At 45.6% G+C, this 124,677-nt stretch overlaps 4 protein-coding genes across 4 annotated transcripts; 2 read left to right on the top strand and 2 right to left on the bottom strand.

Annotated features, from left to right (window-relative positions):
- Positions 1 to 7,060: 7,060 nt before the first annotated feature.
- Positions 7,061 to 13,441, bottom strand: RNF228 (ring finger protein 228). The gene has a single exon (XM_067002374.1). It carries the CDS (start codon positions 12,973 to 12,975, stop codon positions 12,118 to 12,120), a length of 858 nt encoding a protein of 285 aa, XP_066858475.1. The 5' UTR covers positions 12,976 to 13,441; the 3' UTR covers positions 7,061 to 12,117.
- A 13,676-nt stretch (positions 13,442 to 27,117) lies between these two features.
- On the top strand, positions 27,118 to 57,397 carry SGPP2 (sphingosine-1-phosphate phosphatase 2). The gene is made up of 5 exons (XM_048062951.2): positions 27,118 to 27,390; positions 39,413 to 39,571; positions 47,245 to 47,424; positions 49,525 to 49,614; positions 56,364 to 57,397. The coding sequence occupies exons 1-5, from the start codon at positions 27,151 to 27,153 to the stop codon at positions 56,901 to 56,903; spliced, it is 1,209 nt and encodes a 402-aa protein (XP_047918908.2). The 5' UTR covers positions 27,118 to 27,150; the 3' UTR covers positions 56,904 to 57,397.
- A 4,224-nt stretch (positions 57,398 to 61,621) lies between these two features.
- Positions 61,622 to 99,940, bottom strand: FARSB (phenylalanyl-tRNA synthetase subunit beta). The gene is made up of 17 exons (XM_048062948.2): positions 99,800 to 99,940; positions 99,010 to 99,065; positions 97,691 to 97,845; positions 97,035 to 97,107; positions 96,439 to 96,554; positions 95,836 to 95,986; positions 94,530 to 94,638; positions 92,051 to 92,121; positions 90,674 to 90,735; positions 90,536 to 90,587; positions 88,966 to 89,027; positions 88,351 to 88,558; positions 87,845 to 87,925; positions 85,525 to 85,617; positions 83,748 to 83,865; positions 76,840 to 76,992; positions 61,622 to 61,900 (listed from the first exon to the last, which is right to left on the bottom strand). The coding sequence occupies exons 1-17, from the start codon at positions 99,855 to 99,857 to the stop codon at positions 61,749 to 61,751; spliced, it is 1,770 nt and encodes a 589-aa protein (XP_047918905.2). The 5' UTR covers positions 99,858 to 99,940; the 3' UTR covers positions 61,622 to 61,748.
- Positions 99,941 to 100,054: 114 nt separating this feature from the next.
- On the top strand, positions 100,055 to 123,710 carry MOGAT1 (monoacylglycerol O-acyltransferase 1). The gene is made up of 6 exons (XM_013181573.3): positions 100,055 to 100,437; positions 110,406 to 110,584; positions 111,021 to 111,222; positions 113,992 to 114,166; positions 117,713 to 117,912; positions 120,155 to 123,710. Exons 1-6 carry the CDS (start codon positions 100,344 to 100,346, stop codon positions 120,307 to 120,309), a joined length of 1,005 nt encoding a protein of 334 aa, XP_013037027.3. The 5' UTR covers positions 100,055 to 100,343; the 3' UTR covers positions 120,310 to 123,710.
- Positions 123,711 to 124,677: the final 967 nt, after the last annotated feature.

Genomic DNA, 124,677 nt, shown 5'->3' with positions numbered 1-124,677 from the left:
CAGCAACTGTCACTCCCGAGCTTCGAGTTATTCAGGACCTTAATCAATCAAAAGGATGAGAATCGCTCAGGTTCCCCCTTTGAAACGGAGCGAACAATGTCGGCCGGGCCGCGGCTCCGCTTCCCCTCCGCCGGGCGCGGGGCGCGGGTCGGGGCCGGGGGCGGGCGCCAGCGACCCCCCCCCGGAGGGAAGGGCGGCGGGGCGGGGGGAAGCGGGGAGCTGCCGGCCGGCCCCGCACCGTCCCGCACCGCCCCGCACCGCCCCGCATCGCCCCGCAGCCCCCCGGCTTTTCCAAGCGCTTCGGGATGCAGAGGCGCAGCCCCTCCGCAGCGCGCAGCCCGGCGGAGCCCGCAGGGGACGGGGCTCGGGGGCAGGTTGGTGCGGGGAGCTGCGGGGAGAGGGAAGCTCGTGTGGGATCGGCACCGCGTCGCCGGCGCCGAAACTTGGCCAAGGGGCGGCTGCGAGGCCCCAGCCCCGGCCCCGGCCCCGGCCCCGGCCCGCAGCCGCCGCGCGGGTTTCCAGGGGCGATCCGCTCCGCCGCCCTCTGCCCTGCGCGTTCTCGGCGGAGGAGTATGGAAGAAGGATCTTTAAAAAAATAAAAAATAAAAAGTGAAGAAAAGAGAGAGAGAGAGAGAGAGAGAGAGAGAGAGAGAGAGAGAGAGAGAAAGAAAGAAAGAAAGAAAGAAAGAAAGAAAGAAAGAAAGAAAGAAAGAAAGAAAGAAAGAAAGAAAGAAAGAAAGAAAGAAAGAAAGAAAGAAAGAAAGAAAAAAAACTAAAGAGGAAGAAAGAAAACTAAAGAGGAAGAGAGAAGGAAAGAGATAGGAGGAAGAGAAAAAAGAGAATGAAGGAGAGAGAATAAAAGAATGAGAGAAAGAAGGAAAGAAAGAGAGAGAAAGAGGAAAGAAGAAAAGAAAAGAGAATGGAAGAAATGGAAGAAAATAATGGAAGAAAAGAAAAGAAAAGAAAAGAAAAGAAAAGAAAAGAAAAGAAAAGAAAAGAAAAGAAAAGAAAAGAAAAGAAAAGAAAAGAAAAGAAAAGAAAAGAAAAGAAAAGAAAAGAAAAGAAAAGAAAAGAAAAGAAAAGAAAAAAGAAAGAAAAAAAAAGAAAAAAAAAGAAAAAAGAAAAAAAAAGAAAGAAAAAAGAAAGAAAAAAGAAAGAAAAAAGAAAAACTCTTTAAGACCCTTGGTGCTTGAGAGGCGCAGGCAGAGGCGGGGAGCGCAGGGGCCCAGCAGCGTGCCGCCGCCCGCAGCCCGGCGGGGAGCACAGCCCGTGGCGATGCCCACCCGCGGGGAGCGGCCGCGAGTGGGGGCGGCTCGGAGCCCTCGCAGGACGAGGCGGAGGAGCGGGGTCCCTCAGCCCCGGGGCTGCGAAGTCGCCGTGAGTCGCCTTTCGCTGTCATTCGGGCGCGAGTGGGGTGTGAGCGGGGTGTGTGTACGGAGCGTGTGCGTGGGGTGGGGGTGTGTGCATGGGGTGTGCGTGGGGTGTGCGTGGGGTGTGCGTGGGGGTCCCGGGCCGAGCCCTGCGCTGCCCCCCGAGGGCTGCGGCTCCCCGGGGCCGCCAGAGCCACGCCGGGGCCGCCGCGGTACCGGGCGGAGCGGCCCCGTGCTCCCGCAGCGCCCCGGTGGCGGTGCCCCGGGAGGGGACCGGCCCGGCCCGGCCGCCTGGCCCCGCTCCTCCGCCCCTCCTCGCCCCCACCCCGCATTGCCGCCCGTTAGGCCAGCAGAGATGATTTCACGGTTTGCCAGTGGAAATAGCTAAAAACGCTCCTGCTAATTACAGAGCCCTTCCAGGCCAGGTGCACTTTTAATTGGATTAGTGAGTGCTCTCTATGAAACCTGCAGCACATCAAATGGACAGTGAAAATTAGAGCTATTAGGAACAGAGGCGATCATTTCGGAACGATAACGTTGCTGTTTTCTCCTCTATTAGAAATAAATCAATTACACTGTTTCCGGGTTTGCGCGCATACATTAATTTCTCCTAAGGACTCCGGAGGGGATCTTCGCATAACTGGGTGGTGGGGGGGCCGGGGGACAGGGCGTCGGGCTTCGGGGCTGGAAACGCTGGGGGGGGGGAATGGAAAGAAAAAAGGAGGAGGGGGGGAGAAGAGAGGAGAAGAGAAGAGAGGAGAAGAGAAGAGAAGAGAAGAGAAGAGAGGAGAAGAGAAGAGAAGAGAAGAGAAGAGAAGAGAAGAGAAGAGAAGAGAAGAGAAGAGAAGAGAAGAGAAGAGAAGAGAAGAGAAGAGAAGAGAAGAGAGGAGAGAAGAGAAGAGAAGAGAAGAGAAGAGAAGAGAAGAGAAGAGAAGAGAAGAGAAGAGAAGAGAAGAGAAGAGAAGAGAAGAGAAGAGAAGAGAAGAGAAGAGAAGAGAAGAGAAGAGAAGAGAAGAGAAGAGAGAAAAAAGAGAAAAATTAGAGAAAAATTAGAGAAAAATTAGAGAAAAATTAGAGAAAAATTAGAGAAAAATTAGAGAAAAATTAGAGAAAAATTAGAGAAAAATTAGAGAAAAATTAGAGAAAAATTAGAGAAAAATTAGAGAAGTTAAAGGAATTAAAGAAAGAGAGAGAAAAAAACAGTTATTTTATTTTCAGGCTATTTTCGAGCGCACCGAGCGTGTAGGACCGCCTGTTACTTCTGGTTCGTGTTCCCCGCTGCCCTCACAACAACCACCCCGCACCACAGCCGGCCGGGGGGCTGCGGACCCCCCCCGCTGTCCCGGGGCCATGCCCCCCCCCCCCCCCCGGCCGGTGTCCCCCCCTCTCTCCCAGCACGGCCGCCCCTTCCCTCCTGCCCAGCGAGGTGCTGCGGGGCTCCGCGGGGTGCTGCGGGGCGGGGGTGCTGAAATTCAGCTCGGCTCGACCTCCTCGGCAGAGGGACCTCCGTACGACAGCGCGTTGGGAAACGCCACCAAAAAAGGCACAAACCAAACCAACAGCGACAAAACCCAGGAACGTGGCCGGGGAGCGGCCAGCAGCAGCACCGTCCCCATTAATTGTTTTTTTTTACCCTTTTTTTTTTTTTTTGGTGGCAGAAACATAATACTATTTGGCGAAAAAAAAAAAAAAATTACCAGCAAAGGGCCGGGGAGATTAACGTTTGGAAACTTATGAAATGTAATCTGCATATCCAATTGATTCCCAGCATATCAGTTGAAAGGATAAAGATGCATATCTCCATGATGGATATTGCATTAATAGGCACATAAATAAAGGTTGAAAAGTCATCTCCGAAAGCTTTGAACCTTTTTCCTCCACTTTTACGTCCCGTGCGCACGCCCCAGCACCGTCTGAGGTTTTTTTCCCCCTTTCGAGTTCCGTTTTCATCAATTCACGGCCCCAGCGCCTGGCAGCCCGAGGGGGGCTCGGCCCCGGAGGATGCTCCGTGCAAGGACGGGGACGGGGCACAGGACCCCCCCGAACATCCCGAGCAGCCCCGGGGACCACTGCGGAGCCCCAGGACAGGGCAGAGCGCCCTTCTCCACCTCCTCGCCCCCCTGGTCCCACCGGAGCCGCCGGGACGCGAAGCTGCGGGGGTGAGGACAGGGACAAGCCCACGGCTCGGGGCGAGAAGCGGCCCGGCAGGGCTCGGCCGTGCAGGGGGGCACAAGGGACACGGCCCCCCCCAGAGCCCCGAGGGGCTCCCCTGCCGCCGGAAGGGGCGGAGGGCAGGGGCTGGTGGCCTCCTGCGGGGGTGGGAGGGAGGGAAGGAGGGAGGGAGAGAGGGAAGGAGGGAAAGGTGGAAGGAAGGAGGAAAGGAGGGGGGAGAGAGGAAGGGAAGGAGACAGAGAGAAAAGGAGAGAAGGAGAAAATGAGGGAGGGAGACAGGGAGGGAGGGAGGGAAGGAGGGAAGCCTCGCTGCCCCCCGGTGCCGCAGGGACACACGGGCGCAGCAGCCCCGCACCCCCGGGCCGAGCAGCGGGGGGCACCCCCCGGCCCGGCCTCCCCCTTCGCTCACAGCCGCGTTTCAAAACGAAGCCTCTAATCTTCGTTAACTACTTGTGAAAACACCAGCGACGATTAATTCCAGCGGCATCACGGCGGATTTCCACGGGGAGCCGTCCTGCGGTCGGACGCCAGTCCACTCAGGGTCTGGCGCACCCAAGGCTCGGAGCGGCCGAGGGGGCTCGCACCGGGAGCCGGGGGGGTTCGGAGCTGGGGGGGGGGACGAGGAGCACCCGTGGCCCTGCGTGACCCACGGCAGAGGAGGCAGGGCCCGGGCCTGCCGGCAGGCAGCGGGCACAGGCAGACATCCAGCCCTGTCCCCGGGGGACTCCGGGGCCGTCCCCGGCCTCCGCGCCCTGCGCCCAACGCGATGGGGCCAGGGACTGGCAGCGCGGGGGGGGAAGCAGGCAAGCAGCACGCCGAGCTCCGACAGCGAGGTCGTTCATCGGTATCTCGCCCAGAGACGGAGGATTTCACCAGTTGTTCTTCTGAAGATGAACTGGATTGGGACCTGGGAGGAGAGAAAATGAAAGGGGGAGAGAGAAAGAAAAAGAGAGGGAAAGAGCAGAAGAAGGAAAGGGGGAACGGGGAGAAAAGAAAAGAAAAAGAAAAAGAAAAAAAAAGAAAAAGAAAAAGAAAAAGAAAAAGAAAAAGAAAAAAAAAAAAAGAAAAGAAAAAGAAAAAGAAAAAGAAAAAGAAAAAGAAAAAGAAAAAGAAAAAGAAAAAGAAAAAGAAAAAGAAAAAGAAAAAGAAAAAGAAAAAGAAAAAGAAAAAGAAAAAGAAAAAGAAAAAGAAAAAGAAAAAGAAAAAGAAAAAGAAAAAGAAAAGAAAAAGAAAAAGAAAAAGAAAAAGAAAAAGAGGAAAAAGAAAAAGAAAAAGAAAAGAGAGAGGAGGATAGTGGAAATGAAAGAATAAAGGAAAGGAAAAGAAGGGAAAGAGAAAAGAAAGGAAAGGGGAAGAGAACGAGAAAGGAAAGGAAAGAGAAGGAGAGGAGCAAGAAACAAGGCCGGCAGGAGGCAAAGCAGACCCCCGCGGGAGGGGAGCCGCCCGTGGGGCCGCTGGGGGCCGGGCCGGGCCGGGCAGCACCAGCAGCACCAGCATCACCAGCACCAGCACCATCAGCAGCAGCACCAGCAGCAGGTCCGATCCCGGGGGTGCCGGCACGGCCCCGTCCCCCTCCCCGCAGGATTTCTGCCCCCGGGCACAGCCGCAAGGAGCCGAGGGCGGCGCAGCCCCTGCTCCCGGCCCCAGGTAGGGCAGCGGGGCCGGGGGGCTCGGGGCTCGCCGCTGCCCCCCGAGGCTCGCCGCCGGTGCCCCGGGGGGCACAGAGCCTGCCCGGCCCCCGGTGCCGGCGGGGAGAACCGGGAGCGGCCCCCGGCACACAGAAGGGGGTTGGGGGGCAAGGCGACCCGCCGGTACCTGGCAGAGCACCTCGGAGGTCCTAACCAGCGGCTCTTCCCCCCCTTCAGGAGGACACAGCAGCAGCTGCCGGAGCCAGCAGAGCGCCGCTCGCTCCCCGCATGAGCTTGGTCCTTCCCTAAGTGAGCGGGGTGTAAATCCGTCCTCAGAGAGGGGCGTTCGCTGTCTAACCAGAAGTAAGTGCGGCTTCCACTGCATTTTGTACGGTTTCATTTCATTTACTTTAAAGCCTGCGATACTAACAGCCTGGTTTTCCTTTTTTTTCTTCTTTTCAGTCAGAAGAGTATTTTCCCATCCCCTACCATTAACTGCGCGACTGGAGTCCTCACTCACAGCGTGGAAAGCAAGCCACAAGCATCGCTCATCTCCGAGTTTTCTACACCGTAAAAAGTTTCATTATTTCCACATTAAAGGAAAGCGAATTTTGATTTATATCTCGCGCATATTTCTCAGGTTTCAGTCCTTGAAAAAAACAAACCAAACGAAATAATTTTTCCTGCTATTACTATTAATCAAACGGTTATAAAATAACGACCTGAATGGATTTGTTAGGGCGGAAGGCTGAACAACATAGAGGGAGGATGGGGAAACTGCTTAGGTCTGGACCTGTAAGGAGCTGAAATCTAAGATCTAGATTCCCTGATAAAGAACAAGTAGGTTGGGGCGTAAATTCAAACAAAGATGTCAAAATCTTCTAGGCTATTCTTCCCAAACGCTGTATTCCAGCGAGACCAATCAACCTCACAGTATTTCATCTTACTGTAAAAATCCCCTTAAACTAGCCGAGGTGTTTCTTAACCGAAGCTATTTGGAAGAGATTACAGCCACCCCGGTCCAAAATGTCACCACCCGAATCCAAAGTTAAAAGTAAGCCCGAGCCCAGCTCGGGATCAGGGCTGCAAGGCCGGTGACAGAAGTGGTTTTTGGGGGGCAGAGGAGAAGTGTGCCAGCCGGACCCCAGTACTGCTCCTTCCTCACAACACGAGCAGAGGTGTTTTGTGCTGCACCGATCAGAGATCCACGTAGCTAAATACATCAGGTACCAGCACAGGCATCCCCCAGGACAACACACGCATTTCGTTAAGGCAGCCGTGGCATTTCTTCCAAACACCTCAGCCTCTGCGCACACCCGCATCAAGGGTAAAAACAGGGTAAGTCACGGCGCTGTCTAGTGATACTACAAGCAAGCCACCAAATTTAAACGCCCGTCAGAAACATTAGAAATCAGAGCCATGAAAGACCTCTCACACAACCTGCTTCCTCGCCCGTTTGTAACATAATGAGAGAACGTGCAGTGTTTGTGTACAGATACTGCAGGAGCTGCCCCTCGCGTGGTTGAAGTGGTCAGAGGTTAATACAAACAAAGATGCAAGTTTTATTTGGCAATATAATACGTTAACAAAATAACTAACTTCCAGTGAGATTAAACCTATTTTCTAGACCAGACAGGGACCTCGGAGCTGCAAAACATCCTTAGCACAGGGAAAAGGGGCAGTGAATTCAGGAGGATTTATGCGTACACCAAGAACTCCCACAACATTAGGCAAAAAATTCTCCTACATTTTTATTTCCAGTGTCAGGCACTCGATATAGTGTCCATAAACATATCTCACACTGTGTTAGTATCAAATGCACTGCTTACCCCTGACTCTGCAAGCAGAGTTGATTAATACCCATTTATCTGAATGATGTACACATTCATATCTAAATATTGGTTTCTTCAGCAGCTGTTAAATTTGACTGATGTGCACAACACACTGATATAGGAAAGAGACTGTGCCAGCCACGAACACAAGCAAGGGAGCTGCAGCAGCACTTTTGGTTGCCATTCGCAATTGCTGTTCCCCTAAGTGACCGCTCTCAGCGCCAGGTCTCAGTACAGGACTGCACACCATTTTCCAGGGAAACTTGTAGCTCACACACATCCAAACTTCCAGCTCTGCAGGATTTTTTTTTGTTGTTTGTTTTTTGGTACAATCCCCAGTCTTGGCCAGTTGAAAAGCGCGCCTGCTCCAGTGACACTGAAACAGGATTTCAGCTGGGAATTCACGTTAACTCTGTAGCTACGTCTGTATTCCTAAGTGTGCTAACTCGCTGTGAGGACAATTCACTCTTCCTTCATTTGCAAAAGGTATTTTATACAGTGTAATGCACAGCAAGCTACTTTGGGACTTAAGCCTTGAAAACAAACCTGAATCCCTGTGAACGGTAATTTGAGCTACAAAAGAAGAGTACTAAGGTAAGAAGCAACAGTATTTCCATATGCACCTGTAATCTACCAACTTTAATCATGCATTTTATAGTGCAAGAAAAAGTAATTAAGTTTATTCTGTTTTGGTTTCTGAAGTATGAACCCAGACAGGAATTCACTTCTCAGAGTAAGATGCTCTTTTGGATTCTCAGCCTGCATTACTATTATACAGCCTGATTTTCAAAATATCTTTTTGGAAAAACTAGACTCTGCTGCCACAGCCCAGGCAAAAATAGAACCCAAACCACCAGTCACTTTTGGAAATTCAGGTCATCGATCTAACTTCCAGTGATGTGTGCTTCGGTACCCACTGCTGGTAGCTCCTTTTTTATCATTTGGCTTTGTGGTACATTTCTAGTAACCGTACAGGAGAGTAACTGCTCTGTCCCTATTTGTATGATAAAGGAATACAAAAGTGCCTCTCTACACAGGCCTTTTAACCAATCCAACTAGATAATCAAGGTTTTTACTCCTTCCATGCATTTACAAAACACTCAAGTGTTTTTCTGTCAAACCTGACTTTCATGAGATGATATCTGCTGTTAGGTAAATTAACACCGTATGATTACTTGCTACCTGTGGGCTGGTGATGCCGAAAGGAATATAATTTCTTCCCTGCAGTCACAGTGTTTATCAGAGACACCTTAAAATGAGAGAAATAAAAAGTCCTATGCTATAGCACCGATGGTGCACAGTGTGTGTTAAGAGCATAACGGTGCTTTAAAAATTTGAATTGAAAATTGAAAGAAGTTGTAATGCGGTGGTGACCGTGCTAGGACGTCCCCTTACATCTGAAGGGGCAGAAGCTCCACTCTGCCCCTAGGGCTGTATCACGTACCCAGCCTTATCCCCGGCTGCAGTGAGCCCGTGAGCACTCCTCAGCTGAGAAATCCCAGGTACGATGGAGAGGAGCATTTCCCAGGACTGAACTGCTGAAGACCATATTTCAGCCACCCAGGTGCAGTGTCGGTGAGTTAAACTCTGCCCTTGCACCTGCTCTGCTCTGCCCCCTTGGACTGGCACCACTGCTGCCCAGCAGCCCACTCCAAATCATCGTCAGCGTACCATTTAATCTGACCTCCCTGTCTGGAGTCCAGCGCGCTTCCAATCCGGTGCAGGAACAGAGGGCTACCACGACACAAAATTTAAGATCTATTGGCACGACTGGAAACCGCAGTAATCTCTCAAAATTCACGTAGCCCGTGCTCTCGCAGAGATCAAACAATTCCTGGGAAAACTTCAGGTCTTCATTTACTTTCCTGGTGCTCCCATGTACTGGCTGCAGCAGCCCCTGCCACAGGCTGTGCAACTCAGAGTTGCAGAGCAAAAAACAGAGTACAAGAAAAAACAAAACAAACCAGCTTGCATTTCCCATGGCTTTCCCCCATCGTGCTGTGGCATACCCTGCCTTCTCTGCTTTCCCCCCGCGTGCCCCAGAGCGCTGTTTTTCTGCTAGATGTGTGGATAGCGTAACTGATGTATACTGCTCCAGCTACATATCTCCACATATTTTTTGAACAACCAGAAAAGACAAGTGTTCTGCCTAAAATAATTACAATAACAAAACACCACCAGTGACACGGTTTTTCTCTTCTGTATTTTACTTTTTTTTTTTTTTTTTTAACTGAAACTTGAGCAAAGTTTGGCTTTGGACAAGCGATCTGTACACTCAGAGGAACCCAAAATACAAATATAATACTGGGATTCTAGAGATGTATACAATGCATGATTTTTTTTCTGACTGGTACTGTGATGTGGGTCCAGACAAACGCTCCTGAAACCAGTGGAGTTTCCCAAAATTTGCATAAGTACAGAGAAGGATTTGGCATGTGGTCAGACTGTCCATTTTAATTTGGCTCTGAAATATTTTGAAATGTATAGGTAGGAACCTGATACGTAATATGACTGTTCAATTGTAAATAAGCCTGAAAATCCTGCTTAGGCCTGTGATCTTCAACTTTTTGTAACGTGCAAACCTCTAAACAATTTAAAGTTGACCCTCGCATAACAAATTTAAGGTTCTGGTGATTGATTTGCTTTTCTTACTTACCTTTTGCAGATCCTTTAGAAGTAGTCCACAGATCCCAGTTGAAACCATTGATTTAGACAAAATGGCAAATACTGTTTACAGAGAAAAAAGGCAAAAATAGAACTATGATACGGAATGAAAAGAGAAAGATGGAATATCAATTTCTTCCTGTAATCAGTATTTAAGGGCCCAGCTACGTAACAGCTCCTGTTGTGACTGCAGCTCCTGTAAACACGGCCGGGTCGGCGTGAGCTCGCTCAGACACCGCTGGCAGCGCATCCACGACACCCAGGGAGCCCCCAGGAGTAAAGCAGAGCAGGAACGAGCTCCAGCTGAGCTCCCCGATCCCTCCAAGGCAGCTGCGGCATGTTTACAGGAGATGGAGTTAGAGCAGTGCCCGCTGGGCGGGCCAGCCTGAACTGCGACTTACTGGAGCTTACCTGACTGCATACAGAGGCCGGAACACACGCTGCGTTCGCAGTAGAAGCACAAGCAGGTAAATCGTAAATTGGTGCATATGATGTACACACGTACATATTTGATATATTTATTTTTCTTAGAAAACATTGCTGCTGTTTATGTCCATTAATTTACATATATTTATTCTTACTACAGTATCATTTATAATAATACTTTCACTTCTATAGCACCTCCTCTTCAAGGATCTCCAATTGCTTAAAAACTTTAATAAATAAAGCCTCACATCTTGCCTGTGAGGTAGGTCAACGCTATTATCAAACTTTACAGATGCATTAACTGAAAACAGAGAGGTTAAGGCCAAAATTTTCAAATGTTTGTACCTGAAGTCAACCATCTAAATTCTCATTTAGATGCTTAAATAAAAGTCTTGTGGTTTTCTTTGGTGCCGAACATCCACAACTACTGCTGAAGTCAACAGGGGCTAATAGTCAGGCCTGATTTTAGGAGGCATACCTTTTACACGGCCATCAAACAACTCCAAGTTTGAAAACACTGGTCTAAATACACAACCCACGGTCAGAGCCAGAATCGATCCCAGTGATTTATCTCCTCAGGGCCTTTACATTATTAAATATAACTTTAAAAGGCTGGTGTGGATCTGGTAAATAAACATGACACAAAAATCATATACTATTTCCACAAACTACGTCCATCATAGCAAAGGCTGTATAAATACCACTTGGGTTTGTGGTGGTGTTGTTTTTTTTTCTTTTTCTTTTTTTTTGGGGGGGGAGAGGGGTCCACAGATTTGTGATAATTAAGACTATGCACAGTACACATCACTTGTGCAGTCATAAAACACATCACACATCTTCACTTGCTGTCTTTACATGTCTACATAGTAAATTCCTTTGCACTTGTGATAAATAGAAGTGGTCAAGTAAAGGTCTATTAAGAGGATACTTGTCAGAATTCATGCAGACAGCTTGCAAAATACACATACTAAAAGATCACTTTTAAAATTCTCGAGTTGTTAAGCACGAAAATAATTACCTCATTCCAATACAGTACTGTGTAGAAACGTGGAATAAGCAGCATCACCTTATTCCCCATGTAATAGATTATAACAACTAATTAAGTTAAAAAAATTCAGGCACCAAATGAATTATCCTGCAACATAGAATAGTACCTATATAGAGTGCTCTCCTTAATATACTACAAAATCAGTTGTATGGCAATATTTTTCATTTCATAGTGTAAGTGTCTCATTGCGTTTCCCATACATCTCTGACGTGCCAACCGCACAAAACAAAAGCATTTTCTACTGGCCTTTACGGAAACTCCTAATACAGAAGAGAAACTTTCCAAGAGGGGAAAAACACCGTCTTGTGACAGCTACCCTGGCGGAAGGTAGGTGCTCGAGACACGGATTACGCTACTGTATTCCACCTTTACAGCGACGCCGAAAGTCCGTAGTTTAATGTGGGTTTCTCTCACTGTATAAAAACTGAAATCAAGGGGCCAGTGAAATAGCGTTCTCTACCACAGGACCCTCCCAGCTCTGCGTTAGAGCTCCATTAGTTAAATCATCTTCCGTAAATTGTTTCAAGTGTGCAACATAGCGCTTCAGTCTCCCACATCAAATGAGAATTTCAAAGAATTAAATAATAAAGCTTATTTTAAGCAACCAACAGAGGGCCCGGCGGCCTTCCGATAAAATTATAACAAAACCGTACGCGATACGCTGAGGGGTGCTTTGGCTCAGCCTGGTGAAGACAACACGCCTCTGTCACAGCTTCTATACGCGCTCTGCAGCCTCGTGAAAGGAAAAATACAAAACGCGCTGTTAACGCCGCGGTCCTGCCCTGCTCCCACCGGCAGCGAGGCACCCGAGTGCCTTCCAGGTGGGGGCAACAGCAAGCCGGCTTCGTGCAGGGCTCCGGCCTGCGGGAGCCGGGCAGCAGCGGCTGCAGAGGCGGAGCACGGCCCCGGCCCCGGCCCCGGCCCCACACCCGGCCGCCCCCCGCCGCCCCCGGTCCCCCCCCCCCGGCCCGCGGGCGCTACGTGTCGGTCCTGCGGGCCGCCGCCCGGCCCCGCGGGGTGCCGTCGGCCGGGGCCCCGCCGGCGTTGGCCGCCGCCTCGGGCCGGTACTTGAGCCAGCAGATGAGCCAGGTGACGACGACGGAGAAGAGGGCCAGGATGCTGGCGACCGACAGGCAGATGGGCCCCACGGGCGACGGCGAGGCCGAGGCGGCGGGCTCGGCGCCGTACTGGTTGACGAAGATGAGGCCGGTGAAGAGCAGCACCACCATGGAGAGGAAGGAGACGACGACGCACACGCAGCCGGCGCTCAGCGCCGCCCGCTTGCAGCTCTGGCAGCTCTCGCAGCCGCCGCCGCCGCCCGAGGAGCGCGGCCCGGCCCGGCTCGGGGCGGCGGGCGGCGGGGCCGGGGCGGCCGCCGCCTCCCGGGCGCGGGGCGGGCGGCGGGGCGGCAGCGGCGGCAGGCGGTCCTGGGGCAGCGGGTCGCGGGCCCGCAGCTGCGGCGGGCAGGCGGCGGCCAGCTTGGTGTTGACGGGCAGGCCGTGGACGCGGTGCTCGGGCAGCGCCGTGCGGTGGCGGCACAGCGGGCAGGCGAGGGAGCCGCCGCCCGCCCGCCCCGCCGCCGGCCCCTGCTCGGCGGCGGCCGGGGGCTGCTGGGCGGCCCGCAGGTGCAGCTGGCTCAGGCACTCCTGGCAGAAGGTGTGCAGGCACTCCAGCAGCTTGGGCGCCCGCCGCTCCAGGTCGAAGTAGTTGTAGCAGATCTTGCACTCGTAGTCCTCGTAGCTGGGGGCGGCCGCCGCCCCCCCGGCCGCCGCCGCCTCATCGTCCTGCCGCCCGCCGCGCCCTACGCCGCCCTTCTTCTGCGCCGGCTCGGCCATAACATGTCGCCGGAGGGGGACGGAGCGCCGCGGAATGGCGGGGGAGCCCCGGGCGCCCCTCGGCCGAGCCGCGCCTGGCGGGCGGGCGGGCGGCAGCCGCCGCCTCCTGGCCGCGCCCGCGGGCTGCGGCGAGCCCGGGCCGGGCCGGCGGCAGGCGAGGGGCGGGGAGGGGCGGGCCGGGCCGGGCCGGGCCGGGCCGGGCCGCGGTGCCGCCGGGCTGCCGCGGGAGGGCGGCCGGAGCGCGCTGCCCGCCCCCGGGGCCGCCCCGGGCCGCGAGGCCGCGGCGCTGAGGGGAGGGCCGGGGGCCGCGCGGGGCCGTGGTTGTGCCTGGGGTCGTGGAACGGCCCGAGCCGGAAGGGACCCGCAAGGGTCACCGAGAACAGCTCCGGGCTCCGCACAGGTCTACCCCGAACTTCAGACCGTGCGGCTGAGGGCACAGCCCGAACGCTTCTTAAGCTCCGACAGGCTCGGTGCCGTGACTGCGTCTCTGGGGAGCCTGTTCGGTGCGCGACCACCCCCTCGGTGAAGAACCCCCTCCTGATGTCCAGCCTGAGCCTCCCCTGTCGCAGCTTGACGCCGTTCCTGGGGTCCTGTCGCTGGTCACCAGAGAGAACAGATCGGCACCTGCACCCCCACTCCCCCTCGTGAGCTTACTTCTTGAAAGTAAGCTCACCTTTGTGAACTTCACTTCTGCAAATGGAGTCAGAAATCACCCCTTTTTAAAAGCCCGCACTGGCCTGCAGCCTCAGGGGCATTCTGCCCACAGTCACCTGAGGGACCCTTTCGGTGTTAGCTTTTCTGGTGCTGCATAGCATCCCCAGGGAATTTGGAATATACAAGGGCTAGATGAAAACAGTCCGTTTTTTACACTGCACCTCATTTCATTTACCTGTGAATTCTTGAAGTCATATAAATATATATTTTTAAGGGTCTTTGTCTGCTTGCTTGTTTGCTACTGCTTCCCAGTTTAGCCTTGCCTTCTAATTTAATTAGTTCGTTGTTAAGTTTCAGGAGATCTTGAATGTGGGTGTATGTCAAATTATCCCAGGTGCCACCCTTTCACTTAATATTTTTGCAATTTTCATAACCCTCCAACTTTTGGTTAATTTTCAGAACACGTGAAAGTGCCTAGATCCAAGCAAATTGGAATTAATTTTTCAAGAAAATTATTTGAGGCACTGTATCAAATGCTTTAATAAAGTCCAGATATATCAACTGTGTTTCTGTTTCAGACTGCTTTGCCTCTGTCTTTTGTGTTCTGAGTTTTCTTATCTGAGTTGTATCTGCCTCGAGGTCAACTGAAACTCCACCTAATGAGTATATGAAAGTCAGCATTGGGAAAGCTTCCTGTAACTCAGGCATGAAAAGCACACAGGATAAATGGCAAAACTGAGCATAACTGAAAAATAAAAATGCTAGAGGTGAAATTAGGATGAATTTTACTTTTTTTGATAAAACTAAGAATGAGAAAAACTTGTGTTTTGTCGCAGGAACTAACTCCATCACACCCAAGCAAGGTTATCGTGTGGCATGAGGTCCTGGAGAAGACTTAATGGAAGGTAGAAGCAGGATGGAGAATTGTGACAGCAACAGATGTCCCCATCCCGGCGAGTGGTGAGCTACCGCTTTTGTCTGCAGAAGGATGCAGCTCGTATTTACCTGCTTGTATGGCCAGTGGTTCTTGTGCTGTCTGTCCTGACCCTTTGGCTGGCATGGGGCGTCGTGGTCACATAGTGAGAGGCACAACCGAACGCCGTCCCATTTTCTGTCAGTTTTTTCTGCTGGACCAACTCTGCAGAGCGGGTTGCTGCTGCCTGGTTGCGCGAGGTCTGCAGCCAGCGCAAGGAGAAACACTGGTGGCTGTGGTCAGGAGAGGAAACGAGGCTGGGACCACAGCAGCTGTGATTTATGTACACTTACCTCGCTGCGGAACAAAACCACTAATGATTTTAGCCCTCTTGTCAGCCCAGCGCCATGCCACCTGCGTATTGGGACAGCCTGGTCTGGAGCAAGGCTTGCACACCAGCGTGGCAGCCTGCGGGACGAGCTGCCTGCCCGCATCTGCTGGCAGCCTTCTCGGTGAGGGCGAGCAGCTTTGGTGGGCAGGCTGCTGCTCACGCGGACGTGGGCTCCATCACCCGGGTCCCCAGAGCGCCTGGCCTCCATCCCGGCTGGATTCTTCCCTTGTCCAGGCCCGTCGCTCTCTCCAGGTGGAGGAACTGGACAATGAGTACAGGTAAACATTTTCGTAGGCCTTTCATTAAAGGTCTCGTGGGCTGGAATTGAAGAGAACAGAAATGTCTCCAGACTTTGGAAGAGTTACTGTAGTTCTCAAGGTCCAGATGTACTCTCTCCTTTAGTTGCTTTAATTGCAATTAGCATGTGTTTTTTGGACTGTCAGCTTGGAGGGCCTGTTCTTTAATGGAAAAGTTGTATTGGTTATTGTAAAAAAAACTGAAATGCAGCTGAGCCGATTCTGAGGGCTGACTTTTGGCTGAACCAGTGTCTGAGCCTTTGGATGTTATTCAGCAGAGGTTGTGTTATGAGTTCTGAGCAAAAGTGGCAAACAACCCTTATGAAATACACATTTTTCCACTTAAAATAATCATCCCGCAGCTGGTAAAAATTGATTTTTTAGCATTTTAAATATTGTGCCTGATTTACCCAGTGCAGCATGCCAGTTCTGTGCCGGTGTAAGCCTTGATCCCAGAGGAGTTGTAACAGTGAAAAATGAACCCACTGATGAGCCAAGCCCCAGATGTCGCAGAAGAATCCTCACGTTGGTCACAAGGAACGTACTGGCATGCATCTCTAGCATAGCAATAGAGTATTGTTTAGCTGTTTTAATTCTTTAGAATTTCTGTGTTACTGTACAATAAGTATGTTTAATGAAACTTGACATCTTGCTTTTTATTTGTAGGTAGGAAGGACGCTACCTCTGATACATAAGACAGGAGCGGATCGGATCCCAGCCCATTCAAGGTAAAAATGCTACGAATCCCTTTTTGATGCCCATGTTTTCCATACATTTCAACAATTAAGTAGCTTGTATAGGACGGATGCGAAGATCACTGAAGTCGCACAGCTCTTTGGTAAGTCCTTGTGGTTTAATTTGGTATCGTGGTTGACAACAGAAGCTTTTTGCCAATGTTTTAAGATCAAGAGTGTTTTATAAAAGTCTGCTTATTGTATGAGTTTCTAGAGTGCATTACATAACTAAGTCTAGAGCACGTTTGGTAAATATTTAGAAGAGAACCGTCTTGCTTGTCATCCTTGTACTCAAACTCATTTACATGGGTTTCCTCCTCCAGCCCCATTTCCACTCACCTTTCAGGGGTAGCAAAAGCTGCACATTACATTTATGCCCTATAATTGGATTGTGGGATGCTGCAACAACATCTTCTGATTTCTTCACGTTAACATTTTATTTCATATAATGTATTTCTGAATAATTTATAATTAAAGTGCTTTTTTTACCTTTTCTGTCCTGGAACTCCTTTAGCAGCTATTGCATGTGTGGTTTATTGCATTCAGTACAGAAGGGAATGTTAATTTCCAATAGTATTTGTGTGCCATTTTGGGGAGCTGAAAAAGGAAAGAGAAAGGATTATAGTTATGAGCAATTCCACACCAGTCAGAACAAAATGTGTTGTTCTCTTAATGCATACGATATGAACGATGAAGAGGTAAATGGATGCGCAGGTACCATATTTGACACCCCTCTCCTCTCCAAAACCCTCTTTGTTGTGTTGTAATTGCTAAATATGGTCCTGTGTCAGTTGCCTCAAGCAACGAGGAATGTGTGAAACATCCCAGATTTTCCAAAAGTGAAGCTGCCTCCTCCTGAAAGGTGAGAAAGGCCAGGAACTGACATTGTGTCTCCTTTGCAAGCCCTGACAAAACTCTGGCGCATTTGCAATAAGAGGGTGAGGGACGTGGGCTTTCAGCTGGGAATGAACACATCAGACACCATTTCTGATTATTCCCACCCATAGGTTTTCCACATTCCTGTGTTTTCTGCATGTCACAAACAGGCAGCCGCATGGTGAGATTTGATTAAGACAAGATGAAGAAGCATTTAAAATTAGGGGTGTACGTCCACCAGTGCAATATCCTTCTCAAATAGCCCAGGTTGAACGGCAACAAGGATCATCACTAGAATTGCTACCCAGAGTGAACTCGTCCTGGACATGTTACTTAAGCCGACGGCAGGCATGGGCTAACCCTACATTTCAGGCAAGGTGGACTCCAGTGATTTAATCAAACAGTTAGTAACTGCTCTTAAATTGGTGTAGACTTCCAAGTTAGTTGCAGCTTTAGGAACAAATGTATTTTTTTAGAATTTGCCTTCTACTGAAACACACTTCTTCAAACCCTTCATTGATGGTATAGCTGAGAAAAGAATCGAGGAATTGCACTGTATGTAAAAAAAACAAAACTGTATGGTTTTGGGTTTTGTTTTTTTCCAAAAAGAAAATAGCTAAAAAGGGGAAAAAATTGAACTGGGAGAAGTCCTTTGGTCTGGACAGTAGTGTGTTTCCTGCATAGCGTGGTAATAGTGAACGCTGAATTTGATGTTGGAGCGTTAATTTAGGTGCTGGTGCGGGGCTGGCAGAGCTGCGTTTGGCTTGGCTGGTGCAGCGTGCGGCTGCAGCGAGCTCAGCGAGGAGACTGGGCATTTGGGGATGAGGGACATCATGCCTCACGTAGCACCTTGGGGCTTATGTTAGCTACAGGTCAGGGCTCTGCTGGCCACATTAAAGCACCCACATTTGAAAATACTGCTAAAATGAATAATTACCCATAACAGTGGTTAGTGTAATTACTGAATAGCAGCATGGCTATTTGCTGTTGGGCAGTAACTTCCTGCCACCCAAATTGTCCTTGCAGTCTACTGAGACAGAGAAGCTATTTCTATGTGGAATCACTTAAAAAGATTATGTAGTGCTATGGGAACTTTATTTGCAATACACAATACCGATTTCAGTTACAGCTTTTGTTACAGCACATCATTGGCATTGAGTTGAAATAAGGATGGTTATCTTCAAAATAAAGTCCCGATCCAGTGAAGCTGGTAAACATTTTCTCATCAGCTTCAAAGGGGACAAATTTTTATCCTTAGTAATGACAGGGACACATTTTTTTTAACACAGCTTGGAAAAAACTGCTATTGCCCAGACCACAATATTATGTATATGTGCTTAAATCAATTTTATTCAGAATGAGAAACAGATGAAGGATTTGGAGATTTTTGCATTCGTACTATTGCATCACTTCAGATAATAAAATTGTGCTTTTTTTGTTTTTTGTTTTAAGCTGAAGCAAGCACATGGGAGTTTCTTATTTTTTAAACAAACTTTAACATCTCACAGGAAATACTAGATTTAAAATTCACATGATGTGAACCTAAAACTGGAACTATTGCTAGCTGGAACCTAAGGGGCCATTCTATCAATTTCTCTGGGCTTGAGGTTCGTTACAATTTTCCATTGTAGATATATTCCAGGTTTATGCTCAAGAAGCTCCCATGTTGGCAGGGGAGAAGACACTTCATAGGTTCACCTGAGCTGTCTCTAAGGTAGCTTGTGAGAGGTAGCTTGCAGAGCAGCAGGAGCTTTGAGTACCAAGTGTTAGGGATACATTAGGAACAGCCACAGACCACAACACAAAGCCTAATTTTTCTACTGTATACATCAGCAGCACGTTCACTGCGTGCGCTTCTGGTGCCCCTTCTCTAGGAAGGCATCTAGGGCAGAAAATATTCAGGAAGAGCAGGGAGGAGGAGAGGCTGGGAAGAGCTTCCAGGGGAAGGGAAGCAAATGGTCTGGGACCGCACGACCTGAGGAAGAGGCAGCTCAGAGGGGATGCAATAGTGGTCTGGTTGTCTCTGCTCAACCAGCCAAGCAGCTCAGACATAGCAAATGAATCTCCGGCATTAAAAGGGCCGAAGACTGCCAAAAGGGAGGCTGCCAGCTTTTAAAGTGGCCCCGCCAAGGGTGACTGTAACTCTAGAGGGAAAGGGATATCTGATTTGTTACTTGGCATACTTTCGCTGTATATTCTGTTATGCTGGCCCACTCATTTTCATAATATTGGAAAGGAAGATGAGAAGCTTGCTTCTAATGGGTTGATTAGATATTAAATATTTTGGAACAAAAAAGGCCAGAAACTGGGATGTCATTCTGACGGGGGTGAGAACTCAGGATGTTAGATTTGGAGAAAAAGCCCTCCAATTAGCTGAAAATGCAGTTCTAGCTGAGTCAAGAAAGAGACTCCTTTATCCCAATTTGAAATCTAAATTACTTTAATTGAAGAGTATATGGTTCCTGAGTTTTATGAGTAGGAATAATTGCAAATGAATTCAATTGCGATTTTTTTTTGGTACACAATTGTTTTTCCCACAAAAATGTGGACTAAATTTGTACTCCCACTAGTGAGTGCCAATTTGGAAAAATTCCACTGAATTCATTGCAGCTACCCTACTTGCACCTTCCTTTGAGAGTACAGAATCAGGCCCTGCGTGCATAATTTTTCCACTTTTAGACCTGAGGGAATATAATCGGGAGCCAGGCTGAGGTCCCATTCCAGATCAAGTCTTTCATATGCAGATTATAAAATCACTGAAAAACAAGCTTGGTTTGGCAGTTACTTTAAAAGAGACCTTGGGTGATTTTATCAACAGCAGAAGAGGCAATTCATTCTTCATGCTAGGAATCACCATATAACTCATTCTGGGAGATGCGATCTATACCGACTTTTTCACGGTGAGGGAAAAATACCGTATTTGGGAGACTTCTTAGGGCCACTTCAGGTCTCTGGAAGTTCTTCTGCCCTCAAAAACCTCATCCCATAATCTCAGAGAAATGTCTTTACCCAATTTATTTAGATCAATATTTTTGTCTTACTTATTTCTGTAGTCTTGTCTCATGTCTCTGACTGTCTGAAGCTTCAAATAAGATTTCAGAAGCTCATCCAAAGTTTCTATACTAATTCTATTAGAAGCATGGACTTTGAGTTAGCAGTGTGGGTCAGGTTTGTAGATGCCAAGGCAGGAAAGCACCCAAGGATTGCATCTTTGCTCAGCTCTTGCACTGCTAGAGACCTCGTAACCATGAAGAAGGGGAGTTAAAACATGATTTTCTCTTCAGCCATTGCCAGGAAAGCTGCTGACCAGATGGATGATCCATGAGGGATGTGGACAATGGTAGTTAAATGCTCAGGAGTTGCTACCATTGTCTTTCAAAAGAATGTGTATTCCCCAAATGAGCACAAGCAAATAGAGATAACTATTTATTGGGCATGCATATCTTCTGTAAAACAATGAGGGAATGGCTGAAGTCTTGTTCTCGGATTATTTTGTGGGTCAGGAACATAAAGCAGTGCCTTATGAGTAGTAAGATCCAGCATGCCAGATACAGCTCTGGGTATTCAGGAACACTAAAGGCTTAGCACAGCTAAACCACAATTCTCCCCTGCAAGAAAATACTGACAATACCTGCCATTTGGTGGTATTTTGATGCATCTCAACAGCAAAGCATCTGCTCTAAGAGTGAGGCACGGGAGAAAATCATTTCTGTGGTGAGTTACAAGAGGCAGGCTCAGTGCTAGCTCCAATCTGACGTGGGATGATGGAGCTGCCCAGGCAAGCTGCCTCCTCGGTGCTGTCCCCACGGAGAGGCCAGTGAGGGCAGGAGAGCCCCATATTTCTGTCTCTCTTTTGGGTCCCTTTTCCTTCCTCCCTTCTCCAGTCTGAGGACGTTGCACCCTGCTTCAGAAGGTGCCTGATGCTCAGGAAATACATGGGTTTGTGCCGTGGTTTACGCTTCTTGCAGTGCTTGGGCCAGGCCTGTCCTGACACAGGCAGTGAAAGTCCTGCTCTGGAATGGTGCAGATCGCCTTAACGTCACCTGAAACAAAGGCAAACGCTGTCAGACTGCCTAATGGTTGTTTCTATCTACTATCCCATAAAAGATGTACATATATATCCTTCTTGGTGTACTGCCAGTCAATCAACGTTAAAAAGTTGACATATGGGTGTGGGATTTTTTGCTGTCTTTAAAATAGTATCAATGACATTAAGGTTTGTCGTGTAAATAGTAGAAATAAAGCAAAAAACCCAAGAGCTATTTATGGTTTTAGGATGGCATCTGTAGGGTGGGTGGCAGTAGAATGAAAAACAGAGAATCTCAAGGCTCTCTGTAGCTGAATGAAAAGACTGAACATACATTTTTGGTGGTTTAAGAAGTGGTGGTTAACCTAGGTTCATGCATACAAGCAAAATAAACCCTATGAACTAACGTGCTGTCAGTAGAAGATTTTCAGAAAGGATTAGTGTTAGGCACTGTACATTTACAAAGCTCTAACTAAAATATGAAGATATACTTAGTTTATGACTGAGTGCAAAAAATCAGGGAAGAAAATTGAGCAGAGGGAAAAAAATGAGCCAAAGTAAAAGAAATCAGTAGCCCAGACAGTTTGCAGGTTCTCTCCTTATAGGATACAAAAACGGACCAAAACATTTGCCAGAAACTGAGGTTTTGTACCACAGCAGAATGGATTCAGTTCTGATGTCCGGGTTATCATGCAGTGGCAATGCCCAGCTCCGTGTTGCATACACGGAGCTTAGGGGAAAGAAAGAACAGCTCTCAGCCTGTTGCATTCCTAACAAATGCTTGGCAGCAGTGACTCATGCCACTGATAAACACTTAGAAAACATCATGCTGCAGCTTCAGGGATGATGGCTGAGGTTTCCTACATGTAAGGTGCCACTGAAGAGAAACTATGAAGCTGCCTGGGGGAATGGGACCTGGCTTTTAAATCCTCAGCTCTGAACAGGATGGAGAACCACGGAGCAACGTGCAGCGCACAGAGGGCTCTGGCAGTGGTCTCTGCTGGGGCAGGATAAACCAGTGCTGCCCAGCACCAGTGGGTATCAATTTCTTCTCCTCTGGGAAGATTATGTGATTAATATCAACAACTCCTTTCCTTCAGTTTTCGCTCAGTTTTGTACGTGCTGGATGTGAGGGCATCCATCAGCAGCCAACAGTTTAGAGAAAACACGCCGTGGTCATGCTCTGTTTGTGCACAGGGGCGCCAAGCAAAACCGACCTTTTCAAGAATAATGGCTTGCTTGAAAGACAGGGAAGTTGTAAAAAGAAGGGCGTTACACCGCGTTCGGTAATAATTACTCAAGAACTGTCATGTTGTCACCATTTCTTCATCTGCCGAGTGAGAGTTTGTTCAAGATAGCGTGCTAAGAGATTTCTGGGAGTAAAACAAGCAAACAGAAAGCCTGTTTGTTCAGCTGACCTCTTTCAGCGGAGACCACGTCTCTGCAGGGCAGCTGCCCCACGAGACTGGCTGTTCTCGGGGAATCCATGTGTCGTGATCTAGGAGCCCCTCCATGCTCCAGACAGATGGCTTTACGTGGCCGGTTAGCAGAGGTTGCTGAATTGCCGTACCCATGTGCTGTCCATCAGGCCAGGCACTGACTGCCCTGAGCAGGGACACGCTGGGCAGCGCCAGAGCACCACGGTGAGAGCTGCCAGGAACTCTTCCCCTGGTTTCACATATATCAAGGCAAAACTCAGCCCAGATAGAGAGGAGTTTTCATCAGTTTAGGCCTGGGCTCTTGTTGAGACAATTTTTCCAGAGGGCTGAGATGGAATTGCGAATGAAACCAATGCAACTCTATTGATAGTCAAGGTTTTAAAAATTCTTAGGGGTTAAGTTAGTTATTTAAACACAGTGTTATTAAATTCCATTTTGTCATCATTTTCTCCAAACACTGAAACAGCGAACGTGTGGGATAAGCCTACAAATAACTAGAAATGTTGAGAACACCTCCAGGAATTTCACAGTAGAGATGCATGCAATTGAAGTGTCCAAATGATATGGTGCAGAATAATTATTTAAATGACATGCTAATCATTGATGGAAATTAGCAATACCATTTCAAGCAATGCAAATCATAAGCAATTACATAGCATTATCTGGTTACTTACACTGCAAACAGAAAAGTTAATTATTCCTACCCAAAACAGCAGCAGAAGCTTCAGCACATTCTCCTTCCTGCAGCTTTTGGAGATGCTTTCATCTTTCCAAGTTCTGAAATTCACTTTTCTTTTTGTACTTACATTCTCTAAAACTGGAAAGATGACCATATATATGGTAAGGATTTAATAAGAAAATTACGTGAAAGTTATAAAAACAAGGGTCTGCAATTCCATTTTTTCTGTGCCTAAACTTCCAGGAGTTGATGAGCAGTTTGGACCTTACAGGAGTGATATATTTAGCACACACAACACCGTGTACTGCTGGAGCTTCACATTTTTGAGACCATCTGTGCAAAGACAATTGGCTGTGTGTTCAGGGCACTGAAGGCAGCTGATGTATCAGAAACATGTTCCGATCTCGCCGTGCTGCTCAGCTGAGCTAACGAAGAAGGTACTTGCATAGAAAATGCTTTCTCGAAGCCAGAAAAGCTATGCAAAACGGGCAGGCTTGAAACCCATTACAGGTGTGTGGACTTCTGTTGCGCTTAATTGAGCTGGTTTTGTGTTACCCCCTCTCAAATGGAAATCAAATCTGGGAGAGATCCAGTGAGAACAGTGCCTATCCTGGGCTTCACATGGCAGACATGTAGCTGTTCCTGCTGCTGCAGAGCAAAGCCTGGTGAAGCATCGTGTTTCATGTTTTCTATTGACCTACGTTGCAAATTTTTTTTTTTCCCTCAGAAACCTTCTTTAAATATAATTTTATTTGAACTTTGACATGCATTAAATCAAAAGTGAAGGATTGAAGTGCTGTGTAAACCACGTTTTCTGGTGGGGTGGTTTCTAAGGGCACATTGAACAGCACTTTGCCATCTCTTCAGCTTACTTCACAATCTTCACTTCTTCCAGATAAACTGAGAAAGCTCTAGTTTGTTCCCCGTGAGGTTGGTGGGTGGTCGGGTCTGACATGCAGTAGAAGAGTCACCTATCCAAAATAATGTGTTCAGTAATGTGTCAACTAAATAAAGAAGAAATTGCAGGAAACTTATAAAAAGGGTAGTCAGGACATTGGTATTAAAACTGTACAATTTTTAACAGTTTCCTTTGCAATTTGAAGAGTGAAAAATGCAAATCACCGAAAAACAGTGAAGGAAGATGAAAGTGAGCTGGGCTCTGAAGTATATAGAGAAAATGACTGAGGATAAAAAAGAGATACAGGATGATGCTGGCGAAGAAAATGTGGCCAACACCTGCTTAAAGACAACGTGCCATGATGCCAACGCATCGTTGGGATTTCTTTCTTCACTGCGTGGCCAAAGGAGCCAGTGTAGGTGCCTGCAAATGGTGCGGCAGAGGCATTGCAGCCCAGCAGCCCAGTGGCGAGCTCTATGGGTGCCAAGCGTGCTGGTGTCCACCACCATTTCCCCCCTCACTGTCTGCCTTGGAGAAGCAATGATGTGGTGTTCGTGGGCACAAGCACAACCTGCCGCCACCTAACAGGGCTGAGGTGCTGCCCTTCGGAGTGAAGCCTGGTTGCTGGCTGTGTTTGCTCCTTCAGCCCCATTTCCTCAGTTTACGAGTCAAAGCAAGACTCGTCTGACTGCCAGGGCTGCAAACAGGCTGGCATCTGAAAGCGGAGCTGTGTTCTTATGGCAGCATTATCCTCCCCCGGTCGTGGAATTTGTACTTAGCTCTCAGCTTTGTTGATGCTGGAGGCAAAATGATACGCTGGCATGACAGCGACACGAGTTGTTGTTAAGGAAATGCTTTTGGTGCAAGGCACTATTTTCAGCTTACTAAAAAGTTATCCTTTGTTTTCTCATCTTGCGTGCTCAGCCCAGAGGTGAATTTCCTCCCTCATGAAAATGGCGCTGAGCGCTGACCAGCTGCTGGGGAGACGTTTTGGCCTGAGATGAGGTAGTTTCACCGGTTAAAACTTTTAGAACGTTCTTTGCAGCTGGTCCTTTTACACACTCTCAGAGAGCTACATAGCTCGTCCTTTGCAGCGGCCCTGCTTCCACTGCTTTTACAGAAAACTGCATTTTGAAATGCCAGAAAACCTGCATGGGGCATACAGAGTGTGGGATGGGCACTTCCTGAAGATTTCTGTGTTTCTTTTTCGTGTTTTCATCTTTCAAGGAGCCAAATCCTGAGTGTTTTTGTTGGCAGTCAGAGATAATGTGAGGCAGGTCTCAGGAAAAGGGTATTAGAGCCTTGCTCTGTAAGAGGAACATCAAGAGGAATGATTCATACTCTTGCTTTGAACAAGAACAAACAAGTTGTTCCATGAGCAGTGCCAGTGATAAAACAAGCTTCCTATAGATGTGTATTCCAAGTTACTACGAGCTTTCCACTGCAACAGTCACTTTTGTGCTCTCAGTTCTCTCACCAAACCCTCCATCGTCCCTGTGGCCTTCCACTTTTACTCTGTGGTCCTTCCTGTGATCCCATAATCTGCCCTGCAAGCATCCCTGTCCCTCTGGAAAAAAATGACCTGCTTGGGGCCACCCAGCAGCCCACACCGTGCCATTTCTTTCAAACGCTGCAGGAGTGCAGTTCCCTGGGGACCTCTGCTCCCACACCGACCATGGCTCCGAGGTGTCGGTGGTTCACCTGGTGGTAGGGGCAGGAGGGTCGTATTGGCATTGTCTGCCTGAGAAAATCGCCAAAAGCCAACCAGGAGTTTTCTTCCCTGAAAACTCTGTCACCTCAATCTAAACTGAATCGTCTCTTTCATTCTGGACATCAATCTCTGTCAGGAACATAGTGTTCACAAATCCCTTTGCTTTCCTTAGCAAAAAGAGGGGTCGTGAACTTCCACCAGCAGCTAATGCACCTCTTGCCATGCTGATTCAGCGAGGCTCAGGCATCTGGCCCCGTCAGGCATTCCCACAGATCTCCTCTGCTGGATATTTGCACCCTTGGGCCCCCCCAGCACCTCAGTGCCCCTCGAGGGTCGGAGCGCTGCTCCGCGGGACGTGGCAGGCAGCGCCCTACCCATGCGCTGACTTACCTCGCCCATCTGACTCGAGGACTGAAGGCATGCCTAAAGTTCCTTAGGACCAGGCACGCCTCAGACCCATTTTGGTTTTTATTTTCAATGAAACTGCATTTCTGGCCCCGCTTTTTCTCCCAGTGGTTTCTGTGTGGGTGGGGAGCCACTTGCCTCACTTCTTCTGGGGCTGCCCCTTCCACACAGCACGGGAAGGGGCTTGGGGCTGGCTCCAGCCTTTTGTCACTGAGGCTACCCTAGGGACGCACGGGGGTAAGGCTGTGCAGAGTACTGCCTCTGCTAAAATAATCTCTGTGTCTGTTGAAGTTATCTGCTGCTGTCATCTAATGCCATGGGTGTCCTAAGCCACAGCCAGGAAAATGGTAAATTCCTAAAAGTACATCCCTCCTTGGCTTTTGCGGAGGCCACAGTGAACAGAAAATAAACCAAGAGCCGGAAATCATAGAATCATTAGGGTTGGAAAAGACCTCCAAGGTCGTCTGGTCCAATCACCACACTACCACCAATGTCACCACTAAACCATGTCCCTAAGCACCACGTCCAACCTTTCCTTGAACGCCCCCACGGACGGTGACTCCACCACCTCCCTGGGCAACCCGTCCCAATGCCTGACTGCTCTTTGAGAAGAAACATCTCCTCATTTCCAACCTGAACCTCCCGTGGCGCAACTTGAGGCATGCCGGTTAAAACAAGCAATGCCCAGACACCTATGTACACAGGTACGGCTTTATTTCCCCAGACACGCCTATACACACGTGTATTTATTCCCCCAAACTCTGTGTGAAGGCACCCCCTCGGTGCCCGCTCAGCCGGGCGGCCATTTTACGGGCTGAGGGACAAGCGCTCGTGGAGCCAGTGGGCGGGGCCTGGCGCACCTGCGGGGCGGAGCCAACCCCCGGGGCGCGGCCGGGAGGGGGCGTGGCCTAGCGGGGCGTGTCCGAACGGGGCGTGGCTTAGCGGGGCGTGGCCGGGAGGTGGGCGGGGCCTAGCGGGGCGTGTCCGAACGGGGCGTGGCTTAGCGGGGCGTGGCCGGGAGGTGGGCGGGGCCTAGCGGGGCGTGTCCGAACGGGGCGTGGCTTAGCGGGGCGTGGCCGGGCGCACCTGTGGGGGCGGGGCGGGGCCGGGCGGGGCCGGGCACCTGCGGAGCGGCGGCCGGCCGGGCGCAGCATGGCCCGCCTGCTGCAAGCCCTGCGCGGCTCCCAGCCCGTGGCGCGCTTCCAGCGCTGCTGCGGGCTCTTCCCCGCCGGCGACGAGGGCGGCGGAGGGGGCGGCGGCGGCGGCGACCCCGCCGAGGGGCCCCGGCTCCGCGCCGCCTGCAACGGGGCCGCCGCGGGGCCGCCGCGCCGCCGGGGGGGCAGCGCCGGCTGCCGGCCGCCCAACGGGGTGCGGAGCGGCCGCGGCTCGCAGGTGAGTGCAGGGGAAAGGGGGGGGAGGGCCGTGACTCAGCAGGGCCGCGGGCCGGGCCCACCCCCCCCCCCGGGGTGCGGCGGCGGGAGGGATGGGGGAGCCCGGCCGGCGGTGCTGGGCTCCCCCCGGCTGGGTGCGCGATGCTGCGGGTACCCGCACGGCGCCGCAGCCGCTGGCAGCGCGGGGCTGCGGCCTGCCGGTAAGCGCGGGCTGCCCCCCGCGCCTCCCCTCGGGCTGCCGTGCACGGCCCCGAGCCGCGCACCGTGCTCGCACCGCCTGCCCGGGCGTGGGGAGCCCTCGTCCGGCCCTGCCCGGCGCCTTCTCGGTTAGAAGAGAAGGAAAATAGGGTGCTCTTTCTGCCTCTTCGTGCTGAGCTCCAGCAACGTGTTTCAAGGAAATTAGGCGGCCAAAAGATTTGTTTTCGCTGCCTGCTTTTGCAGCAACATGGTTAATGGATCAGTGTTGACACCAAAATCCTACCCAAGGCAATGCTCTGCCAACAGAGACGTTCACTTCACCTGGAGCAATCGCTGTGGCTTCCACATTAATAAGGAAACCAGAAAGTACCTTGCTGGAAGGGCGAACGTACCCTGGGCACAGCACCTGGCCATGAGAGCGGGAGGGTCTTTTACTACATAAAAACTCACTTCCCACTTCTGAAACACATAAAATTTAGATCTGAAGAAAATGGAGAGGGAAGTAACGGCTTGAAAAATGTTTCCGTGCAGTGTTAGAATTGTTAAGATACCTTCCTGGCCCTTGTGGAACCCATTTATATGAGGAGGGTCTTCTGCAGCCGGCCGGGAGCCTCCTCGGGAATGGGCCCTGGCAGGCAGTCCCAGCAGGCAGGTCCAGCATTTCCATCCTGGTGTAGAAAGCAAAGTTGAATGTGGATTTTCCTTATGCTAAACAAACATACTCCATTCTCTGTTGCTAAATGGCCTGGGGTGGCCTTGATGTATCTGGAAAAAAAAAAGTGGGGTTGGGAGCCTAATACAAGTAGCAAAGTCCTCAGCTGTTAGCTTTTATGATTAGTGGTGTTTCCTTGCTCTTCTCTGTGGGCGTTTGCAGAAAGGTGCCAGAGCACCGCCCTTGTGGCTCACCCCTGGTGACCCTGGGTGGCTCTGTGCTCAGCTGGGGCATCCCTCCCTGAAGCGTGGGGGCCCCAAAGGCTGTGTTAGTGGGACAGGTGGCTTCTCTGAGGTAATAACTTCCATACTACTGCATCTTTCTTGCAATGATACAGTAGTCTAGAAGTTCTCAGGTTCTCCTGTGTGAGCTGTTGTACGGCCAGGAGGTTGGTCATACCTGCGGAGTACATAACTATGAGCTGGAGTGAGGCTGCTGCCCGTGGCTGGCCAGCTGCTGGGGCTGCAGCACCATCGCCCCGGCACCCCCTTTTCTCTGCTGGCCCTCCAGCTCCCCATCTGAGGTGGGCTGGATGGGGGTAGGGGTGCTGAGGGTGCAGCTGGTGGTGGTCTGGGAGGAGATGGAGATGCCTGGCAGGGTTGGATGCTCATGGGGGGGCCCAAGGGAGGGCAGTGAGGCAGGACTTGTGGGGGAGACCTTTAATTACCCACGTTTGTTGCTGGTGGTGCTGCTCATGGTGTAGCAGTGTCTTCTGTCAGGTATAACCTGCAGCTGGTACGTTCTCTAAGTCAGCAAGGCCTCGTCGCTGCTCTCAGCAGCACGATGGCTAGCTGTGCTCCTGGGCTTCGTCCCTCAGCCCCATCCGCCCCGGGAGCTGCTGTGGGATAGTGAGGCAAGGAGTGACGTGCTTGGATGTGAAGTGTTTCTTAAACATTGGATCTGCTGCTTAGTCCGTGTTCCTTGTGTTCCCTGCCAGATCAGTTAGAAACTCCTTTTCTAAAAAAAACCAAAAACAACAACAACAAAAAAAAACTTCAAGTGAAAACACTGATATCTGAGGATAATTCATGGTGTTGCTAATGCAGTGTGCTATTTATGCCCTGGCTCAGGCTTAGTATTGAACCCAAGGGCTTTAATTGACGGTACTGATGGGTTTTATTATTATGGAAGACAAGACAATAACTTCTTATAGTTACGCTGTCTCTAGCTGGTACTTCTTCTGCACTCCTTTCTACGATTAGTTTGATTTACAGGGAATCTACATCTGAAACTGGTTGGAAGGTATTTTTCCTGATTTTCTTTGTTGCTGTATGTTTTTGTATTTGTAAGTTGCACACAAACAAATACTAACTTTCCAAAGGATTTTTCAGTGTTTTAGTGAATAGCTAAAAAAATGTTTTGTATATTTGAAACGCAGAGCGCTGCTTATCTGTAGGCTCCTGATGGAAGCTCGCTCCTGAAGCTGATATCCTGAATTAAAGGCAACAGAGGGGGAAAAAAAAAAAAGGGAAAAAAAATCTTATTTCAAGTTTTCTGTAGATATTTACTCGTTTCTTCTCCCCATTTCCTTTTCCGAGATGCTTTATCATCTCTTGCAATCTATCTTTCTGACTGTGAACGAGTGCAGTTCATATTTACTCTGTAGTTATACCTTAACTGTCAGAACTGCTCCGGGCGGGTGTGATGTTTACAGGCTGCCTGATCGCAGTTACTGATTGCATGGCTCTGCCTTGCGCCGTGGCTGCGGAGACTGATGGCCGGGGCAGGGAGGCGAGGGTAAGGGCAATGGAAAAGGTGGATGAAAATGCGCATCCATCTTGGGGCACTGATGTCCTCGAAGTGTGGGTAATTGCTGGCAGCACACAGATGAAAGCCCTGCTTTTGCTGAAGTGGGGTGTCTGGCAGCTTGACGCAGACTTGTTCCAGAGCTTTGAGGTCTCCCCTCTGTAGAGTTCCCTTGCAATAGGTTTTGCATCTGGGATTTGTTTGAAGGTTCCCATGGAATGAAGCCACTAAGGGATGTTTCGGTCTGTAAGTGCAAGAGGCTTTCGTGAGGTGATTGTGATGGCCCTTTGGGCGATGGCATACAGTCCCATCCAAGACGGGATGGCCGGAGAGCTGCAGCGAAGCCCAGCACGTGCCATTTGTGACCAGCGCTCGGTGACCTGACAGATCTTGCTGTGGAAGCACCCGATGCTAATAAACGTTTGTGAAACTTCACTCGCTGATGGTAATAGGGATCGTGTGTAGCTGTACGGTGCTGTTAGGGCTGCTGCTGCTGGCGTGGGGGTACGTGAGGGGCCGCGGTGGTGCTGGGACCGGGCGCTTCATGACTCAGCACAGCCTGAGTCATCCCTTTGGAGGCTGCTGGACCTCGTAATGAGGAGCTGTCAGGATCCTGGGATTAATTCCCCTGCTTGGAGGCAAGCCACTTGCTGCTTTATAATTCTGCTGAATGTCTCAGGCCATTACTTCTGCTATCAAGCAGAAGAGTAGTTCATCTCTGGTCATTTTTTTCCTCTGTATCTCTGGAGTCTGGGGCAGGTTCAGTGGGCAAGGGGCCAGAGGAAATCTCTTCTCCTGGAAAATTCCTTTGGACAGCCAGTTCTTAGGTTACCTCCCGTATGTGTTTTATAGGAAGCATTTACAGGTCATCTGGGCAGTGGAAGGGAACTATTGACTGCTATGGCCTTGCAGGCAAGTACATCTGAGGTCTTGAATGTGTGCACAGTGTTGTCTAAAGTGTGAGAAACTCCATCACAATTATTTTTTTAAGGAGACTATTCAAGTTCCTGCTTCATGGGGCTCCATATCAGTTCGATGTAGTTGGCACCTGTAACTTATTTTTTCCGAGGTAAACAACCATTGGTCTAGATGTAGAGGTACACGAATGCTTTCATGCAGGGTTATGTTGCTAATTTATTACCATTTTAGTACTACATTAGTCAACGTGTATTACTAGATGAAAAAGAGGTTTAATCTGTCCTTTTGGAAGCAAGTGGCAGTGCAATGTATTGCTGCGGAGCTCCTGGAGTCTGGCAGCACAAGTGCCCGCGGAGCGATGCCGTCGCTCCAGCAGCCCGTGTCTGTCCCTTTTGCAGCTAGTTAGACCTGACAGGGGTATGGCTGTTTACTTAACAGCTTAACTGGGTGCGTTGCCCTCAGCGTTCCCTATCGATGATTCTGTGTGTGTGTGGAGAGCATGCAGATGCCTCACTTTGCAGGAGAAGTCGGTGTCGGGCACCGCAGCCATGCCACGGGAGAGCAAAGGCCAGGCTGCCCGCCACCCCGGGCACTACAGGAGGAGCCCCCGGGGGAGCAGAAGGGGCACATCCCTGTGGGGTCAGTGCTGGGGTGAGCAGCGAGCTGGCACGGAGAGAGGTGTTTGTTAAGCTCCGTCAGCACCCGCTGGTTCGTGCTGGGCGGCGCGGAGGTGTGGGAGCCGCTGGTGCCACCAAGCAGGCTCCGGTGGGTCGCTGCTGCTCTGCTTGTGCCTGTCGCCGTCAGAAAGAGCTGGCATCAGCACGGCTTGCGCTAATTGCAGCTAGAAACGAGGTTAGGAGTGAATGAGCTGCACACATCCTATCTACATCTCTCATCCCCAGGGCTGCTCAGGTGGCATCGGAGCTGCCTCTGCAGCCCTGGCTGCTGTTCAAATGCCCTGTGCCTTGCTGGGGGTCTGTGTGGCTACCACCGTGGTTGCCCTAGTGAACCCAAGCCTTGCTCGGCACTGCCTTAGAAAACTGCGCTTTGACTTGACTCCTAGCCAGGGAAGTGGTCGCTTCTCCCTGCGCTGTTGATTGTAGCACGTAAAAAAATTCAGAACTGTCTGAAAATGGCATGGTGTCACACTGCCCCTTGGTCCTCCAGGAGCCTTGCTGCTCCGTGCCTCTCGAAATAGACTTCTGCTGTGGAAACAGTCTTTGGCTGGGTCCGTCACGCTGCTGGGTAGGACTAAGGGGCTCGTCTTGGGTTTCCAGGCGATGGTGTATTTCTAAAACTGAGTCTTCAGCCCAGAGCAAGCTTTTTGCTCTGAAACATGACAGCAGAGGCCCGGTTCCTGCGGTCGTCGAGCCGTGCTCTCGTGCTTCTGGTGGGTTTGGCTGCGGTCAGCTGGGAGCAACCAGGAGCCAGGCGTGCTGGGGAAGCAGCGCTGTGGGGCTTCCCCTCCTTCCCGGCCCCTTCTCCAGCTCGGGAGCAGCCCGGGTGTCTGGCAGCCGTGGCAGTGCCGGGACGGCTCTGACTCAGGCGCCTTGGCAGGGAGTCGAGCAGGAGGCAGTGGTGCCGGCGTGCAGGCAGGTGGGCGCCTGGTGCTGGCGTTCTGCATCCAGAGATGCTGCTGCTGGTACTCAGCCTGCAGAGGTACGAAATGCCGTGGAGTTTTGGAGGAATTTCTCGATCTGTTTTGAGGCTGGAATCCTTGTCCTCTTGAGCAGTCGGTAATTTGCCTTCTTGAGTTCTTAGCTCATGTTTTAACTCTCTCTGCAGGTACTGCTGCAGCTATCTAACCCCTGAAACATCTTCCTCTGCCACTTTGAGGCGTAGGCTCCGTGGTGTACCTCATGAAATTGCAGTGTAATTCTGGAGAATTAAAGAGCAATTACACAAACCTGTTCTCCCACTGTAAATCAGGGAGGAAGGGCAGCCTTTTCCTTCTGTCCTTCCCTCTCCTACCTCTCTTGTGCCCTGTTCCTTCCTTTTTTTTGCGCAAGCCAGTCCTCCTGGAGTAAGGAAGATGCTGAAGCTCTTGGGAAGCTCTCCCCCTGCCTCCATCAGGGCTCCTGGAGCAGCTTGCATCCAACCTACATGACCTCTGGTGGGGACAGCAGGGCTGGTGGCTTGCTGAGAGGATGGAGAAGCTGAGCTAAGCCTTTCCAGTGCTTGTGGATAAGCAGCTGCTACGCATAAGCAGTGCTGGTGGTGTGCACCTTCCTTGGCAGGAGGCTGCTGTTGCCGCCACTTGTCAGTGGTTAAAACCAGAAGCTGAAGAGCTGGAAGCCTGAGGAGTTTCTCGGGCAGCTAGAGTAGTCACGAGAGAGATACGTTCCCACAGAGCATGCAAGGAAGCGTGAGGGTGCTGCTGCCCTCTGTGTCGGGGAGGGAGGTGGCCGCTCAGCAGTCTGAACGCTGTGGTGGAGGGCGGACCTGTTTCAGGTGTCTCCTAGTGATGTTAGGAGAAAAGGAGTGCAATTGTGACACCAGGAGACCACTCTGTGGGGAAGATCAGATGAGTATTGTTATTAACAATATCTAGAAATCCAAAATGTAGGAGCTGGTAGGAATCGGGGTATCAGGTCTCCAGGCTTCTGCTGAGGAAGGAATTTATGAAGTCAAATGGCTTGAGTTTTTTGGAGTGCCACAAGGAACCTCTTTTGACAGAAAGCAATGAGTACAGAGGCTCTTCAGAAGAGGTTTCATAGCCACAGGGGAGGAACCAGCTGGAAATGTGGGTGTGGGGGCTGCTGCTGGAGAAGTGAATTTAGGAGGAGCTGGAGGACAAGAACAGAAAGCAAATAATCTCGTCAAGTTGAAGGTATGGTTGAAAACTGACTTCTGTTCAATGCCTTTTGAACAAGGGGCTATCATAAATAACTACAGAATGGAGAACGACAAGCTCGGTAGTGCCTTTGTGGAGGCAATGGTTGGAGCAGGTCCCAGGCTGAGCATGGCCCAGGGATGCCGTGCTGTTCTGAAAGCAGCCTGCAAGAGGAACGAAATGGTGCAGGGCTGTGCCTTCAGCATCGCTGTGTCATGTCTGGTCTGTTCAGAGTTACGGTGCCCACAGGCGTGCGAAGTGCCGTGTCTGGGAAATACCAAATACCTTCTGCAGGAAGCACCGGGTGGCTGTGCTGTGCCAGAGCAGGCTCCCTACGTCCTTCCTGCTCGCCTGTAACAAGCTTCTCCCTGTCAGCCTTCTGAGGAAGGAAACACTTTGTTCCTTGTCTGCGGTAGCTAAAATAATGGTGATAAGTTTAAATTTCAGTGAGAAAGCGTCAGGCTGGGTGGCAGGGAGAGCAAAGCGCTCTGAGATTGCCTGGAGCAAGCAGCGGAGCCTCCATCGCTGGTGTCGGTGAGGACAGGTTAGACCCTGCTGTCAGTGACGTGAGTGCAATCTGTCTGTCCTGGGTGGACAGACAGACAAGGCTTCTGTTAGTCTGTCTTGCAGGAAGCAATGGGGTGTCCTCCAGCTGGCTGCAGGCGCTGTCCTTCACGAGATATCTGCCTAGCTGGCAGCCACTGCCTTATGTCTCTGAAAGTCTTCTGTTTTTTTCTTTTTAATTAAGAAAGCTTTCTTTTAGGAAGATGATTCTTTTTCCTTCGTTAATTCTTCTTATTAATTGCTAAGCAGGTCCTCAGTCAACTCTAGTCTCACTTTATTCCATTTTATATTCAAACAACCCAGCAGATTGTTACATCTATTTGTGCCCTTTCAGTGAAGCAAGGAGGCCTAATTATGTTACTTCTAGAACGATGTACAGAAATATATAATTAAGCCTGCCTCCCAAGTACTAATCAGGGCAGAAGGGAAAAGAATCTGAAGATAAGAGAGCTGAGGTGTCTTCCCTGTGTCCTGGACCTGTGCTGGCCATGCTGTTGATGACGTGCGTGCATCCATCCTTTGGGGATGAAGTGGGAATGCTGGATCAATATGCACTGATGGAAGTCGTGATGAGTGGTGCGAGAGACATCGGCTAGGGAACTGCTAAGGCACCTTGCTGAGAGCTTTGCATAATGGCTTTTTGTTTTTCGTTGGTGCTTGGGATGAATTAAGCTGCTGAAATGCTACCAGAAATCCCTCTAACTTTCAGACTGCTTGTTTGTCTGAGACCATTGAAAGCACCGTGGCTGGCTGGAAGCTCTCCCACTGTTACCTCTTGCGTCTGCATTAAATGATGATTCAAGGCTGTCCCTAATAATTATGCCATCAGCGCATGCCACTATAAATATGTGCACGGCAGCTGCAAGCTGGGTGATGCCTGTCTGTGTACTAACCGACGGGGCAGACGAGCCGTTTCTGGGAATGGGCAGAACTTTGTCGCATTTAAAGAGGGTTTTCCCCTGCTTGGTTTTTCTCCATCCCATGGTCTCTCAGGTTTCAGTTAGCTGCAGGTCCCTCTCCAAGGACAAGGACACTGCACAAACCTGGGCAGCTCTCGTGCCTTGGCTGCATCACATTCTGGAGGGGGGGAATCACAACCTAAGTAAAAGTGCCTGAGCAGAGCAGGGAGCTGCATGCTCATGAATTTGGTTAGGTGAGATTTGTCAAGCTTTGGGGCTCCTTATGTACATTTCATAGGCTGTGTGCCACCGCTCTCCCCTCTCCTGTCTTTCCAACATCTCTGCAATTGTTTCCATGCTTCTGTTCCTCCTTGCCCTGTTTCTCACGTTACTGCTGGTGCTGTGTCCTCCAACCCATCCCTGAGAGGGGCTTGTGGTGCTGCAGCCATGCAGGACCTCTTCCTGGGGACACGGCCCCCTTGTCCTGGCACCCTGTCCCACCTCGGAGCGGCGAGTGTCCGGGCTGGTGCTCCCGAGGGAGGCGAACGCGGGTGCGCGGCGGGTGTTGCTGGCTGCTCTCCCCTGCTTGGTGGCGCCCAGCTGTGCGGATGGGTGGGAGGACTGAAGTCTCTCATGCTGTGTTCTTTGCCTTCATTTCCAAAATCTGATCCCTAATGTTTTCTTGTGACTTGGTAGGTTGTCATATTAACTAGTTACAGCTAATAAACGTAAGCGACATAAAACCGACTGCTTACAGACAGTACTGCAGCACCAATGTTTCCCCCCAGATTTATGCTCCGTGCCGTACTGCATTGCAGGACCGAGCTGTCTGGTTTCTACTGTCTGCATGTACAGCAGCACCTAGACAGGAATTTGGGGCTTTTTTCATGTGCCTTGTCTTCAGCAGCTTCTCTAAACTTTGTGACTTTTCATAGTGTAAAAAATCCCTCAAGTGAGAAGAATCACAATGCATTAAGTAGGGTCTCTGGGGGAGAAATTCCCAATCTTCTGCCAAGTTTCTGTTGCAAGTGAAGTAATGTAGCGACTTCAAGAACCTTAATTAATTGTGCTCGTCTCCCGAAAGATCCCAAGTAATCGAGAGCTGGTACCAAAACGTTGGTTGATGGTGTCTCTGGGCCAGGCTCTGAGCCTTAGGGCTGGTCCCTGGGAGATGGGGCAGAAAAGCCAGTGCCTGTTCAGCTCTTACACGAGAGATCCTACAGGACTTGGAAGGGGGGTGGTATCTTTGCACAGCTTCTTTCCTCTTGTGTGGGGTAAAAATACATTTAAAATACTTGTTACTAGCCGTTAGCTGCTGTTGCTCTACCTCAGCTATAGAAGCTCAGTGTCCCTGAAGTGCATACGTTGCCAAACACTGGGTTCCCGTTGTACTGTGGGCAGCGTGCTGGTGCCCCCAGGGTCCCTCGGGTGCTGGTGGTGGCTCGATGGGGTGGCTCGGGGCCGGCTGGGTGGCTGCATCCTGTGGGGACGGCCCCGGTGGGCACCTCCTGCCCACCGCCAGCGTGTGGAGATGGGAAAGTCGGGCTGAGCTGTAATAGCTGCTCCTGTGCGAATATTTATTTCGGGCAGGTGCTTCGTTCAGGGAGACTTGCACACTCATGTGCATCGCTTATAATTTGAGCAGCTGATTTTTTTTCCAAGTAGATGAGAAGGGTCATTTGTTTGAAATTATCCATCTCCCGTGTCTGGGAATGCTGCGGCTTATTATACTTTTCTTCTGAAATGTTCTTAAAATTCTGGCTATCCCTACAGCCTTAATTACTGTCCATTAAAAGCTCTCTGCTTCTGACCGAGTAGTGACAGAGATGGATGGAGGGGCTGACTCACTGCGAGGGCTCGGAGCTTACGGGAGGCAGCGAGTCACGTCAGTACGTGAAGCAGAAACTCGTCTGCTAAAGCTCAGTCGTGTAAAAGTGCAGGCTGAAAAACTTCCGAGTGTTGGAGGATGCTAAGCGTTCACACAAACTAATTGTGATGGCGTCTTCCTGCGCTGAGGTTAGAATGGGAACGAGAAGGGAACACGCTCTGTGAAATGCAGTGATAGTTGCTTTTGTCAGGAAAAAAGGGACGTGGGGAGTAAGTGTTAGCTGAGTGCCGGGCTTCGGCCCTGCTGCTGGAACCAGGCAGGGACCTCTTGTGGGCTGCCGTCCTAAGGCACGAGGAGCAGGTTGGTGGGCCTTCTGTAATTACGACCTTAGGATCATGATGATTGCGAACTTTAATTACCACACGCTCTCTGAAAGCAAGCGGAGCTATTCCGAGATCCCTTTCACGCCTATCCTCTGGCTGTTGCCGTCACCTGTCACAGTTGTGGGCTTTGTCTCACGCCTCGTGTGTGAGCCTGTTCGGAACTGCTGGTGTGTTATTTAAAAAAAAAAAAGTGTTTAAAAAAGTCAAACTAACAAGTGGGAGATGACTTGTGATGGAGAAGAAGAGAGAAAAAGAAAGGCTTATAAAAACCAGCGTGGAAGGATTTGGCCCTGCCTTCTGCCTCAAAGTATTTTTAGCTCCGATTTCTTTTAGAACCTGAATAATTATAAAATTGCTTTTTTTCCCCTACAAAACAGATTATTGTAATTAGAAAACTTTATCCCTCACCCCACGAGGTTTCAAGTAGAAAAGAATTACCGTGGGGACATGTCTGATCATCTCTTATCTAAAGCCCGTAATTCCTGGTACGCTGGAGACGGTCGCCTAATTGAGGAATTAACAGTGCTGGCAGAAAGCGTTCTTTTGGGACACACAGATATGACCAAAGATGGTTTAATGATCTCAGGCAGGGGCATCAGAGCTGCTAATTGCACCGGGGGTGTTTTCTCACTGGTGTGTGAGGCTCGAGACGTTTCGGCTGAGAGCTCCGTCGCTCAGCCAGCCATCGCACGCCGCTAGATTTCCTGAGAGCGGTGCCGGTAACTGATCCGTGACCTCCATTACTAATGCATGGGGGAACGCTCCTGCAACCCGAGCGCTTCAGAAGTGTTGACTCATCTTTTCTCTTTATTGATGCAAAAATCAATTTAATATACGTTTTTTTCTGCAATAGGTGAATGAATGTAGTCTTTTTCCATCCTGCTTTGGTGGTTTTTATGCAGTTTGCCTTGTCTCCATACTGAAGGCAGATTAAGGGACTCGAACGTCTAATTGCTCTTAAAATGAGTCACAATTGAATGTCTAGACTTCCTAGACAATTTTTATGCTTTCCCACTGTCACGTAGGATGAGGTTTTCTCCCTGGTAGATTAGGCTCACAGTCAACTCCAAGCATGATAGCTTTCCTCTGAGCTTTAGGAGTTCACGTCAAAGCTGTTTTACCTAGGGAGTCTCTGAAACCTTTGTGTTCCCTTCGCAGCCCTCATCTGTAGGATGTTCTTTCAGCCCCTATTTACCCAGCCAAATCCCATGCATGTCTTTTTTCTTGGGAGAGATGAAGACACTTTGGTTCTCTTGCCTCCCAAATCCTCTTCATACGCATCTTCCCCTTTTTTCCAGAAGCATACAGGTGTTTGCATACAACCTGGCTGCATGTTGCAGCTGCTGCAGCAGGGCTGTAGCAGGCTGCTTGGTGATGTCCCAGTCCCAGACATCATCATCAACAAACCCTCGCGTCCTCCGTGCTACGCGCAGCTCCGTGTGGCTTCCCAGCTCCAGCGGGCTGCCTGCCACTTAGAAGAGAGAAAAGTAAAATTTCCGGGACTGTCGAAGTAAATTTGCCTGACTTAATGAGGCACATTTTAAAAGACGTAGTCCAGTAATTCCAGTTTACTGTTTTCATCTCAAAACACACTTCCAGCGAAAGTGGTGGTGGCTCTTTTTAACTGCAGATGTAGAAACTTGGAAATAAAAGCATCAGTACCCTTTTATTAAATGTAGATAATTTCCCTGAAGCAAAGATTGATCTGATCTCTGGAAAACCTTTGTAGATGTGACTGTTACCCTTAATTAGTCCTAATGGATATCTGATCTCTGCAAAGTGTAATTGAGCTGTTACAATGGTCTTTGAGTACAAAAATTGAATTTTTTCTTGATGTTTGTTCTAACAAATGATTTAGTTTAAGGGTTGGGAACCATAGCAGTGAAATACCTTGGATGTTTGATATAGTTTTCTAACTCATTAAACATCCTGTTGTTTTCAGGGCTGTCCGCAGAAATATGTTGTGAAGAACTACTTCTACTACTACTTATTCAAGTTTTCAGCTGCTCTGGGTGAAGAGATCTTTTATATCACTTTCCTTCCATTTACCTACTGGAACATCGATCACTCTGTGTCTAGAAGGATGATAATCATTTGGTCTGTAAGTATTTAAAACACTTAAGCACGTACTTACTCATTTGCTACAGCAACAGAATTATTTAAGAGTAAGAATAACCTTTCAAACAAACTAAACCTCTTCAGACAAACAAAAGAACCCAACACTATTTATATGTTTCTCAGTGTCTTCAGCCTTGCTAGGGTGAACGTTTGAACATGGACCTGGCAATATCTTTGACTACTGCTCCCCTCCTCGCTACCTGGGGTGTTACTTGCAGTGTTGTCCATCAGAAATACTGAAGCATTCTCAAATTAACAGGCTTCAGCATTGCTTCAGCCTTCCTAAATGCACTGTAGGGGATCCAGAGTAATGTGTTTCTATTCTGGCTCTGAAAACCAGGTGGGTAAACAGGCACTTTATTCTGTACAGGAATGTCTATTCTGTCACTACCATTGCCTGTCTTGATATTTATTACATCTTTGCCCAAATAAGATTTGTTTTAGACCAAAGAAGGGAGGTAGGAAGCATCTCTGGTAGATGATGGACCCTGGAGGTTTGTTTGTCAATCTACATTGATTTGAGAAATTGAAACTTGACAAAAACTTGGATGCGATACTTAGCTTTTTTCATTACAACAGTGCTTCTCCTTTACTTAGTCAATTCTGGTTAATAATATTCTGTCTTTTGTTCAAATAACATGATTAGAAATAATAAAAAACAATTTGAATTGGGTCATACACTTAAAATGCATCCAGTCTTGGATGGAAGGCATCAGTTCTCCTGTGCCAGTAACCCTAGTCAATAATTTTTTATAAAGAGAACAGGAAAAATAACTTGCAGATGAAATTCAGAAGTAGGTGGACGCTGTGTAATTAGAGCTGGGTTTTGGCCAGGAGTACGCCTACTGCTTCTGGAAGTGTGCCACAGAATGATAATTGGTAGTCACTGCCTTCTGGTTTTGCATATTGCTCAAAAGTGACTCTTCCTAGCTGCTTGTGTGCCTCTGAAGACTTGCCTTGCCTTTACCGGGCAAGGAGGCTACCTGATTACTGGCCAGATCTAGCCTGGCTTAATTAGAGTACACAAACGTGTGATATTATGACTATTAACATTATTTCTCAGTTACCAAGGGAGTTGTGGGGTTCCCTTTTTATACTGAAAAGGGGAAGCTGTTTTATATATACAGACTTCTGACAATCTGTAGCTTCAGAAACATTTTAATTATATTAAGGATGAAATGGTTCGAAGTATTATGTAGACTTGGCGTTAATGTTATGGCAAGCTCAGCTGGATGGCTTATTTGCTTTTGAGCAGGAATTGGTTCATGGTGCTGGAAGGGGTCTGGGTTGGTCCGAGACACCTCGCTAACACGTGCTACAGCGGGATCGGCTTAGCTGCAGGGGAGTGCCGAGGTGTTCAGTGTGACACATCTGTGCTTTTCAGCTTACTCAGAGCTTTTTGGCAATGGCACTGGAAAGGCACCTGCCTGTGGTGGAAGGGGTGCAGGTCTGCAGGCTATCTGCCCTACCGAGATCTGAACACTCTTCTCTTTCTGTGCGGATGGCGATGATGGGCTGCGAACAGCCATAGAGGAAAATAAACGTAGCCCAGTGGTGTCTGACAACAGCTACTAGCAGAGCAGGGAAAGCAGCAGGGAAGAAAGCTGTCTGTGTTGAGGACAGGGCAGGTACGCTGAGGCTGGTGTCCGATGGCATGGAGCAGCTGGAGCATGGGGCTGGTACCGCACCGAGGGCTGAGCAGGAGGGAGTAGGGTTCCTCTTCGTGCTGCTGGGATGAAGAGACACCACTGGTGGTGTTCATCATCCCTGGCAGCATTAATTGTGGTACTTCATCCTGTGGGTTTGGGAATTAAACTTGGGAGCTTCTGCTCCAAGCTGGAAATGATAGAATTGGGGTCCCAGGCTGAATCAGGGGGATTCTTCCCTTAAAAATTAGAAGTATTAATGCTGTTTGCAAGGCCTTCACGACATCTTATCTGCGATAGTTTCTGCAGAGCCAGTCACCCACATTTGAGAAGGATCAATTCCAGCTGGAGCAGGGCCAGGGATGGCTAGGGAACAGGCTATTTTCTGAGCAGAGACTGAAAGCTGAGATGAGCCCCTAACCAAATGAAGTCGGAGAGAGAAGGATGCTGCCTGGGAATGCCAGGGGAGGGAAGGAGCTGCTTAAAATAAAAACAGTCACAAGAGCAGATGTGTGCAAGATAGTCGTGAATAAGCTACATTGAAGCTGGAAGCTTTGAAACACAAGGGTCAGGTTCATAGCTGCAGGAGGGCAGGAAGAAGGATCGTGGAAAGTGCATTTCAGCAGCAGGTGAGGCTGCCCTTAGTGCCTTGGTTGTGTTCCCCAGTCCCAGGTCCTCAAAACCAGCTGTTCATGTCGGTTCAGTGGGGTGGTTCTGGGAAATACGGGCTGCGGTCACATCCAGGTGTTCTGGGAGCTTAAGCCATGCATGATGCTTCCATGGTGCCCTTCGTCTGGGGATTCATAGCACGTCTGTGGGCTTTGCCTTTTTCTTCACGGGCAGACGAGTGAAATACCTGCCTGGTGTCTGAGAGCAAGGCGCGGGGCTGGTGCTGAAGGCATCCCGATGTCTGCGCTTCCCTCCCTCAGCCCTTTGAAGGGGACGCTCCTCAACCTGCACAAAGGTGGCTTTGATGCTCAGTGCTCCTGCTTCAGCCAGGAAGTCCGGAGGTGGAAAACAGCTTCAAATAAAACAGCTTCAAATAAAACAGCTCTCGGGCACGCTTTAAGCTCACCGCATCTCAGCTTAAAAGGTGAAAGCTCACTTGAGTATTATTTTTCTTTAGAGTGCATAAATATAAAGTGCACCCACGCCTCTTTTAAGCCCATGGAACTTCAATTTGCACAATATAAATAACAACCAATTGTACAATATAAATAACTGCCCAGCGTGGACTTTGGGGCGGGCGTGGAGCCGCGGGTGTGCCGGTGCGATAAGCGAGCGGCCGGGTGCCTGCAGCCGTGGGCCTGAGGACACTGCAGCCTGCTGCCTCGCCTGGCTGTGCGGAGGAACAGCCCTCCAGAGGCTTTAACCCCTCGGAAGTGCTGGCTGCCCCCAGTTCAAAGCTCAGCGCTCCGACAGCGAGCAGGAATCTGCCCGCGTTCACCCTGCCACTGCTGTGGCTGTATGGCAGCTGGGTTCCTGGCTGCCGCTTTGAAAAGCTGCTTTGCAGCAAGCCTTGCTTTTGTTGGTGGTTCTGCCTCTGTTTTTGTGGCGTTTCTCCAAAACAAGCCCCTGACAGCTGGTCAGCACACCTGCCCCAAACACGAGCTCTCATGTTGTGCCGTGCGAGAAGCTGTCCGGCTGCTTCGGGCACGTCGGTCACTGCACCCTGAGAGGTGCCCAAGGGCAGCTCCAAGGGGTGGCCTTGTGTCCCTGCACTGGGGGTGCCGGGGCTCCCCAGCCTGCCCGTCCTCACCGTGCGTGGCCCTCTCAGGGGGAGCACGGAGCTCCCCGAGGGGCACCTTGCTGCTGCAGCGCTCATCTGCCACCCTAGGCTGCGGCTGCTGAGTGCAGGGGCTGCGAGCGGCGCCGGCTGAGTGCTTGGCTCAGTGCCTCTGCCTTGAATCAAAGTCACGCCTGCCTTGACAGCCCTGGAAAGGAGCTGGCACTTCCAGGATGCAGTCTTTGCTTCTGCTTGGCTAATCTGCTGCAAATGCCGGTTTATTATTAGTGCATCCTTATTTTTTTCCCCTCTCCACTGTGTTCCTGATGTGCTCTGTCACTCCTATCAGCATACAGTGAGTACGAGGGAAAACAAAAGCAACATCACTTTCAAGCTGTAAATTTCCTTCCTGGGAAGGTGACAAATACTTCTGCAGTCCATCCAGGGTTTCCAGAGCCAGATTATTGAGTTGCTATTTTAGAAACAAAACCGGTGGGTTCCGAGTCAGGCTGGCACGGCCTGGCACAGTGTGAGTCTTGGGGAAGGAGCTGCCGATGCTCTTTGACCCCACATCTCTGGAATTTCATCCACTCCCTTTAGCAGATCGAGAGCACAGCCAGGAGAGCTGCAAAATGGTGAGTTTAAAACTCGTATTCTGGTTCACCCTTGGCAGACCAGATACAAGAGTGCGAAACGAAGAACCAGCCCGACTGCTCCTGCCAACCCTCCCGGGCGGGTGGGACAGCTGGGAGCCTCCCTGCGCTGAGGCCGGGGTGGAGGCCAGGGGCCTGGCACGGGAGGAGGACGTGCCCCGCTCCCCACCCACACCTTCTGCCAAAATGCCAGCGGTCGCCTTGGTTTCCCCGGCACGAAGGCTCAGGTGGGAATGTGTGCGTGGAGAGGGACCGTGTGTGACTCGGAGCAGGAAAGGCACAGGAAAAGGACCCAGAGGCCGTTGTGCTGCTATAGCAACGGCTAATTGCGTTCCTGGAGTAAAATGTAAGGCTGCTGACCCACAGCAGCGACAAAGCCTTGCCCTGTCCTCACCGGGGAAGGACTTTGCCTGGTGGGCAGCATGGCACGGGGACAGTCCTGTTTCTGTGTTGCTTCTGGTGCTGCAGGACAGCTCCAGGAGAGGGGGACAGCAAGGAAGTCTTTGCCCGAGTGTTTTGTTAATGCTTCTTGTCTCAGCCAGCTTCCTGTGCGTCCCTTCCTAGCTATCCGCAGTTAATTACATCCTACGCCATCCATCACAGTTTTGACTTTGTTGCTTCAGTAATGGAAAAGTCTCCAGGTTCAGACAAACTTCCCCATGCAAAAGCAGAGGTACTTTTTAATATGCAAATTAAAATTAATTATGCTGAAGATGCCTGCAAATGGCTTTCCACCAGCACTGCAGAAAATCCCTCTGGTCTGTGGCTGGTGCTGAGTGAAACACAGCTGGTACCAGAGCTGCACGCAGAGCAGCACCAGGAGCCACGGCGTGAGACACGAGGTGGACACAAATGTCGGGGATGTAAGGAAGAAGCAAACAGAACAGTAGAGCACAAAGAGATGACTTGCGTCAAGGTTCCTTTTCTTGTCCCTGGCCTACCACAGATCAAATGATGCCTTTTAGGGTGTTTAGGTTTGGAAATGCATACCCGTGCTGGTGGTCAGGTGCTGTAGGGCGACGTGCTGCAGGGCCATGCCTTGACCCGCTGTTCCCTCTTTGTCCGCAGCCACCATAAACGTGCGGTTTGCCTCCTGTAGGGTAGGCTGGGAGCTGCAGCAAGGCCACCCAGTCCTCTGATCCTGGCTTTGCGACCGAAGTGATCCTGAGTTACTGAGGGTCTGAGGCTGGGGTAATTTCTACCCGTGTTAAATTTGTTCTGGGCCATCAAGGGTATCTGGTGTTGTGCAAACAAGTAATGCAAGTTAAGTCCTGTGGGGGAAGCTCAGCTCTGTGTTCATCTTTAGCCTGTGCTCACCTTTCCATCTCCCTTCTTCTTTCCAGTGTTCCAATGTTTATGATTTGAGGGTTTGTTACAGGGCCTTTCTCACCTGCTATGTTGGAAAAAGCTGCTGCAGGCTGCTTGCTTTCTTTCCTGGGGCTGCTGGAGAATAAATCCAAAATGACAGAGAAATAAGGCCAGGAACTAATGAAGTGTGGCGTAAGAGAACACACCGCTTAAACGAGATGGACTCTTACTGTCCTCAGAGGATGAGAGCCGCCTGGAGCACAGCTCAGATGCTCCTTGCAGTGAGCCACCGCGCTGTGAGCCTGTGCTGGTGTGACACCTGCAAGGCCATGGCTGCCCCGTTTTGTTCCTGCACCTTGTGGGGCACCATGCTGCTCCTCACCACGTGGCGAGCACCCACTGCCCCAGTGGTCCTGTGCCCCTGTGCTCTGCCTCACGTCTGGGAGCTCCGTGCTGCAGCAGCCCACTGAAAGGCAGGTAAATAAAAGGGCAGCTTTTAGCAGTGGTGTGCTTGTTGGAGCAACCCGTCAGCTCGGCTGCTGGGATGTCCTACTGCACCCATGGGTGCTGCTTCTGCTCACTGGTGCAGGACGTTGCACGTAAAGCCCTGTGCCCAGGGGAGCTGAAGGTGAGGGTCTGGCACTGCAGAGAGCAGCGCTCAGCCTGAGCATGCTGGGCTCCCCTTGCTGCCCTACAGAGGCTGTCTCACCTCTCCCTGCTGTACGTGGCTATACAATGCGTTTTTAAAAAATATATAAGGGTCAGAAATTATCCTGGAATGAAAGGAAGAAATGTGTTGTGAGAACAGCTGGTATTTTTGCTTACCCGTACCCCCTCCAGCAGCCAGCATGTTTGTGGCCATCAGAGGAGCCCGAGCACAGCCTTCATTTCCAAGGTGACTCACTTCCCTTTCGGTAATACCTTTGTGTATTAGGGCTAATAATACTTCTACAACTGGAAGTCGTTATTAGAGAGGACTGCTGATAAACTGGCTTGTCCGACCTTGCTCGGAGGTGGTATCGCACCTGGTAGCCTCAACACTCTTATCTTCTGCTGCAGAGTGACTTTGCTTTCAACCCTGGCATTTGGTTATCGTGCAGTGAGGAGCAGAGGCTGCAGCAGCAGGCACTTCTGCCGGGGCTGGCTGGGTGTCAGGGACTCCCCTCAGTGTGCCCTGTACTGTAGGGAGGATGAAGGAATGTGGCACTCTGTTCTTTTTTCTGGGTCTGGTTTGTGAACCCTCAGTCCCAACGTCCTGCTCTTAAGGTGAAAGTATTTTTTAAGTGGCTGATGGGAGAGATGGATGCAGTGCAGCTGGTGGCGAATGTGGCAGCGGATGGGCATGCTGCTAGCCACGTGCCAGAGCAGCACAGCCAAGGAAGGATGTTATTTTGAGAGCTCTCCTTTCCTACTGGAAGTGCAAGAAGCAGAACGGTGAGCTGTCTTGTGCAGCAGCTGAGCAGTAGCTTTCATGACAGGTGTCAATTACCCTGATTTGTGTCCTAAAAAAGAAGTTTTGAGTTGCAGAGCTTGTTTTGCACATATCTGGGTGTACTATCCAGGGAGGGGTGGGGATACAAGAAAGCAAATGCCTTCTTTTTTGTTCATGTCCTTGTTGTGCTGCCTCTTGCACCTGTTCCTAGCATTAGATCCCTTTGGGATCTCGCAGCACCTCACTCGTGCAGAGCTCAGCACGTAGCTCACAGAGCCCTTGCTGAAGCCACCGGCACCCCAAGCAGGTGCTTTGTTATCAGGGACCGAGGCAGGAGAACTGGTCGGTTGTGCTGCTCGTTCAGTTTTCTCCCTGCTGCCTGCCCAGGGATGCCCGGGTGGCTGCGTGGGGCGCGTTGTGCGTGGGTGGAGCAGGAGCTGCCAGCAGCAGGACAGCCCTGGTGGCCCCGTGGAGCTGCTGTGATGCTGGGAGGGACCGGCTGGGGCGGGTGGTGGTTTGGGGTGGTGGCAGAAAAACGTCTCGGTGCCTCTGCTCTGCAGGACAGGGGTTAGAAGGGACGGGTTGGGAACTTACACTTGGCCAGTGTGGGACAGGGGCCAGCTCTCCTCCTCGCACTGTGCTACTGCGGTGACTTGTCAGTGAGACCTGCTTGTGGTCCCAGCTGTGATCGAGTTACAGTGCTGTGCAGGAAAACAGCTGCTGCCTTCGCTGACCAGGATAATGGAAAATCCTTTAATAATTCAGGGGATGAACTCTACTCTTGGGGCGGTGGATTTTGCAGCAGAAAAGCTCAGATAGCCATGGTTCTGGGATGGGCAGGGTGGGAATTCCCTGTGTGGGCTGACAGCCTGTGGCGGTTCCTCTCCCCAGATCGTGATGTACATAGGGCAGGTCTCCAAGGACATCCTGAAGTGGCCTCGTCCCCTCTCGCCACCTGTTGTGAAGCTGGAGATGCGGACGGATGCGGAGTACGGGATGCCTTCCACCCACGCCATGGCAGCTACTGCCATCTCCTTCTCCTTTCTCATTGCAACCATGAACCAGTACAAGGTAAGGGCTAAAAGAAAAAGTGTTAAAAAACAAAAAAACATAAACAGCAACAGAAAACAAGCCTACTAGTCTCCTTCCAGCAAACTGCAGAAACCTCCACAAATCCAAAACTGTTGCCACTTCCAGAGGAGCTACGTTCATTTCCACTGCTGCACACTTCTCCCTGTTATCTGTAGCTGGCTGATAACGGATACAAGAATAATTTGGGTGGAAGTCTCCCTGCTTTAGCACAAACCCAGTTCATAGATGCACTGCGGTTTGGAGGTTGTCGCCTTCCCGGTGACACTGAGGGAACCACATGTCACCTATTTTTGTCTGATGCAAGGAGAAGCATCCTTGGAAATGCCCTGACTATCGCTTGTGTTAGGCTAATAGTGCATAACACAATTTAAAAGCTTGTTTTTTGCAGAAGTAGCATCAGTTTCACTGCACTGCTGCTGTAGGCTGCTTGGGGTGATCCTATAATTATTTTTCCCAAACCTTCAACCTTTCATCTTCCTGTAAGTTTTTTCCTGGAAAACCATTGCTCTGTGATAGTCATTTTAATGTCATGTTATGAATCCTAACAGGCATTTCCTGTATCTTAGCAATAACAACTTCGTGGCTGCATCATTTTTAAGCATGTTTCTCATTCTCCTCAAGCACATTTCAAAGACAAACCCCTATAATCAGTCAAGAGGACTCATGGCCTGGCCGGGAGATCCTCTCGGGTTCCTCAGAGGCCGTGCTGCCAGCCGTCTGCTCCCTGCTGGTTGTACTGCCATCCAGATGCAGATGTGGAGCTACTTGCAGGGGCTGAGCCTCCTGGTATAAAAGCAGCACGTCTCCTCTGTTTGTCGCGGTGCTGTGATACAACCGTGCGGGGGTACCCGCTGTCAGGAGTCACTCCATCCCCCCTGCCTGTGGTACTTTGTGCTGGGTCTGCCAAAAAGACCTGGGCAGCAGTGCTTTCTCCTCCTTGATTGATAAGCTGAGAGTGGGGCACGCAGCTCTTCGCAGGCTGCCTTGTGCTTGTTGGAAACTGCCGTGAAACAAACAAAGCTGCTGTAAAATAATTAAATGGTTTAATTGCCTCCATTAAGAAGGAAAAATCTCCCTGTACGTTATAGCGCTGTCGTCCAGAGCTGCCCTCGTCGTCAGTTACTGGCCTGGACCAGCTCCCAGGCTGCAGGGGGAGTGAAGTGGGCGTAAATACACTGGGGGCTTGGAGGAGCGAGGAGGAAATAGTACTGCATGAACCGGGGGGGACACCTGCAGCGGGGCTGAGCTGTCTGCGCCGGGGCACGACCGAGGGAAGGCTCGGCAGGAGCTCGTGCGCCCGACGATGCTGCGGGAGCTTTTCTGCGCTGACCTACGGCCAACCTGGTCAGGCGCCAGGCTCTGGGGAGGGGATGGAGGCTGGGTTACATTGGGTGAATGCATCTCACGTTATTTTTTTATCCTCCAGAAAACTGCCCTTTAGAGAGTGAAACGAACCCATTGGACATGTTTTCAGTGGAGCCCTAAAATGGGATTTGAATGAGTGGAGTGAAGGGCTAATGTGTTAAGCTTATTCTTTATCTAATGTGATTTTTTTTTTTAAATATGTTGATTTATTTCAATACTTCTCCCCATGCTAATAGGCAACTCAGAGAGGGAATTATGTAAAAGCAGCTTTGTAAGAGGCTGATTAAACCTTAAACGCCGGAGGGAAGAGCGGCCCTGACTGCTCTAGCAGCGGGATGGCCGCTTCAGCCCAGACATCGATTTCCCCCTGCCCTGCTGCCGCAGCACTATCGATCCCGCTGCCTTCTGGGCAGACAGCATGGCTCTCGGCTCCCCTCGGGCTGCGGGGCGGCAGCGAAACCTCGGCGATCGCCTGCAGGACGCGCTGCGCCTCTCTTCTGGAGGCCCTCAGCGCTAAGGCCTCGCACCGGGCGGACACTGAGGGGCAAAATCCTGCAGGTGCCACCTATTTCCCAGGCCTGCCCCTGCTAGGGTCTTGTCTCAGCTCACACGGATCTCTTTGGACAGCTACGGTGTGTGAGGTCCCAGGCCGTTTGATTCCGTACCCCTGTGGAAGTGTAACGGCCTAACGTGTGCTTTTCTTTCTTTCCGCAGTACCCCTTCGAGCTCGGCCTGATGGCGGCGTTCGTGTTCTCCACGCTGGTGTGTCTCAGCAGGCTGTACACGGGGATGCACACCGTGCTGGTGAGCCACGCTGCCCTGTCCCCTGCCGTCCCCTGCCCTCGCCACGCACACGGCGCGGTTCTGGCCGCCCGGCCTCCCGTGACGGGTGACTCGCCTCGCCCGTGCCACTGTGGGAATATGTAAGCTGTGCCTTCAGAGGCAGCTGCGAGGAAACCCTGGGGCTATCGCTACTTGAATCTGAAGGGCAATTACTGCCACAGCCGGCACCGCCACGTGTGGGTTTAAAGGCCGGGTGAGGTTGGTGCGGGATGTGGGTTGTCACTCCGTATTTTGAGATGTTAATTGCAAGGGATGCACTTGGGCAACTGGCAGGGTTCCCTAGCGAGGCTGGTGGTGCAAGAGCACCCGTGTCCTCAGCAGGAGGCACGGCCTGGGCTGGGCACGCCGGGGAGCGAGGGGGCGATCAGAGCTGGGACCCCCCCCGGCAGGGGGACAGCCGGGTTCCTTGGGCCTACAGGGCTGCAGTGACACCGAACAGCATTACAGGGAGCTGCTAGGAGTCTAACCTGTAGGAAACTCATCCCTACAGGGCTGAGATGCACAAATATGTTGTCCGAAAATAATCATCGGAAATCTGTGACGCAGGACGAGCTGGTTGGCCACTAGTTTCGAGGTGTCAGCCCTGCTCTGAGGACAGATTTCAGTGTAACTTACATCATGCAGTACCTGATGGAGGAACATTACTGCCCTGTTAGGGAGCTGTCAGGGGGAGCCGGCTTCTGCAGCGTGAACAGCAGCCAGCAGCCTCCACCAGCAGCTGGAGATGCATTGCTTGTTGGCTGCATGTAAAGAAATAGTGCATTTTTTATAACTAATAATGATGCTGTAATAAGGAAAATAGATGAGTGTAAGAGAGAGCCTTTTGTGTGATGGTTGTCTATAAAATATAGTCTGACCTCCCTGCCCAGGCCTACTGGATCAAAACAATATCTTAAATCTGATCTGGAGCCATCCTTTCTTCACCAGTGACCTTAAGTCAATCAGTAAAAATTCTTGGCATATTTCCCTTGCTGTTCCATGATAATGAAAGACTCCTCTAAATATAGATGGATTTTTAGGGTAAAGAAGAAAAAGTCCTTTGTGTCTCTGACACTATTAAAAAGGGCTTTAAAATTAAGGGGAAAAAAAGCTGCTCCGTGTCACCGTGAGAAATGCTGCCTTTCAGAGGGCCGAGCATCCTTCACCAGAGGCTTCTCTGTGCAGGGAGCTGGGGCAGCGCTGGGCAAGCTGCATGAACGTGGCCTCTCGCCGTGCATCAGCCTCTTGTGTGTGGCCACAGGTGCTTCTGGAGGGAGGGCTGGGGCTCGGGGCCGTGCCCAAGCTGTAGGGACAGCGTGTGGCTGGGCCGAACAGCACCCCGTACCCGCTGCCGGTGGTGCTGCCTCCTGGCTTCTTAACTGAGCTCCTCCTAGAAGTGAACACCGAAGGGTATAATTAAGCAGTCATAATGTTTTAGTAAAGCAAGTGAACAGGTAAAATGTATCCACATGGAGCGTAACTGGGTTTTCCCACTTAAGGACCCAGAGCACCAAGGGCAAGGCGGTTCTCCTGTGCTTTGCTGCGGCTCAGGCTCGTACTATGGGGCAGCCCCAGCCCTAAAACGAGCCTGTGTCGGCATTGCTGGCAGTGCTGCTGGGCCGGGGGGCCTCAAAGAGCACAGCCACTTCAGTCGGAAAGGGGTTGCCATTAAAGGCCCTCAGCAGATGCACTCAGTGGTGTGAGAGCTCTCTGTTGCTGTATTCACACCAGAAGGAATACGACGACTAGAGGAAAGGGAATAAGCACCAATGGCCTCAGCTGTTACCAGGGGAGCTTCTGCCTTGGAAAGGGATGGAAGTGACACAGTTGCCTTGTTCAGAGAGAATTTAATTACAAAACCTGCCTTCACTGCCTGAGAGTATTCCCCGTTTGTAGGAAGCAGAGGAGAGGAAGGGTCCGTCACTTCCTCATCCATCTCCAGTTATGGGGCCTGAGGAGGTGAAAAGCGGGAATAGGAGTTACCTGGAAAGGAAAAAGCAAAAATCTGGGTGCACTTTGAAGCAGACAATCTGTGATTTTACTGAGATTATTTTTGAGGAAAAAAAAAAGCAATGGGAGAAACTAGGACTGGGGTTTGTTGTTGGTGGATTGTCTTTGTTTTGTTTTCCCCAGACAACTCAACTGTATTTTGGAAATGTATGTATATATTTCCTCTCCCTCTTAAAACTATGGCCCAGTTTTTGATCCTCAACTCAGTGGGATGAACAGATTTTGGTCTCACCACTGCCAGGGCATGTTGGAGTCATCCGATGTTGGAACAGCTGAGTGATGGTGTTCTCCTTGGCACGCAGTATCCCAAATAGATAGGAGAAATACCAAGGCAGATTGTGTTCAGAAGGGCTTCGTCAGCTGAGGGCAGCCCCCAAAGCAACGTGGCAGGCTTTCATCTCCCCTTTACCCTTTGGGGCCAGCCGTGGGACCTTGTGAACGTGCCACGCTGCTGGGTCTCTCCTGGCTGCAGTGCAGACAGCGCCATGCCCAGCTTTCCCTAATGGGAAAGCAGTCCTGCCCGATGCTGGGGAAGTCAAAAGGATGCCTTTTATCACCAAAAAGAAGCCTGAAAGCTGTTTCTGTAAACACAGGTAATTGTTTTTTCCTTTTCTGAAAGTACAGGGTCAGGCTGATGCCTTTATTTTGCCCAGAGCACTCACCTGGGGACGGGCTGCTCTGTGATGCTCGCCCTGCTCGTTTTCCGTGTGGAATCTCAGGTTTTTAATAACACCATTCATCCTGAAATTATCTTTAAATATTGTAAAGCTGGTAAACAAACAGTGGCACTTCACATGCGCTGCAGTACCGTCCTCGTGGGATGGAACACAAGTAAGGCATTTCAGGGTGGAAGGGGGAGTGTTGTGTCACACCAGTGCTGAATGAAGCCAGGGAATTCAGGCAGTAAGTGGCTGCGTACAGAGCAGAACAGAACTGCTTTTTCCCTGATCGTTCAATCAAAGTAATATTTTTGAGTGCTGCTGTGTTTGGGGTGCTGGATCGATGTTCTGGGGGCTTTTTTGGTGCTTCCAGCTCCAAGCTGTGGCATTAGCTTGGTTTTAACAGGAGGCGTATAGCAGGGTCTGGCCTTCAGAAAGCCAGACCACGGGCTTTTGCAGTCCTTAAAAAATAAAAAATAGTGCTGTGAGGCCTTGTGAAATAAAAACAAGCCAAGCAGCAGGACCCTGAAGGGCCAGCAGTGAGGGTTAGAGGGCAAACCAAAACGAGGGCTTTCCAGTCCAGCTTGACGTATGCGAAGTCCCTCTGGTTGGGGCCGGGTGCTGCGTGGCAGCAGGGGCTGTTTTGGGGTGGAAGTGGCCACATGGGGCTGCCGCAGTGCTGGCTGGTGCTGAGCCAGCTGCAGCATCCCTGGGGAAGGCTTTTAGAAGGGCGACCAAGCTGGTGAGGGGTCTGGAGAACAAGTCTTACGAGGAGCGGCTGAGGGAGCTGGGCTTGTTCAGCCTGGAGAAGAGGAGGCTCAGGGGCGACCTCATCGCTCTCTACAGTTACCTGAAAGGAGGCTGTAGAGAGGTGGGGGTTGGTCTATTCTCCCACGTGCCTAGTGACAGGACGAGGGGGAATGGGCTAAAGTTGCGACAGGGGAGTTTTAGGTTGGATGTTAGGAAGTACTTCTTTACCGAAAGGGTTATTAAGCATTGGAACGGGCTGCCCAGGGAGGTGGTGGAGTCACCATCCCTGGAGGTCTTTAAAAGACGTTTAGATGTAGAGCTTAGGGATATGGTTTAGTGGAGTACTTAGTGTTAGGTCGGAGGTTGGACTCGATGATCTTGAGGTCTCTTCCAACCTAGAGAAATCTGTGAATCTGTGAATCTGTAAATAAATGTCACTGCCTCGGGCAAAATTCGCGCCTGCCCCATGTGAGAATTCCTTTGTAATTGCAGGCTGGAGGAGAGGGGGTGAAGAATGTGCTTCTGCCAGCGCTGGACATGTCCCCACCACAGGGAGAAGCTAGGGTCCCTCTCCTAAACACAGTGTGGAGATCTCAGAAAAGCAAATTTTCCTCTCAGACATCAGGGTAATCCTTCCTCTGCTGGTCTTCCCCCTAGCTGGACAGAGGAGGGGGAAGAACCATTAATCCTGCACTGCCAAATGTTGTGCAGCCCTGCGCTGGGGCTTGGCCTCACCTCCCTGTGCTCTCGGCATCAGCCTGTCCCCTGCGGCGCTGCACCCGAGGGACAAGCGAGGTGCATCCGGAGCCTGGTGGGGCTGTGGGGCACGTCCCCTCCTGGCTTCACAGCAGTGTCTGCTAAGGAGCCTCCGAAAGGAGGAGGGCCAAGCCTGTGTACTGCAAGCGGTATAAACCACTGCTCTCTGAGCTCTTTTGGTTGCACACTCCTACCAGTAAGAGATTTTTGACCATGCACCCCAATATATGTGTATTTATAGGTTATATACATGCACTACTGTACTAATGCATGTCTACGTTACAACATACACAAAAATAGAAACTAAGGGTTTCTAATTAGCACTAAAGAAATTAGCACTACTTTTTGAATATATATATTTCTACCAGTAATAAATACACAAATATATTTTCTTCCCACACCCCAGAGAATTACCTCGGGCACCCACACTGGGGACCCCAGGTACAAACTGGAGCAGAGCAGGCTCTTTGGGTCTGCGTGAGAACCACCCAAGCTGTGTTACTGCACAGGGAGTCAGCAAGGGGACGGCGCTGTACCACTTGGGGAGCTTTAATCAGGTCCCTAAGCAGAGGGTGACGAAAGCTCTAGTGCCAGAACAATGCAAGGGTTAGCTGGGGAGAAGGTGCAAAATGCAGAGGTGTCCATGGGGATGGAGCCCGCGGGCATCCCAGTTTGGTTAAGTACATACAGCTGGGACAGAAAAGCATGTGAAGAGCTGCTGAATTTCTGTCCTTGATCACACAGGGAGGAGACGTCAGGATGTCAGGACTCTTTTTTCTAATGTAAGGTAGACAGATAGCAGGGTGGGAAGTGACCTCCGCAGCAGTGGTGGGATTTTGGGATGTCTGTGCTGGGAACGAGACCCAGCTCCTCTGTGTCAGTTCCGTGTGCTAGGGCCAGGCCCAAGCGTGTCTTCGTGTGTAAAATCCTCATCTAAAAGTTGGTATCGGAAGATGGATTATTTTTTGTGAAATATTGACACCTAATATTATTTTACGTTTTAGTTATCCGTAAACAACTTCATGTATTTCCGTGACTATCCTAGTGTAATGGATAAGGAGATAAACGTAGGTGGAAATCTGTATGAGGAACGTGCAAAATGGCACTTGGAGTTGCTTAAAACCAAGTGTGCTGTGAATTCATTACCTGGTGGTTGTAAACAGCTGAAGTTTGGGTGTGCTTGAGTAACGCGCTTACCAGAAATTCGTTAAGTATTTCAGTTGTGAACAAGTCCTCTCATTCCTGCATAACTACAAGTAAGTTCTCATAAATAATTCGTGTTGGTCTGTGACCAAGCATAGAAGTAGTCAGCTGTCACGACTTGCTGAGGAAGGTACAACCTTGAGAACAGGACATTGCTGTATGTGATTAGCTGTCGCATTGGCAGTGAATTTCATGGTCAGAATACAGAGTCTGTTGCATCCCGAGCAATACCTGGGGCAGCACGGTGACACTTCGTACGCTGCTCTTTATTTGCCTGCTTTCATACAGAGCTGCTGTTTTGGGCTGGCTTCTGTCTGCCTTCCCAGCATTGTTGTTGACAACAATCAAGTTCTCCAAACACCTGATTTGCCTCTGTTAATAAATCAGGTTTTAACTACGGGCTTGCCTCAGGCACTTAAATACCAGCCAGATTTCGGAGGCTTGGGCAAGAGCTTTCTCACGGGTTTATTCCTGCCCGGAGGTGCCCACCTCTGGCCGGGCTGGCGGCGCTCATTGTGCCCGTGCCGAGCGTTGCTGCCCCGCTTCCTGGGGGCCGTCTCCAACAAAAGAGAGCATCCTTCTATTTATGCAAAGCGAGTGATAATCCGATCGGTGTGATGAAATTACTTGTAGGATTATGAGAGAAAGGTTTGTGCTGAGGCAGCTTATTGTAACGTTGTCTGTGAGATGCAGTTGGGTGTCTGCTTCTGCCATTCAAGTGACGTACAGAGAGTGCCTGTAAAATGTGAGAGCAGGGGCGAGGAAGAGTCTCTTGTTCTGGGCAAAAATGGGGACCCTGCTGCCAAGCCTGGGAGCAGCCGTGTTACTCCCCGAGCTGGGAACCACTGGGTGCAGAGGGAAGGCGACTGAGACCAGAGATGCTTTCCCCTTGTGGAAAGTTGGAGGGGAACAGAGCCACCCGCTGACGGCATGGGGCTGCTGGGGTGGGGAGGGAAGCAGCGGCCTCCCCGTGAGCGGCTGGCAGGGCTGGAGGGGGCGACGGGCGGAAGGGAAGGGCGGGTTTCTTACCCCAGCTGCTGTGGGCACGGAGGTGATGGCAGGGAGCTGGTGGGGGAGTTGTGGCTGTGTGAGCCTGCACCTGAGCAGGAGGCAGCGGTGGGAAGAAGCACAAAGGGTGCTCTAATGCCGATGCCCCCTCTCGCTTCTGCTTCGTAGCTGTTTGCAAAACCACCCCTCACTCCTCATCTGTGAACTTGAAGGCGTCAGTAGGTGCTGAGTTCAGGCAGTTCTGCTGCTGTTGCACGCTTATGAATGCAGGTGTTGGTGTTTTGCAGTCATCTGGGAACCCGTGTTCGGCCTTTCACCGAGCTTTTGAACATGATCTCTTTACAGGACGTGATCGGTGGGGCGTTGATCTCGGCTGTGCTGCTCGTGCTCTTGTATCCTGCGTGGGACAGCATAGACCACCTGCTGCTCACCAGCCCCTTCTGCCCGCTGCTGTCCATAGCCGTGCCTCTCGTCCTGTGTTACAACTACCCCAAACTAGACTATTACAGCCCTACCCGGGGAGACACCACTACTATTTTAGGAGCCGGAGCTGGAGCAACCGTGGGATTTTGGTTAAATAACCAGTACGCGGCACCAGCCTACACCGGTGAAAATTTGGGGTTTCCTCTCATTACCGGTACGACGGTGGTGCTCGTGCTGGCCAGGTTCTTCACAGGGCTCTCTGTTATCCTGCTGACACGTCAGCTGATGAAGAACGTGGTCCTCGGCACGTTATGTTACTGCTACAAGTTCCCCATCAGTGACCTGGAAGCCCGGAGGAGGCTGGAGGTTGAAGTGCCGTATAAATTCGTAACATACTCATCAGTGGGCTTCACTGCTACCGTCATCGTGCCACTATTGCATGGGCTGTTAGGATTGATCTGAGCACATTTCCCTCCTTGAAAAGTAAATCATAGCATCACCATTTCAGGGAGAAGTTGTTCAAGGCAGGTAACTTGATCAAAAAGCATTTGTGCCTTTCTGCACTGGCCCAAAATGCCCGATTCTGAAGATTGAGGGGAATCACTGAACCCAAATAACTGAGCTAGAAATCACTGATGTCGCCCACACCCTGTGACGGAGACCCGTGTTCCAGATGATGTATGTGACAAGCGCAGAGCACGAAGCCCCATCCCCACGGGACCGCCTCGCTGTGGGTCAGCGGTGCCGGGACGTGGGGCTGGTGCCGTGCTGCTGCCTTGAGTGGTGGGAGCATCTGCCTGGCTGCTTCCACGGCCAGGGACAGCCCAGCTCGGGTGTGCCTGTGCATTCCCCTGGGGGAATGCAGTGGTGGGTGTGCTTGTTGCTTTTCATACCATCTTCTGAAAGCCAAGCCATTTCTGCAGGCCTGGTTTTACCCATTGCAATCCCATTTTATTTTTAAAAAAAAAAAAAAAAAAAAAGTAAAGCAGAACAAAGAAAAACCCAACCCAAAGCATGTGAAGTGATTTCTAACAAACCTCTCTAACATTAACCAGCTTCCACTGAGAGATTCTTGTGCTGTACAGCAGAGCAGAGTTACCGCAGTGGTGAGGCTCGCGTTCAGCCTGCTTGCCCCTGACCTTGCTCCCCTGTTGGGGCCGGGACGAGGCCGTCCCCGCAGCACCGGGGCTGGGGGACAGGCAGTGCCCTCAAAATGCCTCGCGGCCGGTGCCGGGGGTGACCGGGGTATGGCGAGAGGTGGTGCTGAGCTGCCGTAACTTTCTGGTGCCGCACAGCATTGCGATTGATCTTCCACGCACCTTGCAATACCTGTATAAACCTGTAGGATAGTAGTTAGGGCTGTTGTGGCTTTAATTCTCAGGCTGCACGTTGATAAATGTATATCTGCTCCAGGACCGATGAGCTGTTGAGAAATACAGCGGTGAATGTGGTCTGCTTGGCTAAGAAAACGTAATGCTGCGACTGCAGAGCTTCAAGGATGGCTGCTATGCCGTTTCCTGACAGTGTATAGTAAAAGAGTTTTAACCGTGTACGTTTGTGTTCTTGGCTGCAAAAAAATAAATAAAATAACTTGAAGAATGTAAAGGAGGTGCTTTGCCATCCGTTGGCTGCTTGTACAAACAGAATCAAGTTCAAACACCGTAGCTGATAGTTTTGGCTGAGCGGCTGGAGCACTTGCAAGAGCTGAATGACTTTAAAATATGGGCAGTAACCTCCAGAAGTAGTGCAGGCAGAAATGTTAGCCATTTGTAGATTTGCCCAGGCCATGGCTCGACTATTTTAAAAGGGGTTTGTGGACACGTCTGTCTCCACGTGTGCATGCGAACAGCTTAAACAAATTTTCCAGCAGGGCAGGAGCGCACTTGCACCTTGTTTGAGCCACCAAAACGGATGGGTCTGTGCTCAGTTGGGATGCTCTTGGTCTTCTCCTCATATCCCACCATCAGATAGCATCCTGGCTCTGGCCCCACCAAGGATGCTCTCTGATGCCCGCTGCGTGAGAGCGAAGGCGCCGCAGCCTGGCAGCGGTGCCGTGTCACGGCAGCTGGGACAAAAACTGGGAGAAGCCTCCCAGCGGGTCGGGTGTTGGGCCCACGGTGTGGAATTGGGCGGTCTCGAGAAAGGCGCGGTTTGGTGGGGACGTCTGTGCAGTTTTGTGTGTAAAACTTCACTTCTGAATCACGGCTATTTTATGCTATGAGAATTTTATAAATTATACTTGATAAATCCAAGCACTTATATGTTAAATACTAAATAAATATTTTTATCTTTTATATTCACCTGCATGTGGTTCGTGCAATACATGCAAACTGTACTTGGTTCAAATTTTAAAATACAGATATTTTGCAAGATTTGGTGTGGTTGTGTTCGTCCTGTCCTCTGTTCCTACTTGTAAATGACTGGTAGAAGGGGAATGACTCGCAGTTTGATAAGGTCCCCCTGTACAACCTGCTTGTGGTCTGCCAACACGCTGCTCTGTCTGCTGGAGGTGGAGGGAGAGCTGTTCTGGTGAGAGGCGTTGGAAGATCTGAGGAAGAAGAGAAAACCCGAGAGGACACAGTAGCAGGGACCCTGGAGGGGAGTGAAGCCTCCCAAGACAAAAGAAGATTAAACAAGGAAGTCGTTAATATTTGACCTAGACACTGGAAATTTGGAAAAATCCTTTTTTTTTTCCTGTAGTTTTGCCAGATGAAAGATAACAGAATGGGTTCGTTTTCCATAAATCTTGCTACCTTGCATCACTTTTTTCCACCGTGGTTTTTGTTCTAAAAAGCTAATGCTCAGAGTACACGTATCCTTTACCAAGCTTGTGGTGCTAATTAACCCTGAAGCCCCCATTATAAATTCACTTGCAAATATCACCGAGGGGCAGAAGAAGAAAAATAAAGATTGCAGAGGCCTTCTCTAGCTTTGCGTTAGGTACCTCGGTCGTCGAATACGACTATGAGCAGTTTGTAAATATCAGACAGTTGGGTTTGGGCCATGCGGTAACTATGCTAGAATTACGTGCCGTTCCCCGCCTGTCCAGGCGCACGGATCATCCTGAGCAATACGCTCCTGAATTTCAGAGCCGGAGCAGCCTTGCAGGCGCCGCTGGCATCGCGGGCAGCTGGGAGTGGGTTCAGTGGCTCTGAAGAGGCTTCAAATTTAACCTCACTGTTGACTCTGCTCCTCTGCTCCTGGCAAGCAGTGCTGCTTCCCCAGCACAGAGCTGGTGTCCTGCTCGTGGAGTACTTGGCTACTGACATGAAACAACGTGAACCGGGAGAACTGATCCCTGAAAGCCGTGCGACGCACGCCCCTGCAGCTCAAGCCCTTAGTGCCAGCCTAAGCCAGACTTTACACTCAAAGGACAGTAAATTCACGGGAGAATTGGGATGCCCAGAGTCAGAAAATCGTGCATACAGAAATATATTTAGTGCACACAAGTATGCCTGCACTCTGCTGAAATGCAAATCTGCCTTATTGTCGTCCTAATCCCCATGCATGACACACTAATAAAGAGGGTTTTTTTAATACTTACCATCTGTGGTACAGATTGCTTCCCACACTGTGAGCTTGCTTGGTTACAGTTGTGTAGGCATCGGGGAGAGAGAGATCCTGCACGCGGCAAGCTGGATAGTCCCTCGGGAGGCTCGGAAAGGCGGGCTGCAGTTTTCTCGCTCTCCATGTGCACTCAAGTCGGTTGTGCAATGGCTGTGCTCTCATTTCACGTCTGTCACGCAGGGATAAGTAAAAACTACGCTGCCATCTGAGGGGAACCGCAGCGTTCCCAGATGGGTAGCTGTCGGGCATTTTTCATGATGTATTAGCGCTTGCACCCCACAGCTGTGCCTGCTGCCCCCCCCACCTGCTGAGACGAGTGACCGAGCTCCCACTGAAAAGCCCGCACGGTTCCAGAGGTGGGGGTGTGCAGGCGCAGCTCCCAGAGCTGCCCTCTTACCTTGTCCTCACCGCTGCACCTCACCTCTTCTCCCATTAGCCAGCGGCCGGTACGTCCTCCCCCAGCACCCGGAGGTCTAACCCGGCACTGCTCCTCCTGGGGCCGGAGGCTATCCGGCTCCGTAATGGAAACGAGCCACAATAAATTGGCCTAATGCAAACTGCTTACTATTGTTAGCGTGCAACATTAGCAATGGTTATAAGATTGCAAATGAGCGATAGCCAACTTCATTAGACGCTGGTAAGGAGCCTGCTGAAGCGCACTGAGCTGGCCACCCACGCAGCTGCCTTGCACCAGAGCGGATGCATCGAGCGCTGCCGTGTCTGGCTGGAGCTCCTCAGTTTCCAGGGGAGCTGAGGCACAGTGCCCCGTGCTATAACTAGTGCCAGAAATCCACCTAGACAAAAATCCTGATCAGTGAGAGGTTTTAGTATAACGTTAGGGGCAAGGCTGCAAGAAAATCAAACTGCCCAAAGCTGCTTGGCCCCGCTGTGCACCTGGGGTTAAGGAACCCACTGGTAGGGCTACGCAAGTGCAGCAGGGACCATGCTGGCTTGTACAGACAAATATCCCTCAGTCCGACAAAAGCTTTGATATTTTTCAGTTCCTTGTGCAAAAGACCAGTGGCATATGCTCTTAAATGCATTGCTCCAATTTTGTTTGGAGCTTCAGAAACCGCTAGGCTTACATCAACCATGGAAAAATTCAATTCCACCCACTCCCCTTTCTGAATTTAGAATGATAAAGGAGCAACAGTTATGTCTGGAGTAGGGAAGCAGATATTACACACATCTTGCTTACAAAATATCTCTGGTTTTCATGAAACAAGTTTTCCTCCCCCAGCCATTGATGAGCACATGACAACCGTACAGAATAAAAGCTCAACTCCTTAGTTCTGCTCACATTCACTCAACATTTGCTCTAATCAATTATCTTATTTCATGCAATAAGAAAAGAATGAGATTCCTGTTATGCAGCCATAATCAGTTACAGTATGAAGCTGTGTCTGTGGAACATTTCTGATTTTGAAAACTAATCATGTGCTCTGCCATTATATTTCTCTTGTAAAACACTGGGCTTTCATCCAACTTGATACTTTTTTTCCCCCCTCCCTTAAAAACATCGGTGGCACAGTCTCATCCTTGATGCCACATTCTTATACTGTAGAAGCCTGCCTAATTGCACTGTAAGGAACATATTTACCCATGGAGCCAGACTTGTTTTTTTTTTTTAGTTTATTGAAACTTAAAAGCATAAGCGGATGTTCCCTGCAGAGAAAGACAGAGGAGCAGAGGGTGCTGCATGTGAAAGTGGACATCTGTAGGAGGACAGAAGTCCGGTCTTCACAGGAAAGGCTCAATACTGATCTCTAGGGCAGAGCACGGCATGGTGAGCTCAAATTTGGTGATAACGTCAGGGTGTAGGACTCCAAGTTTCCCAACGCTCTGACCTTTGGCAAAGATCTCAGCACAGCGACCAGGGAAGAAAGCAGAGCCTGTAAAGAAAGCAAGAGAAAAATCAATATTTCTCTGGGCCAAAGAAGTCGATAGGCATTTAACATGGAGAACAAAGCGCTCAGTATTAAACAGTTCTCTGTGCTAAGATGCTAAGAATGGGCTCTCGCTTTCTTGCATTAACAGTTGTCATGATTGATAGCGAACAAGGAAACCATTTGAGTTAAAAATAAAATGTGAAGCCCAAAGCGTGGGCATTTTTTGCACTCCAGTTGTTTTGACTAATTTACTCTTGCAAAAGGAATTAGCACAGATAAGTCAAGTCAGAGGGATACTGAAATTAAGAACTTTTGCAGGCTTTAGGCACTGTTTAATACCTGAATGTTTCCCACCTTACTCTGTTTAAGGAAATAAAGCTTGCTGTCATCTAAGGGGTAAGTAGACACGTCACGCTTGATTACATGTCACATAATTAGAAACAAACTACATTCCTCATCTGGAGAAGAGCTTTTAAGCAGATTCATATACACTGTAAAACTGGGGAACAATGAACAACTCTCCTAACAGCAGCTCCATTTGCATTTTTTGTCCCTGTTCTGAGCTGAGCGGCATTTTTATCTGATAGCCCTTCGGAAGAGCGAGCCAAACCAAACCAGCAAGCTTCTTCTCAAGCCACCTCTTTCAGAGCAAGTGTGTCCACCTGGGAGCAACAAAAGCAAAAGCAGGCACGTCTGTGAGGACAAGGAAAGGCTCCACCTGCTGTGCACCCAGAAAGCTCTACTCCCCTTCCAGTTTTGATAAACATTTTCTTCTAAGTTCTCTAATAATGAGGTATGTGGTACCCACATCAACACCTCCTGATGGAACCGGCACTGCAGGTGGTACTGCCCACGTGTGCTGCTACTGACACTACCAGAATTCATCACAACAACTGTAGGCAAGTACCACCTGCCATTTGCTCAAATTTAGTAAGACTTAGGATGTTTTAAATGCCTTTCCCTAGAGGAAAACTGCAGAATGTATGTTCTGAGGTGGGAAACTCTTCACAGAGGAAAAAAAAAAATCTCCCTTCTCTTTTTGTGGTTCAGCTCCAGCACGATTCGAGTACTGTGATGCTCCAAAAGAAATTGCATTACGCTAGAAAAAATGGGCTCTGTGGCCTAAGCTGAAATATGAAGCTTGCGTATATGATATATGTATATATATATATATATTATTTTGTTACTTCCTTCAATTATTTTAATCCTGAAAATGAGAAGAGGGCTGGGTGTCACAGAAGCAAAGCATGGTGTGCGGGGCCGCCAGCTAGCAGTGCTGCAGACAGTGCTGCGGCCTCAAAGGAGGAAAGGGGAGAGGACGACACGAGGCTGCTGGAGCCCAGGCTCCCTGCTGCCCTTGTAAAAAGCTGCCTCAGCTGTGGCTTTATGGCAGTGGCCTGCCCAGAGAGAAGGGCTCTCTCTGGGATTGCCACTCAGATATCAGACAAGTCAGCACCAGAGAACAGCCAGCTGCCATGCCCTCTCCCCTTGCTCTGCATCTTTTTCTCAGTATCCCAAAATCCAACAAAGCATCTCCTGCAAGAGGAGTCGGTGGGTGGGTAGGAGCCAGGCTGCGTCAGCGCGGCTGGGGACATCCCTGCGCCAGCTGCCTCTGAGCGGTGTGGAGACAGCCCAGGAGCTGCTCCACAGTCAGCCCTCGCCTGTTGCTGCCACAGTGCTCAGCCCTGGATCCTGCAAAGGAATCACAGCAATTTCATTTCTTACTGACAACCCACACTCTGATTGCACCAAATGCTGTTTAAGCTTCAGGATCAGGACAAGCCCAGGATGTTTCAATGTGTTTACCAGGAGCTATTTAAAAAGGCCCTAAAGGGCCAAATTAACCTCAAACCTCGGGACCATTTTGAAGGCACTCTGCTCACTAGTGGCCAGGCCCAGAGATGCGATCCTTGCCAGCTCCCCGGTGGAAGCAGCTCGTTTAAGCTGTGTCTCCTGTAAGGTTTGTAGTCGTAACTTGCAGCTCCAGGAACGAGAGCAGCGACTGGGTCTCTTCTATGTCCAGCAGGCTGCAAGTGTGAATTGACTTTACGTGGGTACTTCAGTTTTGGCTGCCTCATGAAGTGTGATGGCAGTAGTAAATGATCACAGGAACATTAAGTAAAGATTGTTTTGAAGAATATTCTGAACCGGTACATTTTAAATCGTCCCGTTCCAATCTTAGCTGTGAACACAAACCAACTGCTTCCACTGGACATACAAAAGTGGAATTATTTAAGCCCTGAATTTTACTGACACGTGACTCTAGCCAAACAGACACTTTCCACGGCCAAGCTGCAGTATTCAGAATGAGCGTTAAAATAAAACTTGACAAAACAAATTTAGAAAAGAAACAAATGCCGCACATACAGATCACTCTGCAGATTGCGGGAGAAAACACAGTCTAAAGTACCCTTGTAGTTAGTGGTAAAGGCTTTCCTATTTGAGCATAAAGCTGGTATTGTACCACGGATGTGAGCAGCATACAGTGACATTCTTTTAGAAACTTGTGTGTAAGCTTATACTGGCACAACAGCAAGAACTAAGCATATGTTAATAATGTTGGCATGGTACCCCCCTAAAAAACTATGGGAAAAAAAATGAAAAAAAAGCTTTGACAATACGGTTAATTAAAATACTGAGTCTAATTTGTCTGTTCTTTTGAGCTTGTGTGTAGCTTTGGGAAAGTTACTTTATCTTCTCGCACATCTCGTCCCAAACGTATCATGAGACTTAACCATTTTTAAACTTTAGATATTTGAATGGGGTCAAAAATAATACTGCACTGAATCAACCCACTGCAAAGCCAGTTACTGTCCCTGCATCTTTGTAACAATTATACATGTTTTTCCTCATTACGGTTTCACCCCTAGCACCCAGCGAGATAGGCCGAGCCACAGGCTTCTCCCAGAGACCAGCTCAGCCATGGGGTGTGACCCCGTGTTCACTGGCGTGAAGAGGGCACCATGCTGAAGGCAGCTTCTAAGACCTGCTTTGTGTCCCGTGGTGCCGCACAGTTCTGTAATTTCAGGCAAGGAATCGCTGTTACGTTACCCAGGGCACGGCCAGTCAGTCAGCAGTGAGGCCGAACACGGCCAGGTGGGGACATGAGGCCGTACCCAGCCCTCACAGCCACAGCACCTCCACAGAAGGGTCACTTCGGTCGGCTGAAGCAGGTAAACTGAGCAGGATTAGTGGCTTGCAACCCCCGAAGAGGAGGTGGTGGCTCTCCACCTGAGAGGGAGAAGGGGAAAAGCTGCGGACTTGGCTCAAGCCTGTACCACACACCGCGCGTTCAGGAGGCCTGCCTGCTGCAGGCCGCGCCTGAGGCACTCGGCCACGTGCTCGGTCTCCTGTGCACAGCCACTGCTGGGCAATGACCACGACGTTATTTACTTTGAGATTCCTTGCTGCAAAGATGTAAATACGTAATTAATATCAAGAGGAAACACTTTGCTCCACAAAGTGTAGGACCTTCAAACCACCTCTTCATTTCCAGCTGTGCTAACCCTGAAGCGTTCGTAACTTTGCAGGACACTCACTGCACCGTGTGCCTGGTGCTTCACAGACACGGTGCTTGGGCAGTATTGTTCTTGTCCGACTGGCAGAGCTCAGACAATGAGCCAATTAAAATGAAAGAACCTGTTAAAAGCTTTAGGATCCCATCTGTCTGGCTAACACTTGGCTCTTGCACCAGAGAAACCTGAGCTGAGGAATAGGTTTACAGATAGTTTATGAACTCTAGTTAATAATGAAACTATTATCGTGTCAACTGGCTGCACCACGGCATGCCTCGGAGGATATTCCTGTTTCCCTGAATGGCCTCCAGCCTGCATCCAACAGATGGGGGACCTGAAGTTCCCTGAGCGGAGTGATTCTCCCACAGGTGGTAAACGAGGGAGCTGAGCTCACACCTGGGACCGGGTGGTGGTCCGCGTGTCTCTACCAGGCCACCACGACTTGGAGCAAATGTAAATTTCAGATTAAAAATATTGATATTGAAAGGGAAGCACATAAAGAAAGATAAAACACAGAAGAAACATAAACAAATGTGAGCAGAAAGAGGGGAAAAAGGGAAACAGGCGTTTTGTAGCCAGGGGTGTGATTGGCGTGAAGGACCACCCAAGCCTAGAAAAGGAGATCTAAGGTAGGGGCACCTCCCCGGGCTGGGCAAGGCAGCAGCTGCAGCAGGGCCTGGCCAGTCCTTGCAGCAGGACAGTGAAGGAGGCATCAAAATAACCACAGAACAAAGGTAGGTGATTTTTCTTGCTTTGTGTGTTTCTTGTAATACCAAGGAAATAGCAGTGGTGTTTTAGGCTCCTAGCAAAGCTTGCATGTGTGTTGTGTCCTGGGCCATTGTGTCGGCTCTTGGAGTAAGGTACAAACCTCCGAGTGAGAGTCAAGGCTGTAGGAAAGATAGGTGCTTAACTGCTTGCACATACAGGGAGTCAGCAAAAATTGCACCATTGTGTTGCTTCAATGTACCACATGGTAAGCTGGCACCTTGCACTCTTAAGCCCCAGTAAAGCCTTGATGCCAAAAGGAACCCAGAGGGTGCCTTCTGTGAAAGGTTAGTGCAGCGACCTACAACTTTGAGCAGGAACTGAAAGCTGACAGTGGTGTCTGTTGTCCTATCGGTGTAGCATTGTTAAGAACTGTATGGCTGTGAAAGACAGAGAAAGGCCGAGAAAGGCTCTGGCTAGCCAGGTAGCTGCTAAAGCACACCTGAAGGCACAGTTATCAGTGAGCGTGCCAGGAGGTGACTGCATGTGTGCTGGTGCAAAATATCCGAAGTCTGCTCTTCTAGAACTGGTTGCTTGTGCTATCAAGCATGCTGAGTGAGAATTCATTTAAAAGTTGCAATTTACTATACCAACCACTTTAAGAACAACAAACTCCTCGCTCTTTTGATACAATCCTTTCTGTTCTGCACACAAATAGTACTTCACAAACTTCACCTTGGAATCCAGCCAGGGATCGTATTGTCCTTGCTGACAGAGACTTACACAATGTCAGAGGAAACCAGAAGGTCTAGCAATGGAAATCCACCTATTAATATGTCAACACTATAATTGCTGGTTGCAAGAAGGGGTGGGGTGAAACACAATATGCATTCCTACAGAAGAGATGCCAAAGCCAGTCATGTTTTATGCTGATATCCTACACACAAGTGAAAGACAAAAGCTACTTCTCGTGGCTGCAAGTAAGAATTGAATTTCCAATGTTCAGTGATGTAGAAGTAATACCTTTAATTAAAGCTTCTGTAGCATGTCCTCGAAAATCTGTAATTGCCTTTCTGTATTCAGGCAACGGGGCCACTTTGATTGCTTTGGGGTAATTCTTTGGCCAGTAATCCAATAGAGCATGTAGTCTTTAGCACGTTTTCTGGCTAATTGACCCTCAAAAAGCTCCGAGCTCCCTGCACTCTTTGTTGTCAAACACCTTGCACAGTTTCTTTTCTCTGCTTTACTCTCCCTCCTTTTCAAAAAGAAATTGATTAAAGTAGTATTATAGGCCTACAGTTGCACTAAGCCTTCAAACCTACTTGTTTGTTCCTATAATTTGAAGGAACATCGGAAGCTGAAGCTTAAGAAGGTAATAGAGAGGAGCTCATGTGACCTCTGAAGTCTTTCATCTTAATTCCCCATGCCCTTAGTGAAAGGGCAGCTGGTGTGACTGGCTCCTTCTGACTCACCTGTCCAAGTATTTTACCTGTGCTACATTGTATGGAATTTAGTTTTGAGGTTAGTGGTTGTTTTTCTTTCTAGGATCAGGTTCTTCGCGCTTTTGGCTAATTCCTTCTTTAGGTAGATGCATTCAAGTACAAACTCACAGTATGCCATCAGACTAGACAGTACTTTTTTTTTTTTTTTTTTTTTAAATAGGCAACTATCTTTTCTTGTGCGTGTATGCAGCGCAGTCAGGTTCCCAAAACCTTATGCAAAAAGCTCCCAAACTGCAGCAACCTCAAAATCACATCTTGTCATGGGATGATCTACCTTAAGCTACTACTTAAAAATCAGAGACCTCAACTCTTGCGTGATTTCTGGAACACTGTAAGGCTAACTTCTCTTTTCAGTGAGAAGCAAACTTGATAGTATTTAAGACTATTTAGAGATCAGTGATACTATTCTGCAAATACAAACTTAGAACGTACATCTTTGAAATACTGTCCTCTATTCTGATTTGTCTGAAATTAAAAAGCGCAAACAAAAAACCCTCCTCTTGTAAATATTTCTCTGTGATTGGCTGCTAAATGTCAGTTACTTTTACAATGCCTGCAATAACTTTTAACTGTAAACAGTGTGGAGTAATTGTAATACTGCTTGAGCCTGGAGTCAGCTGTTACAGTCATGTTAAGAAAGAGTTGCACTGAAACTGGGGACGGCAGAGGTAGCAGTCTTTTCCCTTTATCTGCCTTGAGAACAGAGAGCAATGCAGACTTCTAGGCTCTAACTTCATTTTTCATTCTTGTTGTGGCAGAGGATGTTGTTGGGTGTTTGTGGATGTCCAGAGGTTGTCAAGAACATAACAGGTTCAGAGCTCCCCTTAATTCTTTTGTTGTCCTCCGGATTACAGTACTGTCAGAACTAGTTAAGACTATGTGGTAACAGCAGTGTGTTCCTGCCTCTCCTAATGGAAGGCAACATGTGGATGGATGCTGAGGCTAAGGAAAGCAGACATCACTGATCCAAGTAATAGGATATCACATAGTCAGTGATGAAGTATCATTGTGACTACTTACATAATGTTTACAGAAAAAGTGAGTAGAAAACCTAGAAAGAATTTTACCATTCATATATTTTTCTATAAATCAATATTTGTGTACCAAGCTCAATAAATTTGCATTTGTGTGGCAGTTGCAAGAAACAGCAATTCTTCGCTGGACTTGAGCTGCACTGTAGAGATACCATTACATAGCTCATCTTCGTTTTTAGGCCAGTTCTGAAATCCATCTGTATCTGAAATGTTAGTTTGTCCTGTCTAAAAGTCCCAAACCCAAGTTGATATCATGTCACAGCTAACTTTTTGTTCCGTGACTGCTTTTGTCCCTCTTTAAGTACCAAGAGAAAAATTCACCTTTCACATAAGAATCCTTCAAAAACGAGGAAACAATAAACCATATTCTATGGTGGAGGGGTGCAGAATACTCCACGTTGCACAGTAAGCCAGTAGGTTTTAGCCTTTGGGCTCTGCTTTCACAGAGGCATTAGAGGATAACAAGAACCAGCACTGTCAGTCTGCAAGTCTACATTAATACACGGCAGTTTGCATGACGTTTGTGCATCCCATGCCCTGGACCAAGCTGTGTTCCCCTCCCAGTATGACCTGACACCGCTTGCTGAGATAGACAGCAGCCACCTGATGGTATCCTTTTATGACTACCACATTTCATGCTGTTCAGAAAATGACTTAAACCTCCACGAAACGGTACATAATTAAGATACGAATCTCAGCGGATGCTGAAACTGTTAGTCAGTGTTAGCAACTAAGCCTTCTTTTGTAGACCAGAGCCCTCTGGTCAAAGCACACGGCTGTACCCCTAAGAACAGAGCTGCTTGAACCAGCCGACTGTCAGCCAGCCCGGGACCAGAAGCAAGGCTGTGACTATAATAAACGTGGCTATTCGCTTCTGGACCCAAACAAGGGAAGTCTTTGCCCAGGCTGAGTCTGCACCAGCTCAGCATGTCTTTGCTATCTACTGTTTTCTAATTCGTGCAGTACAAGTGAAGGTAAAGTCAATTCCTCTACCAGAGGCATGAGACTCACTAATATCCTGCATTTACACAGATGTAAAAGTTTGAGACAAAAATCTTACAAACTCATGTTTAAAATTTGGTTGCATATCTAACTGGGAGAACATGTACGTCATACTAAATTTGAAGCGCTGTCACTGCCTCTGTACCACAGTTCAAAAAATCAAACCAAACCAGAGAGCTGCTTAGCTACAGTGTCACAGCAATTTCAAGAAGTGCCAGCACACCACTGGGCCTTCACGTAGGGCCCTGATGAGAACGGATGACTTACGCACCAGACGTGGTGGTGTTATCAGCCACCGGGCTTTGGGCTGATGCCGCCCTAAACGCTGGTTTCGTAACTGCCAGCCAGCAGCATTTCTCTGCATCTTTATTAAAACAGATGCGTATGTGGGAAGAGGTTTTCATTGGATCATAAAAGAAGCCCTTCACTTCAAAAACAAAACCAAATAATTAAAAAAAAAAAAAAAAACCCTCCCCGCCCCCCATGCTCAAAGCTGTGACACTGAGGATAAATAAAACCAGAATTATTTTAAAAGCCCAACGTACTGCGGTGATCGCTATGGCTACAAATTTAATAAGACCCCCCATCACAGCATTACTGTTGTAGTGAAGATGAAATCAGAGGAACACTTAGCCGGCCTCTAGCTGGAGCAGGGCGATGCTGTGCCAGGGAAGCCGGCGCTGCGCCCGCCTGTCAGCTCGCCGGCACTGCCCCTGCCCGCTGAGCAAGGTCTGCAATTTGCTGCTATTTCTGCTTACTGGCTTGGATGAATCATCTCTTATAGAGAGGGCTTTGCAACAGCTAGGCTGAAAACAGTTTCTGATGAAGAAATAATTTTCTATTTCAAAACGTAAGGAGACAGTATTAAAAAAAAAAAAAAAAGCAAATGACCTAATTCTGTGTTATGTAATGCAAGTTGTGCCAGACTTCACAAATTCTTGATGCAAGGAAGATTTTTATCTTAGACTTGCTATGATGTGTGATTAAAAAAGATAGTTGCCTTCGGGAGCAAAAAAACAGTATAACTCTGAAGAGGCCTCCCCAGTAAAGGAACAGCAGAAGAGCAAAGACTAAATGCTAGGGAGGAGAAACCAATGTCTCGGGCTCAAACACAAGCGCCAATGTTTGAGATGGCTCTGTGAGGTGACAAACTGGCAGAAATAAAGTCTAAGCATCTTGAGAAGCACTGCTATTGTTTGGAGCAACCCTGATCTGTCAGAACAAAAGGCAATGAGAATAGAGAATTGTAACCTTTATTGGTTAGTACTTGAAAAAAGTGGATGGTACAAGCCCATAATTTGTCTCCTCGCAAGCTGACTTGACACCCTTCCCCAAAATATTTCTGTAGTTTCCATGGATTTTTTTTCCTCCCACTATTATACCACAGGAAACATAGCTCTGTGTGAGGCAATTTGAAGGTGTTTGCCATCTGAAATCATCATCCGAATTCAAGAAACAAGTATTTTCTTTGTTCTTACACAACATTTCATATGTGGGGAAAAGCCATCTGTCAAACATGGCTTGGTAATGAAAGTTTAAAAGAGGAATCTAACCTCTTGTTGCCCCATGCTGTGCTAAAAGAACACACTTTTCTTCTACCCGATCATCTTTTTTTTTCGGGATAAGCTTTGTGCAAACATTACAGGGTGTCATGAAGGCACATTCAAGAACTTCCAGCAGAGGAACTGAAATGACCATAGGAAGAGAAAAAAGCCCTCCTCAAACTTGCATTTGATAACCTCCATTTTTTTTCTCTATAATAGAGAAGAATTATGTAACACAAAGCTAATGAAATGAGACTTATTTCCAGAAACTAACCGAGGGTTTTGCCACAAAACTGTTTCAGTGTTGTTTGCCATAACTGCTTCTCTTCCACTAGCAAGGCACCTCTGAGATGTCCAGTGATACAGCGTTCTGTCACATCTTGATAGATCGCATTCATCTGTAGAAACTCCAGACACTGCAGACTCCCGACGTGGCTAATTAAATAAAATAAGCAACTCTCTCCTGTTCTGCATCTTTACCAGGTACCTCCTTGGGTGTTAATTCAATTACAGTCAAATTTGAAGTACCAACGCTGGTGTGGGAAGATGCTTGATAGGACCTGGCTTAACTTTGTAGGGATTTAGTTCCTATAAACTGGAAGTAGTGTATTTACAGGAAGGAAATAAAGAGCAGAGATAATAGGTAATTAAAAGGACATTAAGTGAACTGCCACACCCAATCCATTAGATAATTTGACTTCAGCTGTTAGAACTGTAATTTTTCATATAACTAAGCTCTATTGATGCTGCAGGGAAAATTGCTCAAGAGCAAGTGTGAGAAACTAATTGGAAAGTCATAAGGCCTGGAAGTAGGAAAGCCAAGAGAACTAGTGACAAATAGCTAATTTTGCAAGATGCTTTATAGTTAAGCCGTTGTAGCGCTCAGTGGTAGAATTCCTAAAAATCCTTGCAGAATTAGAGTAATATGTTTAAAAGTAGTAAAATGAATCGGATAAAAACAGACACACAAAAAACCTGTCCCTACCTCTTAGACCCGTTAATGCATGAATTGACTGTAAGAAAAAAATCTAAACAGGAGCACACGTTTCCTTTATTTATCTATGAGTAAACACACAATCATTGACACTCATGAATGATGCAATGCTTGCCAAGACAGGAAACTGAAAAGCCAGGATTGCTACTGAGGGCCATCAAGCTTGAATTCATTAAACCAGAACAGGTATTAACAATGCCAAGTTCAACATGGGTACTAAACCTCTGTGTGTTACAATCTCCTACTCTAAACTGATCACCAAAGATACATGCATGGGCTCAATTCTACACACATAACTCAGAATTAGTCCTGGACTTCCCTCCTCTTGTCTTGTGAATTGAGATTAACTTTGAACAGAGATTTAGACTGTGATTTGTTGTATAATTATTATTATAAATGTTTATTTATGTCCTTAGTTATGGAGATAACTATTACACCTCTAATTTCACAGCTAAGCCTTATTAAATGAGAAGCTATTGCTATGATTTACTGTGGAATTAAAATTTTCTACACTTTACCACACCTTTTGTTTAATTAAGGGCAGTAAAAAGAAAGGAATTTTTTTTCAAGACAACTGTCAATTACTAAAGGAAATGAGACTTAGTAGGCATGTAAGTATGCATTTATTAAGTATGCATTTATGTTGAACACAAACTGGCTGACTTCCCAACCTTACTAAACTGTTGATTACCCTAAAAGAATGAATGGCATAAACATTTAAAAAAAAAAAAAAAAAAAACAAAACACACAACCTATATGTATGTAAGACTTTAACTGAAATTTACGAGCCAAAAATGTACAAAAAAGTAGCTGATGTCATAACCTCATGCTATTCATGGATTGTTTTCCCATGAACACTATTATTTCATCACATATCAATAGTCAGGGAAGGCAGTGTGACACAGTGAAGCAGTCCTGATTCACAGATTTACCAGTAACATTTTCTGTGAACATGTCGAGTTGCTTTACTTTCATAAAATATGGGTATTTTGCCTTCTTAAACAGTTTGTGCCTAATTCATTTACATTTGGAAGGTAAAGAGACACTTAGAAGGTACTGCAAAAACAGGGCTTCTTTCCTTAAATCAGGGACAGTCATCCAAATATTTTAAGGTGAGTGAGGGTAATTATACCTTATACCTCACACCACACCCTTGAAGGCTATGATAGAGAATCCACCATTAGTATTTACTATGCATAAACTCTTTTTTAGCTTAAGTAAAACTTTACTGTGGACCCAAATCCCACAAGTGACATCGCCTTTTGCGATCCCAGTCCTGATTTCTGGAAGAGAATAGTCATCTAGGACACAGGATAACCAAAACGTGGCAAAAAACGTACCTGTTTCTGCAGAGATTAAAACTTGAAATTAAGAATACCTTCCAATATAGTTATCAGAATGTCACTAGTTTTTACTTCAAGGGAAGTGAAACCAATTAAACCAATTAAAGTAATGTAAAAAAAAAAAAAAGACAATTCCATTACATAGCATTATCTAACACTTGTTGGCTCCTTCTATTTGTAGTTTTGTTCTTTAAAAATAGTTTTGATCTTATTTTGTTTACTTCCTAGTCATACACATTCATAGTGACCTGTACACTTTATTAATGATATGGAACTGGCTAAAATGTTGAGATTTTTTCATGCAAAAAAAGGTATGCTCCATAATACACAGATTTGAGGAGTGATGCAGTATTTGTACTCATCTGTTTGGCTTTTCTAAAATATACCCAAAATGCTTCTAGGCCAGTAATTGTAGAGTTCAGCAAGTCTACTCTGTATTTTAAATCAATGGGTAGCATTTCAGAGTTCTGTCTTTGAAATTTTATAATTTTCTGTATGTAGTGGTAATAAGGAAAAAAATATCCTCAGTAACTTTAAGAAACTGAAAAGTACTGAGTACCAAATGTATACTGAAATCCTTGAATTCAGCCACTCAAAACCCTCCCTTCCTTAAGGCTGCCCTAAACACTTCATTTATTACCTAGCTCAAATTACACCAAAGAGTAGTGCAAAGGCCAGGGGACCGTCACAATTTCACCCATATTTTCTAGCATCTGTACTTTTTTCCACAGGTGTTGCTACAAAGGCAAAAAGGCTCTGACCTTAAGGTCAAATCACAGGGCGCTTAGGTGTTGGTAGACAGCAGGGGCTTAAATGACCATGATTTGCACGTATGGATCAAAGAAGAGTACAGCAGAGGCATTTCGTTTTTCAAAGTGTATTTGGGAAAGAGGCAAATATGTGCCCAGTACATCTCCCTTCTATCTATTCTTTGTTGCTTACTCAAACATTTTTCCCAGTATTGTTTTCCAGTAATCACTGGAGCCATTTTAATCAGTCACACAAGGAATAAAGCTGGACTGAAGCCCTACCTTCACACTATGTTGCGAACTAGTCTCAAGTTTTGCTTAAGATCACATACAGAAAACGTACCTGGAATCTTTCTAAATCAGAATCAGTGTTGTAGGATAAACCCATTTCTCAGTGCATAAACATTAATTTGGCACAGGCAATAAAAAAGCATGCTCCATAAAGATGCATCTAAAAATCCATGCAATGTGTAATGTCCTGATTTAAAGCCTGAAGTAACTAGTACTGCTCTCTTTCTGAATTATTTCAGTATGCTGCAGTCTTAAGATGTTATAGGATATCTTTCTGCCTCCCTCCTCCCCCCGACTCTGCAATTGACCTTACTCCATCATCTGCTGATATTTTCTCTCACGCACGCTTAACTCAGAGATTGCAAAGCAAGTCAAAAACAAACAAGCCCCTCTAAGCTACTTTGACTTCCAGCCATCTCTGCAGTCAAGGTCTTTTAAGTAAGTTGGTGCAGTGACACTGCATTCCCTTTGGCACCAGAGTATCAGCCATCTGCACTGTTACTGAGGTTAAATTCCAATGTCAGGAGAACTGCAAGGATCTACATGCCATCCCAGGGGAATTTCTGGATCGCTGGTGAAACAGGAAGTAGTAGGCACTTTTGTCTACAGCCAAAAGCCACAAACTGCTTGTAATATATTGCATATGACAAGGCATAATCCATCCTTTACACTAAATGCACTGCGTAGTAACATCATGGGAATGCAGGGATTTTGAAAGGATATTGCAAATCCACAGCATCAGGAATACTAAACAGTACTAGGATCTAGAAATAACTTCTTCATTGTATTAGGACTATTCTTTGAGATCTTTTTCCCAGTTGCTTAAGTCAGTCATACGTTATTGAGGTGCTATAACACAGAATAGAAAACATTTGCAAGTATTTTTACTACGGCAAACTTGGTATGTCTATTCAAAACAAGTTACAGAGGGGTTTTGAGAGAGAATCTGACAGTTAGGTTTGACTGTTACTTCAATGGCAGCTGGGTACCCAGCTCCTTAAGGCTCTTCTAAATGCCCCAAATAACACTTGCTGTTACCTGTTCTGTACTTAGCAGAATTAGAACAAAACCCACAATTGTTTAAAGAGCCCTCCGGTCAACCTGAAAATCATAACGGTTTTAATTAGGAAAATCTTTGAAAGTCTGCCTAAATCGTACTGAGTGAACTACTTTGTGGAAAAAAATGGGAGGAGAGGGGCAGGGAATCGATGTATTACAACTGTGCATTAAAAATGTGCCAGGAGACCCCTTGGTTGAAGTGTTATGTTTGGCGTTTCTGGCAGCACTCTGTGAAACAAGGAGGCATCTACCAACTTTGCGTTACAGTTTCACAAATAGGAAAGCTCATCAGGCTGTCAGGGATCCTGTAAGTGCAGAAAAAAGGCACTTCTTCAAGCTGAGCCAATTTATGTCATTACTGTATATGCATCCGTGCACTGGTGCTCAGAGAGAAGTATAATTGCAAGCTGCCATCCCTGCAGTCTTGCTTTTCTGCAGTGTAATTATTACACTGTTATTTTAGTTAACAGAATAGATTAGCTGCTGGTGATTGTTCTCTTGCATCAACCTCATTACTCCTTCAATAAAGCAGTATGGTCAGCTTGCTTTCTTTATCTCTTGCATGCATATGCACGTACGCGCACAGAGGAGTCTTTGCACTTAAGGATGTTATTTTTAATTCATGGGCAGCTTACTCTGTATGGAGAATGAAGTGGCCTGTTAAACAACTGCTTGTCTAAGCAGTCTCAAAGACAGCAAGCAGGTCTTTGAATAAAAGACGTATATCTTCAAATGAATATAGAAATAAAAGTTGCATATATAAATAAAGGGTACAGATAAAGCTATAAACTAAAAGATCAGGTGTAAGAAGCTTTCTTTTCCAGGCACTGTTACCCAAAGAGAACATAGTGGGTATCTGGCATATACATTAATTCGGTAAATTCCTATTTACCTTATCATTGGATTAATTCACTGTAAACACTCTCTGAAGCTTATGGCATACACTTTACTATGAGTCTCCTCCTCTCCTTAAAAAGCTGTCAACTTGTAGTTTATATAAAGAACAGCTTGCAGAAAAACATTAAGCCTGTTTTACAATCAGTGAATGCAGTTAATGCCTTTTCATTTATACTGTGGTGTGGTAGCATATAATAAAAATCTCTTAGTGCCTACTGCTGACAATGGGCAGTTCATCTCACGTTGTAGGGGACCACCTGAGCTCAACAACAAGCTCTGCAGGACACAGATGTAGTGTATTCCTTACCTTCAGTTGCCTTGATCACATATCCATTCTCCTCGCTTGGTGGTACTTCCAGAAGTTGCATGACCCTGTCCAGCAAACCATGGATGATCTCAAACCCAGGGCTCTTGTTGTAATAAATGGCACATAAATGTCTGTAGTTTCTTGCACCTACATCTGAAGAAGAAGGAAGTAATTACATGATCTGGGAAACCGTATGCTTTCAACCTTGCGTTTTTCATCTGTTTTCTTCTGCTACTGATTGAGGTACTTGTAGCTGAAAGGAAAAATAAGAACACAAAATGGCCTCTCTGATGCACCTATCTAAGGAAATAAGGAGATTTCTTTAACCTACTAGCTCTCACAATCAGAAATGTAGATTTCAAGTGTCCCATGTCTTGGGCAGGAAATAGCATTGTTAAATACAAGCATCTCTACACAATGACAAGTACCAGGCATACAGTTAAGCGCTAAAGAAATTCAAAACAGACAAGTTTTCTTACTGAGTTTTTGCATTTTGACTAGTGGTGTTGCTGGGAAAACTAGATATTGATATAACTCAGTTGCAGAATAATTACCTATATAAAACAACTGGCCCACAACTTGAAATGCCTAATAACATTAACAAGGTAATCTATGGCAAGGTCTAAATTCACACAGGTTTCCAAATCACAACTGTTGTTTTTCATCATCTTGGACATCCCTGAAACCAAGTGACAATGTGCTACTTCCTATGAACTTGAGACTGTGATACAAACGTGTCCCACTTTGGACAGTTCCTTAACTCAAAACCCTACTTTCTTCCTACTGTAGATTTTCTTACATTACTCATTTCAACAAAAATATATATTTTTACACTTTCAAATTGAATATGTAGTTGTATGTTCCTATACTTGTACCTTCAGGCTATACAGCTGCTATGTATACACCATCTAGGACTACTGTGGTCTATTTAGAAGCTTTACTCATTGCAGACTTCAGGGTTTTTAGTTCTTTGAAAGAAATGATCTAGGAACAGAGTAACAAGCTGATGGTCACAGCTGCCAATTCTGCTATGGTGAAATGCAAAATACTGATTAATGTAGTGAATTCATTTATTGCCTTCAGGTCTTCACCTTCTCAAAGTTGAACAGCAAGCGCGTGTTCAGCAAAGTTGGTATAACAAGGGAGAAATTTGTTCAAAGCAGGGCAGTAACCCTCTACATAACTATCTTCTTCCTCTGGAAATTCATATGCTTTGGAACTATCTCCAGTATAAAGGTACATTATGTTTCAGTTTGGACCAGACCTGCAGTTCTTAAGGCAATCTCCTGATCATCGCCACTTATCACGCTTCTGTTCACTGTGAAGCAATCCTGCAGCACATAAACTGGAGTCCTTCAGTTGCAGTTCGGCTGGGAAAGGTGTTCCAGAAGGACACCAAAATAGCTTAAAGCACTAAAGGGCATTCAGCACATTTTCACTACAGCTAGTCAAAAACACAGCTTGCTTTTTTACAACATGGACTGCAAGTCATTGGCTGATCTCCTTTTGTACTGCACTGCTTTGTGGTATTGACACGGTGCAGTAAGTTGCAGCCAGATTTCCGTGTGTAAATTTCTTCCCATTCTAGAAAGTCCTCTGGTATCTGCGGACTTTTAGTTGTTCATGTCTAGACAGACACTCTCATCTTCACCTCTTCCTCTTAGTGGTAGTTAGATATAGGGAAAAATTTATTTACTGACAATAATTGCTTAAAAATAAATCATAATAGAAATCCTTAACACCTCTGGCTAATTGTAATGTTTGAGAGGAAAAGGGGAATAAGAGCTTCATCAGTAGTGAAGGAATGAAGGAATAAAAAGAATAACTCCACCTGGCCTGCAAGTTAAGGCAGGCCTGTACCACCTGACATAAAGCTGCGTGAGTAGGGCTTTCATATTTCTTTCCTGGAAATCAGCCAAAAGCAATGCACATGAAATCTAGTATATTACAGGGTGAATTATGTTCTTTATACAGTGAAATTGTGTGCACAATGGGCATTTATCAGGATTTTTGGTCACAAGGCATCTCCGTCAGACTCAGTGTTCCCAGGAAAAAAGGAGCTGCACTGCGTGCTGCCCAGGGAGATGGCGTGGCTGAAGATCCCTACGTGGTCAGTGACTTAATTCACAGGAGGTACAGCTGTACCCGCAGTCCAAATTGTATGGAGGTTCTGGATGGAAGTATCAGAACCGAGTACCTCAGACCTTGAGATAATTCTTTTTCTACAGGGTTTAACTGTTCGCTGCCTTCAATAGAAGCATTAGGGGACATCAAAAATAGCAGGTGCCAAGCTTCAAACAATAAGAGGTTTTTTTCAGGCATCACCTAGTTAAGCAGTGAAATCTCTCACTCACAAGATTTTGGGAATGCCAGAAGTTCACAGAGCTCCTAGGTTACAGTGGAAGCTCATAGGGAGAAATCTATCACATCTTACTGAAGCCAAAGAATCGAATCTGAATTGGTACGTCCCTGGGCTACAAATGGCCAGAGAATGGAAAATATTATATATACTTACTTGATCTTGTACTTTTCCCTCGATAAACACGCCTAGCTATTGTTACAGCCAGGATATTAGGCTAAGTGAGCCTTTGGTCTGATCCACCCTAGCTGATCTTTGAAGTACAGTAAGCTTAAGCACAAGCAGAAACTCCAGCATTCACTGGGTGTTCCCTGAGCTGGTAATGCCTACCACATAAGAAGTTAGACACCTAGTAAATCTACATCTTGCTTATTTGGTCCGACTGACCATTTAGTAAGAAAAATCTATCAAAAACTAAACAGGAAAAAGTTTACCAAGTAGACACAGAAAAGGGGATTCAAAAGGAACACGAAATACAGGAGCAAGAGCCTACACAAAAGATGAAAGCTCAGCCTTTTTGAGCCAAAAGTCATTTAAAACTTCTAGAGCAGCAACCTGGCAATATAGCTGCAAGTTTTCTTGACAGTCACTGAGAGCTGGACTTACTGTGACAGTAATTCTGCGTTTTGTCACTTGGGAAACCTTTACTGTCATTATTATAACTTGCAGTATTAAATAATGATGGAGAATTCAATCCTGAAGTTTTATATTACAACATCAACACAGAAAAGTAAAGGTTGCAGAGAAAATGTCAATAAACACGACATCTGACTTTTGTTCTCATAGCAAGCTGGCTGTTCAGTCACATCATTATTGTGTGTCTCTGTTTCTCGGCTCTAATAAGATGCCAGTCAGTACTACACAGTCACGAATGGTGGATAATCTATTTTCATGTTGTGTTGTCCAATGGAAAAGAAGGAAGTGTTCTTCCCTTCCTCAAGTCTTCATTTGTTCCTAAGAAAGCAAACTTTCTGGGCTAGACATTCAGTAGCATGATTTCACTTTTCTCCGATCATTACGCTAGCAGAACGTGACAGCTATCTGAACTTTACTTCATTACTATTCAAAGTCGGTGGTGTCTTCAGATCACTCTTCTTAAGTAAAGCATCGGAAAGAAATGTATACAACAACTCTTATACCTCATGATTTCAAGCCAATTGTGAAGATCTTTGGTAAAGTAAAGGATGCATATTGAAGCATTCCAAAAAGCTGTGTTATACAACTTATTCCTTTACAGCTACAACACAAGAAGTTCATTCACTGCAGACAACAGGAGAGAAAAAAGTATTAGGAATTGTATGTAAAAGCTGGCTGACGTTAGAAATGCTTCAGTTCCTTATAACTCACTTAAGAGATCTCTTGTGTCATGCCATGAAGTAATTCTATTTTTTAAATTGGCCTGCCAAGTATGTCAACCTAAATTATATATATATTTCTGAGACTTCAAAGCACTTCCTTGAGATGCTGCTGAAAAACAGTCCAAAGGATGGACAGCTGGTTAGGAATATGTGAGCCAAAGAGTGCAGAGGAAGATAAAGCAGTGCTGTATGCTGCCCCCTTCCACGTTACGGATGCTTCAGAAAAGTAACTTAATCTGAAAGGGGGCACGTGCTCATTTAAACTTGTATCACAGCCTCATGAAAATCCACAGCTATTTTCCGCTTGTAACTAACGCTTCCAAGCAGAGTTTGGAAAAATGCTCCAAATTAGGCATCAGCTCTTCTCAAATGATGTAAATTATGGTAAAAATATGCTACCATAAGCTTGCCAGGTTCCACAGGATCACTAATCTGAGGTGATTTTGTGATGGATTCATTTCTTTCATTGTGATGAGCAAGAAAAGGCATTCTGTGTTAGGGGTGGCGGTGTAAGGTAATCATTTATACACTGAAGCAGTGTAACTATCCTACTGGAAGTGACTATTCTAGGGTTACAAGTTAACTACACAAATGCTATGTAACTTTCTCAAAATCAGCACGTTTCCTCTTGCCTTGAGAAGAAACATTTCTGCTCAGATTTGGTTCCATTTAGTTATATTAAATCTGGCACACATTTTGCTAATTTAGTACGTCAAGACTTTCTGCCAGATATGTCTGAAGAGAAATAAGTTCTGTTCACCTTGGTAAGCGTAGGTTCTGTGTAAGTAGGCATTTTATTAAAAACCAGTGTTTAAAAGCTAGGTTCGTTCACACATGAATGACTACAAGATGCCATTTCAAATACAGTTAATGTCAGTACACTTTTGACTCATGCTTCTTACATTATTAATTGGAAATTCTGCATGCCAAAATCATGAAATAATAAAATTAAATTAGTCAGTCTGACATAAGCCTTCTGCAGGAAATCTCATTCCATATGTGAGAGGACAATCCCACGTTTTTCAGTGTTTGCAGTTACCAGTTCTTTCTCCCCTTCCCTTTCAAAGTGTTTATTAGGCAAGTTTAGTTTTCAAAGTCTGGGAAAAACAGTAGTTATTCTACAGACTACATTAAAACAATTTTAGATATTGTTCACAGCCTGCAAGTTCTCAGCCCGTGAGAGGGCTGCCTAGGAGGACAGGGTACAAAGCTGCAGCCTCAGAAGTGTTTCTTACATCTGTTGCAGTGATTCCCATCAAAATGAAGCACGCTACAACATCACCGTTTACAAAATTGTGAAGCAGCCATTCACATAAATGAAAGCTTTCAAGAGCTACAATTAACATGAACAAAATAAAAGTAATCAATTTAACTTGCAAATTTTATAAAGCCAGGATAAACACGCTCCTTATTCCAAGATAAACAGCCCCTCTCTTGGTTCTGAGGAATGCTAATGCTATTCTGTCATCTGTACCAAGTTTTTTGCACTTCAGCTAACTTATGCCCCCCAACAAGGAATGAACTACAGCACCAAAATGTTTGTATTTACCTAAAAAAAAGGTACATGTTTTCCTAAAACTGCTTGTTTAGCTTGGCAAGGCTTTCCCCCCCTTTTTTTTTTTTAAAAAAAGTAATCTACAAATTAAATTCATCACCAAAGCAATTTACTTGCCTTTCTGTTTATGCCTTATATAAACCTTTGTTTTGCAGATCCCAGATACCTTAAACAAAACCACTAAAATCTGAAACCAGATAATGAAACAACAAAACCATTTCTGCTGCTGGATTTAAAGTAATGTCAGCCTTTTCCACTGAGAGGCAAAATTTCATCCCAAGTTGTAACCTACTGTACAAGCACATACTCTCAAGAATTGTAGCTGTGTACTCTTTTTCCCTTGGTATACCGTATAAAAAGGAATTGGTAAATTTCTTTAGAAAAATGTTTATTATTTTAAAAATCCATTTTTATATTTCATTTTACTTTGGTACACTTTTCCTGATAAAGAAGATAATCTGAAATTTTGATACTGTACAGTGAAATCAGGGCATAGAGGCCCCATCGCACAGGAAGGCTTTCACTGAAGCTTTTGAAAAGTGATCTAGCTGCTTTTGCTGTTTCATGTAAATAATTAACGTTACAGAGTAGTTCAAAGGCAGCCATGCTTTCTTAGCATAGTTGGATGAAAAGGAAAGATAAGGAAAATCTTTTTATGCACGAGTGGGGAAATTTTATACTGTTGGGCTTTTTGTTTATTTATACATTTTTAAACAAAGACTTGCTCTGTTCTTTACCGAGTATGCGTGCTACAAATCTGATTCTTTGTATTGGTTGTCAATATTCCAGAACACAAATTTGGGGAACAAATACTAGCAATCCTGTTTCAAGGTGATGGAAAGGGGATTCACGTTAAGATAGACCACAGAATCATTAAGGATGGATAAGATAATTGGTTGGTAAGATAACTGCCCTGACACCCACATTTTTCAGGTATAGTTGTCCAGATTAGAATCACGCTGCAAATACAACCTGCCGTTCCCTGACTCAAGACATTTTGCTTTTCCACTGGTAACACTGCGCTTCTTTGAGACTGCAGCAGTTTAAGCAGGCTCTAGTACTCTAATAGCAACATACCTTAAATATGTTTAGAGCAGGTTCTTTCTGGTGTAAAATTGCCTTGAGTTTATCCTTGTATGCACAACTGGGAAGCAGTCACAGTCAGGGCTACCAGCTGGAGCAGTCCCCTTGCAACGTGGACACGAAATCCTCCAGTAGCTGCACAGTGTGTACCCTACCACTGGCTATTGGAGTAAACAGCATTGCTAGGAAAGATGCAATACAGCTCTAATAAATAAAGTCTTGGAACTGTAACTGATTATGTCAAATCAATCCTCCTTCTATTCCTCTGGGTGTTGTACCAGCAGATCAGTGTTGCAGATAAACCCTGTGCTGCCATCTGGGAACTTACTTGGGGTCCAGGTCAAGCTGACCCTGCAGTTCTTAGTCATTCCTTCTGTTTCTTTAAAAAGCTGGATCTACTTTCATAGGTATCAATCTGCTGGAAATTCCTAATTTTTCCCAAACTTGCACAATCTTTACTAGTTTCCCAGAAAGCTTCTGAAACTAACCTGGGCCTACAATCCTTTCAAAGAAGAAATTTAAGAGTTATGAATGCTGAGGAAGTTTTCCTTACCTTTACTAGGATCTTTTACTACAATGTCAGAAATCTCAAAGAGCTTTAAAGGCAAGGGCATCTTTCGGTTAGCAGCAATAGTTTTCAGTAGCCCAGGAAGGAGGGTAGTACGTGCCACCTGCAGGACAAACACAGATGCTGCAAGTGAAATACATTGCAAAATAGCTAATGCTACAGTTCTTAATGTTTTGCCAGAATTCAGAAGTAGTCAGGTGCAAATACTGTACTAATCTCTTATGCTTCATCATCTTTGTTTTAGAATTATTAGAACTGAAAATGTACATTCTCTGTATGTTCTTTGTACTGTATAGCCTGAAAGACCGTATGCATGAACTGTTTTTGTTCTTGCTCAGTACCTTTTATGTTTGTGGTACATTCTGCATTGAGCAGTTGTAATTACCATGCGGAATGATATATACAAACAGGTGATAATAGTCTAAACACCTTATGACAGTGGCTTTATAGGACTGTTTAGTTGTGGTAGCAAATAGAACAGAAAATACATGAAGTTTTCCTAAAATTACGTTCCTTAATTAGAACGTTTTTTACAGCAGAAGAATGTTTTTACCATTAGAGGAAAGACCTGGAAAGGTATCTCTGATATTCAGAGAAATCAGACTTACCAGAGGTCTTGGAAGGAAGATACCACAGTTTACTGAAACTTTAAGCCTTTCTATAAAGTGTTTACCTTTGTATTTCTTAGGTTAGAAACCAAATATGCCTCAAAATTGTTTTCCATTTATTTTACAGATCTCATAATATCTAGTCATTTTCCCTATAAGCTAAATCATAAAATATCCCAAATTGGAAGGGACCCACAAAGATCGAGTCCAATTCCTGGATCCCCAAAGGACCACCCAAAAAATCAGACCGTGTGTCTGACAGCAAAACACTTCTTGAACTAACATTGTCACTACTTGTAAGTGCTGATTTATCTCCCCTGACAAAAAGATAATTTCTCATGATTATCTCAAGTACAGATAAATACGTTTGTTTGCCTCTGTTCAGATGGATCCACTCAGGATCAGCTAGGAAAAGCAGAAGGAATGTTACCAGACTATCACTGACAGTTAACATATTTGGATAATTATTTGAAATAAAACAAGTATGATGATAAATAAAGTAGTAAAAATCCCCTGCTTATTTTCTCTGGAGCAGATTTCAAAGACAAATAGATGCTTTCAAAATTAACCTGAGGTCCATCTTCCCAATCAAACATTCATGTAGTCACACCACTGATAAATTTCAGATTCAAAAAAAGAAGCTCTAATACATATACATATATATATATAAAATAATAATACACATATATATATATCCAGAAAAAAAATAGTGTGATAACAGCTACTTTAAAAAAAAAAAAAAAAAAAAAAAAAACAAAAAAACCTTTCCCATTCAGAGCTCAGAAGGTAACTGCAGGTCCAATATTTCTATTTATACTTACTAGCTTTTCTAAATGCAGGTGTTGATCAATAATCTGGGTGGAATTTTCTGTAATAAGATAGCTCAATTTTGCTACATGACATCATACTGAATACGGTATTTTACCTTACTGAAAAGCTAATAGTGTTTCACACTGAGTAAGTTATTTCTTAGTGAAGGTATAACAGAAAATGACTGCTAGCAAGTTTAGTGCATACCCACATCCTCTTTGCTGCAAGAAAGAGTAGCTCTATAGCTCTGTAGATTGTTTTCTGTTAGTTCCTTTCTTTCCTCTTTATACATAGAACCTGCGACACTGTTGCTTCCAAACTTGACCTGAATTAAGTTACTTCACCTGAAATTCTGCAGTTTTGGGGTTTGCTATGTGTACTGCTTTTGTTGTAGAGATATCTGTGCCAAGTTTATCGGCAATGTCTTCTTGAGAACACTGAGAAGAAGAGATGAAAGAAGAAAAAAGAAGGTCATATCGTTAAAACAGACTGAGCCAATGACAAAACTTGACATCTATGATGAACAATGCAAGCATAGCTGTTGCGCTGAGGCCCTCATGTACAACACCCTCTTATAATACAAATTGAGTCCCAGTCTTGAGACAAAGTAGGCAAACTGGTTTATCTACAAATGTTAATTACTAACCAAAATAAAGCTAGTTAAAAAAAGTAGTGTTTATTAAGCTTCTGTCATAATTTGCTGTCGGAGGCTGACTTGCAGTGGAAAATATACCTTATTCAGAAAATAGTACAGGAACGGCACCCAAGCTTCCTCACAAAGAAAACAATCCCTTTGGGGCTACTGACAGAAAGTAAAGTACTATCTCAAACAAACAAAAAAAAAGGTCATATATCTAAGTCTTCAATGTTCATAGCTATGTAAGATTCTCATAGCTCTGATTTTGTTTTTCTGAGCTGGAATATTTCTCAAGTCCATATTCTCAAGGTGTAGTTTTAAGCTGATCAGTAAAGCAATACACATGTACTTTATCAGGCTCAGACAATGTCTGTGCACATACAGCAACAGATGCGACTGATAAGATCCACACTGCAAATTTTCAGAATTTATAGCTTTATTAATGCATTAAGAAACCAATAGCAGACTAGGCATGTAATTGAGGATTTGCCAGTATACTGCAGTCTCCCTTTGCACTGGCAGCATTCCGAGAAGTGTGTTGATAGTCTAAATGTGAGGAAAACGAGCAGATGATAACATCTGAAAGAGCAGATTATTGACTAAAAAAGAAAATCTTAAATGAATGCTGACCTTAGGAGGATAAAATTGTGTTCAAGTTTGCAGACGTGTATCTAAACTGCAGTATGTTACTACGATGCAACTAAGTGCATTTTGGCTAAATTTGAAGCCCCCACAGAAAGCAATGTTACTCTGTAGCAGTGATAATTTAGGGCTCAAACCAGAACGAGGATTACATTCACAAATATGGAAGCAGTGCTTGTCATATAGCACAGGGTCACAGAATGTTGTAGCAGAACTGATGTTTGCCATAGGGACAGACCACGTTGCTGTTTCAATGAAGTGTTGGTGACAGCAGACTGTGGGTTTCATCGTGCCATAGCAAAAATACAATATGTAATGTGATAAAATAATATACTGTGTGATCTTCTGCTGTGGCAGTTCATAACGGTTCTCTATTGTACTGCTAAAATATACTCAACGTTTTTGAGCATATCAACTATTCAGAGCTGAAACAAAAAAGGAATTATATAGAGGCTTTTGCTTATGCTGTGAATTATAAAAGTTTGACCATGTTTTACACAGTAGCTCCCCAAGATGGTACTACCACAGGTAATCTTCGTCAAATACTAGCACTGCAGGAAGTAACATCAGTTATTACTGACTTGTTTCTTAAATGAGTAACTTTTAACAAGTAATAAAATATTAAAACTGAAATACATTTTTCAGGCTTTAGAGTAACTACAAATTTTGCATTTTAAGCTCTATAAAATGTGAAGGTGTTAAAATTTTATTTGATCCATTTGGATTACCAACCTCAGTTGCAATACCTAAACTTTTCAAATGCATGCAAGTGTTTTAGGAGCCTGCATCACCATATCCTAAAATCTTTGAGTACGTTATCAAAACTTCACTTGTGATTCCTTAATCTGCATTATATAGCGCCTAGAGGGATTCTTAAAATAAACTCTGACTGAATAATTATATACCAACTTGGTATCTAATCCAAGGAATCATGGGCAGGTGACAATACTGGGAAGAGACAAATAGAAAGCGTGATCTCCGAACTGTGGTAATATCCACCGGGAATTATTAAATTTTGATAAATTGTTTTCCAGATTATCAAACTACGATGAATTTCAAATTGGGTGATCAAAATCTCTAAAGAAAGTTGCTGTCTTACAATTTCATACTGTCAAGTTAAACTAAAAACAGTACTTTAGCAACTATTTTTGCCTTTATATGTCGAATTGCATGCCACATTAGCAGTGACTTACTTTCTCTGACTTACAAACTCACAAAATGTTACACTGTAATTCCAAAGCACTAGTAAGCAGTCACCTGCTTAAAACAGTAACGGATAATACTGGTACATTTATACAACGGCATAGTCTCAACCATCCTCTACAGTTTCTGTGCATTGCCTTTCAAACATGCAAGTAAGAAAATGTTAAATCAACACAATATACCAGGGCAAAAGTGAGTGCTTCAGTGAATCCAGCAGCCGCCAAGTCCAGTCTCAGAAGTTCTGTGAGCTTATTGAGGGGGAGCTAAAATGAAACAAAAAACAGTTTTTGACTTCCATCTAAAAACACTCTTCTGTTCTTTCCCGAGGTGATTCTGCCTGTTACATTATGGTGAATTCACTAGGGAGCAACTCTGCTTGTGTGCTTAAAATTTTTGAAAGCATCAGCCAGCTGCCTTTAGGCTTGCCTGAGGAAATGAATCTCCCAATTAGAGATTTAATATGGGCTCCCTGCTTAAACCCTGTCTTTTTTCAAGTACCAGCGACCACTGGTCTTGGACTTATTCAAATCTGTGGGGCATCTGTTTTGTATCCTATCCATGGTAAATACTTCTCAAGGCAAAGCATGTCAAAATATTTAATTCCTAAGTTCTGTTTTCCCCAAAGCCCTTCTGGCATGCACTAGTCATTTACTGACAACAAAGCGCTTATTTGAAGGGGCAATCTTACTTGATTAGCTATGGTGTACGTTTTCGGAATAGTCATCTGAATGTTGTTATAACCATAAGCTATTGCTGCATCTTCTACGATATCACATGCATGGATAATGTCCGCTCTGGTAGGAGGGATTTCAATCTCTATATTGTTCCCATTCCCTATGACGTGTGACTTCAAACACATCCTAGTCAGCAGCTTTGCAAGGCTTGATGGAGTTTCACTGAAACAAAACAAGAGAGTAGTAATTTACTGATCTTACACTATACTTTTTAAAGTAATCAGTGTTTCTGCTATGTTGCCTTATTTCCTGAATAATCTCTAAGTGCTTTACAGACTGTACGTAAACTCAGCATTCCAACAAAACCAGCTCAGATTCTGACTCTGAGACAGTCATTTTTCTTTACTTCTTAACAGTTGTGTGAGGCCATGAAGAACCATTCCTCTTTTTTGAAAACAGCGAAGAAAGTCCTACAGAGTTGATCTAATTACCAAAGTTAACCCCAGAATTTTTTCATAGATTAAAAATCATGGTGTAAACATTTTTAAAACAACATAATAATCAGTGTTTAAGTACCTTTTTCACGATTAATGCTTAAATAAAAAAAGCTTTTATTTGCAGTAACACACCTGATTCCTATCTTCTTGTTAATGAGTTCGGGTTTCACCTTCTCTTTTCGGTAAGCCAGTTCCTAAAAAGAAAGGCAAAGCTTTTCAACATACAGAACCCTTGCTACCTCTAAAAGGATTCAGTTTTGACATCTTGCTAATCTAGCTTCTTCTGTGATACTCAAATGTCATCCACAGAAGACAGGTGTGGAATATTATGTTAAAGTCAGTATTTTATGATAACATGATTCTTGAAAATAATATTACAGTACATGATGCAAAAGCTGTTCTCAGTTAAGCCAGGAGTTTGAATGCAGCATGAAATCACTGTTATTGAAACTTCTGATAATTTCAGATAAATGCAAGTAACAGAGTTTCTGAAAGTTTCCAGTCACCGGTTCATCTTAAGTCAAAGCCCTAAAGCAGTGAATGGTCGTGCATGAGACTGCATGGTCTAGTACAGATCAAATGACTTTTTGGAGGAAAAGGAAGGAAAACTTGTTACCTCTGTATTGGCACAGAAATGTTCACCATTATTTAGCCTAGGAAGTTTGTAATGTATCTATAGAAAGCTATTGTGTATGTATATATTTAAAGTGTTTCTAAACTTCTGGATAAACAAATCCATAAAAACCTTAGCATCTAGAACTCCGTGAATTTTTAGCTCTATTTTATGTAGGGAAATTGCATGCCTAATACAGTGATTTGTTTTGCTGGATGTCACTTCTAGATTCTAGGTCTTTACTCTGAAGACTGCAGTTACCATTGTTAAAAGAAAGACCTAAGATACGACTAGAAAAAGTCTCAACAACAAAAAGGTTTCTTTCTCCCTAATTAATTTGTACTTGCTTGATACATCTAATTTTATGAACCCAACCAGATCTCTGTCTTCTGTCACTTCCAGGAAACAGGAGGGATTGCACTCTTTATGCTTTTTTGTTCTCCTAAAGAGACTGTTACTGCACAGAGAGATACCTGGCCCTCCTAATACAGGCAAACCTGCACTTGTAGTCAACATACTGCCTAAAAGGCCTTTACATAGTTGGAGTTTATAAAATGAAGGACTGAAAAATGCAGTGTTAAAACGTTATTTTAACTCATAGGTATTAAAGCTTCCTGATCTGATAATAAGTTATGCTGAGGCTGATTTCAGCTGCCTGCTGGTCTCAGCCTGAAGGACCTCTTTCTGCATTCCTTTTTTCCTGACATGGAACGGGTAGGTTTTAAAGGCTTTAGACACAGATTATGACCTTTGATTGCAATCTCTACTTGTTTCTCAAAATGTCTGTATCACATAAACTCTAAACCCACAGTAGTGGTTACCACACATAACTTTAAAGCCTAGCCTTCTTTCTTGAGTATCAAACTGTGAGACTATTTTTAGCCTCATAAATTGGTGGAGCTTCAGAAGGAGTTTTCAACATCAGGGGAAACTGAGGCAGTGTTCTTTTTGTGTGGGGGGTTAGAGAAGGCCCTGACTCACTTGTTACCTCCACAGAAAAGATGATAATATCGATAATATCACCCTTATACTTCATGTAAATAAAATCCTTTCCCCAAGGATAGTAAGATACCATCTCACTATGCTTACCGGATAGATGTGGGTCTTCCCATTAGGAAGAATTACTTCTACTGCTTCAACACTGTGAGAGACAGAAAAACAGAACTAAAAATGTTTTTTTTTAATGTGGCCCAAATGTAATGTCTTTCTGACTAGATTTATACTCACGTGAATGGCTTCTCACAATATTCACTAAACATCGTGACTATAGTATCAAGAACAATTTTTGCCTACAAAATAAAGATGATAATCACATTGAAATCTGTCCTCTACTTCTACTGAAGGCAAAGTATAATAAAAAAGGGAAAAAAATCTTACCTTCTCTTCTCTCTATACTATTTAGTAACTTAGAATCCAAAATCCTAGCAGTCTAAAATACCAGACCAAATTTTAAGAAATGTTTTGCTTCTGCTGCAGACGTTTACACTAAAGCTTGAAAAATGGAAATCTTTGCTCTTCAAGGCTCTGAAACACTTGTATGTTTTTGTTGAACTGTTCTGAAGATACACAGAGATCTTTATTACCAGGTGGAATTGCATCTTCCAAACGTTTAGTTTAATTAGTTACTTCACTCAAGTTCAAGTGAGAATGTAGAGGTTGAAGGATTGTGCATTGTTGAAGAAAATATTGTTAAATTAGCTTCACTTGCAAAATTTTTCAGTGAATAGTTGATATTTTAAGACATTAGTATAATAGAACCTAACCATGAGATTCAGCTCAACTTCTCAATCTACAAATACTGTTTTTTGATGCCTCACAGTATAATTTTCTTCATGTAAACAGAACAGCACTATTTTTTACTATCAAAGTAAGCAGCAGCAAGAAGGCTTCTACGCAAACTAAAAAATAAATACATTCCCTTCCCCACTATGCAAATTTGTGTCAATAACGCATCATTGTGTAGTTGGGTAAATTAAAAGCATTTTTTGCTCTTAAGCATCAACATACACATTTTAGGGAAACTATCAATGAATGCACAACCTATATTCAAGAATAGGCAATTATAACAGCTGGGCTTTCATGCTTCAGCTTTGAGTTACAGAATTTGCATATGGAAGGACTTCCATTTGACAATTATTTGCACAGCATCCCTGCTTGAAAAAGATAACTAAGAAGAAAAAGTCTTCTCCCTTCCCTCAGCCCAAATTTTAAGCTGGAGACTAAATGATTTTTTACGAAGAGGATTCCATCGAAGTAAGCAGTCTTAATGAACTTTCCTCTTTTTGAAGCCTTTCAGACTTAGAAAAAGTGCTCAAAACCAAAAATAAACCTAGTTCACTTATATTTTCTAGTACAAACTGAACACATACTGTCATCACAAAGACCTAGTAAAAACAAAGCCCACTGAAAACACAATATTGTCCATAAAGCAAGTCTAAAACTCTGTTGAGGGAATTCCACGTAGTCCCACAACTTGTCCTGCCCCTTTGAAATGGGAGGTCTGCTCTGTAAATGCCTGTCTACTGCAGGTCTTTGTTGAGCATTATTACCCAAAGGGAAAACAATGACATTACAGTATATCAAAAGCAGAAAAGATTAACTTACCTTTGTCATGTCTGTGCCTGTACATTCAACAAAAACATTTCTAGTGTTTAGGCTTATTTTTGAATGATCTCCTAAAACATGAAGAGAATAACAAATTAAGAAATGGTATTACTTATCTTGCAACGACACCGATTACTTTGTGATTCAGAAAAGATCATCATCTTCCCCAGCTTAACAACCACTATGTCTACTGCACCAACACTCAGAATTCTTACAAGAACAGCAGCGCTTTCTATTATCAAATTATAAATCAAGAAGGGGAAAAATACTGCACATTCTATCAGAAAAGGCAGACCAGACTTGCTGACCTAGCTGTCCTTCTACATTGGAAGGTACACAAATCTACAACCACTCTCTGTATCCAGTTGAAAAAGCAAGCTAGCAGAATAGCAGCCATCTGCTGGTGGCAGAGTGGTTCTTCACTTCCAGAGCATCTCCCCTTTCCTGGCTTTGGCAACACATCTGCCTTTGTAACACACATAAGAAAGCAGCCTTGGACAGGGAAGATTGAAGTGGTTTTTTTTAAAAAGTGACTTACACTGATAAACATCCATAGCTGCTTCTGCAAATAACCAAGATCTCAACTGTCATCTGAGCTACTCTGGCTTTTGTCTACATTAGTGGCCTAGTGCATAGGATGGGTTCCGTTTAAGCCTGGATTTGTTTTATGCCTGTGCTTGCTGTTGTGGGGTATGCCCTGCACCACATCACTGATGCACTCAAAACTTTTTCATCCTGAAGAAGCAAGGTGGACAATGCACTTAGGGGCATCATCTAAAACGTTTTCCTTGCAAATTGGATGCCAAGTCTCCAGTAGTAAATTCCTTTAAAAATTGGGGTTCTGTTAGTAAATGCTAAGTTATCTGAGGAGGCTGAACAGAAATCTGCCTCATACTGCCTGTTAGGCATAGATGTTCAGTGCATATGTTGAAAGAATTTCATTGCTAGTCACCAAATGGTGTGGACATATGCAGTCCTAGAATTGTTTGAGGTGGTGCCAAATAAAACCTTAGTCCTTCTCACCTTTCCTTGCCCCATTCCCTGATGCAGATGCACCCCACAGGAGGCAAAGGGAAGCACACGCTTAGATATACACAGGCATTCTTGCTCCCTCTGATTCCAAACAAGTCACTTAGCTTCTGTTTTTCTGTTTCCTACCTGGGAAACTAGGTCACAGCTAGACTGACAGTCAGGTACAGTGGCGAGGTGAAGACTGAGGGAGGGAGGGATGCTGTACACCCTTTCCAGGATGCTATGCTGTACCCCTTTAGAGCTGAAATGTACTCAGCTCTTCTGGACTCACTTCAAAGCCCATATAACCTTTCTTTTAAGTACTTGTAGATAATGACAAAAAAAGCAAATATTTACATTTTATTATCTGTCTAAAAAGAACTGTTAACCTGGAAGCTTCTCTCAAATACTCCTCTTTAAAGTACAGACAGTTTTAAGAAATTTAGCTTAACCTTTCTGATGAAATGTAAACAATGTGCAATGTTTATGCGTGGAACACACTGAGGCTGGAGCAAGCCTAACTGAGAAGGATCAGATACGGCTGTTGACAGCACCTTCAAATTCAGAACAGTTGTTCTTAACCAGACTCTGTCACAGAATTTGAGCTGCCCTTTAAGATGATTTAGGTTAGCTGTTTAAGATTTGGATAAAGATTTTCAGGAAAAATACATCCAATGAGATTATCCCTGCAGATTTTATCAGTCACTGCAGGAAAATGGTTACTAATTTTTGACCTATATTGATCTATAGATGTATAGAAATACTGAAATATCTCTGTTAAGGGAGTAGTTTTTGCCATGTCATTAATTGGTTTCAGTAAACATGGTTCTCAAAAATCACCCCAAAGCTTCTTTTGCATTCAGAGGAAACCCATGTTTGGAAACACTGCAAAAAAGAGTTTAGATCAATTTATTTTTTTAACCCATTAAAGACTTCTTGAAGTTACTTGTGATACCAAAAGGATTCACAAGAACTGCTTCACACTGCTGCTAAATACACTGGCATTAAGATGTAAATAAAGATCCCTGTTCTAACCATTTAAAACACTACAAAGCAGACTATTCTAGTTACCAGTTTACAAAATAATTTCTTACTTCTTTTAGCTAAATCATTGATGAACAAACGACATGTCTAGGTATACAAAATGCTTTTCTAACAAAGGTTCCTACCGCAAGGAACCTATCTTGAGTTTATATTATAAAAATGTAGAAGTATATGAGAAACTAAGTGCAGAGGTTTGCAGTCGGACTTCTACATTGTCTTGTCTGAGAAAAGAAGAATACTAGGAGCCTGAGGACAAAAAATGTGGCCTTGTTTAAACTGAAAGAAATATAGAATTCCATGTGAAGTTATAAGTGAAACAATTTGAATAGAAGAAAATAAATGATATTGCACATCAACGTTTCTGTTAGACACCCTGACTCACAAAACAGCAGCAACAGCATAAACTAGTCATAAGAAATCTTACCATTGATGATCGGTGGCATGGACAGAACAACACCATTATTGTCATATATGACAGGATAAAGTGGTTTGTTTTCAATCAGGTGTAAATAGTGTCGAAGATGGCTGTCAGTCTGGAAAAATAAAGCATAACCCTAAATTTCGCATTAGCTCACTTACGAATTTTCCATTCTACCACAGTCCTCTGCTGAGATATTAATGGGAACTTTTAAAGAGGGCAGGATTGGGTTTACATCTAGGTACTTCACTAGCAAAAGCTATGCACTGTCAAAAGCAGGAAAACTTGGAAATCAGAGAGCTTGTTTTTTGTTTTCTTCAAAAATGTTATTTAACTTTTATTTATTTAAGGATTCTCTCAAAAATGTGTAACACATGCTACCCAAACAATGCCCTTGTTCACCACAGCAGACCTTCTACTGCCAAACCCACAAGCACCCATCCTTAGTTTATCAGAACATTCTTTAAAACTGCTAAAAATGTTCACTATGACACTTTTCATGATGAATTGCTGAATATTGACATGTTTACACTTAAATTTGATTCAAGATTTGCATCTGTTCCAATGACATGGGTATATGCTCTACCAAAAATAGTTTACTTTTAGTCTGTCTGATGCCTTGTTCTCTAGCTTTCACTTGTCTTCAGTCAGATATCTTTGAGAGTTTCTTTTACCTCTGTATGTGTGCTCCAACAGAGCTCTATATTTTAATAATAGTATCATTTTCAAGTACTGATGTTTAAAGTGGCTTACATAAATACTGTAAAATTAGACCTGTTAGAATCTTTTCCTAATGCTTACCTGGTTTCATCAGGATACTGGGCCAAGAGCAGTGCTACGCCTGCACAGCATGTAGCTGAGTAAATAATTTAATGTTGCCACCAAGTAAGTTGGCCCAATTAAAATAACATTTTAAAAAATATTATTTACATCCACTTTTTTCTCAGCTTTGTACAGTGAATATCTTCACAGTAAAGGCAAATATATAAACCTTTTACAGTACTATGAAGAGTATCACGAAAAGCAATCTTTGTGTTGATAAATTGGGAGGCTAACATTGAATTCACTATTTTAAGAGTTATGTTTAGACATCAAACAACATGATATACCTTTCATGGGCAATATAATTTAAGTATTACCATGCATTTCTCTTGAGTAACCAAAATGTGGAATGTTGATTGGCTGAAGGTACAGAAGATGGCTGGGTTTTTCTTGTTAGAACAACCCTTAATGTCAGGGGTATACAAGATGTAAATTCTTGGAAACTTAGCTTCCTGTCTTTAGCACAGCAGCTCTGAAAAATGACACTTACCCTATACAGATCCATCATTTGTGAAGCTGTGTACTCCTGCGATTGGTTCAAGGGCTTGAATTTAATTTCAGAAGGTGCTTTAGCTGTAAAAGTAAATGGACCAGCAATGGTGTCCAAGTCATGGGTACCTATTGCTACTAATGCTCTTCTCCTAGAGAAAGAAGGCAAAATAATGACTTTACTAGTAATAGCTGGAGTTCATTTGAGATGATGTTATGATGCTCAATATTCCTGTACATTCATAGATCTTACTGAAAAAAGCAGATGGGCAGTGTTGAGAAGCCTAGAAATTAATTTCACTCTGCATGCTACTGACGAGATACAAATGTTAACAACCCACACAACAGTCAAAGGCATATCCAATAGGACTACTGCAAAAGGATTTTTTCAACCTTTGCAGAAAATGTAGCAGATATTTATGCTGAAATGTATTGAGAACGGGCAGAAACAGGGAAGGAAATGAGAAGGATCAAGAGAGCTGTTGTAAAAGATTTTCTTTAGCACAAATATAAATATAATGCTTCTCCCCAACAGGCCTGTGAAATCTTAACGCGATTAAATCATACACAAACACTATATGCTACTTTAAGTTTAAGCACTAACCTGCAAATATTTTGGTGTAGCTTTTCTTGGAGGTCAATGAAACTGTCATAACGTTCTTTGGTAAAAGTTATGTTACGAAGAACTGCAGCTACAGCATGAGGACGGACTTTGGCAGTCTGCAACAGATTATAGATTTCAAGTACACAATATACAAAACTTGAACTGATGAAATGTGCCCTTTCCTTCATAAAATCCTCTTTTATAAAGTAGTAATCAAAATGAAAAATCATGAAAATACATTAGAAATCCAAAGGAAAAAAAAAAGCTAACAAAACAACTCCAAGTCTGGTAGAGGCAACGAGGTTTTCAATGTACCCTGTAATAGCCCAGAAGGGAAATGCAATCCGACTACCTGAAACTTTGATTTGACCTGCTACTAAATTCACCCAGAAAAATTTGTCTGTTCCTCCCCACTCCCCTTGCTAAAAATAAATCACACTGAATAGAAATATTTAAATTTCTTTAGCTCTTGTTCTGCAAATAAGATTTCCAGTCTCACTGCTGCTATAAAATCAGTCCTGATAATCAATTTCATAGCTATCTTCGTGGTTGAGAAATGTTCAATAAATATACCACAGTGCAGTAAACACTTTTACCTCTTCAGTGATAATCAGCCTCTGACCTTCACCTTTAGCTGGTATTATCTTTTCATACCTAGGGAGATTTATCCTAGAATAAAAATAGAAGTAAGTCTATAACTGAAAAACAGAATATTTGCAAAATGCAGGAAACTTTAGAAATGTGGCAACAACTGTATGTAGAAAATTTTGTTAGCAACTGTCCTGGTTTTGGACATTGGGATTTGGGCATGTAGATTTTATTTATGCTGCTTAAACATTAAGTTTTCTATTGAATGGTAAACAGATAACTAAAATAGAAAGGATGCCTTCATGAAGATAAAGTCATAGCAGAAAAGTGAAATAAATTATTTGTATCAGTACTTATTACAGAGGAGCACAACGAAGTGCCTCTGCAGTTGTTGTTTACAGAGGACGAGTATCAACTGGAACAGCAGTTGAAAAAATTGTAGAACAGATCCAAAATGTAACAAGATTCTAGTCTAGTCTCTTAGAAGTATGTAACAGGCCCTCTCCAGAGGAACAACAGGGAAGCATACGGACATCTGACAAATCCAGCTGATCTATACATCAGACTGTCCTCAAAATCCAGTCAAGTGGCAAGGTTATTGACCAGAAATGGATGGGTATTCAAACAAGTAACAAAACACACACAAATCTCACAACTCTGTTACCTTTCTTTAAAGACCTGCAGTCCTCGGACCAACCCTTCGAGGCAAAGAAGATCATATCGATTGGCAGGAACATCGATTTTATAGAGAACGATGTCAGATGCACCCTCTGCCTTTCCTTCACCTTTTTCTTTACTTATAATGTCTTTCTCAGATGTCTGAAATAAAGCAAAAAAAATGTTTTTAACCTGAAATATCTTGACATTGTCAGCACTATGATAGTGAGATAATATAAATGGAAAAACTATTAAGTAGAAGTTTAAAAGTATAATTTGGATTTATATAGCAAGTATACATGCCAAGTATCAAAAATAATGTAAAATCAATATCCTTCTCAGATGTAAAGATCGTAATGCAACATATCAAAAGAAAAAAATCACTATTAGAATTTGAATTGTTAAAACAGAGAAAGAAGCACGAGTCTGCAGGCTAGCAGATCCCAGTAGAGAACTAGGACCTTATTTACAGCTACACATCAGGAAAGATTGGTATTAACAGGTCTATTCTAAAATACAACATAACATATAGTGTTTAGATGTCTTTTGAAAAACCTAATTAAAAGAGCAGTTAATTCAAAAAGCAAAAACAGAATGGGGTCTACTGGAACACGATTTATGTTGATACAAGCAAGAGGGTCAGCAAACTTTCACAAGTACAGAATCTAGTTCAAAACTTGAAACGTAAATGAGTTACAACTCAGGAAATAGAATGTCCAGCGCAAACATTCTTGTGGTATTGCACACAAAAATGCATACAAAACACAGCCAGTATGATCTTGCAAATATGTTTAATATTTGCCATATTTGCCTTGTGGCCTTATTTATGCTGCTAAATTAAACAAATTAGTTGTCAACCGAGACTGCCAACCTTCACAAACTGTAGCACTATGCCACATTGGGGTCTCTTGCCCCCTAAAACAGTAATTTTGGGGTCTCCTTTTCAGATTCAAACCACCTGTGTTAATACAATCTGTTACAATAGTATTTTATACAAGACCCTAAAGGTATGTGTTACATGCTCTGGACTGTGCTACAAAGATATATGAGAACGTTTCAGGTTGAAAAGCTTGCTGCAACACTGCTGAGGGATTGTGAAGGTTAAAGGGGACACTGAAGTCCTGTCCACATCACTTTTTCAGAACAGCCCCATGGGCATGGTACCCTCCAGACCTTGCCTAGATATTTTTTTTTGGTGCATAGTGGAGGGCACCGTCCAGCACTATAGTGGGGAATCCAGTGGCAGTATGCAGTACAGGCTCCTACCGAATACATACGCTGTCATTCTGCTCCATCTATTGATCAAGTAACAAAAACATGACTTACAACGTCATCGAGCTCCAGACCAAACTCAAAGCAAAGCTCATCAAATTCTTCATCAGCTGTGGGGGGCGGGAAAAAAAGTGAGTTTTGGTTTACAAGCAGAGCTCAGAACTCTGAAACGAAAGTTTGTTGCGTTTATTTTGTTGCATTTATTTTGAACGTTTTCAAAGCAGATAACAGGCAATTTTGAAAAGGGGGGGAAAGCCACGTAAAGAATTTTGTTTGTCTGCACCTGAGTAGCGGTTTCCTTAGTACGTGCATTTATTGACACGCTATTTTCACAGTTACAGCGAGGGCCTCTGGGTGTCAGAGCCCAGCCGTGCTGCCAGCTGCTCGGCTGCGTGCCGGAGTCACCGCGGCCCGGTCAGACCCGAGGAGGACGCGGCGGCGCGGCGGGGCCCCCCGTGCCGGCAGCGCCTCGCTCCGGGCCGGGCTCGCCCCCGAGCGGAGCCCCGCCGCGACAGCGCCCCGCCGCGGCGGGGGAGCCTACAGCCACCGGCGTGCGTTGGGGAACTAAACCCGCTGCTTCGGCCGGGAAACGAGTTCTCCGGTCGCGTTTCTGAAGAGATGCGAGCAGAGGGCTCGTGCCGCCCCCCCGACCCGCTCCCCACGCTGCCCCTACAAGCCGCGCTGTGGGATCGCCCGGTTCCGCCCGTGCCCGGCGAGCCGCCGGCGGGAGGCCCGTGCCCGCGGGGCCGCCCTGCGGCCGTGCCCCGGTGCCGCGGCCGGGCCGTGGCGGCTCCGTGCTCGCCCCCCGATCCCCGCGGCCCCCCGGGGCCGTGCCCGCACTCACTGTAGCTGCGGCCCAGCGCCCGGAAGAGCAGGTCCCGCCGCACGCTGACGGTCGGCATGGCGGCACCCGGCCCGCCCCTGCCCGCCCCGCGCCTGCGCGGCCGCTCGCCACAGCGCTGCCGCCTGCCGGAGCGCGGGGAGGGCACCTGAGGGGAGCGGGGGTGTGTGTTGTAAATAAATTGTTTTATTCCTTAATTGCGTCGTCTGCGTGCCTGGGGGGGGGGCTGTGCGTACGTGTTATGGGTTAAAAACGCGAGGCTGAGCGCCGCCTTATCGTGAGGCGGCCGGGCTGCGAGGGCACCGGGGGGTGGCAGCGGGGGCTCGGCTGAGGGGGGAGCTGCGGGTGCGGGGCCGGGCCGCGCTCGGAGCTGTTCCCGGAGCCGAGCCGTGCCCTGAGCCGTCTCCGGAGCCGTGCCGAGCCGTGCCCGGAGCCACCTCCCCGTCCCCGCCCGCCGGAGCCGCGCCCGGGCCGTTGGCGTGAGGGGCGCGTCCCGGCCCGGGGCAGGTGGTGGCGGCGCGGAGCCCCGCGGTGCCGGGCGCCGAGCATGGCGCTCCGCTTCGCCCCCGTCAACGTCCCCCTGAAGAGGAGGATCCAGACGGTCGCGGTGCTGCAGTGGATCTTCTCGTTCCTGCTGCTGGGTAACAGCCTTCCTCCCCCCGCCTCGCCCCAGAAGGAAGGGGAAAGGAGAGGGTTTTCCTTTTTTTCCCTAACCGCCGGCACCCCCGGGCATCGGGCTGCTTCGTGCTCTGCTTCCACCGCGGGACAGAGGGGTGCCGGGGCTGCCCCTGGCTCCTGGGCTCGGGGTCTGCTCTTCGCGGGGAGCTCTGGATGTCTTTCCTCCTCTGGGTCTCTTTCTTCCCATGGAATCCTTTAAAAATATGTTCCTAAAATGCTGGTGACAGCATCTCGTTGGGCTGCCCACTGGGTTTCTAAGAGAAATTTTTAATGATTGTCACCGTGAAGACTGCTACATCACTAATGCTGCTCGTTACTGATCCTGTCAAATAACTTCGTGTACCGTAGTTCAATAAACTTTTTGTTTAAATAGGTGATGAATTTGAATAAAGATTGGCAGCGAACTGAGAGCCAGTAATGCGACCACTTCGGTAAACTTATGCAAAATGTACTTTAAGAAAGCTTTCTTAACAATTTTGCTTAGTAAACTTGTTCCACTGATTGTTCTTCTGTAGTGAACTTTCCTAATGTCTTAACAGACTCTTATCATTAAACATCTAATCACAACAGCAAATCTTACGGGTGGTTATCTGGAACTTGTTGAAATGAGCCACTCGGTGAGGTAAGCCGACCCTTAATCCCCTGGGACCAGGTCCCCGACCGTGCAGGTTGGCAAGGCGTCAGGGAGAGCCGTGTGTGGGACAGCCCCGACCCGAGGGATGGAGTGAGTGCCTGCCTGTGCCTAGCTGGCAGCGTCGGAGCACCTTACAGTAACCTGTGCTTTAGGGTTACAAGGAGAAAAGGACTGCATGCGTATCTTCCTTGTACATCTTGGAAATCCATTATCATTCAGATGCTGCTCTGTTGTGTTTCAGACAACTGTTAGGTTGTTTGGCCATGCCCAGGTCATTTATGTACGTGAGGGAAGTACGGAGGATATGGAGCATCTTCACAGACTTATCCCTAGCATTTGGCTGGTTTATGTTACCTCTAAATTATATGGGGTTGGACTATAAACTGTTTATGTTTGTGGCTGCCCTGTAAATAGCCTGTGCTTTTTATTCTCTGTTATTGAATTAATTCTCACACATCTCATTATTCCAGTCTAAATAATGCAGTGGATATGAGCGTCAGTGGAAGGAAACAATTTTTATCCTAGCATGTGTGGTAACAATGCTGCCACCTCTTTGAGGAGTATGGGAAGTCCCATCCCTCTGTGCTTACTTGAAGCAAGTGGGCAGCAGAGAATCCCCCCTTGCTGCAGTTAAGGGGGGCAGCAGGCAGCTGTCCTCTGCAGCTGGCACTGCCTGGGAATAGGTGTCAAGGAAAGTCAACAAGGAGGGGGTCTTACAGCTGCTTAAACTGAATACAGTGAGTGCACGTGACCATGAAAAAATCTGTTGGCAAATGCCCCCACAGAGGACAAATTGATGCTAATAATAATCTGCTTTCATTTATCTTTAGAGCTTTCTGGGGTGACTTTGTCATTTTGTATGTGCATCCTTGCAGTTACAGGTCAGTCAGGATGGTCTGGTTAAAAAATTCCATTTGGATCCAGGAAAAATCAGTTGGTTGGCTTTAGTAACTGTAAGTAACTGTAAAACTGGTTGTTGGTTCCTAATGTCCTGGATTGCAGTTATGCGTAGATGTCCTTTACCCTTTTGTGTCTGCTGAGCTAACAGATGTGGAAAGAGTGTTTGTTTAAGCTCTCGAATTCAAAAGTGACTCTTCCAGATCGTGCAGGCGATACGCAGGCACAAATGAAATACTGTGCGAATTCATGGGGAAGGCCGAGGGGGGTTGGTGGTGTTTGGGTGGGTGTTATTTTTCTAATATGGCTGGAACTAGTTTATACCAAGCAAGACTTTTCTGCAGATTCAGTGTTTCTTATATAAAAATCAGTCGGTAACACCAGATGATAACCAGTGATTTGTATCACAGGTATCATATAGTGTTTCTGTTTAGAGCAACGAATAAATAGGGTACTGGCTTAGTCCATAAAGTTGTCCATTGAGGATGTGGTGAGGTGCCATAGCTGAATAAAATAGCCTAGTAGGGTGAATCATAAAGTAAGAGAACTCTAAAAATTAGTGCCTGGAAAGACAGAAGGTGAAGCAGGTAATGACATCCTTTAAATCTGGTAGGTGGCACGGGAAAATGTGGTTTGTTGTGCAGACTAAGCTGTAAGGGGGATGCGAGTCTGTTGTAACTTTGAGTCTGTGATGTGACTTGGATAGAAGACTCTGGAAATCCAGCATTGTTTTTCTCTTCCTGGCTAAGACCCTTAAGAGTAGCTAAATTTAATGTAAAAAGTGCATTGTGGTGGTGTTTGCACCTTGTTCTCCCTGGCACCTTGGTTGCAATGCTGCATGGTTTTCTTAGATCCTGGAGCTGATGTTTGAAAATGCCCTCCTGCTTGTGTGGCTAAAGGCTTCGCACAATTTGGCCTGAAGTACGCACACGCGATAACTGCCTCAGACGGCAAACCTCAGTTTGCAGTTGCTTTCCACCACTCTGAGAAAGAGCTGATCACTCAATGAACAACTGGTTAAGTTCTGCTCCTTCGCACTGCTTACTGGCCTGGGCTAGGTCTGCGCTACAAATGCGTTGCTTCTGCTTTAGAGCGTAGGCAGAATAAACCTGCCTCTGCCTCCAAAAAGCTGCATAGATGTACACAGCGTTTCATTAGATACAAAAGGAACCTCCTTAAAATTCAGGGTGTAAGTTCCCATGCTTTCCTGCTATGTTACTGTAAGCTGCCAACATTTCCCCTCAAGCAGAAAAGAGGAGTTTTTATTGTAGCAGTGGGTCTTCTGTTGGTTATCCAGGAGCATGATTCCAGAAGCAAAAATGACCTCTAAAATACTGTAAGCGATGTCTAGGAGCTAGTCTAACAATTTCCTACACTGTGCTGTTTGAAACAGCCATGTGGAAGTGCAACAGGCTAAAATAGTTTAGGTAAAGTTCCATGAAAGAGAGAAGTGTCTCAAATGGGCTTGTTGCTTTTAAAAGAAAACTGCCAGCCTGGAGTCTAGGAAACTAAAGCTATCAAAATTGAAAAACAAGAAACACAAAAACTGCTGTTTCTTGCTGCGTTAAGCAGAAATCCAAAAAAGCTTCAGACTCGAGCATAATTTCAAGTCATGAGGGTTTCACTGCTGAAACAGCAAGTATGTGAAGTGTTGCAATTTCAGAGTACCTATTCTGGCAAAAAAGCTGCAAGCTACAACTTTGATAAATGCATTTTTCTGTCACTGGATGTTCATCGGCTTGGCCAGGGACTGACAGTCCCAGGGCAGGTCTGGCCCCGTGCTGAGCTCCTGCAGCGCCGGATGCTGCACGCTGGTGTCTGCCTCTGCTCTGCCTTTGCTGTTGTCCAGCCGAACCCCAGGCAGAAAGTCACCTGGAGAAAGGAGACCTGCAAGCCCACAAGCGCTGCTGAGATGACCAGGGGCAAGAGCAGAGAGGTTGCACTGCTCCCATCTTGCATCCCATTCCCAAAAGCAACTGTGACAGGCAATAAATGCAACAGGTGTCACTGGTGTTCAGTGCCAAATCTTTGTTTTTAAGCTTGGAAATCCTTTCCTTAAGATTCCTGACTGAGCACATTTCACTACAGTTAGTAGAACATCTGATAACCTACACTGGTTCCTAGTGGGAGGATTTCTTTCTCTTGCACAGTAACCGAGCAGCACTTTACCCGCAGTACATACACGAGTTGCACAGGCGAGCCGTGTGCCTGGGCACTGCCCACCTGTGCGCGAGGTTCGCTTTGTTTCGGGAGGTGCTCAGTGCCTGGGCAGCAGCAGGCAGGTCGAAGTGTTCCTTTCAAGACAAAGCAACGTAAACAAAAGTCAGTGAGATTTGCTTACGGTGCTGCTTTGCAGGTGCTGTACCTTTTGTTTTTCATGCTCTCTGATCTGCAGAAATCAAATGACAGTTGGACCAAGTAAAGCGAGGAGGCGAGCTGGTGAGCTTCTCCTCTGTCGGCTTCTGTGCACGTGGTGCAGGAAGGGACAGAGGGATTTGGGCATGTACAAAATCAGGTGCAGAACTAAGTAAGTTGGCAGGGGTGGTTCTTGGTCCGGATGGTGAGAGATGGGGGAGAGAGTGTTTTTAACCTCGTCAGACAAGGATACTGGGACTTTGTTTTGAGGTGAGGAGGTGGTAGGGAAGCATGGTACCTCTTTCACGGCTTGTTTTCTACGTCCAGCAGTGGCGGGGCTGGTCTTGTCCTTACTGGGGGTCTAGGAAGTGACTGTGTGACTGTTGTGTATGTACCCGTGTTTATTTGCAAAATACTTAATAATACAAAATCAATACAGAATAAGAGCTATACTTTAGTATGCATGAAGCCACAAAATAATATGCTAAAGGCACTGGTGTATATTAATGTGCATCCTGTTTTCTAGTGATTAAACTTCTGTGCATGCAGCATGTAGGATGAAACACTGAATTTGGCTGGAGACAACTTTGAGTTATGGCTCCGGCTTCCCCAAAATAACAGAAGTGATGAAACATTTGCCACAGAGTGAGATATTGCTGCTGTAATAATAAGTGACTTCAGCGGTGAGAAAGCAGGTGTGCAGCGGGATGTGCTAAAGCAGGGGAAAAAAAATAAAATCCTTTTCCCCAAACATGTCTTGATGTTTTGTTATCTGGTGCTGGTTTGATTCATCAGCTGTAGTTGGCTAATTAAGGCCACTATTTATTTTTTTTTTAAACTTGCTTTCAGTACTCCAAGCCCTTCCTGGCAAGCTGGCTGATATTGCTGCTTGTTTTCACACCTCTCTGTGCTCATCTCTCCCTGACGTGCGCTGCTGGCCCTCGGGCAGGGATCGATGTGTGATCACAGGGAATAACAGGGTACTTGCCGATGCCTGACTGACTAGTATTTCTAGGAATGCTAGCTCTACCTACGTCTCAGGGAGGGAATTTAACCATGTCTGTGGGTATGTAAGTGCAGAAAAATGGCTGTGCTGCGTCAGGCATGAGGACCATCTACTGTGGCATCATGTGTGTGAGCATAACTAATACTGAATGCCCAAGGAAATATGTAGACTAATACATTATTTGGCTTGCTGTCTCAGGATTTGGTAATCAGTAACTCAGGGGTTTACTGTATCCAGGCCGCTCTGTCTAACAGTCAATAGTGCCTAATGCTCCATATCTCTTGTTTATCAGTATTTATCAATGGAAGGTCTGCTTCCTTGGGAACAGCAACCAAATTCCAGAGTAAACAAGCCCTCAAACCAGCCTCCGAACCTTGGCATCCGAGGGTTTGTATTTGTTATCACAGTAGTGTTGAAATACAGCTCACTTGGTAGGAATGCTGAAATATCTTTGTGACTGGGGCTCCTGACTGTGGCTGATACCCTGAGAAGGGACGGGTACGTATTCAACACACGCTCCTCTCCTTACCACCTCAGTCCTGCAGATGGCTACCAAATTCACGTGGATTTCAACAATTTTCCAGTGCAGTTACTTTAAATAAATTCCCACCTTATTTTTGCTGGGGTAATATTTTTTATTTGGCAGCCTGCCACAGGTAGAAAGAGGCAGCAAGTTCAAGTGCTTCTGGTGGAAGTGTGCTTGTAGGTGGAATTGTACAGACTAGTAGCATCTAAACAGGGTGGTATTAACGTTACATACTCCATATTTTAGAGACTTTGAGGGTAAAAGCTGCAGAGCAGTACTCTGCAGGGGCATGAGCTTGCTCACTGTTGTCTTTGCAGACTGCCTCCTGTTAAGTCTTCCTTGGGTGCGACTGTAGGAGTTCATTTGCTGTATGCATTACTTCATTTGAATTTCTACCCCTTGCTTTACCATTTGTACATAACTCAGAAAGTATTTCCAGAAGCTAAGGTTGATGGTTTTTTGTTTGTTTGTTTTTTTCTCTAATGAAAGAAGCCACTAGCAGGCAGAATTAGTTTGTAATGCCAAAATCAACTTATTACTGTTACCTTGAGAGATAATAGAGAGGAAAAAATGCTCATTAGGGACTAAATCATCACTGTGCAACTCTCTGCTTTCCCTCCAATGTTCTGTTCCTCAAGCAGCCACTCGGCAGCATTGCTGCTCTGAAGAATAAGGCTGAAGAAAGGTCTGTTCTGCCCTAGGTACGTCACTGTACTTGTTAAAGAATATGCCATCTTTCATTTTTCCCCTGTGGCCATAGAAGTAAGACACAAGATTTTCAGCTTGCTTTCTTCCCTAGGCATGCTTTATGTATTTGTGTGCACGTGCGCTCAAAGCCCAGAGGAGTAGCAATATTAAAAATCACATCTCTACGTGTGTGTTCACTGGAACGCCAGTGGCATAAAGATGTCCTGCTTATCGCATCCTTTGTGGGATGAGCTTCAAATCGGTCAACTCTGAAAGCCTCCAACTGATGTAAGCCGTGGCAGCACAATGTGTTTCCAAAAAGCTTCGCTACGGGCATCCGTGTGCTGTTGTTACAGCAGGACCTGCGGCGTAGTTCAGACCTGAGCTGTCGAGCAATCCAGAGGTCTCGGTGTGAGCGGCTCGGCTTTGGAAAGCAAATGGACTGAAGTCACTTGTTACCCCAGTGCTCTGGGGAGCCTGTAGTGCGGGTTGCACTGAGACCAGCACCCTGGCCACTGAGGATACGCCTGCACCGGCTGGACGTGGTCTGTGACTGCTCTGAGAGTAATGGGAGGCTTTCTTCCAGTGGGTGAGCTTAGGTTTGGTGGCCATCACAATGGGTATTGCTCAAACGGTTTTGACTCCTTAGTAACTGCAAATAGGTTTGGAGCTTCCACCTGCCGAGACCACCTTTATTTCCCCACCCACTCTGCTGGTTTCCTACTTCCTATCTCTGTGGTGTTTAGCTGTTTTATGAGTTTCATGCCCACTGCTGCAATCTCAGAACCTATTTAATGAGCGAAGCATCAGGTGCTTGAGCATCATTGGGCAGGACAGCTGCTGGTGCTGCTACCTAACCCTATTGTTATTAATTCAGGTTCAAGCGAAAAAATTACACTCGCAGTGTACACTGGAAGTACATCTCAGGAGGATACAAAAAAGTGTCAAAGTCCAAGTCACTTACCTTTTGCCTAGAGTTTGTTTATAAAATAAGGTAAAGCGGCTGCCATTTATTTGCTCAATGCCTTCTCTGAAGGAGAAAACACTGGTTTTGTGTTTATAGGCACGTTGGTTTTGAGTCATCGGTGCTCAGCTCACCTTGCTATGAGTTAATGCACGGAAATAATGAGGAGGTATGGTACAAGGAATTCGCTTTGCATGTCTCATTGTGAGTGCAATAATAAATGGGTTTTGTCCTACAGCATGCTGAGCTTCTCTCAGGAGATGCAGAGAGCGCACTGAACTCCCTGCCCCTTAGATGCACACAGTGACGTTGGCTCCAGCTCTATTCTCGCTAAAGCAAAGCAGCAAGCGTGCTGATCTCCACGGCATGTTTGCCTGCACAGCACTGAATAGTGCTATCTTGCACTTCTCGCTGCTGATTTAATTAGCACTCACAGCAAGGATGCTTTGATCCAAAGCCCCTTTCAGCTATTTGGCTAGGTAACAGATACTTAAAGGCCATGTGATTCTGCACTGAGCCAAAAATCCTTCTGAAAGGAAGGCTCCGAAATACAAATACTCACCGACTCTTCACAAGAACTTGAAACTCATTAACTTATGGCAATTAAAAAACTTGTGCTTATTCCAACTTAGTGCATGAACCTTGTCATCTTGTCCAGATTATTATTGCTATGAATTTCTGTAGTTTCAGGATTCATTTTTTAAAGAATAGATAATGACTTTTCCTCCAAATACTCCTGTTCCCTATTTTGAAGTGTTGCCAGTGTGGGGTACCCAGGGAGTTCTCCCTCGGGAGCAGTGCAGGTGAGTGCCATCCTTCACACACATTACTTGTCCTCTGTTAAAAGTGTTCCCTAGAACTCACTGTTGCAGTTTGGGGGAGTTTTCCACATTGACTTTGAAGGTCTGTGGGTCTCAGTTAGCTGTGGTTTTTTTCTAGAGCTTTTGCTGAGGTGTTTCTTTGCGTGAGACCAGGTTTGCCTGTTTAAGCAGGAAGCAGTGGGCTTCTGTACTGATTGTACCGAAGCAAGGAGTGTCCTTCAAACAGTGGTGTTTGATCCTGCTTCTGTTTTGACTTAGGGTTGTTCCCTTCTTTCCTTTGAGCAAATGCAATTCCTTATTTTTCTGCTGATTCCTGCCAGAAATGGGAATATTCATTCATTCCTTTCCTAAGCAGTCTAACCGGCGGCTTTGCCTACTTTCTCTGCTTCTCAGCTACCTCATAACAATATATCCTGTTCTGTGCTGAAGGCACAGTCAGACTAGAAGCAGGGATAAGCTGGGAGAAGTTCAGAAAAAAATAAGTATTCGCGTTGGAAGAAATACAGGAGTGTGCATAGGCCAAGTTAGGCTCTGATTTCAGCAGCTCAAAACCTGCTTGAGGGAATCTGCTGAGAGTTTTCAACTCCCAAATAAACCCTGCTAGAGAAAATCTTTAATGAGGCTGATCTTAAGTAGGACAACTGGTTTTTATTGTTGGTTCATCTGCTTATTTCAAAGTTTTCGGTTCTGCCAAGGTTAACACTGTATTAGTCAAATTATTGCCTGATGTAATTCTTTCAAGGTTTCACTCCTCTCTCCTCACTTAGGTGCCTGTCCCAATTTGTTTCACCTTTTAGGACATACCAGGATATTGCCCTCATGAAAGCCAGTCAAATGTGGGACCTACAAAACAGTTCTTAAAAATCTGCTGTGTAAAATGCCATAGAATAATGCCTCTTTTGTGCAACTCTGCCTGTTGAGTCTGCCAGTGAGGACTGGGTCCTGTTTTGCTTGCCGTCGTATAAATATAGGATGCCAAAGCCCAGGCTCCCTGGAATTCAGCATCTGCTGCCGTACTCTGATCCATGACCTGATGCGTTTTGCTCACAAGAAGCCAGAGTCAGCAGGCTGATGTAAGGTGTACTGTAGGGCAGAGAGCAGCGTGCACCTCTGCACTGGCTTTACCTCACTGCTTACATCTGCCTAATTTGCTGCAAGAGTGCAAAATTCTGCAGATCCTGCAAAGGTTAATGTCTCCATAGGGAGTTTCCCTGAATTTCAGGTTTGAGCCCCAAACTAACACATTTCGTGTAATAATTTTTTTTCTTTTTGAATTGTGTATAATACACTTCCTGCATATTGGTATTGTAGTAGGATGCTACAATCCTCATTAACCTGTGTCTGAAAGTAGCAGGGCTTAAAACTGATACTGTGCTCCCACAGAAATAGTGAGTTTCTGATTGCAGTGACATGTTCAGAGGCTGAAATGAAACCTTTTAATGTTTTGGTCTTGTCTAGCACATCTTCTTTGTCAGCCGCAGAGCACTTTCTGCAGGGAGTAGAAGTACCATCCCTACTATATAGGAAGAGAAATTAAGAAGAAGAAAGGGAAAATGACTGCCCAGCAGCATTCCTATTAGAAAAGAGATCTTGCTGCAGCCCTCTCCTTTCAAACCTCTCCTCCCATCTTCTTGTTCACGGGAGCGTCACATCTTTGTTAGCTCTTGCTGTCTCCTTTTAGTCTGTCCTAGGTAATCCAGATGTTATCTGCCAAATGTTAGCGTTTGCCCTCACCACAGGGAGAAGACAGGTGTGTTGGTTCTCAGCTTGTGCTTTTGTTCTATTAAAAAAAGCAAGCATCATCTTAGGCTGATTCCCCCAGTTGTGCAGAATAAGAAATATAGACTGAAATGATGCATCCTTGTAGGTAATTGCCTCAGTGAAACAACATTCACGCAACGTGAAACAAGCTAACTTCAATTTGTGTACGTTTTCAGTAGCATCCCCGGTAAGAATGTGAGGGCTGGGAATTCAAGATCTTAAAAAAGATAGTCGTGATTAATGCTAGTTGTGATGTCTTTTTTTTTTTCTTCATTTGCAGCACAGTTTTGCTGTGGATTCTTTGTGATCTTGATTTTGGGCAACTTCTGGTTCCTTGCTGTTCTGTACCTTCTATGGCTCTACCTCGACTGGGAAACGCCATGCACTGGGGGCAGACGGTCCCAGTGGGTCAGGAGCTGGACTGTCTGGAAGTACTTCAGGGAATACTTCCCCATTCAAGTGAGTAAAAGGTTTCTCACTGAACTGTAAACATTTGAACAGAGACAATTTGAATAGCCATGAACATGGACTAATGCCTAGGACTCATCTTTGGTATGATTATAATGGTTATGCCATTTAAAATCTTTTTAGAACGTGGGAAACCTGAGATTTAGTGTCAGAAAGGGGCAGGGGAGGGGGAACAGGGGCTGGATTTCTGCTTGGACTGTTGGGTCACAAGACAGTGCCTCCGCACAGTAAATGCTTCAGAGATGATTTTTTGAGATTTATCTATTTAAACTTTGTTCAGCTCTAAAACAGACCAGTAAAGTGCTTGGAAGAAAGAAATGAATTGTCATTGGTTCTGTATCCTGTCAACCTGCAATTTCCACACGTTGTTTTTGAGAACCCCTGTGAAATGAATATTAAAACATCCTCCACCATCTCTCTTTTTCAGCTTATAAAAACTTCAGATTTGAATCCAAATCACAACTACTTACTTGGCTTTCACCCTCATGGGGTCCTGGTAGCTGGAGCCTTTGGAAACTTTTGCACTGGCCCAAGTTTCAAAAATTTATTTCCTGGGCTTACTCCGTATCTTCATATTATGCCCATCTGGTTCAGCTGTCCCTTCTTCAGAGAATACGTAATGAGTGCTGGTAGGTAAAATCAGAGTGTCTCAGCTGTTCTCCATATTAGAGCTTCTGCTTCAAATGTAAGGTCTTCTCCTGTACCTATAAGCTATACCTATAAGTTATTTCACTTCAAATGATCAGTACTGAATTTAGAGCACTGGCACTAACTGTTGTATGATGAACTGTTGTTGCAAAATAATTTTGAAAGGTTTTATTAATTTTGCTAAACTCTATCATGTATCGATATTTAAAATTGATCCTACTGGAAGTCTGAGGTACTCTATTGCGTCGTATGTGGCATATGCAATGCAGGTGGGTCCAGTGCAAGGAAGAGCTTTACAGCAGGAACGGTTCACAGTAGTTGTTCTTCTTGCAAGACTACTCAGAGAATAAGGTCTATTAAATCTAATAAATTTTGTTGGGTGTTAATGATAGTTATTAAATCTGAAACGTTATGGTCAAACACCATATTTCTACCCTTTACAACACCATCTGAGTTAAACAGATAAAGTCAAGTAATTGCTGGTCATTAGAGTATTACTGCAAAATTTTGCCTAATACTTCTAGATGTGGCAAGAAGGGTAGAAAGGGGAGCAGGAACAGGAGCTAAGGAGCCTGTGGCTGAACTGATTTCATCTGCTGACTTTCCCCGGCCCAACAGCGAAGGGGAACGGAGCCTCCAGCACCTGTTATGTATAAAAGGGTCATGTTTGTCATTGGTACTGCAGTAATAAAAGATACAAATAATAAGTAATAGAGTTTAGGGAATAGAAAAATATATAGTGAATCATGACTAGTGTTCCTCTACAGTGGTTTAATACAGGAATTATTTTACCTAAATTCATTAAACTACAGCATTTGAGTAAGTACGTTCTGCTGGACAAGAGTAGGTTTGGGAGACAGATCTAGCTTTCAGTCCTGACTGCAACATGGACACTGTGATTTCAGACTAACTATTTATCTGCTCCATGCGTGGGAACGTGCCAAGGGTGCCCAGATTGATACCAGAATTGCAAATCCACATACACTTCAGCGTACCAGAAGCGCCTTTCAGTGCAAATGTTATTGTTAGAGTTTTTCTAAGGCTTGCAAGGTTAAGGGATTAGTAATGTTGCAAGATGACAAATTTGAACATTCCCTAGCCTGGAGGTCAGTTTACCTCTTTTTGCCATCTTGACCTGTAGAAACAAGCATTTATGTGCTAGATGAGAAATAACTTGAGTAAAAATCATGCTAAAGAATAGTCAGCATCTTAGCTTGTTTTTCACCAGTGTGTAGCTGATAAACCAATATTTTATAATTTGACTCATAACCTGTATTATACCAAAGGGGATCTTTTGCTCCCCGTCTCTGAAGTCTGCCAGTTGTCTTTTGGAAGACCAGTTACAGCATTACCCAAGCTGCTGTGCAAGGGAGAGTGGAGAGCAGTCCCCTGCCTCCACTTCAGCAAGGAGAGGAGTTGGTCCTGGGGAAAGACAGTGCTTCTAGCTTTCTCTTCCAGGGAAAATGCATGCTGACTAGTGAATGAGCATCACTCACATGATTTGTGTCCTGGGTCAGCTGCCTTCTTCAGAGTAACAGTGATTGTGAAGGAGTATATGGCAAATGGAAATAGCTTTTTACTGAGTTCTCTGAACTTGCCCCGAGATCCAGCTATTTCTCTTGGTGGCCAGCTCTCAAAACTAGATCACAGTCATTGTCTTTGTTGTGAAATGTTCATAATCCATTTTGTAATGTCGGTAATGTGAAAAAAGGAGGTGAATCCTTCACTCAGCATCCAGAAGAGCACAGTTTGATACTAGCCCTGTAAAAACAACACAAAAACAAACCCAAAACACTACAACAACAACAAAAAAAAACCAACCAACAACCAACCAACCAAAAAACACACAAAAAGAAAAAAAAAACGCAACAACCTAAATTTCATCTCTAGATTGTCATTTAGAATATATTAATTCAACACAATATAACTGAATATGGCTTCTGGGTGAGTGGTACCACTATGAGCCTTTTAAATAGGACTTATGGCACAAAGTTGCTCTGGAGGGGTCAGCTATTTCTGTTAGAAAGGACACTTTTCTGAATGTCAAGTTCAGAGCAAGGTCTGAGTCGATGCTACAGACTCATACATCAGTGTGCCTCTGATTAGAAGTATTAGTATTGGCAGGAGCACCAGGAAACTACTGCTATTCTAGCCTAAAGAGATTAGCCTAAATAAATTTGAGTGACAGGTCCTGGTTACTAGAGAATAAGCCAATGCAATCATTGGGAATAATGCAGCTGAGCCTTTCCTGCTTCTTCGGACACTGCTGTGTCCATTGCCTAAGGTGGAGCTGCTGCTTGTAGCTTTGAGAAGAAGGGGTACAGCTTGGCACTGTAGATCCTCATTTGACTTAACAAGTCCTCTAGTCATTCTCTTAAACCCTCTGTGCTTTATGGCTTTAGCTGCTGCTTCAGCAAAACCTGCTGCAGTTCAGCTGTGCTGTTCTCGGACATAGAGCCTGAGGTGGAGTTGAGCAGACAGCCAGCTGAGACAGAAAGTTGACTCTTCCTAAAGATCTCAAACTTCTGTGGTAGGCAAGCAGCATTTTAGCTCATCAGTGTGAAATTAAAGGACTTAACTAAGGCCAGATCTGTTGCAGAGTGAGGGTGTTGAACCCAAATCTTTCAAATCTGTCGTGCTGTAACTATTTAGAAACATCATTTAGACATAATTTAGAAATATTTTATATATTCCACTGTACTTGTAAGTGAAGCATCAGTGAGTGACTCTCGGAATGTTTGCTCCTAAAGGAATGGTTTCTGCCTCCAAGGAGAGTGTCTCGTACGTGCTGAATAATGAAGGAGGTGGCCATGCGTCCATCATTGTGATCGGAGGAGCCGAGGAATCCCTGAATGCACATCCTGGAAGTTTGACTTTGAACATCCTCAAGAGGAAAGGCTTTATTAAAATGGCCTTGAAACATGGGTAGGTTTCCCGTCTGGACTGTCCCAGTAAGCACGCTTTGAATACAGAGTCTTAAATATAGTACAAATTGTATGTAGTAAACTCAGAATTAGAATTTGAAAGAGCTATTTGTGTATGAACATGCAAATATCTGACATAAGAGCTAGTCTGTACACCTAGATCCAATCCGTGTCGAAAAATCCCTTTTGTCTTTCATAATTTATGAGCAGTAGGTGGACTTATTAGCATATCTTGGTGATCTGTTTTAGTTGTTCTATGTTGCAGTAGCAAAAAGTAAGAATTGTGAAACAATATTAGTAAACCTTGGCTTTTATTGCTGACCGATGCAGACGTTGTTTTCTCTTATGTAAATTGGAGTTATAATAAGACAGAATTTTCTTACTACTCTAAGCCAAAAAAATTTAGAAAGCTAGACCCTGTTTTCTTAAATCACTGTAAAATGTATTCCAGGAAGATTTCTTTTCACCTTTATTCTGAAGACTTTTTTTTTGTTTTTGAAGATGGTTGTTTACAAAAGTAAGTTTTGGGGAAATTTGGAATGAATCTCAAGAAAAACTAGCTTACTTTTTACTATCAATCGTCTATCAGTATGTAACTAAACAGAGAGAGCATTAATATCTTTTGAATGCTTTACACAGCGTGAGCTGTTGTTTATACCGAACTAGTCTAGAAATCTAATGTACTGGAAGTATTCGAACCAATGACTTATTCCTGCTAAGCTGTCTGTTAAGCTCCCAGGATTATACATCGACATGCAAAACGATAAGAAAACGATATTAATCCTTGACGGATCTGTAACAATTTTTAAACTACTCATTAGAAGAAAAAAGGTGGGCTCTGAGAAGTGCTCTGCTTTCACAAAGGATGCTGAGGTAAATTTTTTCTAGAAACTGTTATGTGTCAGAATATTCCAAGAGGGTTTTTTCTATACATGTCACGAGGATTTTCAGAAAAAAGCTGTACCCTGATAAAGTAACATTTTCGTGGAATTTGTACCCAGAAACAACACTCGTGTATTTAAATTGGGACTTTGATCAAAGACACATATAGGTACTAATCTCTGTTCAACCACTACTAAATTCGTGAGTAGTTTTTATTTATTACCATAATGTTTGGAAGATTATTTAAGTCCTTTTTTTTTTTTTTGAGCATGTCTGATCTGTCAGTTCACCAAGGTTGGTATTTATCTCTCATCTAAACTCATTTGGATTGAGAAACTAGATACTCCTCTGCCTTTCAAGGCCTTGATTTCAAGAGCATCCCCACCACATGACAACACTATCAGGGCACTTACAAAACACAGTAATGGCCACTTTGTTCTGTATTAAGTTCAGTGCTTCAAGTGATGGTTCTCCTCTTTAAGGCCTAGAGTCTAGAAATAATGCCCTACCTGACTGACTTACCTACACCTCACACATGATCATCCTAACCACTAGACTATGAGTTATTCTGGGTCTGAGCACCTTCAAGACAAACAGCCTCTATGTGAACTGTAGGAAACCTGACTTCATTTCTGTATTTCTGTCCTGGTTTTGGACTGTATGACGATAGGACATGATGAGACGCTAGCGGCTACAGCTCTTGCAGCACTGTAGGCAGACCTGAGATCCTGTGCCAAAGGCATCCAGTAGTCGCTTCTGCTTTTATCATTTGTTTCTAACAACTAACAGAATCCGAAATGAGCTTCCAACTTGTGGAAATGAAAGGGCAAGGGAGGTTTGCAGTGTGAGGAGGGTGAAAAGGACACATGCTGTAAGTGCCTGCATATCTTTCTGGTGCTTGTGATCCACAGCATCAAATACCAGGAGAGGAAAGGGCAGTGCATAGACCAGGAGTCCTGTGCTCCCTGGCCCTGGCTCTTACACTGCCGGTACAGAGAAGTTCTCGTTCCTCAGCTGGGAACTCGTCAAATTTGCTCTTACGTATGAAAGCTGAAGTCCTCTGCACTTCTGGAAGACATTTTGGTCCAAGGTAATACAGATATCTGATATGAAGTGAAGAAATTCTAAAGATATGAAAGAAGTGATGAATCAGCTAACTTATCCTTAGTTTCACAATCAGAAGTTACTTATTTCTCTGTCACAACCTCCTACATAGTGTCTTGCAAAAGTCTTTACCATCCCAATTAGAAGAAATCTCTCAGTCTCGGGGTGCTATTGCACCACCAGATTTTCCTGTTTGTCTTAATGTTGTAGTAAAAAATAGAGTATTTACACAGCACACTGTGTACCAGGCTTTCCAATATTTTCTTTACAGGTGGCTGGGTGATATGTTGTATGAGAAACCACCCTTTGAGAAGACACCATTCAGGATAGCGAGTGGGAATGACTGTATTTGGGGATCCTCACTGTAGAAGCAGTTGTTTTGTCCATACAGGAGAGTTTTGGTTGTCCACAGTACTTTCCAGACAGCTCTGTCCTAAATGTATCCTCCTCAGGCATTCACAGCTTTGTGATAACTCATCTCAACAATATTATGGCAATGCTATTATTTTACAGTAAGTGTTTTCTGAAAGATAGTGTAAACTGAATGGAATGAATGAAACTAAGACTTCAGTAAAGCAAATAAAACCTCTCAGTATCCTTCAGAGACTGCTTGGGATTACTCTGGTAGTTTTTTTGTTGTTTTGTTTTTGTTTTTTAAGCTTAAACTGTGTAGAATATTGTTTGATCAAGCTAAGAATTTATCTAAAACATACTGTAGTTGAGGCTTTAAATATAGTGATGCTTTTGCCTGTTGGAGATGATTGCACTGATTCCATCTGCCTAAGCTGTTTGTTTGTCCAGGAGCTAGTCAGTGCCCTTCCTCCCAGCCAGTTCATGAACGGAATGAAAATTCATTAGGCTGTGAAGGAGCCAGAGTGAGTTAATATAATTTCTGTGAGTATGATTTGACCCCTGATAAAAATAGATCAAGGCTAGTTTTCGAAGAAGTCTGGAGGAAGTAGGATTTCACTGGGAGTTGGACAGTGGGGGAGTTTGGCATTGTACTCATGTTTGTATGGATGTCTGTTTTTTATCATGCTTTTTGTGCTGAAATCAAGTGCATGCATTATTCTAGTCAAAAGGCAGAGGAAGGCTAAGATCTGTTTCTGACACCACCCAGCTGGGAGCATTATAAGGTTAGCAATGAGACTTCTTTCCTTGCCAAAGGAGAAAATGCAGTGGAACAAGAGTGGACTTGCTGAAATAGTGGTGGATAAAACCATAATTATGATGCATACAATTATTCATTTTTATTATTATGAATGATCATAAAAGGTTGTAATGGGTAGCAAACAGCTAAATACTGTCCAAATACTCAATGCTACTTGTGTGTGAATGACTCTTTTTTTTCTTTTTTTTTTTTTTGAAACAAACCCAAAAACCCTACACAGCCAAAAAGCGGCTCCCCATCAGAAGAACTGAATACCTGCTACTGATAAATACTAGAGCTGCTGAAGATTTCTGTGTTGGTTATTGGGAAAGTTTCCACACTGCTGATTTGAACCACAGTGCAAATGCTGGCTGGTGTGGGATCCTCACTGTTCATTGTGTTGCTTTACAGGGCTCATTTGGTCCCAGTGTTTTCCTTTGGCGAAAATGAGCTGTTCAAGCAAGTTGCAAACCCCAAAGGTTCATGGCTCAGAAATGTGCAGGAGAAGCTGCAAAAGATAATGGGCTTTGCTTTACCATTGTTTCATGCTAGAGGAATATTTCAATACAGTTTTGGCTTAATACCTTTCAGACAACCTATTCATACTGTTGGTAAGTTCCTTGTGCCTTTTCTAATGCTTTTGCGAATGTTTAAAAATGCATAGATGTTCTACTAATATCTGTGTAAATTTATAAATCTAACAAACGTATGGCTACTGTGCAGCGAAAACAAGTATATGAGGTTTAAATATACCTTTCCATCCATATATATATATATGTTTAATTCCTCTCCTCCCCCATGTCAAAGGAGGAAATCCTTTCTCCCTTTTCCCTTGCTGTCCCAGAACAAATAGTATTGTTCATTCACAGTTATTCCCAGGCTTATAGCTGCAGCAGTCCTCAAGGAAAGCAAAGAGGTTGTCCAGTCCATACCAGAGGGCTGGCAGAGCTCTGCAGCCACTGCTGTGGATTCTGGGTGCTGCAGTTATTTTGTAAGATGCCCGGCATCTTCATTTCTTAGCCCTGGAGAGAAGCAGCAGCTGGATGTTCCTGGTATTGCACAGCTACTGCAGCGGCACTCTGGGGCAAGGCTGCTGGAAGGAGCTGGTGTTGTTCTGAGCTGGTGCTCACTGGGACTGGGGGGGATGGAGGAGTGAAGAGAGAGGGCGCCTTGCAGTAGCTCTGCTGCAGCCCTTCAGCAGGCTGCTGCCTAGTTGGCCTTCAGCTCCCTATGGTGTTTCCCCCCCCCCCCCTTTTTTTTTTTGCTATGGAAAGATCCATGTTTAATTAAGAACATGCATGCCATGTTGACAGGCAGTTTGGAAGAGATTTTTCTTGCAACAAAACTTGTACGATCTTATGAAATCCTTTACCTTTGGTGTCTCTGTTCCCTCATGTTTGAAAATGATTTATTATCATCTCCCTGCATTCGTGGGGGGGGATTGCGGTATGGCTCAAAGCAGGCTTGAAAGTGTTAGCTCACCTACTGAAAGCTGCAGAGTTGTACTGACCTCCACCCAAGCCGGTTAGCTGTGTTAACAATGTGGCCAGGAATCTGAGTTTCCTCCTCCTGGAGAAGACGCTAGCTCAAAAGCTGTTGTCCCTAAAGCAAAGAGACAGTTCAGTAAAAGCAAGGTCCCTGAAGTCTAAGTGTGCATGTTTAGGGCTTCACAAGTGAAATAACTTTGCTTTTCCTGAAAATTATTACTGCTTTTCAGAAATAGAATCAGCTCTAGAGTATTGATTTGAGCATTTTGCTTAAAGCTGAATCTGAGGAAGATCTGTGTAATTTCTAATTCCACAAGAAAAAAATTCTCTGCTCCCAGGAGAACAGACTTCTGCAGAAAGGCTTGGGGGCTGGTTTGATGTTTCCAGTCAATCTCCAAGAACTTCTGCATCTGATGTGTAGTGATTCCCCCCCCTTCAAAGTATTGCTCCAGCCTGGGCTGGGTTCTCACCCGGTGTAGGCCCTGAGAGCTCTTGGCAGCTGAACCTGCAGCAGGAATATGCAGAGTGGCTCTGGCTGCACTTTCTTTCCCGTTAGTCAACACCACCCAATTTGAAGTGGCAATATGTGTTGAAAGGGATTTTCAGGTGCTTTTGTAAAAGCTCCTGGAGAGTGCTTTTAACTCTCTGTTTTTCTAGAAGGAAGTTAAAAGAAGATTTAAAGATTACTTCCTCTTCAATCTTTGTCAAGTCTATTATGCTCTCAGTGCCTCCATTTATTTCCAGTGAAAGAAGAGCAGCTGTCAAAAATTGTAGTGATTGAACAACGTAAGACTCAGGTCGTGGGAAGTCTCTGTCAGCAAATTGGAGTTTTTTTAACTAAAGCATTTTGTGGAGGAGACAGCCCTCTGGACTTCTGTGGGCTTACCTCATGTTCCCTCCAGACCTTACTCCAGCTGAAGAAGTGTGATAACAGGCTTCACACCGTGTCTCATGTGTGGGGAATGTTTAGGTTGGAATGATATTTGTGGGCAACTTATGGCTCAGACACCTTACAGGGTTTGGGGGTTTTAAGTGCTACCACTGAGGTAACCAATGAAATTTCTGGCACAGGTGCAGTGATGCCCATTTTGTATAAATTGGAGAATATCTCTGTTTCCTTCAGTGTTCATGTGTTTGCGAGGTTGTAGGCCTCACTCTTTCATCTGAATTTGAACAACAGAGAGGGAAGAAACAGACCCAGGGCCTAGGTTTGTGAAAGGCAGGACGGGGCCTGAGAACAAGAGAACTGTGCTGTGACTCTGCCAGCTTGCTGGGAGCTGGGGCAGAGCCATTACAGGAGGGAGAGCAGTTTTACTCGAAAAGAGATGTCAATGAAGCTAATCCTGCTGTTGTGTTTGACTTCCAGTGGGAAGCCCCATCCCTGTAAAACGGAACTTGAATCCCACCACTGAAGAGATTGAACAGCTACATGCGATATATCTACAGGAACTAAGAAAATTGTTTGAAGAACACAAAGGAAATTATGGGATCCCTGAGCATAAAACTCTTATCTTTGAGTAGTAAATTACAATCCGTAATTCTAAATCTCATGGAAAAAAATATTGTATGCCGAAAGAGTTCTTTCTTGCAATCTGTATTTTGCAATCTGTAATTATCCTTGTGTAAGGAATAATTTTAAGAAGGGATTATTAAATAGTTTATTGATCTTTATTTTATGGATACAAAAAAAGCATCTTTAGGGTGCGAGCCTCGAAGCCAGTACTGTTTCGAGTTGTCCTTTTAGGTTCATCTGTACTAGAAATGCCAGTGAGAGACTCAACACTGATGTTCTTACTACCATGGTGCTTTACCATAGCTTGAGCAGAGGAAATTGCCCCAGCATGAGAGCAAGAGCAGGAAAAGTGTATATACCGCAGAGGTCTGTCATTAGACATTGGGACTATAACCAACATGTATCAAATGCAAGTTGTCCTCTTAATGTCAAAAAAACCCCCTGCTGCTCTTCCAAATAAAGTTGTATATTTTCAGTAGATGGCTATTACAAGCCATTTGCATGTGAAATCATGAATAAATAAGAGTTTTCTGCCCTGAACAGGATATCAGCAAAATTAATTTGTCCAACTAATAGAGCAGACCAAACGCTGTTTGCAGGAAGAACAGAGCGTTGAGTTATTCTGTGCGCATGTATGTGCTGGGTGATGGGAAGCACTGAATAATGTGACTTTTTTGGACAAGCTGTACTTTGGATCATCAGTTTGTAAGATGAATCAGCTTTGTTCGGTAGTTTTAGTCTCAAAGGAGACGGCAGGCACAGGACAGAAGTATACCAAGGAAGCTGGTGTGGGAATCATGCGAATTTCACCTCTTATGCAAATAAAAAGTTATCATATGCCAAGCACTTCCACACAAGGAAGGGGAGCCCAATTTGTTCAGTCTAGGTCTGAAATTTTACCATGGAAAGTGTACTTGATTTCTCTCTTCTTCCCCACTGATAGATGTGGGGAAGTACGTGGAAAGCAGTGCCTTGGAGTGACAGCTATAACTGCCAAAGCAGTGGGAGGACAGCTGTAGGGTGCGGCAGCTTAAGAGGATGCTTGGTGTACAAACCAGCTGCCTAGATTTGAGAGGTTTATCTTAAATGTGGATATCCATCTAAGAGAAGAAGAAAAAATATCTTAGCCAAACTCTTTTTCAATTAAAGTGCCTAGGTTTCTGAGATGGTTTGTAAAGAGAATTATAGTATAAATATATATATATTTAAATGAAATTCTTGTATTTGTAAATGCTTTTCATCTGTGTGTGGACTTAGCAGACCTGGTTTTACTGAAGTGTTTGGTTTGCTGTAAGCAGTTTTTGCTCATTGGGCAGCATGGGGCATCTGCAGCTGGGTCGGCTCAGCATAAGTGTGCTCTGGGAATGGTGGTGCTGGCTCCATAAACACAGTTACATTGGACACATCTGATTCTCCTCAGGAGAAACGCAGTTGGCATTTTGGGAAAAGTTAAAAAAGTTAAAACTTTGTAAAGAAAAGATCTTAGCAAAATTAAGGTCTTCAAGGAAAAGGGTCAAAATATTTTGACTCCTGAGGAGTGGATTCCTTATGAACCAAAGCCCCAAAGCTGTGTTGATATTGCCAGACAGACCAGATGTATGTTGGTCTGGAGTTCTAGAAAACCTCCAGCAGATTGATTTCCTTAGGAGGGCCGATATGTACCTTCTGGTATATAGCAGTCATTCAGAGGTGGCCAGCCAGTGAATCCTGCTCTCACTTTCTTTAGGACTACGGATGTCTCTCTGGGAGCCAGGATGAGAGCTGGAATTCTTGCCGTTGCCTTCCCAATGCTTTTGGTGCCTGATGATCGCTGTGGTGTAGACATATTACTTCTTCCTGCTTTGTCCATCTCTCCCTGGGTTAAGATCTCTGAAGAACTGTGTATGTGTAAAAAAGAATGAATATTGGCTTATCATTCGGCAGAAACAGGGGAGTTACAAGCAGAGCTTGAGAAGAGGAAGCACTGTGAGTGTGAATGTTTAGCATGAACTTAAGATCCGGACTGTTTCAGCTCTTGGAAGGGCATGTGTCTAGGGAAGTCAAAGTGGCAGGTTTGATACCTGGGAAGAGGTCTCCAGCATCCTGAATGCTGTAGTAAGTGATGAGCCCTGAATAATCACTGACCCATTTTGGCTTAGCCAGCTATGTGAAATTTCCTTTGGTTTTGTTTTTTGCTGCCTGTCCTGATGAGGAGTGCTGATACAGTCATGAAAGAAGAATTTGGAGTCTGTGTCAGGCTTCCGTCCTAGATCATCTGCTCTAGTGAGATATTTCCTCTCATTTTCAACCTGCTCTTTTCCTAATACCTTAATGATATAGAAGCTCAGGATGTAAATTTGAAAACATTAGCATTGGGGTGAGGGTGGGAAGTGTTTGGGTTGTAATAAAATCAATTTAGCTAAAAATTCTAAGGAATATAAAGATACTGATTTGGGGGCAATACCTGGTCCAGAGGGTACTCCACAAATAGGCTTACTTCTGAATTCCATGAGAAAATTATTTGTGGGCTCTGAATATCATTCATAACTGGCATAGTTAGAACAAGTAGGGATTATGTTACTCTGACTACTAGCATTTGTTATGCTTTATAACACGGGAAGATGGAGGAAAAAAGAAGTCTGAGCAATATAAGTATATATTCTTGCTCAATAACTACTGCATATTGCCTGTGATGGTCCTTACAAACTACCTTTTATTAAATTTCCCATATGTCTAGGACTATTTTAAATAGAATATCAATCTGTAATAGGCATGCTGTCTTCTGAAATATTTACCTCTGTGTTAGTATTTGGATTTGTAGAACAGCCCTGCTTGAACACCAGGTTGCTTCAGAGCAACCTGGAAACTGTAGATCTGTTGTGAATAGCTTCACCTGCTGCAGCCATAGGGAGGCTTCCCACATTCATCAGAATATCATTGTAGTTTCCAGTTGCAGTTCATGCTTGACAAAGCAAGAGCAGGCAGCTAGTAGCAATGGTGACAAACCCCTGCCCCATCTGTGAGCAGAAGATGAGGTGGTGCTCAGATTTTTGGTGGGATGCCCACACTTACTGTGACCTGCATTGTGGTGTGTTACTCTTAGTGCCTTTTAATGAGATGGGTAATCCCAGGGATGCTAGTCATCTATTAAAAAGATAGATGCTCTGCATTTTTACCATGCAAGTACTGCTTCTCTGATGTGCTCAAGCTGGCGATGTCTGCCTGTTGCCTTGTGAGTGAACATCTCTACCAAGTTTGATTCACAAAAAGTCTTTAAGCATCAGTCCTTAAGATTTTTTACTTTCTGAACTACAAAGCATATTTTACACTCTTTGTAACTCTTTATGGCACCAGACAAATATGAATGTCAGTTGTATCAATGATAGATGTGGCAAGACGGTGTGAGATAATAAAAGTTTGTACCAAAGAATGCTTGTGTGGACTGGAATTCAAATATTTATCACTACTATTCGATAAAGGATTTGTACTTCATCCGTTGGACACCAGGAGCCTAAGCGAACTCAAGAGGTCATATTAGACTAGCTATAAGGTTTAAATAAGGGGTCAGTGAAGATGGATAGATTGCTTGCTGCAGTCTTGTGAGCAATCACCAGGTTCCTGCTGATGGTCCAAAAGGGCTTGAGGAAGAAGGGATCCACGGCAGGGAAAAGGCTGAGCTGCAGCTATCCGCAGCCAGGAACGCAGTTCCAGGGAGATGCAACAGGCAAGCCAGAGCACAGGAGGGTGAGTGGACTCCCCTGAAGAACTGGTGATAGAGCTTTTAGTTGAATTCAACTGAGTTCAAGCATAAGTTTGAATTTTAGGTTAAACTTGTATTGAAGAGTCAAACTGCTAGTATCAGAACCCCAGAAAGAAGAACAAACCCTGTAGAGGCTCTGCTTAACTCTAGAAACTGGGGAACTAAATAGCTGCTTGAAGTAAAATAAATTAAATTAAAAACAAATAAACAACAACAGCAAAACATAGCATTTTTCTATCGGGAAGAGGAAAAACAACTACCTTAAAACAGCGATGCCTTTTAGTTTTTATATTAAAAAAAAAAAAAAAGCAATGCTTATACTAACAGCTCCACTGGCAAGTATGAATCCCTAAGCTTGAGAAAGGCTGAGGATATTTTGTTACTGTTTTAATATTTTCTTTATGGAAGGATCCCACTTTGCATCTCTGCATACCATAAAGGGAATAAAGAATTAAAAGCAGTGGCCTTGGATTGCTTTGAAGTAGTCTCATTACACCTGTGTGTGTAATTGGGAGGAAGTCACGGTTTATCAATGCACCAACATCACATTTTAGTTTTATTGAAATGCTAAAAAGAAACAAGTTATACCCATAAAGCAAGAAAGAGAGAAAAATGAGGAATGGAGTGCAACTGAATT

The sequence above is a fragment of the Anser cygnoides genome, chromosome 9, assembly GCF_040182565.1.
Source record: "Anser cygnoides isolate HZ-2024a breed goose chromosome 9, Taihu_goose_T2T_genome, whole genome shotgun sequence".
In the NCBI taxonomy this organism is placed as follows: domain Eukaryota; kingdom Metazoa; phylum Chordata; class Aves; order Anseriformes; family Anatidae; genus Anser; species Anser cygnoides.
This window is presented reverse-complemented; position numbering and strand designations above follow the sequence as displayed.

What these genes read in the sequence shown, in the direction of transcription:
- RNF228 (XM_067002374.1), bottom strand. Translation starts at nt 12,975, where the DNA reads ATGGCCGAGCCGGCGCAGAAGAAGGGCGGCGTAGGGCGCGGCGGGCGG.
- SGPP2 (XM_048062951.2), top strand. Translation starts at nt 27,151, where the DNA reads ATGGCCCGCCTGCTGCAAGCCCTGCGCGGCTCCCAGCCCGTGGCGCGC. An exon ending in CAACCATGAACCAGTACAAG is followed by an intron (nt 47,425 to 49,524) that starts GTAAGGGCTAAA and finishes TTCTTTCCGCAG; the next exon opens with TACCCCTTCGAGCTCGGCCT. An exon ending in CGGGGATGCACACCGTGCTG is followed by an intron (nt 49,615 to 56,363) that starts GTGAGCCACGCT and finishes ATCTCTTTACAG; the next exon opens with GACGTGATCGGTGGGGCGTT.
- MOGAT1 (XM_013181573.3), top strand. Translation starts at nt 100,344, where the DNA reads ATGGCGCTCCGCTTCGCCCCCGTCAACGTCCCCCTGAAGAGGAGGATC. An exon ending in CTTCTCGTTCCTGCTGCTGG is followed by an intron (nt 100,438 to 110,405) that starts GTAACAGCCTTC and finishes CTTCATTTGCAG; the next exon opens with CACAGTTTTGCTGTGGATTC. An exon ending in ACAACCTATTCATACTGTTG is followed by an intron (nt 117,913 to 120,154) that starts GTAAGTTCCTTG and finishes TTTGACTTCCAG; the next exon opens with TGGGAAGCCCCATCCCTGTA.
- FARSB (XM_048062948.2), bottom strand. Translation starts at nt 99,857, where the DNA reads ATGCCGACCGTCAGCGTGCGGCGGGACCTGCTCTTCCGGGCGCTGGGC. An exon ending in CTGCAGGTCTTTAAAGAAAG is followed by an intron (nt 97,108 to 97,690) that starts GTAACAGAGTTG and finishes TTTTTATTCTAG; the next exon opens with GATAAATCTCCCTAGGTATG. An exon ending in TATTGTGAGAAGCCATTCAC is followed by an intron (nt 90,588 to 90,673) that starts GTGAGTATAAAT and finishes TGTCTCTCACAG; the next exon opens with TGTTGAAGCAGTAGAAGTAA.